Source organism: Balaenoptera musculus, chromosome 14, assembly GCF_009873245.2.
Source record: "Balaenoptera musculus isolate JJ_BM4_2016_0621 chromosome 14, mBalMus1.pri.v3, whole genome shotgun sequence".
NCBI lineage: Eukaryota > Metazoa > Chordata > Mammalia > Artiodactyla > Balaenopteridae > Balaenoptera > Balaenoptera musculus.
The window spans coordinates 83,760,356-83,904,534 of NC_045798.1; positions in this window are offsets into that span (position 1 = coordinate 83,760,356).

The window sequence follows — 144,179 nt, forward strand, 5'->3', positions numbered from 1 at the left end:
GGGATCTATGTGGACATGAAAACCAAATGTCCTTTTTTTTTTTTTTTTTTGCTTTTTATTCCCTAAGTAGGTAAGTCCTTTAAATTAGGCAACACTCACTTAATAACTTAATACACACAGAAGAGTCAACCTTGCTTTTAACAGTGTTTACTGCCAAAGTGAGAATCTATAGAGACCTTCCTGAGGCTGAATTTCATTTGAAGATAAGATATCAAAAGGCCTGTTCTGGAGTGGGAGAGGCCGAGTTTCACATTGCAATTGCTTCAATAATATCCCATTATTTTCTCTTTCAAAATGTTTCCTTGAAAACACAGTCATTAATCTTATCACTTAAAAAAATCTGTAGGATGAATTGAGCGTCACTCACTACCCCATCTCTTTCTCCCATTGTCCTCTCAAACATGTCACTGAGAGGTGCACACACTAACATTCCCAAATTAAATGCCATTGTGTATGTTTCAATCACTGATGAAACTTGACTATTTTTAAGTGAAATATTTTATTGAAGTACACATTAACAAGACAAGTGTACTGTGATGTAGTGAGTTGGCCAAAAAGTTCGCTCAGTTTTAAGTAAAAATAAGACACATTTTTCATTTTCGTGAAGAACTTTATTGAACAACCGATTCACTAACCGGATGAACTTTTTGGCCAACTCAGTACAATGGAGGTTCCTTTTGTTTCATCTCATATGTCCCTTTGAAATATCCCTGTCATTTTATTGTTTGAGTGTTTCCTTACTTTCTGATACTACAAGATGCTTCAGGCTCATTTTGCGTATTCCCTGCCCCAGTCCTAGAATCAGTGGACCATTTCCTCAAAGACCTCCGATTCCATTTACTGGGGAGAATCGGATTAGCAACCAAGATGTGAGCACTGAGTTTGCTTGTTACCAAGGAGATAAAATTGTGTCTTGGGCCTTTTGAAGAAAAGAGCTAGGTAATGTATACATGTCTACTAACCCATATATATACAAACATCTATAGTTGTTCCCCTATTTATCCATCGCTATGTATATTGAGCTAACTTCAGTTTATACAAATGTCTTTGACTCTAAGGCTGTTCCTTGGGGTTCTTTCAAGCTTTTTTTCCTTTCTCTGTAACTTCCCTCTACCTCTACAAAGATATTTTTTGTAGAGTCTTTGGGATTTTCTACATCGACAATCATGTCATTGGCAAATAAAATGTTTTATTTTTTTTCTTTTGTTTTGTATTATTTTCTTGCTTTATTGCATTAGTTAGGACTTGTAAGATTTTGAATGGGAGTGGTGTGAGGCTTTGTCTTGTTCCATATTTCAGGAGGAAAGCATTATCTTTTACTGTTAATTGTTCATTCTAAGTAATAAATACTCTTTATTAGGTTAAGGAATTTCCCTTCAGTTTCTAGTTGGCTGGGAGTTGTATAACGAATGACTATTGAATTTTGTCAATGCCTTTCTTCATCTATTGATACAATCATAAGCTTTCAAATGTTTAATCTATTAATATGTTGAATTACATTGATTTAGTTTTGAATATTGAAACATACAGTCATAGGATGAACCCTATTTTGTTGTGATGTGTTATTTTTTAATTTATTGCTGGATTGTATTTCCATAATATTTTGTTAAGGATTTTTGTATCCGCACTTATCAGAGATTGATCTGGAGTTATGTTTTCTTTTGAAGTCTTTGAATGGTTTTGTGTTAGGGTAATACTGGTCTCATAATATAATTGAATAGCATGGTTTTGAACTGTCCAGGTCCACTTATACATGGATTTTTTTCAATAAATATGTACTACAGTACTATACAATCCACAGTTGGTTGAATCTGCAGATGTGGAATTGTGGATATGGAGCACCAACTGCGAAGTTAAACATGGATTTTTGACTGCGTGGGGGTTGGTGCCCCTAACCCTCACATTGTTCAAGGGTCAACTGTATTCCTTCTTGTATATTTTAGAAGCAATTGTACAGAATTGGTATTACTGCTTCTTTAAGTGTTTGGTAGGATTCACCAGTGAAACCATTTGAGTTTAGAATTTTCTTTGTTGGAAGGTTTGTAAATAAAATATATAAAAAAATTTATAAGTCGTATGTTATAAATTATAAATATAATGTTACATATTAAGCATATAATGTTATATATAAATATTAAAATATATATATAAAAGTATACATTTTGCCTAAAAAAGTCTTTTTTTCTTCACTTTTGAGGCATCTTGTTGCCCCTGGAGATGAATCCTCTGTTTGTTGAGAGAGAAGGGCCCGAAAGGGTTTAATGATGGCTCTTCTTCCTGTTTCCCTTGCAGGGTCACTGGTGAACTTTCTCCAGCTCTCCCTGTGGAAGCCTGGAGGGCTTCTGGAGGAAAAGCCTGTGAAAATATGGGGCCTTTCACATAACTGTCCTTTCCATGAGCTTCTCACTCTCACCCTACCCCACACTGGGCTGCCAGCAATTCATCCAAATTACTATTTATGTTTTCCTGCTGGCTTATGGCATCTGTTAACTTCTGCTCCAAGTAAGCAAATCTCTGGTGCTGTATCTCTCTGGATGTAGAAGGAGTATTAAATTATTAATTTCATTAATAAATATAAGGCTAGTTAAACTATGCTTCATATTTTGGTGAGTTGTGGTACTTTGTGTTTGTTGAGGAATTGGTCCTTTTCATGCAAATCATCAAATTTACATATGTAGAAATGTTCGTATTTGTTCCTAGGTTATCCTCTGGTTGTCTGTGGGTCTGTAGTGATAACCCTTGTTTCATTCTTGATGTTAGTAATTTGTATCTTCTTTCTTTTTTCTTTGTCAGTCTTGCTAGAGATTTGTCTATTTTATTAATCTCTTTAAAGAACTAGCTTTTGTTTTCATTGATTTTTCTTTATTGTTTTCCTATATATAATTTTTAAAAAATTTTTGCTTTGTTATTATTTCTTTTATTCTGCTTGCTTTAGGTTGAATTGTTCTTCTTTCTCTAATTTCCTAAGGTAAAAGCAAAGGTTATTAATTTTAGATTTTCTTGCCTAATTTGTGTCATAAATTTCCCTGAAAGAACTGCTTTAGCTGCATTCCACAAATTTTGAGATGTCACATTTTTATTTTCATTTACTTCAAAGAAATTTTTTGTAATTTCTCTTGAGACTCCTTCTTTGACCCCTGCATTATTTAGAAGTGTGTTGTTTACTTCTGAATATTAGAAGATTATCAGATACATTTCTGTTGTTGATATCTAGTTTAATTCAGATATGGTGTAAGAGAGTACACTGTATGATTTATATTTAAAAATTTCTTTAAGATATGTGTCATGGAACAGAAAATGATCTATTTGGCTAATGTTCTCTGAACTTGAGAAGAATGTTTATTGTGTTTTATTAAATGACATCTTCTATTAGGTCAGTTAGGTCAAGGTAGTTAAGAATGCTGTTCAGGTCATTCATAACCCTCACTAATTAACTCCTTACATGTTCTATCAGTTATCAGAGGAAGGTGGTAAAGTCTCCAAATAAAATTTTAGATGTGTCTCATTTCTCCTCTTTAATCCATCAACTCTCTGCCTTGTATATCTTGAGCCTCTGTTTTAGAGTGCATACTCATGCAAGATGGTTATGTTTCTTGGAGAATTGACTCATTTTTTTATGTAGTATCCCTCATTATCCCTAACAATTTCCCTTGTTCTGAAATCTACCTGGTCTGAAATTAATATAGCTACTCCAGTTTTCTTTTAGTTAGTTTTGCATGGTTTCTTTTTCTACATCCATTTACTTCTAACCACTTAAATGCTTACACATTTAATGTGGGTTTCTTGTACACAGAATATAGATGGGTCTTGCTTTTGTTTCCAACTAGACTATTTTTAACTGGCTTAGAATATTTACATATAAAAATTATTGATAAAGTTGGCTTAAAATCTACCATCTTGCTAGCTAGGTTCTATTCATTGTATCTTTTTTCCTCTCTTTCTGCCCTCTCATTTTAAGTGAGTTTTTATGATGCCATTTAATCTCTTCTATTGATTTATTATCTATGCCTTTTTTTGGAAACTTTAAAAACGATTGTTATAGGGTTGCAATATGCATTTTTAGTTAATCTCAGAACCCCTTTATACAATTTTATACCACTTCACATGCAGTGAAATAACTTTACAGCAGTATATTCCAATCTCTCCCTTCCAATTCTTCTGCCATGTTATCATACTTCAGTTTATGTTTGTTTAAGTTTTGAATGTGCTGAAGGTGCTTGTCTATGTCCATATTATGGGGTAAGTGCTTCTCTTTTTTCTCAGTTCTATCATGGGATTAAGAAAATCCTTTAGTTTTTCCTGCTTTTTTCCTTGCTGTGTGGGTGAAAGGGATATAATTGCAGTGTTCCATATCTTCAAGCTGAAACTGGAATTTTGATTTTATTTTATATGTTGAAACTAAGGCATCATGCCATTCTCCACATGGGTTTTGTAACCACAGATCCTTGTGTCTCTCAGATCTTTATCTTTTTGTCTTTTCTGAAATTCAGACTGGCTATTCTTTGTTTCTTTGTGGATGTCCCAAAGATACTATAGGTTCACTATGCTTCAAAATAGAACACACATTGTCCTACATACTTCTTAAAATCTTTTAGTTAATGGTCTGTTCAGCTACCCAAACTAAAGTATTCCTAGCCTATTTGGTATAGCTGTTACTCCATATGTAATCATTCATCAGGTACCCCTACATACTTACCTTTTGACCCATGACCCATATTCTTATTGCTCTAGTTAAGGGCTTTTTTCTCTCTCACTTGGGTATATTTTAAACACTTCTGTCTTCTAAAAATGTTTAATATTTATTTCTTCTTAAACAAAGTGTTTTCATGCCACCTGCCTAACATCTCTGAGCTTTTGCTTGTGCTACTTTCCATGCCTAAAACACCCTAACACTTTTAAAATTAGGAATTTCCTTCTAATAAGTCCCTAACTGGATCCAAACTATTCTGCAACTTTCTTCTAATAAACTTGCCTCCAGGAACTCTTTGCAAAACTCTTTGTCTAGGGTAAGTGCTGCTCTGGAGCTATCAGAGAACCAGGTCCATAGCTCTCTCACAAGGAGGTTGCACTGCCCCCAAAATATCTCTGTTTAGGTTCTTTTCTCTACAGTAAGTTCCTTCAGGTCAAATAGTTTTTTTTTTTTTGTTTTTTGTTTTTTTTATGTTTGTCTTTGTATCTCCAGCATTTGAGTCAATTTTTTTTTTCTTTTAACATGAAGTTGGAGTGAATAGAAAGAGAGACATTTGTAACTTTGAGTTGATACCTTATTGTTCCAAAGAATACAAAGGGATTTCTTCCTAGAGTTCATATAAGTTTGGTCACTGGACTTAGTGGTTTTGGTTTGGGGCTTTTTCAGTTTAAACTTTTTTAATGCTTGTATATTCCAACATAGAGAGAATGGTCTATCTGAGCAAAGGAAGTTAATTTTTTCTTGCTTCTACTTTTCTAAAATACGTTGGGATGCTGCAGTGCCAACTACCTAAGACAAGTGAAAGTCAGAGGCTGTACACACTTCCACTTGGCTCCCTTCTGACCCATGAAGCTCTGCTTCAGCTCTCCACACTAATTTTGCTGAGTTGGGTGGTGGTTGATACATCTTGACAACTACCTCCTGTGAGCCATGGGGTCAGAGATTATCCACTGGCAGTTACGCAGCACATTTAGCGGGCTTTCCAGGACCAGAGGGATTGTTGTATTGTTTATTCTTCAGAGATTTCACATTTATTTAATTTTACCCTTGGCTTAACACTTTGTCATTAAAGAAATTGGAACGAACTGTGTAGACTCCAATATCAGAAACGATTTGGGATTGTTAAATAACTTCCTGATAAGGCATGATATTTTCCAAATGGGGTCAGTCAGAGTCAGTTTAAGCAGTAGAAGAAATATCACCTGGGAGTCAGGTCCTGGGTAGGCAGCAGCCATGAAAGCTTCACAGTCAGTGTGCCTCAGTTGTGACATAGTATTTTCCATCCTGTGAAGCTTTCTGGGGCATAAAATGCCAATACCATGATTTGTCTTGAGAAATTTGTCTTGTATCGTACAACAGCACAATTGTGTAAATCATTTCTCCCAGTTGGTAGGATAGATATCATTGCTGATCTCTAAAAGTAAGAATATATTACTTTTCCCACTTGCCTCTATGTTGTTTCTTTAATTAATGTTCATAACTCAATCTAAGAAAAATTAAAAATGGTACCATAGTTCTAACGTGGCTGCCCTTCCTGTGCAAAAGAAACTACTGATACCTGTCAGGTGACAGGAGAAGTACAATCAAAAAGGACACGTGTTTAAAGATTACTTTGAAGGTGTTACCAACATCCTCTTTTAAAATCGGTTCTATACATGGTAATTCTCCACTTTTTTTGGAAAAAAAATCACACTTTAAGGGTTCATTTGCTAGATGATACTCTATTATCTAATACTTGAAGAAACAAAGAATATGAAACTCATTTCTGATTCAGGCAACTGAGTCACTATTTTAAAATCTCCAGTGCAGTTCATTTCATACCTGGACTGAGATCTTGTGATAGATTCGTTAGGTTCCAGGTTACCATGGCAACAAGTCATTATTTCCAAAAGTAATTTGACATATCTCAAGATTTTGGCCCTTCTGTATTCCTATATGGTGCTACAAAGATAAAAGTGTTAGTTAACTTTAGAACTATTTCTACTGGAGGCAGCAAGAGAAAACTACAATATTTTCGTTCAAAACTGCTAGCCCTAGAGGAAGCTTAATTGAGATTTTTAGGAAAAGTAGTCTATTGGGGCATAAATCATACTGATGCCACATTTATTTTTCAATCTTGCAGGCTTTGTGGAAAAATTCACATAGGATTAGTTGTATTTTTTTCAATTAAAATAAACATAATAAAATGTAAACCATAAACCCATTTAAGGCTTCATCTTCTCATATTTTATTTATAATGACAAATCATATTCCAGGCTTTTTACTATGTGACAAGTCAGTCATGGAGTTTTACCTACATTGCATCATCTAACAATCTACCTTTTAGTTTAAAGGCTTAGAAATAAAGATAGGAATAAATACTACATAAGGAATTGTTTTGATGATACACTGTTAAGTTCACGTGGAAATTATATTCTAGTTAGCAAGGCACCAAGGATGTCCACCATTTTATTAAGCTTCAGGAAGTGAAGTCATCAGTTAAAATACAATCTGGTACGGAAAGAAATTAACTCGCTAACTGATCATATGTAAGCCATGGTTCTGGATACTTTTTTCTATTATAATGTTAATTGAATTTCATGTACCACTCTGTGCTGATAGGGGTGTCATATCTATTGTATAACTACATATGTTTAGACTCAGGAAAATTAAATAATTTTTGATTGTTAATAAATGAGAGAGCTAGAATTATAATTTAGTTCCTACTGATTCAAGTATTTGTGTTCCTGCCATGATGACGTGTAGCCCTTTGTTTACTTTGATTAATTATGTTGTCACCTCCCATGATTCTATGAGAATGGAACCCTAGACAGGGTTATTTTTCTAATTAGAGGAAGAAACAGGGAAAGGTTAAAGAAACACAGGGACAATTTTGAATACAGTACTCTAGTGGTGCTTGCTACTGGTCACCAGTTGCTAAAGCTGGCTGGACTCTTAAGAATCAGGATTTATACAGGGGCAAAGGAGACAAGGGAAGAGGAGTTCTGCCATGAAGGAGAGTTATTTCTAAAATAAAACAATTCTGGCCTTTTAATAATTTATCAAGAATAAGCATGATTCTTGCATAATATTATTACATGTACTTTTGAAAAGTATGTGTAACCTAAGTAATTTTTAAATTTTCAACATAGGAATTATTTTGATATTAACCCAAGTCAATACATCATCAAACTGAATCTTCTTTGTAATGGAGGGCAATTTCTTGTCATGCTAGATTGTAAGCTTCATGAGGTCAGTGTTAAGTTAGCATCCTTTTTTGTATTTTCACATTAGCCAGGCATATAACAGGCTCAAAGACTATATATTGAAGGAATTGGCAAGTTTATTTGATGCTTTTCTAGGTGATTACATATATTTCAGGAGCAACAGAAAAGGAACCATAATACTTGTGTGTATGTGTATGGCACATAAATTATAGTCCTGGGCCTTTCTCCTCCTCTATACTGCAAGCTTTTTTTTCTCTTTTTAATTTTTGAATTTTATTTATTTTTTTATACAGCAGGTTCTTATTAGTCATCAATTTTATATGCATCAGTGTACACATGTCAATCCCAATCCCCCAATTCAGCACACCACCATCCCCACACCCCCGCGGCTTTCCCCCCTTGGTGTCCATAAGTTTGTTCTCTACATCTGTGTCTCAATTTCTGCCCTGCAACCCAGTTCATCTGTACCATTTTTCTAGGTTCCACATATATGCGTTAATATACAATATTTGTTTTTCTCTTTCTGACTTACTTCACTCTGTATGACAGTCTCTAGATCCATCCATGTCTCAACAAATGACCCAATTCTGTTCCTTTTTATGGCTGAGTAATATTCCATTGTATATATGTACCACAACTTCTTTATCCATTCGTCTGTTGATGGGCATTTAGGTTGCTTCCATGACCTGGCTATTGTAAATAGTGCTGCAATGAACATTGGGGTGCTTGTTTCTTTTTGAATTATGGTTTTCTTTGGGTATATGCCCAGTAGTGGGATTGCTGGATCATATGGTAATTCTATTTTTAGTTTTTTAAGGAACCTCCATACTGTTCTCTATAGTGGCTGTATCAATTTACATTCCCACCAACAGTGCAAGAGGGTTCCCTTTTCTCCACACCCTCTCTAACATTTGTTGTTTGTAGATTTTCTGATGATGGCTATTCTAACTGGTGTGAGGTGACCTCATTGTAGTTTTGATCTGCATTTCTCTGATAATTAGTGATGTTGAGCAGCTTTTCATGTGCTTCTTGGCCATCTGTATATCTTCTTTGGAGAAATGTCTATTTAGGTCTTCTGCCCATTTTTGAATTGGGTTGTTTGTTTCTTTAATATTGAGCTGCATGACCTGTTTATATATTTTGGAGATTAATCCTTTGTCCGTTGATTCGTTTGCAAATATTTTCTCCCATTCTGGGCATTGTCTTTTCGTCTTGTTTACAGTTTCCTTTGCTGTGCAAAAGCTTTGAAGTTTCATTAGGTCCTGTTTGTTTATTTTTATTTTTATTTCCATTACTGTAGGAGGTGGATCAAAAAAGATCTGGCTGTGACTTATGTCAAAGAGTGTTCTTCCTATGTTTTCCTCTAAGTGTTTTATAGTGTCCGGTCTTACATTTAGGTCTTTAATCCATTTTGAGATTATTTTTGTGTATGGTGTTAGGGAGTGTTCTAATTTCATTCTTTTACATGTAGCTGTCCAGTTTTCCCAGCACCACTTCTTGAAGAGACTGTCCTTTCTCCATTGTATATCCTTGCCTCCTTTGTCATAGATTAGTTGACCATAGGTGTGTGGGTTTATCTCTGGGCTTTCTATCCTGTTCCATTGATCTATGTTTCTGTTTTTGTGCCAGTACCATATTGTCTTGATTACTGTAGCTTTGTAGTATGGTCTGCAGTCAGGGAGCCTGATTCCTCCAGCTCCATTTTTTTCCCTCAAGACTGCTTGGGCTATTCGCGGTCTTTTGTGTCTGCATACAAATTTTAAGATTTTTTTGTCCTAGTTCTGTAAAAAATGCCATTGGAAATTTGATAGGGATTGCATTGAATCTGTAGATTGCTTTGGGTAGTATAGTCATTTTCACAATGTTGATTCTTCCAATTCAAGAGCATGGTGTATCTCTCCACCTGTTGGTATCATCTTTGATTTCTTTCATCAGTGTCTTATAGTTTTCTGCATACAGGTCTTTTGTCTCCCTAGGTAGGTTTATTCCTAGGTATTTTATTCTTTTTGTTGCAATGGTAAATGGGAGTGTTTCCTTAATTTCTCTTTCAGATTTTTCATCATTACTGTATAGGAATGCAAGAGATTTCTGTGCATTAATTTTGTATCCTGCAACTTTACCAAATTCATTGATTAGCTCTAGTAGTTTTCTGGTGGCATCTTTAGGATTCTCTATGTATAGTATCATGTCATCTGCAAACAGTGACAGTTTTACTTCTTCTTTTCCAATTTGTATTCCTTTTATTTCTTTTTCTTCTCTGATTGCCGTGGCTAGGACTTCCAAAACTATGTTGAATAATAGTGATGAGAGTGGGCAACCTTGTCTTGTTCCTGATCTTAGAGGAAATGCTTTCAGTTTTTCACCATTGAGAATGATGTTTGCTGTGGGTTTGTCGTATATGGCCTTTATTATGTTGAGGTAGGTTCCCTCTATGCCCACTTTCTGGAGAGTTTTTATCATAAATGGGTGTTGAATTTTGTCAAAAGCTTTTTCTGCATCTATTGAGATGGTCATATGGTTTTTATTCTTCAATTTGTTAATATGGTGTATCACATTGATTGATTTGCGTATATTGAAGAATCCTTGCATCCCTGGGATAAATCCCACTTGATCATGGTGTATGAGCCTTTTAATGTATTATTGGATTCTGTTTGCTAGTATTTTGTTGAGGATTTTTGCATTTATATTCACCAGTGATATTCGTCTGTAATTTTCTTTTTTTGTAGTATCTTTGTTTGGTTTTGGTATCAGGGTGATGGTGGCCTCATAGAATGAGTTTGGAAGTGTTCCTCTGAAATTTTTTTGAAGAGTTTGAGAAGGATGGGTGTTAGCTCGTCTCTAAATGTTTGATAGAATTCACCTGTGAAGCCATCTGGTCTTGCTCTTTTGGATGGAATGTCCTATAAATATCAATTAAATTTATCTAGTCTGTTGTGTCATTTAAAGCTTCTGTTTCCTTATTTATTTTCATTTTGGATGATCTGTCCATTGGTGTAAGTGAGGTGTTAAAGTCCCCCACTATTATTGTGTTACTGTCGATTTCCTTTTGTATAGCTGTTAGCAGTTGCCTTATGTATTGAGGTGCTCCTATGTTGGGTTCATATATATTTATAATTGTTATGTCTTCTTCTTGGATTGATCCCTTGATCATTATGTAGTGTCCTTCCTTGTCTCTTTTAACATTCTTTATTTTCAAGTCTATTTTATCTGATATGAGTATTGCTACTCCAGCTTTCTTTTGACTTCCATTTTCATGGAATATCTTTTTCCATCTCCTCACTTTCAGTCTGTATGTGTCCCTAGGTCTGAAGTGTGTCTCTTGTAGACAGCATATATATGGGTCTTGTTTTTGTATCCATTCAGCAAGCCTGTGTCTTTTGGTTGGAGCATTTAATCCGTTCACATTTAAGGTAATTATTGATATGTATGTTCCTATGACCATTTTCTTAATTGTTTTGTGTTTGTTTTTGTAGGTCCTGTTCTTCTCTTGTGTTTCCCACTTAGAGAAGTTCCTTTAGCATTTGTTGTAGAGCTGGTTTGGTGATGCTGAATTCTCTTAGCTTTTGCTTGTCTGTAAAGCTTTAGATTTCTCCATTGAATCTGAATGAGATCCTTGCCGGGTAGAGTAATCTTGGTTGTAGGTTCTTCCCTTTCATCACTTTAAGTGTATCATGCCACTCCCTTCTGGCTTATAGAATTTCTGCTGAGAAATCAGCTGTTAACCTTATGGGAGTTCCCTTGTATGTTATTTGTCGTTTTTCCCTTGCTGCTTTCAATAATTTTTCTTTGTCTTTAATTTTTGCCAATTTGATTACTATGTGTCTCAGCGTGTTTCTCCTTGGGTTTATACTGTATGGGACTCTCTGAGCTTCCTGGACTTGGGTGGCTATTTCCTTTCCCATGTTAGGGAACTTTTTGACTATAATCTCTTCAAATATTTTCTCGGGTCCTTTCTCTCTCTCTCCTTCTTCTGGGACCCCTGTAATGCAAATGTTGTTGCATTTAATGTTGTCTCAGAAGTCTCTTAGGCTGTCTTCATTTCTTTTCATTCTTTTTTCTTTATTCTGTTCTGCAGCAGTGAATTCCACCATTCTGTCTTCCAGGTCACTTATCCATTCTTCTGCCTCAGTTATTCTGCTATTGATTCCTTCTAGTGTAGTTTTCATTTCAGTTATTGTATTGTTCATCTCTGTTTGTTCTTTAATTCTTCTAGGTCTTTTTTCAACATTTCTTGCATCTTCTCGATCTTTGCCTCCATTGTTTTTCTGAGGTCCTGGATCATCTTCACTATCATTATTCTGAATTCTTTTTCTGGAATATTGCCTATCTTCACTTCATTTAGTTGTTTTTCTGGGGTTTTTTCTTGTTCCTTCATCTGGTACATAGCCCTCTGCCTTTTCATCTTTTCTATCTTTCTGTGAATGTGGCTATACTGCAAGCTTTTTTAAGGAAGGAGTCATGTTCATTCCTTGTTGTATCCTGAAAGGTAGGCAAATCAGAACAAGATTCTAAATACTTAGGGAATTAATTGATTAACTCATTTGCTTTTGTTTTACATGGTTTGGAAAAGAAAGGAAATATTTTAAATATAAGAAACTTTTGTCATCTTCTATCAAAATTTTTTATTTAGTTTGCCCTTTTACTATTTAACAGAGTGGCAAACAACACAAAAGAAGACAAAACAAACAACAACATGAATCAAAGAATGACCAGTTAGGTTGGAAAATATACCAGATTACAGTTAAATATTGAAGATTTCTGTATTTGCTCTTAGATTAAGGGAAAATGCAAAATACGTACTTCATTCAATAAAAAAAAAAAAAATACATGCACAAAGACATAGGAGGTCTGTCCAACAAATAAAGAGTCAAGCCCTGAATGAGTACAAGTTATTTTTCTTTGCGTTTTCTTTTAAATCTGTAGCATGTTTGAAATTAATTATTTTGACTTTGTTATTCTTTATTCTATCATCTGTCACCTATCTATACATATATACAACACAGATATTCTCTATCAGAGCATGGCTCTTCCCAGAACATGCAATTTAATATTTTCTGAAGTATGTGTGAAGTACAGGTGATGTTGCTACAATTAAATATTTTTTCATATCCTTAGGAAAAATGTAGATTTTTACCCGTTCTTACAGTTGAAATTCTTGTGTGATGATCAGAACCGTCTTCAGTGGCCACTGAGATTGGCAGTCTCATCATGTCCCAGTCTACAATTCTCTTAAATATTGTTGGTATTGCAATGCTTACACTTATCCATGCGTAATATAGATATAATTTTCTCTTTCACTGCAGATACTTATTGCTAAGGAAAAATTGCCTGGAGAAACATCTGCTCATGAAACAGTCTCTATCAAGGAGACATAAGTAGCAAAATAGCAATTTAATGGAAAAAAAAAAGTAGAAATTTACCTGTGAACCTAAAATAAAAGTGGGCCATTAACATAGCAAGCATTAGTGTGCTTTCTTGCTAGTTAATACTTATTTAAAATGCATTATTAGGTAGAAAAGATGGAAGGAATGATTGTTGGTGAAGAATAAAAATATTAATCAATAGTAGTTTTCTTTTGTTGGCTGTGATGTCTCATGAATAAACAGCAAGAATCCATTGCATTTAGTCCATCCTCTATATAAAACTCAAATAGAGTCCTTATAAAGAGAGGAGGCAATGGGAACAGTTAGGGGAATATGATATTGTGGGAATGTGGGTAGTTTTTGCTAATTTTAGGAGTAACCTACAATTTACTAAAGTTAATTTTCATATTCTTTAAAAAATATAGAGTAGCTGAATGGAACATTTTAAAAAGTTGACCAAATGTTTTTCTAGTATGAATATTTTAATAATTTTGAAAAGTGCCATGCTATATTAAATACCCTTCATTAAAATGACGCAAATTTTAAAAAGGCTTTGTTTTTCCATCTGTGCATGCTGGAAGCACCCTTTGAATACTGAATAACAGATGCTATATGCAGTCTTAGTCGATAGAATCAGTTCTTTATTTCTATTGCTGTGAAGATATATTTCTGTGTCCAAGAGCTCTACAATTAAGATTTTCCATATGTGAGACCAACTGAGCAAATACTTTCATGCCATAATCAGTTTTCTGCTAAGGTGTCAACAAAATTTATACTGTAACAATTAGCTTAGTATCCAAGTAATAGTACAGGCAAGCTTGAGCTTTGTATAGTACAACATCCTAAACTGAAGCTTTTAGGTGTGCCAGGAACTGATCAGTGTAAAACAGCAATAAGTTGATATACCCAAGTGGATATTTCCATTAACAGAACCATCATTTCAAACAGTCTTTTACTCCATTTATGCTTGATATAAACTTTATTTTAAATCGAATAACAGCTTCCTACAGTCTCTCAAAGGGACTTCTTGAACAGAATTTTAAAATTAGTCTTGACTCAAGCTTATCATTAAAAGTATTAATCCTTGTACCACAGAGAAGGGCGTAGGGGTTGTGCAGCCAAGGAAGCTGTTTGTCTTTCCAGCAAGAGGCCCCAGAATGCTGTGCTTCTGAACAGTGGTTTTTCAGTCTTCTCCCTCTGCTTGTGTTTGTCAATTCTTTCTGCAGATGCACTGTACATGAATGCTTCTCATGTGCAGGGCTGCTGAAGACATGATTATCTCAGAGAAACCCTGATGGTGATTTGTCCTCTCCTCTGGAAGAAAGTTCATATATTCTATGAAAGGATTTCACTGCCCAGAGATACTTGCTTCACAGTTGTGAGCTGGCTGGGCAGTGTTTTGTAGATCTGAAGTGACAAGAAATGTGATCTCCTATTTCCAGATACAAAAGGAGGGATATGTAGAGAAACCACTAGTGTTTTATTTACTCTAAGTGATAATGGTGATAATATGAGCTAATGTTCATTGAAGCTTACTCTTCATCCTTTCAACAAGAAATATGGGAGACAGTAATACTAGACATATGGTTGACCTCAGGCAGGCTAAACAGTACTTTCAGAACTGGAACATATGACTGTGGAACAGATTAATGTTCTCCTCTACCAGGCTATACATAGATCCTCCACTGTGGCAGATGCAAACAGCAACTGTAACCAGTTTTTAACTCCTTCTCATTGGCAAGATTCTATTATAGATAATTGGAAATTTAAAGAGTAATATCTTCATTGTAACTATGAATGAGTGTGTGACACAGTTCTGGAGGTTACTGGGAAAACCTTTGCTTTCCTGATTGAAGCATCCTCTATTTATTTCTTCTTGACTGATGCAGCAGTGGGAGAATTACAAAGACCTGGACCCTGACTTAGACGCTGGTATTCTTCAGTCTGTACCAACGTCAGGAACAACCTAGCTCCAGGCTTCCTTTTATGTGAGAAATAAAAACCTCTGTGTGTTCTACTCATTCCGAGTTAGCCTTTCATTTATTTGTACTTGCTTCTGCTGCTAGTCTATTTTTGACTATATTCCCCTCCCCCTCACACTGGAGCCTGACAAGCACCATTTCACTCTTTCATCCTATGAATTGTCTATCATAGATTCCTTGTGGAAGTGGAATCATGCGGTATTTGTCTTTCTGTGACTGGCTTACTTCACTAAGCATAATGTCCTCAAGGTTCATCCATATTGTCACATATTGCAGAATTTCCTTCTTTCTTAAGGCTGAATAATACCCCATTGGATGTATATACCACATTTCCTTTATCCATCCATTTAGGATGCCAATGGGCATTTAGGTTGTTTTCACATCTTAGGTATTGTGAATAGTACTGCAATAAACATAGGAGTGCTAATATCTCTTTTTGAGATTCTGATTTCAATTCTCTTTGATAAATACTCAGAAGTGGGATTTCTGGATCATTAGGTAATTCTATTTTTAATTTTTCAGGACCCTCTGTACTGTTTTCCACAGTGGCTGTACCATTTGCCATTCTCACAGTGTGCAGGATTCTAATTTCTTCACATCCTCCCCAATATTTGTTGTCTTTTCAATTTTTATAATAGCCATCCTGATAGATGTGAGCTGATATCTCATTGTGGTTTTGATTTACAGTTCCCTGATGATTAGTAACATTAAACATTTTTTCATATACCTGTTGGCCATTCGTATGTCATCTTTGGAGAAATGTCTAGCGAAGACTTTTGCCCATTTCTTAATCAGATTACTAGTTTTTTCACTGTTAAATGTAGATTATATGTTTTGAAAGTGTTTCCTCCTCTTCAGTTGTTTGGAAGAGTTTTGGAAGGCTTGGTATTAATTATTTTTTGAAAGTTTGGTAGAAGTCACTAATGAAGTCATTTGGTCCTGAGCGTTTCTTTACTGGGAGGTTTTCGGTTACTGATTTAATCTATATGCTAGTTTTAAGTCTTTTGAGACTATTTTTTCATGATTTAGTCTTGAATAGGCTGTATATTGCTTGGTTATCCATTTCTTCTAGGTTATCTAGTATATTGACCTATAACTGTTGCCTATGATCCTTTTTATTTCCGTGGCACTGGTTGTAATGTCTCTTCTTTCATTTCTGATTTTATTTGAATCATCTTTTTTACCTTAGTGTACCTAAAGATTTGTCGATTTTGTTTATCTTTTAAAAAAAACCTGTTTCATTGATTTTTTCTATTGTGTTTCTATTCTATGTTTCATTTATTTCTGTTCTAATCTTTATTTCCTTCCTTCTACTTTTGGGCTTAGTTTGTTCTTTTTCTAGTTCCTTGAGATATGAATTTTGGCATTTTGTTTGGAATCTTTTTTTATGTAGGTATTAGTATGAACTTCTTTCTACATCCCATAATTTTTGTATGCTGTGTTTTTGTTTTGAGTTATTTTCTCATTTTCTTTTTGATTTCTTTTTTGACCCAATCGTTGTTCAAGAGTGTGTAGTTTAATTTCCACGTACTGGTGAACTTTCTAGTTTTCCTTCTGATACTGATTTCTAGTTTTATTCCTTTGTGGTTATAAAGGATACATGGTGTGATTTTAATCTTAAGTTTGTTGGGACTTGTTTTGTAATCTAAGATATGCTATATCTTAGAGAATGATCTGCGTGTGCTTGAGAAGAATATGCATTCTGGTGTTGTTGGGTGGAAACTTTTGTATACATCTGTTAAGTCCATTTGGCCTGGAGTGTTGTTAAAGTCTGCTGTTTCTTTCTTTTCTTCTTTCTTTCTTTCTTTCTTTTCTTTTCTTTTCTGTCTTTTCTTTCTTTCATTTATTTTTGGCTGCACTGGGTCTTCGTTGCTGTGTGTGGGCTTTCTCTAGTTGCAGCAAGCAGGGGCTACTCTTCGTTGCGGTGCGCAGGCTTCTCATTGCAGTGTCTTCTCTTGTTGTGGAGCACAGGCTTTAAGCACACAGGCTTCAGTAGTTGCAGCACGCAGGCTCAGTAGTTGTGGCTCACAGGCTCTAGAGTGCAGGCTCAGTAGTTGTGGTGCACGGGCTTAGTTGCTCCATGGCATGTGAGATCTTCCCTGACCAGTGCTCGAACCCGTGTCCCCTGCATTGGCAGGCTGATTCTTAACCACTGTGCCACCAGGGAAGCCCTGTTTCATTATTTTCAATCTGGATTTTCTATCCGTTATTGAAAATGATCTATACTGAAGTTTCCTACTATTATTTATTGCTGTCTATTTCTCCCTTTAGTTCTGTCAGTGTTTGCTCTGTAGATATAGTTATTCTGAAATTGGGTGCATATATATTTATAATTGTTATATTTTCCTGTTATCATTGTATAATATTCTTTGTCTCACGACAATTTTTGACTTAGTCTATTTTGTCTGATAAAAGTAGATCCATCCCTACTCTCTTTTGGTGGCCACTGAAACCAAATATCTTCTTTTCATTCCTTCACTTTCAGGCTACATGTGTCCTGGTGTGAGTTAAATCTGGTGTGGGTTTCTTGTACTCAGCATTTAGTTGAGTCTTGTTTTATTACCCATTCAGCTACTCTGTCTTTTGACTAGAGAGTTTAATCCATTTACATTTAAAGTAATTATTGATGGGGAAGAACTCACTATTGCCATTTTGCATTTTTCTGTTAACCTTTTAGTTCTCTATCTTTTGTCTCTTTGCTGTCATCCTTTGTGTTCTGTTAATTTTTTTGTATCAATATGTGTGATTCTCTTTTGTGGTTACCTTGGGACATAATAAATTATAATTATAAGTCTATTTTTCTGTAATTTAAGCTGATAATAAGTTCAGTTGCATACAAAATCTCTACAGTTTAACTTGTTCTCTCCTACTTTGTTATTGTTGTCATAATCTATTCATATTGCTTACCTTTTTATATATTTTGGTTATAGTTATTTTTGATACTTTTTTCTTTTAACTTTTATACTAGAATTATAAGTGATTTACCCACCACCATTACAGTAACACAGTATTCTGTGTTTATCTATTTGCTTTTACCAACAACTTTCATACTTTCCTATGCTCTCATGTTGCTGTTTAACATCCTGTGTTTTCAACTTGAAGAACTTCTGTTAGCAGTTCTTGTTAGGCAGTTCTAGTGGCGACCAGCTCACTTGCTTTTGTTTGTCTGAAAATCTTTCTCCATTCTTGAAGGCCACTTTTGACAGGTATACTTAGTTGATGTTTTCTTTTATTTATTTATTTTTTTATACAGCACTTTGAATATATTATCCCTCTCCTGTCTGTCCTGCAAGATTTCTGCTGAGAAATCTACTCATGGTCTTACAGGGATTCTCTTGTATATGGCAAGTAGTTCTTCTTTTGCTTCTTTCAAAATTCTCTTTGTCTTTGACTTTTCACAATTTGATTATAATGTGCCTTAGCATAGATTTCTTATATAGTGTATCTTGGGCTTCTTGGATCTGGGTCTCCATTTCCTCCCCCATATTTGAGAAATGTTCTGCCATTATTTCTTTGAATAAGCTTTCTGTTGGTTTCTCTTCTCCTTCTGGGACCTCTGTAATGCACATATCGTTCCTTTTGATGGTATTCATAAGTCCCTTAAATTTTCTTCATTCTTTTTCATCTTTTTTCCTCCTCTGACTGAATTATTTCCAGTTACTTGTCTTTGAGTTCACTAATTCTTTCTTGTGCTTGATCTAGTCTGATATTGAACCCCTATAGTGAATGTATCAGTTCAGTATTATCTACTTTAGGTTGGTGGTTTCTTTCCGCTAATTTTTTTTTTTTAATACTTTCTGTCTCTTTGAAATTATCACATTGTTCGTGCATTGTTGTCTTTAACTTTAGTAAGCATGCATCTATATAATAGTTATTTCTAATTCTCTGTCAGGTAAATCAAATATATGCATTTCATTAGAATCAGTTTTTAAAGATATATCTTGTTCCTTTGTTTGGAGCATCTTTGTTATTCTTCATTTTTCCTGACTCACTGTTTAAGTATCTGCACATTAGACAAAGCAGGCACCCTCTGTCTTTATAGATAGGCTTTTCTCAGGAGAAGACCTTCATCATTCTGTCTGGCCAGAGATTCTGAAGGCCTCTGTCAAATCTTTCCCTCCCAGAGAAGTAGGAAACTATGGTCTTTTCCCACTTACTCTGCACTGAGAAGTAGGAAACTATGGTCTTTTCCCACTTACTCTGCACTGAGAAGTAGGAAACTATGGTCTTTTCCCACTTACTCTGCACTGAACTTGGGGAGAAATATGTTGTCTAATGTCTAAACTGCCATCTTTCTTCTCCCCCAGGTGGTTAGACTGTGTTGGACTCACCAGAGCTCCAAGACTAGCAAATCAGATACCAGTTTGTGGTATTGGATGCATGGATCAATCTTTTCCTCCACAAAGAGAAGCTGGGAGCTGGAACTTTTTATTCACTTCTTCTGTGTTATACATGGGGGAGGGTATATTATATCTACTAGCTACTGCCTCTGTTCTCCACTGGGTGGTCAGACTGTGTCAGACCTATCAGATCTACAGGATTGATGAGAAACATGCTCATCCTTTGGTGAAGTTAGGCCTCTGGATGCACAAGTCAAGCCCTTCCCTCTCCTGGGTGAAGCTGAGAGCTATAGAATCTCTTCTTGATCCTATGGCAATGCAGTGGGGGCAGGGACTCCAGTTAGAGTGTGTCCTGAATCTTCCTACCAACTTCATTGAGTCTGGTTTTGTGTTCTTCTAGGATGCAGGAGATTTTCAATTAATTTCTAGGTTTTCCTCAGAGGAGGTTTGTGAATTTTTGCTGAATTTGTGTGCTTTGGGGGCTAAGAATGGTCCAAGATTTCCTACTCTGCTATTTTGCTTATGTCACTCTTATGCAAAAATATTTTCTAATTCAACTTCGAAGTCTGTCAAATGAAAACCTGATGGCCGTAGGAAATGGGATTTGCTTATTGCAACACATTTTTTTAGTAGGGCAAGTGTTCTAACTCTGATCTCCTGACAACTGATCTTATGCTTTCCCTTCATGCCATAACTTCACTACAGGATTTTTCTAACACAGTGGATTACTATTTCTGTAACTTCAGTGATTTTGATCTCTAGCATATTTTTCTATTTCTTAAGTATTTCTAATATGTGATTTGATATTTCCTTTCTTTACAAGGTCATTATATACCTCATGGGTTCAAATCTGAGACTTCAAATATCATTTATAAATATACTTAGGTATCTAGGAAATGTTTACCCACGAAAATATTTTTCATATATATAAATGTGTTTCACCAGATGATAGTGCAAATTTATTTAAAAAGAAAAAACCTACATTTAAATGACCAGACACTGACAGCTTGAAATCTAGCAAGGCTTAGCATCATTGCTGCTAATTGCTGCCATTGCAAATTAATGGAAGCCTTTTAAATCTCTTTGACAGTGGTTATGTAACTTTCTACAGATAAGGAACTCTAGGCAGAACGTAAAAGATGCAGTCATTAATATGCAGCTGCATATGCTTCAAAGCTCTGGGTTTTGTGAGTCTTTCCCTACCTCATTATATATCTTATTGCCAAAATAGATCAATGAGTCTCCCAACTAAGAAACAATGGAATGGTTCACTTTAAAGAAGTCTTCTCCTTTTCTATTAAGAATTGAAGATGTGAAAGTTGAACTGAAATCTCTTAGAAAATATTATTTTGACAAAACATATGGTTTAATAATTATTATAAATTCCAGGGCTAAAGTTACTTTACTTTTTTATTCTTGATCCAGTTGCAGGAGTACTTAAAATTCTGAGTTTTTATGAAATAATTGGTCTATTTATTATTTTATTGACATGATCAGTGTTTCTCATGTTCTTAGAAAGAAACCAGGTTCATGATATATTGACAGAATTTGTTTTAAACAACAACAAAAAATTAATACAGTGGAATTTCTAAGGAACTTGCATTTAGGTAACCATTTTAAAATGTGTGTATATACACGTGTATATGTTTTTGTGTATGTTATACACATTTATGTGCATGTCTATCCACACATAATACATATACACACACATTAACCAAGACACCTAGAGCTAAGCAAACGGGTAATAGGAAATTGGCATTCTCCCTGTTCCTTATTTAGCTGAGACCCATATTCCAAGTACTTGCACATCTAAATTGAGATATTAGACCATCTGTGGGGGACTTGCAGAGAGAGAGGCTCTCATCTGTTTCAATTAAGGGTAGGGCATTTTTTCATACAAACTCCCCCACAACTACAAGAAAGAGAATAATCCATGAATCATTTGTAGGACTAGTAAGGTAGCAACGACCTAATGTACTATGATGCTGGAAAGAAAGAAATTCCCCCAAAGGAGTAATTCCTGACTTTCTCTATTGTTCCACACACCAAAATCTAATCTGCCTAAGCATCCTACTGGGTTTTCAAAATATCGAGATCCCTACCACTTCTGATTAACATCCTCTGTTGTCACTCTGGTCAGAACCAATATCACCCCTTGCCTTGATGATTGCAATAGCTTCTGTTCCTTCTCACAATCTTGTCACTCACACCCCATTCCAAGCTATTTCAGCATAGCAGCCAGAGTATTCGTTTTAAAAATAAGTCAGTCCTGCCACTTGCCAGCTTGAAATCTTGCACTGGCTTTCTATTCTCGCAGATGACATTTGAAATTTGAAATTAATACAATGACCCTACATTATCTGGCTTCATGTCATCTCCTACTATTACAACTGTGGTATCTTTCTATTCAATTTCTACTCCAGTCCCACTGGCTTCATTCATCTTACTAATCTTTAATTTTCTCAAAAAAAAAAAAAAATCCACCTCCTAGGCATACTCCTTATGGCTTTTCACCATTTTTATCCTTTTCCTGGAATGCTTTTCCCCAAGGTTGACATAAGTCTCACTCCCTCTCCTCCTCCCAGCTTTGGGAAAATGTTCCTCTGTTCATTATGTCTCCTACCTTAACATTCTTAATACCCCTTATTCTGCTCTATTTTTATACTAAACATCACATTTGACTTATTACATAATATTCTTACTTGTTATGCTCATTGTTTATTACACTTACCACCTCACTCGTGTAATGTTAAGTTCCATGAGAGTAGGGAATTTTTATTTTGTTCACCAATATGTCCCCATTCTTGTGAAACTGTGAAAATCAGAGAGGAATTAGAGTAACAACAATACTTATGTGATTGATAGAGTATATGGTAACTGCAAGAGACACTCAAAAGGATGAGCAGAAAATATTAATAAAAAAAATGCTGCAGGTCAATTAAAGTCCAATAGTGTTTATGGCTTTATCAACAAGGAGATTTGGGGAAGTATTAATGAGGACTATGTCAGTGGAGATTAGGACCAGGGGAGAGAGAGACGGACAAACAGACAGGAGGAGGGGGAATGAGAATAAAAGTGTAAAAAAAAAAAGTGAGAGAGCTAAAGATAAGAATAAAAGATGAGATCTTGGAGATCCTGGTAGGTCAGATCAAGAGCAAGAGTGGAAGACAAATTGAGGAACACCTCTTTGACTGTAATGAGTAGGAGGGAAGAACATATGGATTCGAATGCTAGAAAGTTACAAGGGAATCTCCGATGTTGTTTCTGTTTTCTCTAAATAGTGTAAGGCAGGGTAATATTTTTAGTATGAGGTAAATTAATGAGATTGGATTTTTTTAGAAGAACAGGAGGAGTGTAAGTAGACAATGAGAGAAAAATATAGTTGCAATATATGGAATATATACTCTGTGCCCGACCTTCAACTAGGAATGTACATAGATTATGTCAAATAGCTCCTGTAACAACCTGATGAGTAGGTATTATTCCATTTCTGTATGAAACTTACGAGAAGCAATTTACCCTGTGCCATACAGTTGAGCTGTTTTACCAGTATTTATACCCAGTAGCCATGTTACAGAGTCCATGTTTTCAATCACTGAACTAAGAGCCTCCATAATGGAAGAAATAAATGATTAGGGAAACAGAGAAGAAATGATAGGGATATGTTTGAAGACACAGTTGAAGCTGAAGTTCCTACTTCTTATTGGCTCCATTCAATAAAGTTGTATGATATATATATTTTTAACAATACTCAGAATGCTGGTGTGTAGGCTAATATTTGAATTGGTTCATTGTTGCAGTTGAGTTTCTTTGTGTGTGTGTGTGTGTGTGAGAGAGAGTGAGAGAGAGAGAACTCTTTGTTGAAAAATAAGTTACAATGAAAGGAATAGTGGTGGTCTGTTGGGGAATAAAAACTCAAGCAGAATCTCAGTCTCCCTCCACCCCAGCCTCTAGGTCTTGACCCCTGCCTTGCTGAACACTTTGGAAGACAAGGTTTTGGTGGGTGTGCCAGACCTTCTTGTGTCCCTAGGGACTTCTGTCTTTCCGGCCAGTACACAGGCACCATCTTGGTAGGAAAGAATAATTGGCAAGTTTGGGTTTACATCTTCTTGAGTCCTGTAACCATATGTTTATATAAAACAAAAAATACATATATGATTGAAACTCTTACCTGAATTTCTAATAATTATTAGTGGCATAATTTATTTATCCTACTTAGGTAGAGAATTTTAAGAAATCAAAAATCTACTGATGGAGTGTGTGATATTCAGTACATTTAAAAAACTTCTGTTAAATAGAGCTGGTACATACTTTAAACAATTTTATAAAGGGGGACAGAACCCAAATATGAACTTAAGAGGTCTCACAAATACCTTTTTAGGAGCCAACATCAAAGTCTATCTCAAATTTTTGGAAGCCTAAATTGTATTCTGACTGTGATCGTGGGACATCTCACTTGGGCAGAGGAAAGAACTATAATGTCTCTGATGGGCAAAGTAAAAATGAGCTTTGAATTATCTAAGCTCTTAAATGAGCACTTATGTGATGACTCAGAATGATGCATCAAAGAATATAGACAATATTATTTTGGCCCGAATGGATACTGAAGTATAATCTAGCCAAGTGTAAGTCTTCACTATTAGAGGATCTTTTAGCATGGCCTTGTATGTTCACCAGCATGGGTTTGATTCATAATGAGTAGACTCCCAAGTAACTGAGGAATTGAGGAGTTGTATATTTTCATCATCATTGTAAAACCAAATGTTAGGGCAAAAAAAAAGTGATTTTAGAATCATTGCACATACTTTATGAACCAAATACCAGAGCTCATTTTCTGACAAGTCCAAATGTGCTTTTAATAACAATAGGGCAAAATATTTAAAATTGGAACTCTCACAGATTTTCTGGCACCTATAGTGATCTTAGGAATAATTGGAGCTAAACTTTCTTCCTGACCAGAATCGGTTTTGTGTTAGAGATGAGTGATTGCCTTGATTTATAGGACTGAAAAATATGTATCTGATTCATCAGTGAGTGGAACTAATTATACAGAAATATTTTTAAAAATTTCAACTACTTGTAGAAACTTTCTGAGAATACAAAGACTGTAAATGATGGAATGCTGGGGTTGAAACCTGGAGGGAGTTGCTCCTACCTTTTGTCAAAGGCCAAGTTCTCGTGCTTCCCTCCTCTTCTACTGTCTGCCAGGATGACTGGCCGTGTCTAGTCCAAGCTGTACAAGGGAACCTATGCTCTGCCCACATACCTGTGATCCCCATAGAGAAATGACCTCAGAATAGATATCCTTTCAATTTTACATAGCCTTACACATGGGAGTCGATAGTAGAATTTAAATAAAAACTAAAACAACAACGACAAAAAGCAACCATGATGAGCAAAATTATAATCAATTGAAAAATCAAGAGATTGGGAAATATATTTGTAAATACATGACAAAGCTTTAAGATTATTAATAATAACAGTAATCATGCTGCCAAGTGCTCTTACAAATTGAGAAAAATACAAATGAATTAATGAGAAATTGGGGAAGTACTTGAGCAGGAAATTCATTAAGGTTGAAGTCTGATTATAAAAAAATATATAAAAGATAAAAACCTTACCAGTAGCTCTAAGTGTAAATTTATATAAAATAAGATATCAAAAATACTTATAGGTAACATTATTGATTGGAATATATACAAAAATATTTTTTACATTGATAGGTTAAAGATTATTACAGCTTTGCTTAAATGCAATATGGGAGTTATTTATTTAAATTAAAAGCAATAATCAGTAATTCTACTTCTGTGAATCTGTCCCATATGCAGACCACTTGAAGGCCATTATACAGAGATACAGTGTAATGAAAAACCAAAAACTAAAGTTAGGGACCCCTAATAATGAATGGGGACATAAATTGTGGAATACAGAGGTTTCTCCACTATCGGAAAGCAGAGTGTTCTCTTGAAACCTTTCCTTAGTCGAAATGGCACAAAAACAAAGAAGCAATCACCGTAGGATGCACCTTGCTAACAGATACACAAAATAAATGGAGGTAAAGCACAGATGCTCACAGACACAGTACAAGGCTCTTGCGGCTCAATGCTGAGTATGGTTCCCAGGGAAGGAGCTTGGCGGGGCCACGCTCAATGCTCAGGTGCACGCTGCCTCTGTAAGGGCTCGCTGCAAGACCAACAAACGCTGAATGCGATTTCTGCTTTTTGTATTTTTTCCTAACAGTGAAAATCCTCTGTGGATTTCTTTTGGTTAGCAAAACAGGTACTAATGTGGGTCTTGCGTGAAAGCTAAGTGGCATAAAGTGAACTTTTGAAAAGCAAGGGATAGCTGTTTATATACAATGGAATATTATGAAGAAAATAAAGTGAATGAGTTAGAACTGTCATCTTGTTTTGGAGGGAGTTCTCTTGTGTAACTATTAATTGAGAAAAGCATGAGTCCCAGCTGTGAAAACGGTATTTCTAATTTTATAAAACATGGCAAAGTGTGTGTGTGTCTTTGTGAATAAACGTACAATTATATAAGCTAGCAGAAGGTTTTGGAGGGACATCTATCTGGTTGCTGACATTGGTTACCTGCGGGGGTGATAAGGTGCAGTGGAGGGAAGATAAAACAAAGGTTGCAGATGAGTGAAATAAAGGTGTTTGTGATTACAAAAAAAACACATAAAATATCCTATTTAGAGAAAAGTATACGTTAAGGGGCATTTGAATAGCTTTACTTCTTTTAAGTGTTAATCCTGCTTGCTATATTTACATTCATGAGCTGGAATCTCTCCCTGCTTATTTTTCCTGCTATATTCTGAATTTCTGTCCCTGATCATCTCAACCAAACACACCTATTCAAGACTATAAAGCATAAAAAGAGGTAAAATTTGTTTATATGTTTAATCTGTAGATGTGCATCTCTGCCGTCAGCATAAATACCCATGTTTTTCTTTCCCATAGCAGTTATATCCCTGTGTTCACAGCATAGTCAATTGCGTTGCAGGAGATCTTTGCTTTTTACTGGCTTTTGAATGGTGTTAAGAAAGTAAAATTCTGCCGTGAAGCAGAATCCAAGAGTCTACAAGTTGCTTGTTCTTTTAATAAGCATTTTTTTGGTCATTTTCAACTTTTCATGTAAAAATGTTTTTAAACATCTCGTTTTGAAGAAAGGAGGAATGGGAATAATGAGAAAAGGAGTAGATGTATGAAAAGAGAGACCAACCGGTATGGGAGGCTGGTTGAGTCTGGGTTGTCAGGGAGTTCTTCCTGAGGAAGTGATAGAGTCAAGACGTTGGAGTCAAGACGTTGATAAGGCAAGAGTGCTTTGAGCTGAAGAAATGATGAATCCTAAAATCATAAGGCAGGACCAACTTTACAAGCGAATATAATAAGAGAAGGAAAACCAGAGCATCTTGCCTGGTGTGTAGCTCCAGAAGAATGTGAGTAATGAAGTTGGAGGGGTGGGCTTGGGGCGAATCATGGAGGGTATTATATACACCATGTGACAAGTTTAGACTTTATGAAAATTGACTGTGATGGCATTGAAAGGTTCTAAGGAAAACCTGAGGTTTGAGCTGCCTCACATTTTAAAAGATGACTTTGTGATTTGTTTGAGTAGCAACAGGTAGATGAGTTAGGAGGTTATGTCTGTTGTCCAAATGGCTTGAAATGATGGGATGCTTACAGATGAAGAGGCCAGAAGATTGCTGTGATATTTCTCTGGAGGTTTTGTGTCCTTTGGGTTCTGATGATGGAATTGGGTTTGAACAAGATGTCGAGGGAGCAAACACTGAGAGAAATTCCAGATTTTTTCGCTTAAGCAATAGGATGGACGAGAGTGTCCTTTACCAATACGTGGAAGTGTTTCCAGAACGTGTAACCTTAACAGGTGTGTGTTTATGAACCTTCCTTAGAGTATAGACATTTTTGGGAAAGGAAGGCCCTGAGGTGAAATGTGAAATCAATTTGGGAAAGATAAATTGGTATTTTCAGAGCTAACTACGTACAAAAAAAGTAATGATGCTTTTTGTATTTTGGACTACCAGTGAAATACTTCTTCATGTATAATAAAATATAATTTAAAAAATAATATGGTTGTGATACAGTAAAGCTATAAAATAGTAACACCAGTGAAAAAATAATACCTCTCACTAAAGGCTAGATAAGTGCTTGGCTAAACAGGCAAAAACCTGCTGGCAGTGCCCTGAGGCAATTCAGGAGATGAAACAAAAGTTCTTCGCTGAGAAAAATCTTATAAGAGGAAGGTTATAGGCCGGACACCCTGGCCAGATCTGAAAGGTCATTTTCTTGACAAATTCAGCAAATATTTATGGAGGTCAGTGAGATACAGGCAGAAAACCACAAGGCTCCAGCCTCAGAACAAAGACCTGCTCATCTGACACCTGAGTGGAGAAGGGCCGGCTCTCCTCCCTCACCATGTGCCCTCCGCTCATCTCTTCAGTGACTGCACTCTTCTCCTGTTTCTGGAAAATGCCTGCAGCCAGACGTCTGCTGTTATATACCATATAAACAGGCCTGATGTCCACATTTGCAAAGGAATCTCTGGTTGACTGGTACAGAATCACAAATCATTACTCTCTCAATTATGATTTGATGGCAGTAAAGCCATCCCTTTATTAGATCATTTTTTTCTAGGTCCTCTAACTTATCTTATTAGACCTTCAGATGGGAGGGGAATCTTGCTCCTGCAGTGAATGTAATAAACTGACAAAGTATTGACAATGCACAGAGGTCGGCAGGAATAGTATCTTCCTTACCTGGTGTCACTCCCGAAATCTCTAACCAGACTCACAGTCATGGAAACACTGCATAGCATCAGTGAACATTCATTGCATCCCTCCTCACCTGACCTTGGGTAAACCAACATGATGAGACATTCTGATAAGGTTATTGATGAGTTGGAGACAGATGGGTAAGGCAAGTCCTTCAGTGTGTGATTTATGCTGTGAGTACACAGAGAAGGAACCCCCAGACCAGCTTTCACTGATGGTGTTGCCTAAACTTGAGGCTGAATGATGACTAAGAGTTACCTTGATGAACAGAGAAGGAAGTGCCTTCTGGGTAGAAGAATGAAAACGCAGGCAAAGCCATCCAGGCATAAGAGAACATGAAACTGTCAGGAGGAAGCAAAAATAATCTTGACTTTTTCAACGTTTTAGGTATTAATGCGTCTCCATTCCCAAGGGGATATAGTCTTGATTTTTTTTAAAAAAATGCTTCAGTGTGTGTGTGTGTGTGTGTGTGTGAGTGTGTGTGTGTATGTATGTATATTTTTGCTTCATTTATATCTAATTGCTTAGTATCAAACTAAGCTAAATTTCAAAGTTTTGGATTTACACACAAAAATGTGTAGCTCTCATTTTTTTCCTGATACTTTAGTGGGAGGAATACTATTTTTGAGGTGACATGATAAATATGGAAAACAAATTAATGGTAAGGAATATGATTCAATACATTAAAATTAGTTAAATCATTTTGGAAAAAATCATTCTTTAAAAACTAAAAGTAAAATCAATGCTATATGTGTTAACATCTTAATCACTACAAAATAAAGGAAGTACATATTAGGTGAAATTATGATGAAGAAACTCTATAACATTGCAGCAGATTATGACTTTTGTCAAATTTCTACAGCTGTAAATCACCAGGAGCATACCTGTAGTTGAAAAATTTCATTTACTATGTTTTGCAACATGGGAACACATATCTTGGAGTCCCTGGGATGTCTTAATAAGGAGAGTATTGGGAAGGACCTATTAGAAGATTCAGGCTTATTGGCTGATTAGGGGACAGGGAGGGTTTAAAGAAGTGGGGCTTTGCTCTGAATTGGAATTGAAGTAACACTATAATTGTGTGTCTTCATATACCTTATCTACAAGGAGAGAACTAAACCTTGACTAAAATGTAATTGGCAAAGAAGTAGTAATCATGCATATTAGTCAGGAGAGGTGATGTTTGATCATTTTTGTGACTTGGACAAAGTTTTTCCTGTGTTCATATACTTTTGTGGATTGGTCTTGTTTTTATTTGATCCGTCTTGGTCACTAAATGGCGTTCTGATATTAAAGTTTTGTGAAACTGCTTATTTTCAACAAGGAATACCAATGACACCAGGTAAGCAAGATACTAGTCAGTAGTACCAGGCAAGATTCTGAATATCTGATCACTTTCAAGTCGTGATCCTAATAGCAGGTAGTAAAATGGAGAAGATGGGTAAATATTACTGAACATTTCTAAGCTCATCTTGGTTTGGAAGAATGCATAGACAAGTTTAAATGCTCATGTTAAAGTAAGTTAGTTTTTGTAAAGTATGAGGCAGGCAGAAGGTTGATATTCTTAATAAAGTAGCTTTACAAGTCAAAATAGTAGCTACATTGTTCAACAATAAAAAGAGAGGCTCAGTGAAGACATAATAATACTTTAATTATTGGTTATAGGGATTTCTACATGTGACTGATAAACTGTGTTATAAAGTGTAATGATCTCAAGAAGTACTTTCCTTTTGATTCAGCAGTCCAATTTCTAGGAATTTATCCAAAATAAGTAACCCACAAATACTCAAAACCATTCATACAAAATTAGTTGTCATAACATTGTAACCTCTGATTATGAAAAGTTTCAAATGTACAAGATTAGAATACTATAATAAACTCATATACCCACAGCTGCATCAAATGTCAATATTTTGCTAACTTTTATCTGTGCATATGCATCTTTGTTATTCTGTGATATTTTGAAACAAATCCCAGACAACACATCACTGAAGCAGTAGACTTTTCAGCGTGCATCTCTAAGTTGTAAGGTCTTAAAAAAAAAACAACAAACACCATGTCATTACCATACCCCAACATTCTAAAAGTATTCATACTGTCTTTATAAATATTTAATAATCAGTTCATATGGAATTCATCCTATTTTTCAAAGTGCCGCCCATTCTCATAAGAATCTAAAGTCATCACCATTGTGGTTGTTACATCTTATAAGTCTCTTTCTCCCTATTAACAGCACTCCTTTTTTTTTTTTTTTTTTTTTTAATGCCCATGATTTGTTGGAAAAACCAGGTTCTTTATTCCTGTAAGACTGTCCTTCATCCTGGATTTGGCCAATAGTTTCTGTGGGATGTCACTTAAATTGTTCCTTTACTCTTGTATTTCCTGTAAATTTGAAAAGATATAGATGCTTGATTAGATTTGAGACTAAAGTTTTAGAATACTTCATAGGTTGTTCTGTGAAATTTCTATTGCTTCTCCATTGCATGAAGTACAAAATGTCTGATAGTATCACCTTTAATGATGCTAACATTGGGAATTCCCTGGCAGTCCAGTGGTTAGGACTCCACGCTTCCACTACAGGGTGCACGGGTTTGGTCCCTGGTTGGGGAACTAAGATCCTGCAAGCCAAAAAAAAAAAAAAATGATGCTAACATTGATTAGTGTTCCAAGGTAGCAGGACCAGGACCATCAGTTCCTCAACACTATGTCACCTAATGATTTAGCATTCTTTGATAATTGTTGTCTAGATCCATATGTCATTTAAGTATAATGTTTATTTAACAGTTTAAATGGAAAACAACCTGAATTTAATCATAGAATATTGAATAAATTAATTGGTGTCCCATAGATTAGCACTATATAACTATTAAGAAAAAATGTATATGTGTATATAAAATACATGGAAATATTCAACATTTTTGTAGTTTTTTAAAAAGTCATAAAAGCTTTGAATATAATGCATTTTCTTAGAAAATATTAAAAATCAACAGCCTTGCTAATACCTGATCTCCCAACCTTGAGTTCTTTGGTGTTCCCAGTCCTCTAGATAATTTATTTATGCTGAATTACTTGCACTTGAGGAAAAGCTCTTAACATTCAATGTTGGTCAAATGTCAAATGCTACAGTAGCTAGATATCTATTCACTAAGTGATGTTGGAAAGGAAATGTCATTTACACAGTGAAATTAAATGAGTGCCGAGGAAATAGTGTCACATATTGTTATGATACCTGAGTCTCACAGAGTGTTGATTTTGCAGTTCACTGTCACCTACTAGAAGTTAATTATTTTAACTTAGGGTTTACAGAATGCAGAATAATACTACATGAATTCCTCTAGTAGGAGGTAGAAAAAACAAGTGTCTGAGTAATAACTGTAGTGATTGCTCTCTATAAGAAACTGATGAATATTGCATGAAACATAATTGTGATTGTATAAATATTAATATAATGCCATTTGATGAGGGTATATGTCTCACTTAAGTTTCTTAACGATTCAAGAAATAAAGACTAGTTCTCGAGAAATAGGTCTCCTTTAGAATAAGAATGTGTAACAAATAATTTAATTACAATATTTGATATAAAATTCATATCTAGGAATATTGAATAAAGAAAACTCCTGCTGTGTTAAGTGTAGCAGGACAAACATGCAGTTGTTACCATGGGCTAAGGAAAGCTCAAATCATTGTTATCTATCTACTTTATGTCTATACCCAATTAACGTTATATTAAACCTGATATTTTTAGGGACATAGAGCAGAGGAATTGATATCATGAAATAATGAACAGAACAACTGCCTTTTTAGGTTAAAATTGAAGCAAATCTTATCACTTTTTGTGAGACTAAATGGGAACTTTGGGGTTCCTGCAGTCTCTTACTTATTTAAAAGCGTAATACTGTGCCTTCTAGGGCTTGGAGTCGCGCAGGAAGGGTCACCATGCAGGATGTCATCCTTGGATAGGTCCATTCAATCTGAAGAGAATCGCCTTGGCCTTGACCTTGGCCGGAAAGAAAATGTTTCTTACAGAGACAAACTAAGTCAGTGTTCTGACTGTGGCTGTCAGGCTACCAAAGTCATTGTTTTTAACCATCGAATTTTTCAAATAACTCAGCCTGCCGTGATCCCATGCTACCCAGAAAACTGATTTTTATTACTGTTCCAAGTTTTTTCAGGGTCAGAGACTACCCTTCATCAGGGGGCATGTTGTATAAACAGTTTAATAGTCCTGTATCTACAAAGCAATAAGCTGACGGGTGTGCTGATTTTTTCCTAATAGTCTCTGTGAGTCGGGGTACTGTGTCTATGTGCAGGAGATCACCCTTAGCCTGACCCTGACCCTTGGATAGCTTAACCATCAGACGTCTGAGTCTACAGCGCAAACGTGTAGTCTGTGGATGTGGTAATCCAGCTCTGGTAGGAGCTGTTAGGGCAGCCAGTTTCCTAGATCAGAGCTTTCCAGCTGACGGGGATGTGTGGGTTTCAACTTGTGTTGAGACATTGATCCCTCAGCTCTTAGAAGCAACCAGGGCAGCCTGAGCTTTGGATGGCGAGCTGCCTTCTCTGTCCTTCTGGGTGTTGTACATATTCTCTCTTTCTATTAAAGCCAAGGCGTGTAGAAGTTGTTTGACAAAAACTTTTCAAAAATATATACTTATAAGTCATCACACTACGATAGTCAAGTAATGTGGCACTATTCATTCTTCATATTATTTCAGAAGTGCAAATACGTATGGACAATATTAGTAACCAGCACTAAGGTAACTTCACCCAACTTAAGAAATGAAACATCAAAATTACAGTTGAAGACCTACTTCTGCCCCTTTGCCATCTCGATCCCCTCCGAAATATATCCTTACAACTAAACACTATCCTGTATTTTTCATTCCTTTGTGTGCTTTTAAACTGTTGTAACGTATAGATGCCTTTATAACCATTTAATATTGTTCTGTATGTTTTAAAACTGTATACAAATGTCATTAAATCATTCAGAAATCAGCTTTTATTTTGCTCACTGCTATGGTTTTGATATTTATTCATGTTGATGGTTAAAGATTTAGTTATTTCACTTGTATAACATTGCATGGCATGCATATAAAATTTATTCATTGTTCTATGGTTACTTCACTGGTTGCTAATGTTTTATTTTAAACCATGCTCCAGCAAATACTTTTGTATATATTTATATACTTTTGTATATTTTTCCATATATCTATGGTTGGGTCTTAGGGCATGTTCACCTCCAAACTTACTAGATGTAGCGTAATGACTTTTTAGAGTGACTCGTGCACTCAATTCTTCCTCTAATAGTGTTTGAATGTCCCCATTTCCTTCTGTCTTGTCAGTACTATTAGAGTCAGGTGTTTAGATATTTGCTAATCAAGTGAGTGGAAAATGTAATTTTGTTTTAATTTGTTTATCTTCATTGCTAATGAGGTAGAATACATATTCATATTGCTTATGGGCATTAAGATTTCCTCTTCTGGAATTACCTATTTTTCTTTTTTCTCTTTTCCGTTTCAAATTTTTTGGGGGATAAATTGTTCTCTTATGAATTTATGCACATTATAAAAAATAGTGTTTTGGACATGAATTCTTTGTCATTCAAATGTAGTATGAATATCTTCTTGAAAGCTGAAACTTCTTTATGTTAATAGTTCTTTTTGTGCCAAACTGAAGATGTGATTTTATACTTTTTTTTGTGTGTGTGAGTGTTTTGCTTTCCTACACTGATATTTCTCTAAAAGATTAAGCATTTTGCTTTTCCCGTTATGTGCGGGGTCAGAGGTAACCCTTAACAGACGGAGTCTGTAGTTAGGAAGTGGTTCTTGGACACTTAGCCCTTAGCTTCTTTCTCTTAATATATCAGTGATTCTGAGAGCTTTCCAGTGTTCATAAATAAATTTATTCCTCCTTAAACTAATGTAAATTATGTATTGTGTAACTAAGAACGCTCACCAATAAATATAGCTTGCTATTAAGACTCTGTTTGAGGGAATGCCATAGACCTTGTTCTTTGAGAGTCTTGACTTTTCCCGACCCTTTGCTCTCTCATATACATTCTACAATCTGCTTGCGAAGTTCCTACAAAAATCTCTATTGGAATATTTATGAAATTTTCATTGAACAAATGATATTAAGGGGAAAATTGGACTTCTTTTTGGTATTGAGTCTTCACATTCCAACAGTTGGTGAAACTTGATTTATTTAGACCTTGGTTAACATCTTTGAATAATAACTTATACCTTTTTCCAGATTTTGAGTATTTAATTTATTTTTATATGATCTTAATCACATGAAAGATAATGTGATTATTTTAAAGCTTTGCTTTTCGAAGAGATTTTATCTTTATCCTCAGTGAGTATTACATTTTATTCAATACATGTTAGAGATCTATTGGCATAACATACAGTTTTTCGTCTTTGTCCTTTTATTTTGGTGAATAATATTAGAGTTTTTAGTATTAATAAAATTGTATCTCTAGCATGGGTCATGAGTTCATGATATAGTGTCACTTTCAAAAATTGTTGGATTTGGTTGTTATTTCGGGTATGCTGTATCTATGTTCATTAGTGAAATTGATTCTTATTTTTTTTTCCTATTAATCTATTTTTTCATTTTGACACTGGAGTTACATTTGCCTCAACAAGAGCAAGAGGAATTCCATCTTCTATTCCTGGGTACAGTTTTGGAAGGATGGGGGTCACCTTTTCCTGCAAAACCATCTGGGTCCCTCTGTCTCTTTCATTCTATTTCTCTCTCTCTCAAGAAAGCTATATTTTTCAACCATTAATTCAATTGTAATTATAGAAATATTCAGCTTACTTACTTTTTACTTGATTGAGTGTGGACATATATTTGATACATTTTGGCATATTTCTCTAGGAAATTACTCTGATCATCTAACTTTTCAAATGCGCTGGCCAAAAGATGTTTTTTATTAAAAGTCTGTAAAAATTGGTCTAATATCTACTATAACGGTAGTTATTCTTATGTCTCTTATTAACTCCTTTAAAAGTCTTGTCTGAGGTTTGTCTAGTTTATTATTTTTTCCCAAATAAACAAAGATACAGCATTTTTAATACTCTCTATTCTTTTGTGTAATTTCTGCTCATGTTCATATTTACCAGTTTTTTTCTTCCAATTTCTTAATGTTATCAAACCTCTTATGTTAAATATTTAGGCAATAATTTTCAGCACTTCTTTCAAATAAATCATTCTAAAAATAGATAAGGCTCAAAGATTCCCAAAAAGTGCCACTTTAACTACATCTGAAGTTTTGATAGTACTTTAATTACATATAAGTTTGAAATATATTATAATCCCATTAAGACTTCTTTGATGGAAAAAGGTATTTAGAAACATGTTCATTTGTGTGACCAAGTATTTATGTGTCTTAACTCCCAAATCTTTACATTTTTATTGATCTTACTGGTTAGTTCTCTTTCAGTAAACATTTTATTGAAGTATAACCTGGAAAATTGCTCAAATCACAAGGGTATGGCTTATTAACATTTTATTTTATTGTATTCTATTTTATTGGGGTATAGTTGTTTTACAGTGTTGTTAGTTTCTACTGTACAGTGGAGTTCCCTGTGCGCTACAGTAGGTTCTCATTAGTTATCTATTTTATACATGGTAGTGTGTATATGTCAATCCCAATCTCCCAGTTCATCCCACCACCACCTTCCCCCCTTGGTGTCCATACGTTTGTTCTCTACATCTGTGTCTCTATTTCTGCCTTGTAAGCCGGTTCTTAAAGTGAACCTATCTATGTATCTAGCACTCAGATCAAGGGAAAAAAAAAAAAAACATGATTAGACCATGGTCTCAGAAAATGTCCTCCCGTTGCTTCTTGTCATGTCATAGTCACTATCTTGACGACAGCCTGCTTTTGAGTTTGGTATACGTAGATAACATAGTATGTGTTTTATCCTATTTTTCTGTCTTTTAATATTGTTTCTTGAATGTGTAGATCAGTTATTTTAAAGTTTGCTTCCAGTGTCTGCATGAATTATTGACGTGTTCCTAATATCTTTTGTTTTCCTTTTTGATTTTGGTCATATGGTCTTGTTCCTAGCAAAGTCTAATAATTTTTGACTGAGTGCAGGTCAGTTTGAATTAAAACAAAACTATGGAAGGTCCTGATGACATTATGTTTGACCAGAGGCAATCCACCATTTCTCTGCTTGTTGATATGGAGCTGATTATCTAAACTACCTCATGGGACTAAGCAAATTTGAAGTTAATTTCCTCCCCGCCTCCCCGACCTCTGCTTTGACTCCTCTGATGTAACACTATATTTTGGACTTTAAACTGAGTTACTGGTAGGCTTTTCTTTTTTGATCATTTCTCTGCTTTGATCAGCATAGCTCTGTTTCACCAAGAATTTCTGCTTAGCATTTTATGGTCTTGGTCTCTGTAACTTCAGACTTTGACAGATATCTTCAGGGAAAACTGGTTGTATTTCAGAACCAGTTTTCTACCACACCCAACTCAAAGGGAATTTATTCTCACATGACTCCTATCTCATCTCTCCTGCTCCAGGAAACAGCCAGAAAGGACTTAATGATTGTCCTATTCACCTGTCCTGGCCCTTTCCCTAAAATACGTTGAGATACTTGAAATCTTGTACTTTGCCCACATTTGACAAATATATTCCAGGAAAAGTGACTTCACTTCTCTGTGGTTCTCTGATCTCCAGAATCTTGGATCTTCTAGACTGTTCATCTACTCTGTGATGCCTACAATAGATTTTCCCCATATTTTTCAGTTGCCCTTGGTGAAGAAATTATTCAGACATAAGCTACTCCATTTTCTCCAAATCAGAAGTGATCAGAAAATGTGTTCCATATTGTCCTGAAATTTTGATGTTTTTATGAAAATTTCCCTATAGATATTAGATGATTAGTGTTTTTTCTTTTTTTCTCTGTGTTTACAGTGAGAGTGTATTTTCTAGCTCTTAGGTAGAGGCTTCTAGAAATATAATTATAGGACTCTTCTCTCTCTTTAGTATATCATTTTTTCAGAAAGGTGAAATTTTTATCATCTATGATTGAACAGTTTTATCACAGACTATGCCATGTTAGTTGAGAATTGTTATATCTTCCTTGTGGGATGAAAAATTTTATTGGATAGTGATCCTGTCTTCTTCCTATAAATGATTTTTCACTTCATGCCTGCATTACCTGACTTTGGTAAAGTGAAACATTACTTTTTGGGTGTAATGTTTTTTTCATACTTTCACTCTCAGAATTTATGATGCCTTATGATTTAGGTATATCTCTTATTAACAGTATGCACTGAGATTGTGTTTTTGCTGTTTTTCTTTACAAGTGAGCAAACGCATTGGAGGAAAGACTGGTACATGGTAAAGGGGCACCGCTCAGCATAGTCAGGATAGACTTCTTGGTGGAAGCAGCATTTGGACTCCAAGAATGAAAGGGAGGGAAGAATGTTCTAGGCTGAGGGAAGAGCCTATGCAGAAGACCAAAGAAGGAAATACTGGTGCCTTTTAGGAACTGAGATCAGCTCAGCTCTGATCCTGAGATCAGATCCTTCTGATCTCTGATCCTTCCTACATCCTAGCAGGGTGACCTTGACCAAGTCCCTTTCCCTCTATGGGCCTCAGTTTGTTCTCTGTAAAATGGGAGCAACAACGTCCAATTCACGTTAATGGAAAACTGATAAAATATAATATGGTCTCCAGTTAACAATATTAATTTTAATTTCCAGATTTTGACCATTGTAATCATGTTATATAACATATTAACATTAGGAGAATCTAGATGAGGAGTGAATGAGTACTCTTGGTGTTATTTTTACGATTTTTCTATAAGCTAAAAATAAAAGTTCAAAATCCAAAAGTTAAAAAAAATAAAGCATATCTGTCCAAATGTAAATGCCCCAGAGAAAGGGAAGGGTGCCCAATACTTAAGCTGTGTGTTCTTGAACCTTTATAGAGCCCTGGGAAGTGGCCATTGTTCCTCTCATTTTACAGAGGAGACTTAAAGCTAAGAAAGTATCCCTCAATTTCTGATTTCCCGAGTTTTTTGTTTTTGTTTTTAATGAATGAATGTTGGATTTTGTTAAAGGCTTTCTCAGTAATATGAAGATAATTGATAATCACGTGACATACTTTCTTAGATGTATTCATAATATGGAATATTGATAGATTGATTTCCAAACATTGAGCCAACCTTGAGTTCTTAGAATAGATCGCCACTGGTTATGGCATATTATTTTGCTATTGCGATACTAGATTCCTCTTGCTAATATTTTATTCGATTTTTTGCATCAATATTCATAAGTATATTGGTTAAGAATTTCTTTTGTACTACCTTTAGTTGTACTATTTCTGTTTGTATCAGTGTTATACTTCCTAAAAGGAGAAGTTTCCACTCTTTTCAATGCAGAGGAATAATTTATAGAACATTTTTAAGCTATGTGGTTTTTAAAGATTTACTAAAATTCTGTGAGGTCGGCTGGATCTGGTGAATTTCGTGGGAGCAGTTCCTCATAAGTTTATCTATTTCTTCTACGGAAATTGGATTGTTTCAATGTTGTAACTTTTATTTATTTATTTTTAATCTCATGGTCCTTTACACTCTATGTTTATACCTAATATTTAAGAGGTCTCTGAGAGAATCTTTTGGAAACTAAACTGTGGGGTCATCTCAAAATCAAATTTTCCTTTTACTTCTGCCACGAGCAAAGGTTTACTAACAGGTTACTACTTTTGTGTAACTTTTTGTTCATTTTAGTTTGTATTATTATAACTAAATTCAAGGCTGGTTTTAAGAGTTGTACTTTATGAATTCCAGCTCTTAACACCTGGCCAGATGATAACTCAGGGTATCATCTCCCATTCATGTGGCCCTTAAAACCCAAAGTCCATGATTACTGAAACTAACTGCCACCCCGTACCCTCTTCCCAAACCCGTGTTCACCCCCTGCCCCGGGAAGTTCCAGCCTCAGTTCAGACTTATTACCATTGCTTGTACTTTCATCTTTCTTCTCTACTCCTTTGTATCTTCCCTGATTTTCATTTGAGTTCAGCTCATTGCACCTGATCAAGCTATTTTACTTGTAGGAGGATTTTTGGGGTGGGGGGGGTGGGGGCGGGGAACCAATTCCTCCATATTAATTGAAATGGAAGTCTCACTTTCTTTTTTTAAATGAATGCGATATCACATTGTAGTTACCACATTACGTAAGACTTTCAGAAGGTTTCATAAGCTGTTTTTGACTACAGCAATGGAAGTAACATAACTTTTCTTCTTTTATGCTGTCCTGAGCCAGAAAAAAAATGTATGCTTTACTTTCTAAGATACGTTTCTAGGAAAGTAATATTCCAATAGTGAATAAATATACTGTATTAAAAAAATTAACATATAATGAATTTCAGATAAAATATCTAAATTGAAAAAATACATTTATTATAGAATTCTTGCCTGAGTGATAGAGTATTAGGCAGAATATAATAGTATTAATGCAATTTTTTGTTTTTATAAAAATTATACCATTTTATTTAATTGTATGTAATTTTTTAAAAAAATCAACCTTTTTTTTTTTCCTACTGTTTGACCTGGATTTATAAAGCAAAAATAAGAGAATTGTTATATTAAAATATCATGAAAATGTTGATCGTTTTTGGTTAGATCTGTAATGATTTACCAAAATATTTTATAGAAAAATACAAAGCATTTTCAGAGAAAGAGCTTTCTCTATGATGAAAACCAGTATCGATGGGTGTGCTAAACCAAGATTGGAATCACCCGTTGATTGAATATACATGACTTTTTAAAAAAGATTTTATGGAATTCTTGAAATGAGTAGCTTGATAAATAGCGAACTGTTTGAGAAAAATTAAAAATTTTGTGTATCTTAAGACAATCACGTATTTTACATCAGATGACTCTTCTCTCATTTGTCATTTTTTAGCAAATGCATCAGTGATTCTTCTGGAAACAAAGTTCCATTCTTTGACTCCCAACTTAACAGAAAAAAATGAAAAGTTAAATACATCATGCTAAATATATATTCCTTTTATGATGCCTTAGTCTGTTGGTTATTATCTCAATAAGTCAACTTTTTTTTGATATTTGTGTCATTAATTTTTCAGACTTTTTCCCGAAATTGTAGGTGGTATGTGGATATATATCAATATATTTGTCTATAAATTATGTGTAGATACATTAGATACATATTGATAGAAAAATGTAGATAGATATATTTTAGCTAAAGCTGCATAATCTTACTGACTTTTAGCTGAGTAATACATTAGCTGGAAGATATCTAGAAAGACTGCCCAAATAGGAAAAATCAATCTGTACAGCCTGAAATGATAGCTGAAAAGCTCATTTTTAGTTCTTTGAGGTTTCCATTTTAGTTGATAAGCCTATTTAGATCCACTTGGTTAGCTGTAACAGAAAAGTAATCTTCAAATACATCAGGCATGGTCTTTAAATAAGATAAGATACAAAAATCTATAAATAGCTTGGAAAGTAATATTAATGCTGACTCTAGCACTATGAATAAGAAATGTTAAGCATCAGCTCAACCTTTACAAATGCTTTGCTACAGTGCTTCTCATATATACCTGTAATAATGATAACACAGAAGAGTTTCCAATTAAGTTATGTTGGTTTTATTAAGAAATGAATTGATTCTGAATTCATTAATTTATAAACATTAAAATAAGAATGAGGTCTCCGCTAAATTGCACAGCCAATAATAGTAACTGACAGACATTTTGCATTTAAACAACTAAGTGATGCTTTTTAAATGGTGAGACAAGTGGGCTCAGTGGAGCAATTACTTGGATACTAACCTTTTTTATAACAAAGTGGTATGAGAAAATAGGCAATAATTAAGTGTTCGAATACACTTTAAAAGTTTTTAACTACAGACAGTTTTAAAATTGCAGCTATCCTGCAGCATAATATCTAATTTTACACAGTTGCTAAAGATAAATGATTTTTCGTGATCAAATTATATGAGGATGAATAATTTTATACTCTGTAACTGGTGAGCTGGATAATTCAATAAGTCCATTTGCTATGGTTGACTTCTTTTCACAAGTAGAATTTCTATAATGAGGAAGGCAGTTTTGTCAGAACAGCTGCCAAACAGCAGTAGCATTAAAAAATTAATCAGGAAATTAATTAAACATTCTCTGGACGTAAAACATGTTACATATTGGAAAATGTAAGTAGTTTGGCAATCTTTGTAATATTTTCATCAAAGCATTGTAGGAAACAATACAAATATGACACCCCCTTTTTTTTTTTTTGCCAGTATAAGGTGCTTTAAAAGGAGACCATCCTATTGAAAAGTTTTTATTTGCAGTAAATGACAGTTTTTTATTGCTTCTTATTAAAAGTATCCAGATACTAAAATCATATTTTCATTGCTACTGTGAATTAAATTATTAAGAATATGTTGTCCAAGCCACCTAGTCTCCATTTCCTATTTTACTATTTCCCTTTGACATACTCTAATAAGTTTTTCCAAAAGTATACCCAAGAAATACATTCATCATAGAGACTATTTTTATCTACTTGCAAATGTTATTATATATGTATGTATATATTTAGGCTTATGAGATAATTAACAGATATTGATTCCTATTTGCACATCACCCACATAGATGGCATATTTGTCCTCTTTCTTAAGTAAAATCTTTAGCTGGGGTGAGTATCCTGCATTTTATTGCCTTAATTTTTTTTTTCACATCTTTATTGGAGTATAATTGCTTTACAATGTTATGTTAGTTTCTGCTGTACAACAAAGTGAATCAGCTATACATATACATATATCCCCATATTCCCTCCCTCTTGAGCCTCCCTCCCACCCTCCCTATCTCACCACTCTATGTCGTCACAAAGCATCAAGTTTATCTCCCTGTTCTATGCAGCTGCTTCCCACTAGCCATCCATTTTACATTTGGTAGCGTATATATGTCAGTGCTACTCTCTCACTACGTCCCAGCCTCCCCTTCCCCGCCCACCCCCGTGTCCTCAAATCCATCTCTACATCTGAGTCTTTATTCCTGACCTGCCACTAGGTTCATCAGTCCCATTTTTTTAGATTGCATATATATGCATTAGCAGACGATATTTGTTTTTCTCTTTCTGACTTACTTCACTCTGTATGACAGTCTCTAGGTCCATCCACCTCACTACAAATAACTCAGTTTCATTCCTTTCTATGGCTGAGTAATATTCCATTGTATATATGTGCCACATCTTCTTTATCCATTCATCTCTGGATGGACACTTAGGTTGTTTCCATGTCCTGGCTATTGTAAATAGAGCTGCAGTGAACATTGTGGTACATGACTCTTTTTGAATTATGGTTCTCTCAGGGTATATGCCTGGTAGCGGGATTGCTAGGTCATATGGTAGTTCTATTTTTAGTTTTTTAAGGAACCTCCATACTGTTCTCCATAGTGGCTGTATCAATTTACATTCCCACCAACAGTGCAGGAGGGTTCCCTCTTCTCCACACCCTCTCCAGCATTTATTGTTTGTAGATTTTTTGATGATGGCCATTCTGACCGGTATGAGGTGATACCTCATTGTGGTTTTGATTTGCATTTCTCTAATAATTAGTGATGTTGAGCATCTTTTCATGTGTTTGTTGGATTGCCTTAATTTTTACAGGGTACTCCTCAGGGTTAGCCTTCACAGTTAGGTGATCTGCATGCTTTGTAAATATCTTTAAGCTATTCCTATTAATTTCGAGGATTTTTGTTCTCAATGTATTAAAGCATAATACATTCTAAATTTGGAGATGGGACAATGACTGTCTCTCAGCCTTTTGGTTAAATAAATTTTATTCATTGGAGCTCTTTTTTTTTTTCCTTTCTTTTTGGGCCCACTTCATGCTAGGCATGTGTGAAAACTCTAGTCCATAAAGTTAACTGGAAATACTCTAGGCCAAATTACCCTGTTTAGTAGATTAACATATATTCAGCCAAGTTTCCCCCTTGCCTGATCTACACGGGAGGGGTGTTATATCCTCCATCCAAGTTGGGTTTGGGTTTGGGTTTGGGTTTGGGTTTGGTCACGAGACTTGCTTTGGTCAACGGGATGTGAACAGACATGATACAAGAGGCGGTTTGAAATATGCTTGCATGTTTGTGATTCTGCTGTGCAATGAAAAGAGCTCATCTCAAGTGTCCTGGGCCCTAGAATAAATGCATAGGAGTAGGACTGAGTGCACTTGGAGGGAGAGGCCAAGTCTAGCTGGACGTTCAGTTTGAAGCAGGATTGCCCAGCATAGCCTGGCCCGGCTCAGCTAATCTGCAGCTGACCCACGGATGCACGAGCTGGAATAAGCAGTCGTTTGGTTCTATACCTCTGAGTACTGCGGGGGGTTGTTATGATGTGGTTTCATGGAAACAGTTGGCTGGTACATCCTGGCTCTGCCCCATCTGGTTACAAAGTAAGTTCAGCAGCTTTGTCTCTTCCCACGTGTGCTGTTAGTATTTCAGAGAATCTCATGAGGTGATTGCAGAAGTGTCTATGCCTTTCTGACAGGTGTCAATCTCTGTCACCCTTTGTAACATCTAGGCTGCTCTTCTCCCCAGGGAATCAGATCCCAGTGATCCTCTGGGCTCTGAGTTTTACCCTCTGAGTCATCTTGGTTAAAAATACAAAAAAAACCCCAAAAAACTAATAAATGTTGAAGGTGCCTCATTCACATTTGAATTCCTAGAACTCAGCATCACACATTTTATGCATATAAGCTCAGGATGGATGAATGGCTTCAGCACAGAGTGCAGTAAATCAGGTGGAGGAATGGGCCCACCACCCAGTGCTGCATCCGGAGTGAGAGAAAACTTCCTCTGTAAAACCTTGTCTTGGGCCTTGAGACCAGGGCCTGGGTTCAAGTACAGTTTCAAGAGGGTGTGGCTTAGGGTGAGACTATTAACTTTGATGTACCTCCATTTTCTTCCCCTTTTTAAAATGGGGTTGATAATAGTTCCCGTTTCATGTGTTTTTTTGTTTTGTTTTTTTGCGTGGGGTGGGGCAGGAACCAGGGGAATTAATATATGAAAACTGCTTAGACTCATTCTTAGTACAGAGTAAGTACTGCATCGGCATTGGCGATCATCGCGGGCACTGCCATTTCCAAATAGAGAGGGACACATTGCCAACACAGCGTTTAGCTGCTGCAAACAGATATTCTCCTAAAGGTTACTTCCCTATTGCTGATGCCTCTTATTGTAACTGTATCTCTACTACTCAGAGGCAAAGACCTAATTCATTAAAGAAAAATTACAATAAATCTAAGTTGTGTTATTATTATTATTTTTTTTACCCTTAATCCAAGGCTGAAGAGTTTCTAGGGACTGTAGAATCTCTCAGAGCAAAAATGTTTAAACTGGCGATAAAAAAAAAGTCTTCTGGGGAATTTATTTCTAGGTCTATGTGTACTGCTCCCTAACATCTGCCAAGAATGTATCTGAGGTCTTTCAATTTTCCCTTTCACCTCTGTTCTCCGTCACCCCTATTTGTCCTACTTCATAAAAGCACAGCTTTTTTGTTCCCCTTCTGAATCCTATAATAGTGCATTTTTCTGGAGGGTAAAATCCTTCAGGAAGCAGTGAAAGACAATATAAGAATGCTTTGCTCTTAAGGCAAGTCTTGAAAGCAGAACAGAGTTTCTTGAAAGCAAAACGAAAAATTCTTATAGAGGATAGCACTCACCTCATTAGGCAAAAAATACTGGAAACTCTCAAGTCCCCCTCTGTCAAAATTATCTATCTCTGTCATCTATATAGTATGTATGTATCTGTCATCTATTTATTTACCATCTATTGTCTGTACATACCTAAGAGTTAGATATAAACTGAAAGGTAGGCTGAATAATGTCCCCAAAGATGGCAGAGTAAAAGGTGTCTCCCAGGAACTCTGTTGCAGAGGCATTGGTGTCATAAGAAAAGATTTTGAGACAAGATTGCACTGGGAATTAGAAAACTAGGACTTTCAGGGAACTCAAATTGGAGAGCAATCCCAAAAGATTTAGAGGAGACCAACCAGCATTGTAGTACCTGAAAGTACATTTCAGTGAGGGGGGAGTAGTAGCAAGGATATAAAAAAATGGTCTACACAGGGCATAGGTTCCTGGGAAAACCACTTAGTGTAAGAAATAGTAAATGAACAGTATTTCTCAAGGCTTCCTCCCACCAACCTCTTTTTCCCTCTGTCTTCTCCCAGTCACTTCCACCTCAGCAGAAGTAACCCCTCCTGGACTTTTAATCCCTTCAATGATTTCACTTCCATTTTAACTTCATATAAATGCACTAATACATTAATTTTACCTTTTGGTCTTATTTTCTCAATAATAAGTTTTTGACATCTATCCATGATTTTGCATACGTTTCTTCTCAAGTATAATGCCCTAACTGTAAAATGTATATAAAAGAGAGTGATCTTTTTATATCATAGGAATATATTAATATTGCTGATACTTTTATAGAAAGATTAATTGCAAATATCAGGGAGGCAGAGGGAAAAACAAAGAATACTGAAGCCAGAACAGGACACCTAGTTACCTTTCTGACTCTGCACCATCATAGGTACATGATTATGGACCATTATATTACCAAGCCTCAGTAATTAATATTCTTTTCAGTTTACTTTTTTGTATCCTAATTCAGCTCTCAAGATGAAGTCTAAATCTCATTGAGCTATAAATATTTTATCGTTCTTTATTTCTGTGGTTCTAGGGACTTCAAACCTAAATGAATCTTGCTCAGTTTGCATTCTCATCATATATCCTAAGTGACTTGTAAATTAGCAAGCAAAAGCGAACTTAGAGGCTTACCTTATGATAAATTATACCCATAATAACAACTGGTTAAATCAAAAGTTTTTGACTATCACTTTAAAGCAAAGAAAAAAAATTCTAGTAAATGCTGAAGCATCACTTGTGAACTCCACAAGTGAAGATAGCCGCTTGCTTTGTTTTGTCTTAGATTTGCTTTGAGCTTTCTGTCTTCTTTTCCTTTCTAACTTGTGTTCCTTTATTCTTTATTCAATGAGCATTTAGTGCGCGCTTCCCAGATGTCAAGCCCACTACCAACAGGTGGGGATACCAATGAGGCAAGACGTCACGGAGATCATGGTGGAATGAAGGAGACAGATAAATAAGCAAAGAACCCGCAGGGGCTGTGATAAAACTCTAAATTAATGATGGAGCCATTTTTGACTCTGCTTTTAACCTGTTTACTTTTCAGGATCTTAAAAGTGATAAACCATTGAAATCTTTTAAGAACAATTAAGCACGCCAAAGTGTATTAAGCACCTACCGTGTGCCAGAGACCCTCCAAGACATTGATTATGGTAGCTGATAGGTTGTGAGGAAATATTAACTCGCATCTCCATTGAAAGGTTATATTGCTTTCATCCATTGATTTTTAGCTTGGCCGTGTGACTGCCATTATTCAATGAAATGTGGGCAGAAATGACACTGTGCCACTTTCAAGACTTAACGGGCACCTACATTTCCATTCATGCCTTTGGAAGCTTCTGACGTCTGCCATGAGGAATGTGCTATCCAGGTAGCCATTTCCCCTCTAGCCACAGGGTGGCTAGATGCTATTTCCCTTCTAGCCAGGGCCACAGAATGAGATGGATGGGACAGAGCTGCCCCAGCCTCCTGCAGATTCACAACCTATAAGGGAGATGCCCAGTCTAACTCAGATCAGCATGAGAACAGATACTACCCAGACTCTGCATGTGACTGTTCATCGGGAAAGCTCACGCAAAGATGTACATGGCCCCTGTACTCAGAGTGAACATTCTGATTTTTCATATAATGTGGGAGAAATCTGCCCTGGAGTCATACAGGAGTTGACACCTGAGCTGAATCTAAAGGAATAAAAGTATCCAGTCAGGGAAGAACAGCTTGGGGTGAATTGAATTGAGTGGGATTACAAAAATTTTCCTAACAGAGGGACCAGCATCTGCAAAGAATTATGAAAAACAGTCTATTTCCAGGGAGCTTCAAGCTGTTCAGTGATGCTGGCCTAAGATGAGGACTAGCAAGAGATAGGGCTGAGAGACAGTGAACAAAGAGTTGAAAGATCTTCTAGCTGTCCCATCACTGAGATTCAGCAATCACCAACATCTGTTTCTCCCCTCACATTTCTTTTCATAGAATGTTTTAAAGAAGATCACATACAAAGTCTCAGTTCACCTAGATAATTTGTGGCTTTAATCATGGAAATTATGAGGATGTCTAATGATACTTCCGGAACTGAACTTTTGAGACCATGAACACAATTGTGGGAAGGTTTATACCCCGCCCCCTGCCAAAACTAACATGTGTTTTTGAAAAAGTATACTGGTGCATAATTCATTTGACTTGATCAAGATTTTGATATACTCAAATAATTGTTCAGTTTATTTAAATATACAATTTTGACTCCTGATTTCATTTTCTGTGATTGCTTTGTAGTTTAATATATACGCTCACATAAAATGCTCCCATAAGTGTAAATGAAGTCATAGAACTCTGATGTTGCCTCATTGTACTCTGCATAGGAGGGCAGATGCAGTTCTGTAATTTTAGTTCTCAGCACTAAAATTACAAAACTTACTCTAAGCCCAATAATGTGAACCCCCCAAATGTTTATGTAAATGTATGTAAGGGCAATTTTCTAGATGGGTTATCCAAAATCTTCATCCAGTGAGATTTTTTAAAATGCTTCTTTTCCTGTTACTTTTGGTTCTAATTAATCTCTGCCTGGCATCTACTCTAGTATGCTTGTGTCAACATGTTTTGAGTAACAAAATACAATATAAATGTTAAAAATTCCGGTTATTTGTAGCCAATATGTGTCTTTCCTGCTAAGTTTTTCTAGATAAGAATTCCATACGTTTATACACTTTGAGCTGTTCAGAAATGTGTCAATGACAATGAAAAAACATGCATAGGAGGAAGCTTCCTTCAGCAATGACTTTGCTGACGACTGTGCATATGAAAAAAATGGAAAAGCTATTTTGCTATTTATGGCAGTAAGATCTTCATCCCACTGTACTAGGTGATATATATTTTTAATTATGAGACTGCTGAAATGAGACTGCAATTTTAGGTAATTAGGCATAATTCGAGGTTGTCGTGGGTGGTAGTTATAATTCAAGAAATAGGGGCCAGAAGGCTTTCCCTCGATGGGAACATTCAAACCATGTTTACAGGCTATAGGATAGTAGAAAGCAAATAAGTGACATGAATGCACTTGCTTGTATATACATATAATTAAAAAAAAAAAAAAAACTTTTTCTTTCAAACTAATGTTAGACTTTAAGAAAAGTTGCAGAAACCATATGGGAAGTTGCCTCACATACTTCATCTTATTCCCTAATGACACTATTTTATATAACCATAGTACAGGTATCAAGAAAAGAACCTCGACATTGGTACATTTTCATTAACTATAGTATAGACCTCGTTCTGATTTCACCATTGTTTTCCAGTTATGTTCTTTACATCTAAGGACTACAGGAGTATCACTGAAGATGCCCTATTGTGTATAATTTCTTCCCCTTAGTATTCTCCAACCTGTGACCATTCCCCTGTCTTGTCTATCATGACCTTGACACTTGAAGATCATCCGTTTTGTAGACTGTCTTTCAGTTTGGGTTTGTCTGGTGTCTTCTCAGGATTAGAGTAAATTTATGCAATTGTTGCAAGAATGCCATAGAAACGATGTTGTTCCTCAATGCATCATATCATGGGATTAATGATGGATGTACTTCTTACTGTTGGTGATTTACAGTTGAAACCCAGTATCAACTGGGTTTCCTCACCATAAAGTTAGTATATTTCCCCTTCATAGGTGATACGTATCTTGGAGAAGATTCTTTGATACTATTAAAATACTTTTTCTCTATAAACGTGACAAAGAATTTTAGCATCCATTGATGCCCATTGTCTGGAACAGGTATTATTACTGTGGTATTTTGACCAATTGGTGAATCTCCATTTCCTACTTTGTATTAATTGGAATTCTATTGTAAGGAAGAGCTATCTCCTCTTGTTTATTTCTCAGGACTCATGGATACTTATTTATCAAATTGTTTCAACTCTGGCCATTAGGACCTCCTTCAGGCTGGCTCCTGGGTTCTTTTAACAAACCCATTCCATGTCCCGCCTCCTTTTTCTTTAGTGTTTTAGTGGCACAAAATGATGTTCCAGGCTCATCTTGGGTTTTCCCTGCTCTAGCCCTGGAATCAGCCACTTCTCCAAAGAGCCCTTGTTCCTTTTAATGTGAACAATGTTTAGAGACCAACATGTGTGTGGGAGATGTACTATTGTTACCTAGAGCATCCTTGCTTCTGGCCCTCTCAGCAGACAGGGCTAGGAAATGTGTATACGTGTATGTCTATTAACTCACAAATAGACATATCTATAGTTCTGAATGTATATATATTTAAAAATGAGGTGTTTATGTATAATTTTTATATACCTATTATACATATTAATTTCATTTACATTTAGTACTTTCATGGCAATTTTATAGTATCTAAAAATTGTAAGGTTTTTGAGGGAACATGTTATTTCCCCTTTTTTTGATCATCTGACACATCTAGGATGGTACTTAGGATACTTCAGAGGAATTTGAGTGTTTTATTCTTCTCAGCATCCTTTCAAAAGATACTATATCCTACCCCCAATAAATTATACCTCTGGGGGCCTGCCAATTATAATGCATTTATGAGTCAGGATTCTCCAGAGAAACAGGAGGTATAATATAATATAAATTTATATATAAGGAGAGAGAGGAGGAGAGAGGGAGATGGAGGGAGAGAGAGAGAGAAGAGATTTTAAGGCATTGGGTCACATGGTTGTGGAGTCTGGCAAGTCCAAAATCTGCAGGGTGAGCAGGTTGGAGACCCAGGGAAGAGTTGACGCTGCAGCTGGAGTCTGAAGGTGATCTGCTGCCAGAATCCCCTCTTTCTCAGGGACCTCAGTCTTTTTTCTCTCAGGACCTTCAACTGATTGGATGAGGCCCACCATACTATGGAGGGTCATCTCCTTTATTCAGAGTCTACTGAACTAAATGTTAATCTCGTCTGAAAATACCTTTACAGCAACATTCAGACGTGTTTGACCGAACCTGAGTACTGTGGTCTAGTCAAGTCAGTACATAAAATCAAGCGTCATAACATCCATCTCCCACTTTTCCCCACTCTTTCACAAGGGGGTCATGTGACCTGTCGTATCCGAATGTAACGTTTCATTTCTTTGGTGAAGCGAATGGCTCAGGTAATAGGCATGTTGGTCAAATATAGTCAATCAGAACTCTTCCCTGGGATGAATATTTGGGCGATGAGGGGAAGAGTCCAGCTTACACACTTGCTGTGGAAATGTCAGGCTGGAAGTGGTGGTTCTCACCCCACCTCACAGAGAGATGTGCAGAAGTATGTGGGAAAGTTCTGATTACATGACTGAATAATCTCTGAAGACAGGAGTATCTCTGGACTCCTCAGACATGTATGCCAGTAAATTTAAACACTTTCCTCATGCTTATTTGACCTAGGTGTCTGTGACTTGAAATACTGATATAGAAATTAATATCAGGGTATACAGTATATTGCAAGTGATAGGCGACAAAATATGGACTTTGCTGCTGTAAGCTAAAACACCTTCACTCCCAGCAAGGATGCCTTCGGTCCTTGTCATGGGCAGTAAAGCAGCTCATCAAGCCATCCCCTGCTGTGTTTCAGAACGCAGATCCTGAGTGGATTGGAGGCTGGAGCTCTAGGAGCAGATATAGAAAAATAGCACAGTGTTGTTCATGGGAACTAAATACTGAGTCATTCCTTACACTATGCAAGGAAGCAAAAGAGCTTCCGTTTAAGCTTGACCCTTGGAGAGAACAAAGTCCTAGGATACCATTTTCTTGAGAGAGGATAAATCTCCCTAGACCAGTAGTCTGTGAGCTTCAGATTACTCTGCATCTTGTGAAATTACAGGAGTCAAATTCAGCAAGTGAAAGGAAGTATAAAACAAGAGATGAAATCATGTCAACAGAGAGGAGGCCCCAGATGGGGGGAGCAGGAAGCCTCAGCCTGTCCTGTATTCCCCACCTGATTGGATCATGAACAGTCGCATTTTAAAGCATCCTCCCCTGGGACGGGCCAGGGTGCAGAGAGCAGTTCAGTATTACCTTCCTACCTCAGCAGGTGTTCTTCACGTGACTCTCGAGAAGTGGGGAACAAGGTTGAGTATGGCTGTTGAGGCACCGAGCACTCTGCCTATTGCTAAGAGACAACGTGTTAATATCAGGAACCAGAAGCATGGGCTGAACATTACTGGACGAGAAACAGTATCACTTCATAACCATAGCTTCCCTAAGATGTCCTATGAGATATTGTCCAACACTTATATATTTTCATTTCTTTCTTCATTTCTTTACCTTCTCCACTCTATTTTTACATATTTCTATTTGGCTTTATACCTTTTTAACTTGTGAATTCAACTTCATCTCCCTCTTCATTTGATTTTTTTCTTTTTCTTCATTTGATTTTTAAATGAAATTGACCTTTAATTTCAGTATTCCAATTGTAATACTCTCCAAAAGTTCCATATTATTTTAATTGAAGTGTAGTTGATTTACAGTGTTGTTAGTTTGAGCTGTACAGCAAAGTGATTCAGTTTTATGAGTATATATATAATATATATATTTCAGATTATTTTCCATTATGGTTTATTATAAGATATTGAATATAATTCCCTATGCTATATAATAGATCCTTGTTGCTTATCTATTTTATGTATAGTAGTAAATCCAATGGGATTAACAGATCCACAAGATCTAGTGATAATTTATTTTGATCCTTTTTCATCGTTTCTCCTGAAAATTTTTGGGAACTTACTTTCCTATGAATCATTGCTCCATATTCAATCCTGTATTTTCTTCCATAGTATGTGCATATAATATTATATACATTATATGTATAATTTCCTTTTCCACACTGCAGGAAATTAGGCAACTTGAATTACTAGTTTGGTGTTTGTGCCTGTCGTGTAGATTATCATATTGTATAATATAATTTATTAAAAATAGAAGTTTTCAGAGCTGAGTGAGTCAAGGGAATATATAATAGGTCCATGTTCTGATAATCACTGTGAATATTGAAATGGTTATCAAAATGCATAATCAAGAATAGAGCTAATTTTCAAAACGTTCTATTTTTTGAAGATGATCCACAAACTGTTCTGATAATCCAAAGATAACCCTCATGTTTATGTTCTCTCCATTTCTAAACGTGGAAGAGCACAGAAAGTGAATTTGAGAAGTTAAAAGCACAGAACAGATGAAATTATTACCATTAAATATTAAGATTTTAAAATTGTCATGCCTTCATAATTATTGCTAAATAATACATCTGTGAATAATATATATAGCTACTTATTCCTATACTCTCATTACTTAATCCTTTCTTCCATAACTTAATTTCAACAACACAATTATCCAAAGGCATGATCATCAAAAACCCAGATGTGTTACTTCCACAGATTAAAAATGAATAAATAGGTATAAATGAAAATTCTGATCCGATTAGTACTGAAATAGATCTAATATTTAATGTATAGATACAGTATGAGTCAAACTTCTCTCTACGTGAATTCCCAAATCTTTTTGCATGCTTTTCAATAGATTCAGACAGATATTTCCGTGGAATTTGATATATCATGCAAGTTAAAGCATAAATTCGAATCCAGTGTTTCTAAACATGATTTTTTAAATCCTAGCCATTGTTTTATAACTATGAAACCTGGTATTTTAAGAGAGTATATATATTGAAAATACTTACGTATGCATAATACATAGCAAACTTGGGCGCAGTTTAATATATTTAAGTTTGTTGATGTTAGATGGACAAGATGTATAACAATGTATGATAAGATACTCCCAATTTTCTACGTCTGAGTCATATACTTCACTATTTCCTTTTTCTTCTAGTTCAGTTAAAATATAGATTCATCAGAGCTTTTCTAATTTGGAACTACCCTGGAACACTAATTTTATAGGATAATAACAGGTGCAACTCACAAAAGAGATTCTATTATCTATGAAATTTAGGGAATTTTGAATTAGACAAGAATTAGAGAATAGAACATTCAGATTTCTCTCATTTATTTGACCACAGTACCTTACCTGATAGAATCATAGAACAACCTGGAGACCCTAGTGTCATGAAACACTGCTGCATTACATCAAGATTTACATTTTACAGACAGATGGCATTGATCTTTAATTCTACAGCTTGTGCTCAAATTACTTTGTTACAGTTAATAAAATTATTTTATTTTAAAATTTGAAATATATTTTAAATTTTAAAATGAAATGTATTCTAATTTTTAGCATTAAAATATTTATTATGCAAAAAGAGAAGCACTGAGTTATGTTTGATAGGCAATTTAAAAAGCATTAGCCATTCTTTCCAATAGATATTCTAAAAGTATACTGCTTTTTAGGTAAGTATATTATATACTTTGAAATAATTTAAATGTCTTTATAACTATATCTTTTGGCAAAAAGAATTTGAGGAAAAATTATTTCTGTGCAAAGTACATTTGAAAAGATTAGTTCATAGTGTAGAATTTTCCTAGATTGAAAGGACTTTTTAAAAAAACAATGTTTTTCCCTAGATTAAAAAAGTAATGTTTTTTCCTAGATTATAAGAGTAATTTACTTACAGTTTTTAAATAAAATTTATATTGTCCATATTTTCACCTTCTAGACAAACTGACTTCTAATATTTCAACAAATTTTATTCTTCATATAGCTTATTTCAAAATAAAAGTACATGATAATGATTTCTGGCATTTTTTCTTATTTAACTCTATAATTTAATTATAAGATGCCATATAGTAAGTATTTACCAATGTCTTTAATTCTATAATTATATTCAGAGTCAACAATGACAGATTTATCAAGCTTTATATTATTTACAGATTTCTTCATTTAACAAATATATATAAAGCTACAACTGAGCCAATGTCTGTAGGTTTCTATTCTAATGTTTTCCTTTCTTAGTCGATATTCTGCTCCCATATTTTTCACTATAAGAAATGAATTGATAGAAATTTCCAAGTGTATTCTAGTGATGACTGGCAGAGAATCAATAGGTAGGAAATGTGACACATTTTTGGAACAGCGAGCTGAATCAGATTGTTTGAGAAACTCATTATTAGGAAATAAAGTAAAAAAAGTAATTTGGAAAAATTGTTACCAATCTGAAAATTCAAAGATATGATTTTAAAATTTTACCCAAAAAATCAGGGAAATCACCAAAAATTGTTGAGTAAGAGAAGGTAGACAGAGTTTTATTTTAGGAAGATTAATTGGGTAGAAAATAAAGAACAGATGAGTGTGACAAGGAAAGTAGGAGCAGCTAATAGATTTAAAAACTAATTTAAAAGTTTCATACAAGACAGAAATGTAAATCCTTTTAGGGATTAAAAAAGAGGTTGGGGTACCATGTGTAGAAAAATTATGAAGGAAGATTAAGTGGGGATTACTAATGAACTGAATGTACAGATGAAACAAAAATCATTCTGAGATTTTGTGCATAGGTTATTAGGTGAATGAGGGTGCCATCCTAGAACTACTATGGGAGAACAAGATTGTATTTTAGAGAAACAAATAATACATAATATTTGCAAAGGTCTGAATAATTATAAAACATTTTTATTTATAACATCTCATTTTAGAAATCTGAGCTGTCACCACTGAAGACTAAGATTCAGCTCCCTACATATATTAAAATCAGAATAGGATAATGCTATGAAAAGTGTTTTAGCTTCGTAGAAAAAATGGTCACTGGCTTAATCAATGATATATTAAGGCAAAGGCATTGGACATTTTTCCAGTACTATATTAATTTATTTGTCAGTTTAACTGTTTTCCCTCAAATGTCCAGGGTCTTAAATCCAAGTCAATATCTAATTTTGTAAGCTAACTATCTTTTATATATTGCAATTGAAAAGTATATATTTAAATAATTTTAGATCTTCCTCAATTGCCTTTCAGAATACATTTCTTTTAACAACTTTATTGGAGTATACTTGCTTTAAATGGTGTGTTAGTTTCTGCTTTATAACAAAGTGAATCAGCTATACATACACATATATCCCCATACCTCCTCCCTCTTGCATCTCCCTCCCACCCTCCCTATCCCACCCCTCTTGTGGTCACAAAGCACTGATCTGATCTCCCTGTGCTATGAGGCTGCTTCCCACTAGCTATCTATTTTACATTTGGTACTGTATATAAGTCCATGCCACTGTCTCACTTCGTCCCAGCTTACCCTTCCCCCTCCCCATGTCCTCAAGTCCATTCTCTACATCTGCGTCTTTATTCCTGTCCTACCCCTAGGTTCTTCAGAACCATTTTTTTAGACTCCATATATGTGTTAGCATACGGTATTTGTTTTTCTCTTTCTGACTTACTTCACTCTGTATGACAGACTCTAGGTCCATCCACCTCACTACAAATAAATCAATTTCATTTCTTTTTATGGCTGAGTAATATTCCATTGTATATATGTGCCACATCTTCTTTATCCATTCCTCTGTCTATGGACACTTCGGTTGCTTCCATGTCCTGGCTATTGTAAATAGAGCTGCAGTGAACGTTGTGGTACATGACTCTTTTTGAATTATGGTTTTCTCAGGGTATATGCCCAATAGTGGGATGGCTGGGTCACATGGTAGTTCTATTTTTAGTTTTTTAAGGAACCTCCATACTGTTCTCCATAGTGGCTGTATCAGTTTACATTCCCACCCACAGTGCAAGAGGGTTCCCTTTTCTCCACACCCTCTCCAGCATTTATTGTTTCTAGATTTTTTGATGATGGCCATTCTGACTGGTGTGAGATGATATCTCATTGTAGTTTTGATTTGCATTTCTCTAATGATTAATGATGTTGAGCATTCTTTCATGTGTTTGTTGGCAATCTGTATCTATTCTTTGGAGAAATGTCTATTTAGGTCTTCTGCCCATTTCTGGATTGGGTTGTTTGTTTTTTTGATATTGAGCTGCTTGAGCTGCTTATAAATTTTGGAGATTACTCCTCTGTCAGTTGCTTCATTTGCAAATATTTTCTCCCATTCTGAGGGTTGTCTTTTTGTCTTGTTTATGGTTTCCTTTGCTGTACAAAAGCTTTTAAGTTTCATTAGGTCCCATTTTTTTATTTTGATTTTTGTTTCCATTTCTCTAGGAGGTGGGTCAAAAAGGATCTTGCTGTGATTTATGTCATAGAGTGTTCTGCCTATGTTTTCCTCTAAGAGTTTTATAGTGTCTGGTCTTACACTTAGGTCTTTAATCCATTTTGAGTTTATTTTTGTGTATGGTGTTAAGGAGTGTTGTTATTTCATTCTTCTACACGTAGCTGTCCAGTTTTCCCAGGACCACTTATTGAAGAGGCTATCTTTTCTCCATTGTATATTCTTGCCTCCTTTATCAAAAATAAGGTGACCACATGTGTGTGGGTTTTCTATCCTGGGCTGTCTATCCTGTTCCATTGATCTATATTTCTGTTTTGGTGCCAGTACCATACTGTCTTGATTATTGTATTTTTGTAGTATAGTCTTAAGTCCTGGAGCCTGATTCCTCCAGCTCCATTTTTCTTTCTCAAGATTGCTTTGGCTATTCGGAGTCTTTTGTGTTTCCATACAAATTGTGAAAGTTTTTGTTCTAGTTCTGTGAAAAATGTCATTGGTAGTTTCATAGGGAGTGCATTGAATCTGTAGATTGCTTTGGGTACTATAGTCATTTTCACAATGTTGATTCTTCCAATCCAGGAACATAGTATATCTCTCCATCTGTTTGTATCATGTTTGATTTCTTTCATCAGTGTCATAGTTTTCTGCATACAGATCTTTAATCTCCTTAGGTAGATGTATTGCTAGGTATTTTATTCTTTTTGTTGCAATGGTAAATGGGAGTGTTTCCTTAATTTCTCCTTCAGATTTTTCATCATGAGTGTATAGGAATGCATGAGATTTCTGTGCATTAATTTAGTGTCTTGCTACTTTACCAAATTCATTGATTAGCTCTAGTTGTTTTCTGGTAACATCTTTAGGATTCTCTGTGTATAGTATCATGTCATCTGCAAACAGTGACAGCTTTACTTCTTTTCCAATTTGGATTCCTTTTATTTTTCTTCTCTGATTGCTGGGGCTAATATTTCCAAAACTGTGTTGAATAATAGTGGTGAGAGTGGGCAACCTTGTCTTGTTCCTGATCTTAGAGGAAATGGTTTCAGTTTTTCACCATTGAGAACGATGTTGGTTGTTGGTTTGTCATATATTGCCTTTATTATGTTGAGGTAAGTTCCCTCTGTGCCTACTTTCCGGAGGGTTTTTATCATAAATGCGAACTGAATTTTCTTGAAAGCTTTTTCTGCATCTTTTGAGATGATCGTATGGTTTTTCTCCTTCAGTTTGTTAATATGATTTATCACATTGAATGATTTGCTTATATTGAAGACTCCTTGTATTCCTGGGATAAACCCCACTTGATCATGGTGTATGATCCTTTTAATGTGCTGTTGGATTCTGTTTGCTAGCATTTTGTTGAGGGTTTTTGCATCTATGTTCATCAGTGATATTAGCCTGTAGTTTTCTTTCTTCGTGACATCTTTGTCTGGTTTTGTATCAGAGTGATGGTGACCTTGTAGAAAGAGTTTGGGAGCGTTCCTCCCTCTGCTATATTTTGGAAGAGTTTGAGAAGGATAGGTGTTAGCTCCATTCTAAATATTTGACAGAATTCGGCTGTGAAGCCATCTGTTCCTGGGCTTTGTTTGTTGGAAGATTTTTAATTACAGTCTCAATTTCAGTGCTTGTGATTGGACTGTTTATATTTTCTGTTTCTTCCTGGTTCAGTCTCGGAAGCTTGTGCATTTCTAAGAATCTGTCCATTTCTTCCAGGTTGTCCGTTTTATTGGCCTAGAGTTGCTTGTAGTAATCTCTCATGATCCTTTGTATTTCTGCAGTGTCACTTGTTACTTCTCCTTTTTCATTTCTAATGCTATTGATTTGAGTCTTTTCCCTTTTTTTCTTGATGAGTCTGGCTAATGGTTTATCAATTTTGTTTATCTTCTCAAAGAACCAGCTTTTGGTTTGATTGATCTTTGGATCTGATTGGATCTTTATGATTTCTTTCCTTCTGCTAACTTTGCGGGTTTCTTGTTCTTCTTTCTCTAATTGCTTTAGGTGTCTGGTTAGGTTTTTTATTTGAGATGTTTCTTGTTTTGTGAGGTAGGATTGTATTGCTATAAACTTCCCTCTTAGAACTGCTTTTGCTGAATCCCACAGGTTTTGGGTTGTCGTGTTTTCATTGTCATTTGTTTCTAGGTATTTTTTGATTTCCTCTTGGATTTCTTCAGTGATCTCTTGGTTATTTAGTAGTGTATTGTTTAGCCTCCATGGGTTTGTATTTTTTACAGAATTTTTCCTGTAATTGATACCTAGTCTCATAGCATTGTCAGAAAAGATACTTGATACGATTTCAATTTTCTTAAATTTACCAAGGCTTGATTTGTGACCCAAGATATGATCTGTCCTGGAGAATGTTCCATGAGCACTTGAGAAGAAAGTGTATTCTGTTGTTTTTGGATGGAATGTCCTATAAATATCAATTAAATCAATCTTGTTTAATGTATCATTTAAAGCTTGTGTTTCTTTATTTATTTCCATTTTGGATGATCTGTCCATTGGTGAAAGTGGGGCGTTAAAGTCCCCTACTAGGATTGTGTTACTGTCAATTTCCCCTTTAATGGCAGTTAGCATTTGCCTTATGTATTGAGGTGCTTCTCTGTTGGGGGCATAAATATTACCATTGTTATATCTTCTTCTTGGATTGATCCCTTGATCATTAGGTAGTGTCCTTCTTTGTCTCTCATAATAGTCTTTATTTTAAAGTCTATTTTGTCTGATATGAGAATTGCTGCTCCAGCTTTCTTTTGATTTCCATTTGCATGGAATATCTTTTTCCATCCCCTCGCTTTCAGTCTGTATGTGTCCCTAGGTCTGAAGTGGGTCTCTTGTAGACAGCATACATACAGTTTTTGTTTTTGTATCCATGCAGCCAGTCAATGTCTTTTGGTGGGAGCATTTAATCCATTTACATTTAAAGTAATTATTGATATGTATGTTCCTATTACCATTTCCTTAATTGTTTTGGGTTTGTTATTGTTAGGTCTTTTCCTTCTCTTGTGTTTCCTGCCTAGAGAAGTTCCCTTAGCATTTGTTGTAAAGCTGGTTTGGTGGTGCTGGATACTGTTAGCTTTTGCTTGTCTGTAAAGTTTTTAATTTCTGTGTCGAATCTGAGTGAGATCCTTGGTGGGTAGAGTAATCTTGGCTGTAGGTTTATCCCTTTCATCACTTTAAATAAGTCCTGCCACTCCCTTCTGGCTTGCAGAGTTTCTGCTGAAAGATCAACTGTTAACCTTATGGAGATTCCCTTGTATGTTATTTGTTGTTTTTCCCTTGCTGCTTTTAATATTTTTTCTTTGTATTTGATTTTTGATAGTTTGATTAATATGTGTCTTGGTGTGATTCTCCTTGGATTTATCCTATATGGGACTGTCTGTGCTTCCTGGACTCGATTGACTGTTTCCTTTCACATATTAGGGAACTTTCAACTATAATCTCCAGATATTTTCTCAGTCCCTTTCTTTTTCTCTTCTTCTTCTTGGACCCCTGTAATTCGAACGTTGCTGTGTTTAATATTGTCCCAGAGGTCTCTGAGGCTGTCCTCAATTCTTTTCATTCTTTTTTCTTTATTCTGCTCTGCAGTAGTTATTTCCACTATTTTATCTTCCAGATCACTTATCCATTCTTCTGCCTCGGTTATTCTGCCATTGATTCCTCCTAGAGAATTTTCAGTTTCACTTATTGTGTTGTTCATCATTGTTTGTTTGCTCTTCAGTTCTTCTAGGTCCTTTTTAAACGTTTCTTGTATTTTCTCCATTCTATTTCCAAAATTTTGGATCATCTTTACTATCTGAATTACTCTGAATTCTTTTCCAGGTAGACTGCCTAGTTCCTCTTCATTTGTTTGGTCTGGTGGGTTTTTACCTTGCTCCTTCATCTGCTTTGTGTTTCTCTGTCTTCTCATTTTGCTTAACTTAGTGTGTTTGGGGGTATCCTTTTCACAGGCTGCAGGTTCATAATTCCTTTTGCTTTTGGTGTCTGCCCCCAGTGGCTAAGGTTGGTTCAGTGGGTTGTGTAGGCTTCCTGGTGGAGGGGACTAGTGCCTGTGTTCTGATGGACGAGGCTGGATCTTGTCTTTCTGGTGGGCAGGACAGTGTCCAGTGGTGTTTTAGGGGGTGTCTGTGGCCTTATTATGATTTTAGGCAGCCTCTCTGCTAATGGTTGGGGTTGTGTTCCTGTCTTGCTAGTTGTTTGGCATAGGGTGTCCAGCACTGTAGCTTGCTGGTCGTTGAGTGGACCTGGGTCTTAGTGTTGAGATGGAGATCTCTGGGAGAGCTTTTTCCATTTGATATTATGTGGGCCTGGGAGGTCTCTGGTGGACCAATGTCCTGAATTCGGCTCTCCCACCTCAGAGGCTCAGGCCTGACTCCCAGCCCAAGCACCAAGACCCTGTCAGCCACATGGCTCAGAAGAAAAGGGAAGAAGAGAAAAAAAATAAAATTAAGTTATTACAGAAAATTATTAAAAATTGAAATTAAAAAGTAATAAAAAGGGAAAAACAGACAGACACAACCCTAGGACAAATGGTAAAATCAAAGCTATACAGACAAAATCACACAAAGAAGCCTACACATACCCACTCACAAAAAGAGAAAAAGAAAAAATATATATATATATCTATATATATATAAAAAGGAAGAGAGTAAACAAATCTACCAATGATAATAAACTCTAAAAGAGAAAAAGGAAAAATATATATATACCTATATATAAAAAAAGTAATCAGTAAACAAATCTACCAATGATAATAAACTCAGATAAACATAAAACCAGAAACAAATTAGCTGCAGAAAGCAAACCCCAAGTCTACAGTTGCTCCCAAGGTCCACCCCCTCAATTTTGGGATGATTCGTTGTCTATTCAGGTGTTCCACAGATGCAGGTACATCAAGTTGACTGTGGAGATTTAATCCGCTGCTTCTGAGGCTGCTGGGAGAGATTTCCCTTTCTCTTCTTTGTTCGCACAGCTCCTGGGGTTCAGCTTTGGATTTGGACCTGGCTCTGCGTGTAGGTCGCCTGAGGGCGTCTGTTCTTCGCCCAGACAGGACGGGGTTAAAGGAGCAGCTGCTTCGGGGGCTCTGGCTCACTCAGGCCGGGGGGGAGGGAGGGGTACGGATGCGCGGCGAGCCTGCGGCGGCAGAGGCGTCGTGACGTTGCAGCAGCCTGAGGCGCGCCGTGCGTTCTCCCGGGGAAGTTGTCCCCGGATCACGGGAGCCTGGCCGTGGCGAGCTGCACCGGCTCCTGGGAGGGGCGGTGTGGAGAGTGACCTGTGCTCGCACACAGGCTTCTTGGAGGCGGCAGCAGCAGCCCCAGCGTCTCACGCCCGTCTCTGGGGTCCGCGCTGGTAGCCGCGGCTCGCGCCCATCTCTGGAGCTAGTTTAGGCGGCGCTCTGAATCCCCTCTCCTTGCGCGCCGTGAAACAGAGGGAAGAAAAAGTCTCCTACCTCTTCGGCCGCTCCAGACTTTTTCCCGGACTCCCTCCCGGCTAGCTGTGGCGCACTAGCCCCTTCAGGCTGTGTTCACGCCGCCAACCCCAGTCCTCTCCCTGTGATCCGACCGAAGCCCGAGCCTCAGCTCCCAGCCCCGCCCGCCCCAGCGGGTGAGCAGACAAGCCTCTCGGGCTGCTGAGTGCTTCTCGGCGCCGAGCCTCTGTGCGGGAATCTCTCCGCTTTGCCCTCCGCACCCCTGTGGCTGCGCTCTCCTCCGTGGCTCCGAAGCTTCCCCCCTCCGCCACCCGCAGTCTCCGCCCGCGAAGGGGCTCCTAGTGTGTGGAAACCTTTCCTCCTTCACGGCTCCCTCCCACTGGTGCAGGTCCCGTCCCTATTCTCTTGTCTCTGTTATTTCTCTTTTCTTTTGCCCTACCCAAGTTACGTGGAGAGTTTCTTCCTTTTTGGGAGGTCTGAGGTCTTCTGCCAACATTCACGTTCTGCATGTAGATATATTTCTGATATATTTCAGGGGAGGAAGGTGATCTTCACGTCTTACTCCTCCGCCATCTTGAAGGTCTCTCAGAATACATCTTTAAATGGAACTTTAAATAGGAGAATTATACAGGGACTCAACTGTTGATTTCTTTTAATGAGGCAAATAATGTCCCACAGTGTTACTAATTCATATTTATTCACGTTATCTGTCACATTATCTCCAGTAATTTTTTTTTAGTTGCATGTCACTTTGATTCCTATATTTGTAACCATGGAGTTTTCTTTAAAGAAACAGTCCAAGTACCGCATCACAGCTCCCAAGATGCTCTGATAGCACAAAAAATGCCATCTTTTTCCACATATTTGTCTCAATACAAATATTCATTTACATTACCATCCTTGTCTTGATGGTTTGATACTGGTGTTTAAAGAACAACTGTGTATTGACAAAGACAATCTCCAGAATTATACAATTACATACAATTATTCAGCTATACATTATGTCTTAGATGACATTCCTGCTCTAAGACTTCTGAACTGCTTGACCAAAACCACATTTTTTAAAAATCACTGAAGATCGGCTTTATTCTCTCTCAGCAATGGAGACAGTAACGTGAATCCAGTCGAGTTGTTGAATCCAGTCGAGTTGTTGAATCCAGTCGAGTTGTTGAATCCAGTCGAGTTGTTGTGAAGACTATTTTGTCTCAACTTGTACAAATATTTAACGAGTGTATTAATTTCTTTGGGGCTGCTGTAATAAAGTTCCTCACACTAAGTGGCTTCAGTTTCAACCACAGAAATTTATGGTCTCACAGTTCTGGAGGCTGGAAGTCCAAGATCAAGATGCTCAGCAGAGCTGGTTCCTTCCCAGGGCTGTGGGGAGATTCTGTTCCACGCTTTTCCAGCCCTGGTGGTTTGCTGGTGACTTAGGGTGTTCCGTGGCTTGTGTCAGCACCACTCCCATCCCTGCCTTTATGCTCACATGACGTTCTGTGTGTGTGTGTGTGTGTGTGTGTGTGTGTGTCTGAATGACCCTTTTATAAGGACACCAGTCATACTGGGTTAGGCTCCCTGTCTCAACCTCGACTTTCTTACCTCTGACACATACACACTTCCCAATGTAAAACAGATAGCTAGTGGGAAGCAGCCACATAGCATGGGGAGATTAGCTCAGTGCTTTGTGTTCACCTAGAGGGGTGGGATAGGGAGGATGGAATAGGGAGGGTGGGAGGGAGATGCAAGAGGGAGGGGATATGGGGATATATGTATATGTATAGCTGATTCACTTTGTTATACAGCAGAAACTAACACACCATTGTAAAGCAATTATACTCCAATAAAGGTGTTAAAAAGAAAAAAAAACAAACTCAGATTTCCAAATAAGGTCATATTCTGGGGTACTGAGGGACTCCAACATATGCTTTATGGGGACACAGTTCAACCCATAACAGTGAGTGCTTACAAAGTGCTAAAGAGCAAATAATTTGAAAAGTGTGTCTTCAAGGGTAAGAAGCAATGTACCAAGAGGAGGCAGATGAAGGGGTGAGAGTCCAGTTTGGGCCCAGGGAGTAGCCTTCTCAGAGGCAGAGAGGTTTGAATTAGTATGAAGCCGGGTACAGAAAGCGTCCAGCACATCATTTGCCTCATAAATAGACTTGCTCAATAAAAATACATTATTTTTTTCTTAATTTCCCAACCCTTTCCTTCCCTTTTATTTTTTTCTGTTCATTACACATATTTCATTCTTAGAATATGAACTCAATTCAGAAAATAAGTTAATTTCCCTTTAGTTTTCCTAAGCCACTCTCTCTTACTGTTCCTCTAGGATGTCCTTTGAGCCTAAATTGATACACTTTTGAAGCAGAGTCTAGAATGCCAGTCTGCATTCACCCTTTGTTTCAAAGAATTTAGTTTCAAAAAACCAGAACAAAGTGCCTTTATATTGTAGAGAGGGACAGAGTTCAGAGTCATGAAATGATGTCTGATCTTCAGATGCTGTCTCATTATCTGCTCCGCGGTTCTGAGTCAATGCTAAAACTGAAACGTAAACTGTCCTTTGGTTTTGTTTTTTTTTTTAATTCTTGCTCACTGGTGTGCCCTTAGCAGTTCCTTTGTTCGTTTTAACCACATAATAGTAACAAAAACAACTTAAGATTTCACCGTACTACTGTTACTTTGAATTATTTCAGTATGCTCTGAATTATGTTTTAAAAATTTTGATTTTTGAATTTGACAAAAAATTATAGAATTCTAAGTCTTGACATCATTAAATTCATTCTTTTATTAAGAGGAATATAAAAATTGGTTGCTTTCTAACTTGGAAATATTTCATGATTTGTACCACAACATGTATAGCATTTCAGTCTAGTAAGCCACCCAAACCTGTTACACACAAGCAATGCTGTTGTCTAAAGCTATAATTCAACTTCATTTAACTATCATTATAAATTCCATTTGTTCTTAATCATCTGCAGAAAAATAAGTTTTAGGAAAGCATTGGAGGAAGAAAAGATCTCATGGAAAATTAGAAAAATCTTCTAAACACTGTTCATTATTTCAGAAGATATTTGGGTAAATCTAATTTATCTCTTCAAGCTTTAGAGAAGAATTTTGAAATAAAATGTATTAAAATAATTTGCACCTAGGAAAATTTAAAAACTTTACAACCTGGGGAATTTCAAGTCACTTAGAGTGAAAGTGAAAAGCTATAAAAATATAACCATATTAATTTTCTCTAATGATATTAAAGTAAGAATTTCTATCCTCATACCTTCTCACTAGTGTGCTGTGTAAAAATTATGCTGAAAGATCATTGGGAATTCCATCTTTGCTACCTTCCAGATATGGGCGTAAGGTAAATTGTCGAAAATTAGGTCTTTCTGGTTGAGAAGAGAGATTCAGTCAAACAGTAACCTTATGCCTGTTAGTGTTTGTCTTTTAACAAATAAAAGTAAGTTGTATAACATTCAAAAAATGCAGCATTCACTTGTGATGCTCCTAAAGGGATCAAACAGTAGTAGTAGACATGTGACTGGGAACTGGAGAATATAAAGTTAAACCTATGGGCCGTTTTGCTGATCAGAATATCACCACTGCCCAATGACTTTGTTTCTTTGATTCTTCTGTTGAATGACTAAAAGGACATTTAGCTAAAACCTGATGGTAGCCACACTGAATGGAAGGACTGTTCGGTGGGTTACCTGTCTGTCCTCAGGTGGTTCCAGTTTTCAGCTGCTCTTTTGAAAATGGGTGAAGGCCTGGAGCGTGAGTCCACTGAGAATGGCCCACGTGTGACTCTTACCTTCAGAAAACAGAACAGCTGCACTAGAATGAAGTGACTTAGACCATATGATGACCCAAAATGAGCTGCCCCAAACTATGATAGGCCTCTGACCCCAAACATGTGGATGTTTTAATACAAGGAGTCCTTCACGCTTGGAAACTTCCTTCAGCTCTCCCTTTGGAAGACAAAAGGCCGTAGAATCAACTGTAACCTACTTATTTTTACAGCTGCCATATATAAACTTTAATGATGAGAAAAATCTCTGAGTCATTCAAAAGAAGAACGTCAACTAGCATAAGGAAGGACAGGTGAGTAGAACTGCTCCAGTTGTAGATTAACACCAGGTAAAAAGATGAGGGGGTTGCTAGAAAAGACCTAGTGGCTCAGTACTGAGTCCTGGAAAAAAGGGGGATGTACCCTGGCTCACATGATGGCTTCACAAAGGTTTTTGTCAGATCCTTTGTATTTATTCCAACTTAGATGGGTTAAATGCGGTGATGCTGAAGGAGATTAAGAAAAGGGGTCTAGCAGGAGGATGCTGAATTTACACCATCTGCTAAGGTAGTTTAGTGGGAAGCATGACACGTGGGGAGACTTAATTCCCTGTTAATAGACCAATACAATTGTATGGGTATACCTGCTACATTTATAGGGTAAGCTTGTTGCATAAGTGAATTCACCATTAAAGCTAGAAACAGGTCGCTTGATTTTTCTAGAAATTCCTTACAAAAGTGCAAATAAACAAAGCCATTCTCTCCTCTTTAAGCCCTAATTTGCTCTGAGATAGCCAACACACTTCTGTGCCGATCATTAAATCGCATCGTGTAAAGTACTCTCTACTCTTTTACCTGACTTGTATGAATATAGTAATAAATACAGGATGTGTTTAATGTGTAAAAATTATGCTGTATCTGAATCTATCCAGCTATCCATCTAGCTACAGTTAGCTGCTCAGATTTAGAGTTTTGCCAGTTTCAGGTAATATACCTAAAAATAAATTCTAAGTAACATATTCCTCATACTTACTAGGCTATCAAATATTCATTTTAATTTTTGTCTCATGTTATAATATCTACTTTTAATAATAGTTTAAAACAGGGAGAAAAAAGGTAACAAAATGCAGAGCGTCATTATTGCTACATCTTTCTACATTTAAAATGATAATCATTTGTTTAACCGACTTTAATCTTTTGAATTTGCCTGATAGTTTTCCATTAAAAAAAATTTTAATGATGCATGCTTCATTTCTAAACTCCAGATACAGGGAGATAGGAACAAAATCTAATCATTATATCTTTATTTTAGTAGGCCTGTATTTTATTAAAGTAATATCACGTTTTAATTATTATTTTAATTACATGAATCCATGGTCCTCTGCAAAGTTTACATAGTCAAGGTTTTTCTACCCATTAAGTGGAAAATGCCCAAATTATTAATGCTTACTTTTAGTAGTAGCTTTTATGTAGCTATCACTAAAAAGGTTTGTCATCGATATGAGAATTCTGAAAACACCTATGAGAGTTACAGAAAAATAGCTATTCATTATTAAGTATATGATTTACTGTTTTGTTTATAAATGATCACACACTCAGTAAAGAACTGTCAGAAAGTCAACTTGATTATGGATGAAGTGTTTGATGATGGGCATTGTGACCAGTGTGAGGTGATGCCTCATTGTAGTTTTGATTTTCATTTCTCTCGTAATTAGCTGTGTTGAGCATCTTTTCATGCCCAAAAAGACCATTTCTTATGTCCTATGAGAGAGTAATTGAGAGGCCGGAAGTGTTCCTCTAGTAGAAGATTCTTTTATATGAGAGACCACATCTGGAACAGGAAATACATTCTTCTCCTCTAGTTTAAGGTTTAAAATAATTAATGGATACACATTTAACGTTCCCACCATTGTTTCTTCAAGAAACATGAATTTTATTAATGAAAATAATACATTTGGAATAATTTAATAGAATTAAAGTCTCCTTTTTCCCTTTTAGTCCGTCTCATAGGATCTTTCTTTTAGAATTTTGGGCTTGTGAAAATTGTGATATCTTACAGTAATGTACGGAATTTCTTTTTTGGCAGGACAGTTTTGCAGTGCAACTGTATTTTAGGCACATGTTTTCTTGTTTTTTTTCTTTTCTGTAAAAGCTTAAGGTTCTAAAAATATGTCATTTAGTGTATTTGAGGGGAGTTCTTAATGCATCATTTTAAAAAATTTTAAAGTGCATTGTGAAGAACTCATGATTATGGTAGTAAAAGCTAATGACGTCTGATTTAACCTTTTCTGTATTCCTGATAAACTGTTCAAAGTAAATAACAAACTGAAATAATGTAAAATTTCAGCAGGCCTAGAAACTTAAATGTTTCTGGGTTAGTGCTACATAATAATAGTTCATAAGATGCGTTTGAAGCAATTTATAAGGTGCTAAATGTATAGTTACTAAGCTAATTATTTACTCAGCGTGAAAGTAAGTGTGGACCTAAAGTAGCTATATAAAAAAGTTAAGGTGCAATCTTTAACTGTATGAACTTCTTTCCTGAAATGCTATTGCAGACTAAAGATATTCACACACCCTGAAATTATAATAGTTAAAAATAAGGTATTTTTTTCTAAAATATATTATGTTTATGGTTGTGACATTAACATGTATTTATGATTCTTCATAGTATGCTAAAATGCTGGGTGTATTATTTTTATATACATCTTTGAAAGAATTCATATACACAATTTTACCAGTTAAAGAAAAATAAATGTGGCCTGATTAAGTTAAGCCCACAGTGATCTAAAACATCTGCCATTAGTGATGCCTTGCTTACTGTTTTTAATCAAAGATTCTTTACCACTATCATCAAGAGACATAAACAAAGATACTGAATATCATCTTGCCACTCTTTTCTTTATAGTGTGCATTAAAAACCAGTGAGACAGCAACTAATATAAAATAATTTGAAACATTCCTCTGAATTGTCCTAGAAATATCACAACACTCATTCTCCTTGGTTTGTTTTTTAATTTGCGAACTATTCATAAATTCTCCGCGGGGGTACTGTGCAGCCTTATTGTTGCAAGTTAGCCATTAATGACTAGTTCTCATCCTGCTTATTTTGGCTTCTCTGTGATGCTTAATGATTGCAGTCTGTTTCAGCACATCGTAGCTTGGTATTTTACTGCCTTATGCTGCCAGTTTTGAAAAGTGTTAAGTTCTCCCATTTATTTTACTTCTTTTTTTGAAAAAATAATTCAAGCAATATGGTTAGAAATATATTAAATATTTATACACAATATTAACTATTAATTCATATTAAGCAAAAGCAATTTAATATTTTCTCTCTCCTCTTGCCTGAAATGTTGGTTTTCCTCTGGAAAACTACTCCCCCCCCCTCCCCCCCCCCGCTGTATATCGTCTCAGTTGGGCATGCCATTCATGGTGATGGCTCTAGCTAAATGGATTACTGTCCATCCTGAGCTCTATGCCAGGCCTGTCAGGAGAGCTTCAGAACCGTATGTGTTTACTTACTTTATTTTTACAGCTTATATTTCACTGGTTATTTTGAGAATCAGAACACAGACATTTTAGTATTTAAAACTACCCTACACGCATTCTCCGTTTTATCTAGCAGGGGTCTCACACTTAGCATACCCACAAAATCTCATAATTTCCCAATCTCCTCAAGCTCGTACCTTCTGTGTTCTTCTTGGTCTGTGTCTCTAGTATCTACACCCCCCAAATTCAGAAATCTCAGAATTGTCTTCTCTCTCTCAGATCACCTCCAGTTGGTCATTAACCCATATTAATTCTACCTTGTAAACATCTCTGTGTTGCCATAACCGCGATTGTATTTCCAAACCTCTTCTCACTTGGATGGCAAAAGTAACCTCCTGTGGGGACAGCTTCTCTATATCTGCATGGTGGCCTCTTGGTGGATGAAAGACCATTTGCTTCTTAATAGAAGATAGAAACTTAGATGCTAGAGGAGGTTGTCTTTATCTAAGGACATTTCTGGAGATTGTGCTTCTGTGGCAATAGTTGAGGTGTCCGCCGAGCTACGGTGGTTGGTACCACAGTAAAGGGCTCATTCCTTGTGTCCCCTGGGTCTCATTCTCTACCAGCGGCAGATCTGAAAGAAGGGAAAAGGCTCCCATAAAGAAGCAGTATTTCCTGCTTGTTTCAGAACGAGATGATTTTTAAGGAAAATAAAGCTTTGAAGAAATCTCAACATTTTGCATAATTTTGTTGTTTCGTATTCTTCTGATGTTTTGTATTCTTGTAGAGTATCCTGTTCGGGGGAGAGAGATTGCCATAGACCACTGGTTTCAGTGACGCCTGATGGTTAGGTAGACTTTGCCACATGGAAGGAATAAAAAGGGGCCTAAGAAGAGGAGTCCATTGGGGAGTAGAGCTTGAAGAAAGTGTTTATGAAACAGTACTACTTATCTATTCTCTCTCCCCGGCTCCATATCCTTTGAAGCTTTGTGTTGTCTGCAAAAAGCAAAGTCTAGCATCATTATTTACTGACTACCAATACGTGTTGACCCACACAGAAGCCATCAGTGCAAGAGGAAAGAACGTTGGGACATCGAGAGATGATATAGTAGAAAAGGCAAATAATCTTTTCAATTACTCCTAGCCAGGCAAGGCAGCCATGTATAGACTGGATTAAATCAATGCTGGTAGGGGTTGGATGGTCACTCCAAGACATCTCTAATCTGATTTAGGTACCAGCCCTTGTGACTTGGATTAGGATTACGGGTGATAAAGTTGTACTTCCCTCCAGAAGACCTTTGAAGAGGCACCAGCTAAGTACCCGAAGTACTGTATCTAATGTGCTATATGAAAGAACCGCCATTGCTTATTTGCAGTACATTGGACTCAGCAATGTGTGGTGTTAGGGAGAGTAGTAGTGGCAGAAAGGGAGAGCACAGCTGATGACTGATGCGTGGCCCTTAGACAGATGGTGGGCATTTGTGAAAGGAAGGAAAAAGGGAAGGAGGGAAAAGAACAAAGGACACACACTCCTTTCACAACTCTACCAAGACCTCTGAGGAGAGGGTTATTCAACATTTCACTCCTTAGCCCTTACCTGATGTATGACTGAGAGTGGTTCTCAGAATAGCACCTGGTCTCCAAAACATAAAGCCCACGGGTTTTGGTAAATCATACATACTCTGAACTTGAGAGAAAAGCTCATAGAGCTTACTTACAGGAGTGATCTCTTCAGATCAGATGCCACCCTGGGGGTGAAACTTTTTTTTTTATTTTTTTTTATTTTTGGGTGTGTTGGGTCTTCGTTTCTGTGCAAGGGCTTTCTCTAGTTGCGGCTAGCCAGGGCCACTCTTCATCGCGGTGCGCGGGCCTCTCACTGTCGCGGCCTCTTGTTGCGGAGCACAGGCTCCAGACGCGCAGGCTCAGTAGTTGTGGCTCACGGGCCCATTTGCTCCGTGGCATGTGGGATCTTCCCAGACCAGGGCTCGAACCCGTGTCCCCTGCATTGGCAGGCAGATTCTCAACCACTGCGCCACCAGGGAAGCCCCAAACTTTATCATGTAAAGTTGAATTTTCTGAGACATGTGGCATGTGAGGGAACAAAAGGGATAATAAAGAACATTTAAACCAATGGTTTTAAATTGTCTTCTTTGTACTTAATAACAGGATTGTTCACCTCTTCTTTTGGGCAAGTTCAACTTATATTTTGGTTCTGCTCTCAGTTTGGCTGCAACCAGCTTCCTTTTCTAGTCACATTAACTTAGAAGTTGACTGACAGTGGTCATCAGTATTTCTCTTGCTGGAGTCTTCCTTCCTTCCTCCCTCCCCCCTTCCCTCCCTCCCTCCTTGCCTCTCCCCCTTCCCTCCCTCCCTCCCCCCTTCCCTCCCTCCCTCCCTCCCTCCCCCCTTCCTTCCTTCCTTCCTTCCTTCCTTCCTTCCTCCCTCCCTCCCTCCCTCCCTCCCTCCCTCCCTCCCTCCCTCCCTTTCATGATGGGGTATTGACTAAGCAATTCAGGAATGCATTGTAGGGAGGCATGTAAGGATCGAGAGTGTGTACATATTTTCTGATTATGATATTTGTGTCATCTCTTTCCAGAGAGCAGCAAGATAGAATACTGGGGAACAAATGGTCCCCAAATCTAAACGGATCCAGCTCTACCCTCTTAGCTGATACTGAAGGGACCAGTGACTTTATTTGGGAGGTTAATTGTTTAGAGGAATCTCTACTTATGGAGGTATCTTTCGCCTTGTAGGGATGAGTTCCACTGTTGAAAATTAATTTTCATACAACTCACTCGTCATTTGGGTATAATATTTCCTGTTGTCCTCTGTGGAGTGGAAGAGCATACCTAACGGCCATCTTGTCTCCTTTAACTGCCTCTCTCATCACATGATTGAAACCCTCGACTGCCAAACTTGAGAACACACTGTATTTTCCCATGCCCCTCCCCCTCTCCTTCCCCCAACTCTCCTGGAGAATGTTCAGTGGAATCTGGTTGCAAGTTCTTTGTTTCTATCTTATGGACTTTTCCATCGGCTGCCAAGTAACTTAGACATAGCATGGTTGCAGGCTTGTGTTAGGTGTATAGATTATGGTAAGGATTTATAGCTATAGTCCTCTGTGTTCTGACCTTGTTTATTTTTTACAATAATCACACGTTTAACTTCCACCATCCATCATAGCTTACATACTTTCATATTCTATCTGAAATCTTCTCTGGAATAATAAGCAGAATAAATCAAAATAAATGAAAGAACCTTTTTTTCCCACAAAAGAGGTTCACTATTTTTCTGCCTTTGAATTACATTGACTAAATTGACCAGTTTTGTGAATGATAAAAAGGGCTGTTACATTATTCCCAAACCAAAGTCCACCTAGTAGTAACTAAAGGCATAGTCATGAAATATCATCAAATCCTGTGTTTAGAGCTTGTGCTTAAATGTAACCAATATTAACATTACAGTCTTTAAATTAGAATTTCAATTTTAGATACTTTAGAGCATGGAATGACTACTAGTTTAAACATAGCAATATGATTTCTACTTTTGAATAACCTTGAAACCTGGAATTATTTCTGAAATTTAGTGGTAAATATTCTGAGTTCCATTGTTCTCTAAAGAGCTTTCTTTAAAACAAAAACAAAAACAAAAACAAAACCCAAAACTGAAATCAACTGTACACCAATAAAAATTATGAAAAAAAACCTGTACTTTAAAAACCTGCAAAATATGATTTCTATGCAAAGAAAGCTAATGATCAACTGGAATTTAATTTGTTTCTTCTTTTGGTAAAAATAAGTTGGTCCTTTTATGTCAATTATGTGCATTGATTCTGAGAGGTAAAAAACGCTTCTTACTTTGAGTATTTTGCTGTAGTTATGGCTGTTGTTTTTATACGTTGTATCTGAATAGTCTGAAAATAATTAGTTCTGTGAGAAGAGATCCCTTCTTACATTCTTTTATCCCACATTTGATGTATGAGAAAATAGGGGTTAAAGGAGAGAACCAGCTCTGGCTCTCTCACATGTTTTTGCTTCATTTCTTCTCAAAGGCTGTAATCTGTGTTCGCCTCTAGGTAATCAATCCCCAAAGAATGTGTGTTATGCCTGTGATAACAGTAGGACAAAATAACTCACTTTACTTCTTTTTTTGCTTTAACTTATTTTGGGATTTTCCTACACCCTCCACACATATAGATAATATATTTCATTGGGCATATGTAATTTACTGAGCTTTGTTATTACTATGAAACCCAATTATTGGAGAGAAAGAAAGATTGCTCCCATAAATACTCTCATGTTAATCTTGTTTCAGCCTAGCATTACAGGTACAGTGCCAGGCATAAAGCATGCTTGCTAGGGGCAAGGTAGGGGGGAATTTTGTCAGGTGTAAGAGAGATGCTTATACAGCCCAGCAAATTCAAGAAGCAGATTGTGCCATTTTTAATCTTTTGCTCTGTATTTTTATTTGTCTCGTTAATGATAGAGTGATGAATAATAGATAATGGAAAGTTCAAAGTAATACGAATAGCTGCATATTTATTAAATAAGAATAGGTGGGGTGATTTTAAAACTACATTTTAAATATCGGGCTTCTGAATGCACTCGTTTGAAGAGCTGTGCAACTGAGAAGAGTTGAAATGTTTAGTTAGATTTATAGGCAGAGATTGAAATAAATTTTATCCTTAGAAGTATCTTGATCAGCAATTATAACTATGCTCTATAAGTTCTTTATTCATCTATTTTGTCACCAGCCTGTGTGGCTGTATAGCATATTGTACCTTCCTTGAACTATTCGAATGACTTGCTTTTTATACTCTTAATTACAGCAAATTAACGATGTATTTTTATGTACAGCTGCTATCTAATGATGTATGTTAACTGCAACATTCCAAAAGTAAAAAATTCTGTAGGATTTAGAATATGTGGATGTTTGAAGGTACCGAAGGGTCTCTGAATCTTATACCTATTTCTTCCTCCTCCTTATAAAGGAAAACTTCAGTCTCAGCAGAGCCCATTGCACTGAGGTTGCCCCTCTGAAATTTCCTACAATAGCTCATTGTTGTTGTTGAGATAAAATGTTCTGAGTATACGAAGGTATACATTGCATTATACATTTTTTTACTCTATTCTCCTCCATTATACTGAAGCAGATAGTTTGTGCTTCTGACTATCTTCTATTTATGGATGTTTCATGTGTTTGTACAACTTCTGTGATTTTTCCCGGCCCTGAGCATCACTAAGCCCAAGTAATCCCATCTCCTTTTCCAAACTTCAGCATAACGTAACTATCCTCTTTGATATTTTAAATTTTTATTTTATATTGGAGTATAGTTGGTTAACAATATTGTGTTACTTTCAGGTGTACAGCAAAGTGATTCAATTATACATATACATATATCTATTTTTTTTCAAATTCTTTTCCCATTTAGGTTATTACAGAGTATTGAGTAGAGTTCCCTGTGCTATACAGTAGGTCCTCATTGGTTATCTATTTTAAATATAGCAGTGTGTATGGGTCAGTCCCAAACTCCTAATCTGTTCTCTTTGAAATCTTAAATTTTGAGATAAGTCTGCTGCTAGTCTCACAGATAAATTATCTCACAAAATAATGAATACTTAAACTATTAGGAATTATGTACTTGGTTGAGAATCATTAGAGTCCATCACTGTGCAATTATTATTTTCACTTATTAAGGGAAACTACTCAATAAATATAAGATATGTAGTATAAATCTGAAAACCTTTTTCTTATGTTGTAATGCTAAGTTAAGCAGAGTATTTTATTTTTGAAGATACATTTTAGTCTGAGTTGTGAATTCTGAATCAGACTGAGGTGAAACATTTGGCTCTTAAAATGTCTCAAACCACTTTATATATCTGGAAACCATCTTAGTCACACATTTCTACAAAACATATAGAAATATAAGCAGTGCCTCTGTTCTGAAGATCACAGGTGCAATTGGTATAAAAATCTTGGATTTCTTCTGTGCGCACATACAACTGTAGTTGGTAGTATATGTTTCATCAAATTCTTGGTTATTTTATAAATTTGAAATTTGACAGGCCTATAACAATTTCCCATAAATGATGGCAAGTCTAAAGGTGGTCTGTACACAGTTCTTTTGAATTTCTGCCCAGACATGTTTAGTGTGTCTCCACATGGTCTCTCTGTGGTTCCAGTTCCAGGATCTCAATTGTGTGCTGGGCAGAAAGAACGACAAGAGCAGAAGTGAAGCCAGCAGAGAATGCTACTTTTCACGGGCTCCTCCGGAAGCCTACAAGGGCTTTCTTGTGCATCTGATTTATGGCAGATCGCGTTCACAGGGCTCCTCCAGCAGCAACACAAGTACTTTCCATCTCTCTCTCTCCATGTATATCTAACAATATATAATCTATATCTATTTCTATATCATCTATGTATCTATATCTGTGTCTATATCCATATTGTATTGGTGACCTGAAAGATGTCTGTTGATAAGAAAACAGGAGAGTGTCAAGTGTGAAATTTTACGTGTAACTTGGCCAGTCTTACTAATTGAGCCTGGAATGCATGAAGACTATCAGTACCATTTATACTCCAAGAGATCAGGCCCCATGTCTTTGTTACTGTATCTCAAACACCTAGGGGAATGCTCAGGCTTATCATAGGTACTAAGTACGTATTTTTGAAGAAAGAATGAAGGAATGGGTGCTTGTTTTAAAGTACAATGCCTTCAGCTTCTAACAAGGCAGACTTCTTTTCTCCTTCATTCTTCCTCTATTTATTTTCTCCCTGACATTCTGTTGCACAATGTGGTGATGGTAGATATACAGATGGGTTTCCGCTTTCACTGCAAGTGTGTGTGTGGGACACGTGTTAGTTGCACTCAGTGTGCCTAGACAAGTGGATTTTGAGATGAACGTTTTGGATCAAAATCTGATCTGACTCCCTCGGCTCTCAGTAATTTGAATTGTGGCCTCCATGGAAAGGTGTTGAATATTAATGAGTTACCAGTATTCACCTGCTAGAGTCATTAGCTATCAGTACAGAAAATGACCATGGAGTTCACTCTGCTGCCTTACAGATGAGAAAATACTCGAATTTAACAATCATATGTTTTGTTTTACTTGGAATAGTTTCTGCTTATTGCTTTTGAAGTAGCTTAATTATTCAGATATAAAGAGTGCTAGTTGTCATGGCACCACGTGCTCACCCGGCTCAGAAAGGACCTGCCAACATTTATAGACTCATGATGTGCGGAGCTGCAAAAGTAACTGTGGGTCTCTCAACTGCTGGGCTAACCTTCTTCCCTCTGTAGTGTACTAACCCTATAAAGTGAGCATTTCTTAAAATGCTTATGAATGAAATTCACATTGGGAGTTTCTTTAAAATTCCAAGTCCCTGGGAGACACTTCCCTGAGAATCTGATTCAGTGTCTGGATGGGGCCCATGCAATGGCATTTTTAACAAAAACCCTGAATGATTCTGATGCAGGGGGTAGACAGATCGCAAACTGAAAACACTAAAATAAATGAAATGAGGCTTACATTTTACAGCTCCTCGAAGAACTCATGAAAATTCTTAGCAAGTAGAAACCTAGAAAAAACCATGACCATATGAAGCTAAAGACAAGTGTTTTTCTGATTAAAAAATCAAGAGCACAACGTTTAAATATGAAAAATCGTGCTAATGTTCACCACAGCAGTGCATATGCCTAATGTGCTTCGTTAACGCATGCATTTTATAAGCTCCATGCCACTTGCAGAGTTAAGCTATGTAATCTAATTGCACTAGGAGTGGAATTTTCACTGCAGACTACCAGCTGCGGCTGCTGTCCAAAGGAAAGCTCTGTTCCAAGAGCTCAACTCTTGCTGCTTTATTTCATGGAGCATTTAATTGGCTGCTCAAGATTATACTGCAGTGAGCATTAATCAGCTTTTAAATATTTGCCTTAAATCATAATCTATTCTGAATTTTTATTTTGATGCAAAGAAAAAACAGAAGAGATAGCTGACAAATAGAGAAGAGTTGATTTATTTAAAAGTAATAAAAATATGTTGCCAAGAATCATGCCATTTGCTTTAGAGATATTTTCTTTAATTTTCAGGCTAACCCTATGGGAGATATTATCTCCATTTTATAACTTGAGGCTCAGGGAGATAAAATAATAAATCTGTGTCTCACTGAAATTGAGAATTGAAAACCAAGATTACCTTTTCCAAATTGCGTGTTCTTAACACATCGTGGTCTCTGTGGATCTCCTCTCAATCTAACTTATTTCTCTATCTATCCGTCCTGTCGCCCTGCCCCAACTGCCTTCCTAATTCTCTACTTTCCTACAACTCACCTATCCAATCATCAGCCTTTAATTGAAAATAGAATTGTTAGCAGGTGTTTTAAAATTTTTACCAATAAGTTCTATCTGAACTAGAAGTTCTATCCTATGAAGAGTCATAAACTTTTAAAGTGGGATTGTTACTTTCACAAACCATCAAAATCTCTGCCATTCTATGTGAGGAAACTCAGGCCCAGGAAAATTAAGCAACTTTCTTACACTGGCCTATTAAGTTATTGGCAGAGCTTGAATATAATTAAGTCTCTTGACTCATAGTACATTTTTCCTCTGGAACTTTAGGTTAAAGACTACTGGTAAAATATTAAATGAGCTAAAGTATAGTACTAGGTAACTAAAAGAAGAAGAATCTATTCAGAGTCAGTTTGTTTCATAAGATATTCATTGGAAAGAATAACTCCTACAAATCACATGCACTTGCAAATTCCAGAATTAATATGGTGCTTTCTAGAGATAGATGCTGTTATTGTAGTAGAACACCCTGCATTTCTGAATGACACTGGCCTGATTATAAGGTATGTATGTCTCCAACATGTTCTGCTAAGATGGAGTTTCCTCTAGTGTTAGATTTGGATAAACCAAATTATGTCTGGCAGTTTTGAAGAGGCGTAACAATAGATTAACCATTTCTGAGGTGTATTATGCACCAGTCTAAAATTTTCACGTATCAGTACTAAATGGTATGGAATAGAAATAATATTTATCAGGGACCTACTATTGTCAGTTAACATGAAAGATGCTTTACGTGTGATATTAATGTCAGCCCTGGCAACCATTCTGTAAATAAGTATATATTTTAGTAATGATCACAATATTTTGTTACTTATTTGATATTAGCATCTTCATTTTACCAATTTCTAAACTAAGTTTGAGAAGAGGTAACTTCCTCAAGAGCACATAGAGAGGATCACATGAAATATGTTACCTGAATAAGAAAACTCTATATCATTCTAGCATGCGTCACAATTTAGTGGAATACTGCAGGAAACACATACTTATCACAGAACAACATGCCAAAGAAAGTAAATTCAGTGGTTTAAATTGCAGTTAATAATTAACTTAAACTAGTTTTACAGTTATTAAAATAGTTACATTAACCATTTTAAAAATGATGGTTCTGTGGTTGTTTCTTCTCCAAAAGACTTCTTAGCCTCTATCATAATATTCAACTGTATACAAAATTCAAATATTTGTGAAACCTATAAAAATACTTCATTGTTCTATATTTAGTGTTTTAAGGAACCTCCATGCTGTTCTCCGTAGTGGCTGTATCAATTTACATTCCTACCAACAGTGCAAGAGGGTTCCCTTTTCTCCACACCCTCTCCAGCATTTATTGTTTGTAGATTTTTTGATGATGGCCATTCTGACTGGTGTGAGGTGATACCTCACTGTGGTTTTGATTTGCATTTCTCTAATGATTAATGACGTTGAGCATCCTTTCATGCGTTTGTTGACAATCTGTATATCTTCTTTGGAGAAATGTCTGTTTAGGTCTTCTGCCCATTTTTGGATTGGGTTGTTTGTTTTTTTGATATTGAGCTGCATGAGCTGCTTGTATATTTTGGAGATTAATCCTTTGTCAGTTGCTATGTTTGACCCAGCAATCCCACTACTGGGCATATACCCTGAGAAAACCATAATTCAAAAGAGTCATGTACCACAGGGTTCATTGCAGCACTATTTATAATAGCCAGGACATGGAAGCCACCTAAGTGTCCATCGACAGATGAATGGATAAAGAAGATGTGGCACATATATACAACGGAATATTACTTAGCCATAAAAAGAAACAAAATTGATTTATTTGTAGTGAGGTGGATGGACCTAGAGTCTGTCATACAGAGTGAAGTAAGTCAGAAAGAGAAAAACAAATACCATATGCTAACACATATATATGGAATCTAAAAATATGGTTCTGATGAACCTAGGGGCAGGACAGGAATAAAGACACAGACCGCAGATGTAGAGAATGGACTTGAGGACACAGGAAGGGGGAAGGGGAAGCTGGGACTATGTGAGAGAGTACCATTGACATATTTACACTACCAAATGTAAAATAGATAGCTAGTGGGAAGCAGCTGCATAGCACAGGGAGGTCAGCTCTGTGCTTTGTGACCACCTTGTGGGATGGGGTAGGGAGGGTGGGAGGGAGACACAAGAGGGAGGGGATATGGCAATATATGTATACATATAGCTGGTTCACTTTGTTATACAGCAGAAACTGACACAACATTGTAAAGCAGTTATACTCCAATAAAGATGTGGAAAAAAAAAAACTTCATTGTGTTTAGTGATGTAATAACTGCTGTGGATTTTTAAGAGGATCTTGAAGCCAGAATTTAAATCAAGAAGTTTGGGAAATTGGTGGAATTGTCCTTCCTAAACTTTTGAAATCTTTCATGAAAATGATTTTATATTGCTATATTTAAAATACTAGCTGTGTTAGGGTTCTCCAGAGAAACAACCTGTAATAAATATGTGTATGTATGTATGTGTGTATATGTATATATAGGTATGTTTTGCAGGAGGTCTTTTCTGTGTGGAAGGGGGAGATTTGAGTAAGGATAGTAAGGAAACTTTCTCTTTTATTCTTCTGGCAATGTGTAATCTTTTCCTAATTAAAATGAGTGTTGTCACTCACCCACTTTGGAGAAATAAGGCAAGAACTGAGGGATGTAGGCAAGTTAACTTACCTCTGGCAAAGGTCTGTACCGGGAAACAAACACAGTAGAGGAGACAGGTGAGCCCTAGACGCCATAGTCCCACGTGGACAAGGAAGGAAACCTGAAAGTTCCTGAGACAAAGATAACTCTTCTCATCTTGGAGATTCCATCACTGCCCTGGTAACTTTCTCCAGCATTTAATCCTTCTGACTGTGTGGGAGTTGAAAATTCAATTTAGAAACAGAAATTTAATTTAGCTTTATAAAGAGAAATTCACACCTCTACCTGAAACTCTTAGCAATAATAAGAAAAATGTTGTATAAATGCAGGGTCCTAATTTATGATTTCAACAACTAGGATTAAAGTAGGAGGATAATAATAGTTAATGTATTTTTTTTCATTTACTGCACTCACGCCTTTATTCAGAAAACATGATACATTATCTGCTGTGTGTCAAGAACTATGGTGCCCTCACCACACCTTGTCTATTTACCAGATGCTACAGCTTCTGTTACCTCATTTTTGAACCCCTCCCAGGGATAAATTCCACCAGTACTAATAATAGGTTTATAGCACTATTAAATACTAAAGGTAATATATTGATTTGTGATCATGAGGTATAATAGTTTAATGCGGTTAATGGAACAGATGATTCTTGTCTGATGATTGAACTCATTGGACATTATTTGATATTTGACTTCACGTTTTTATTTGGATATAAAATATCTAGTTTTTTTAAACGATGAAAATGATTTAGTCTGTGGACTCCTGTTCTACGAAAATAAGTGATATGCTGTGGAATGAAAAGCCATATTCAAATACCTGAACAAATCTGGCCCTACTCACTTCACTGCTCTCTTCACTGCATTTTAGTCTACTTTTTCTTCATAAAGCTCTTCTGATTGATATCAACATTTCCTGCTATTTTGGGGGGCAAAGTGGAGATGGATTGCGAATTAGTAGTTTGATTGACCCAATATAAAAGCACAGTAACCATCTCACAGTAAAGTTTTATTATTGGCCTTTCCTGCCTTCGTTTTTTGTTTTAAAATTATAACTGGATATTATATTTTTCTCTTCCATTTTTGAGAAAGTCTCCTTAACAATTCAACCAATATTTGTTAAACCCCGCCATTCATGATGTGCTTTAAGTCCGTGTTTGCCAAATACTGGTCTCTAGATTGGTGCTATCCTGGGTTTGCAGTATCATGGGGTGTTGGAGTAAAAATACAGATTTCAATCACCACGCACCTGCTACATGTTTGGGATGGGGGCATGATATGGTATTGCTGAGTTCGATTTCATAAGATAATAACTGCAGTTGATAAACGTAAGAGTCACAAGGGTTTCTAGTGGGAAGCAACCATCTCCCTGCATCCAGCCTATGTGCTTTTTGCATTATTCAGCAGAGACCATAACTTATTGTCATTCGTTTTTTTACCTCTCCTAGTGATTAACTCCAAAGTTATTAATAGTATATTTATATCACTATTGTTAAATTGATAACTTAATATATTACCCATTGATTTTCCATCACAAAATATCTGTGACATGTTATTTGATACAAGAATGACTTGACTTCTTGGTAACTGAACCCCTCATTTCTTTTGAACATTCTTCTCCAAATTTTTACATATGGTTAGAATGGTCTTTCTTCCAATATAATATCCAGGAAACTACTACAACCAGAGACTTTAGCCTGAGAATGAAGCCAGTTCTGTGGAAAGCAGAGTAGAAGTACAGAAAGAAAGTAGTTTGTTGTGATGTACTTTGCCCAAATGCCATGTCTCACCAAACTTGAAGCTGCACCTGCAGACTTTATTTTATGAGCCATTAAGTTATATTTATTCTTCAATTTGAATTGGCTTTTTGTAATTGTCAAGTAGTTATGAACTGATTCACTTGGATGACTCAGTATTAAAGATAATTATTTCGAAATCTGTTGATGAATTATATTAGATACAAATAAAATATTTTTGAGGAAGCTTTGTTAAATAGTTACATTTGAAAAATAAACATATTACAGTATCTAGGAAACATCGTTAAAAGAAGGGGATCAAAACCTGCAAATATTAAAGTATTTTTAAAAGCAAAAATAATGCAATATGACTGATGTCCTTAACAGAAGAAAAGAGAGAAATAGAGACACAGGAACAGAGAGATTTCTTAGAGAATTCACCAGAACCATAATCCAAAGTAGAAAACTTTGTTAAATTGGACGTCTTCAAAATTGTCTGCTTTCCAAAAGACACTGTTAAGTAATGAATAAGCAAGAAGATGAGCAAAAGAAGAAATATATTCATAAATTATATACCTTATTAAAGACTTGTATCTATAATATATAAAGATCTGTACAAATTTATAAGAAAACAAAGACCCCAATGCAAATGTGAACAAAAGATCTGTACAAAAACTTCAACAAAGAAGATATACAAGCGACAAATAAGCACATAAAAAGATGCCCTATATCATTAGTCATTGGGGAAATGGAACTTAAAAACATAATGTGATACAACCAGGCACCTATTAAAATGGCTAAAATTAAAAAGACTGATCATACCAAGCATTGGTAAGGATTTGGAGGGACTAGAGTTCTCATACACTGCTGGTGGGAATGTAAAATGATAAAATACTTTGTGGAAGAGTGTCATAAGAAATCAAATGTATGCTTTCTATATGATCCAGCCAATTCATGCCTACATATTTACTCAAGAGTAATCATGGGATATTTCTATATGAAGTATTGTGTACAGATGTTCATAGGAGCTTTATAGGAATTAGACAAGCTGGAAACAACCCAATGTCTCTTGGGTAAATTAACCAGCAAACTGTTATAGCTGCATAATAGAATATGACTCGGACACGAAGTGGAATGAATCATTGATAAATGTTACAAGATGGATCAGTCTCAAAATAATTGTGATGAGCGAAGAAGTTAGCTAAAAATATTTACTTTATTCCATTTATATAAAATTCGACAAAATGGAGACTAATCCATAGTGACAGAAAACAGATCAGTGACAATATAGGGACAGTGTGTGAATGTGACAAGGGATGGGAAATAGGGATTATAAAGAGTTTCAAAGGAAACTTTAGGGAGTGATTTATATCTTCATTATCTTCATTGTGCTGATGGATTTATGTTTGTGTACATATATCAACATTTATATTACACATTTTAAATATATGTAGTTTATTGTGCATTAATTATACACCAATAAATCAGTTAAGTAAATCATTAAATAATTTTGCAATTTTCCTGCTTCTGTCTTGAAAAAATAATCTGGAACTATACCTTCAAAATAATAGAGAAATATTTAGCAAGTTATATTAAAGTTACTAGAGTTTTACATTTTACAGGAAAACATTGATTAATAACTTATTTTTTGAGTCAATTCTTAGCAACTCATATGATGTTTTTGTGTTCGAATGTTCTTTTTCTTTCTTCCATTTTTTGTTTGTTTGTTTTTTTTCAAGAAGTCTTAAACCTCAATATCTAAGGATAATTTTGTTTTTATTTAAGTACAGTTAAATTACAATATTGTGTTAGTTTCAGGTGTACAGCACAGTGATTCAGTTTTATATATATAATCTATTCTTCAGATTCTCTTCCATTATAGGTTACTAACAAATATTAAGTATAGTTCCCTGTGCTATACAGTAGTTCATTATTGGTTATTTATTTTATTTATAGTAGGGTGTATATTAATCCCAACCTCCTGATTTATCCCTCCTCCCACCCCCACTTCCTGTTTGGTAACCATAAGTTTGTTTTCTATGTCTGTGAGTCTCTTTCTGCTTTGGAAATAAGTTCATTTGTATCTTTTTTTTTCTTTTCAGATTCCCCATATAAGTGATATCATATGATATTTATCTTTGTCTAACTTACTTAGTATGATAATCTCTATGTCCATCCATGTTGCTGCAAATGGCATTATTTCATTTTTTATGGCTAACATTCCATTTTGTGCGTGTGTATGTGTATGTATACATCAGGTCTTCTTTATCCATTTGTCGATGGGCATTTAGGTTGCTTCCATGTCTTGGCTATTGAGATATAATTGACATACAGTGCTGTATAAGTTTAAGGTGTACAGCATAATGATTTGACTTACATATATCATGAAATGATTATCATATTAAATTTAGTGAACATCCATCATCAGTTTAAATTTTTAAATTTGGCATTTGACACATCAAAACATTTGGCAGTCCACACTCATATTAAGTGTGACTTAATGAAGCATGATTGTATATACTTTCACACTGTAAACAGTATTTGGATAAGTGGTGAATAATCTATTTGAATTTTAATTCTGCCCTTGATATTACTCAAATGCATTGGGTCTTGCTGAAATTTTGAAAAGAAAGGGTAAACTTTTATTAGGGGGAATTGGCCATCCACATGGCCTCAATACAGGAAGCCAACATGGATGTAATATTTTTCCCTGCATGTCATTCTTAGGATAGTTATTAATCCTACAGAACTAATGTTGAGAAACAAGGCCACACATGGACATTAATGTGACTGACACCCTCACAGCCCAATTCTTATTTTTTACTTTTATTGCCTAAGACCAACAGAAAGTATAAATTCTGCCCTCAGCCACTCTTATTGCCTTAGTTCTTATGTCCCCTTAAAAGGTAACATTTATTCCTTTGTTCTCTGTAACTTATGTTAATTTTTTGGTTCCACATCAAGATGCCTTATGTGCATGAACTTGAATTTTTCTCCTCACTTATTCAAACACTAAGAGCAAGTTGTCATCATAAAGACATCACTTTGCCTTTTTTCCTGAGTTATTTTTGTTTGCCTGTTGAAATTTATGCATCTTTTTCTGAGTCTCTGGTTTTGTTGTTGGCCCATCCCATTCAATACCACCACCTTACAATGCCTCTTTATTTTCACAGTATGATATACAAAACATAAACACATGACAAACGTTGTAAATTTGCCTAATTTGATTTGGGAAAAGAAATTGGGTCGTTTATCTTAGTGAATTCAAAATATGGTTTCAGTTAAATGTGTTTATTATTTTTTTGGTGAACATTAAAAATTGAGACAAGCCCTGATAGCCTAGCTTTTAAAAATTTTTTTCCCCATGACTCTGCTACTGCATAATTACGGTGCTTCTCTACAGTCAGCAATGCTCCTGTATTATCAGTACAGATTTATACTGATTATTAAGGCTTCATGATATCTAAGAATCACAGAGACGGGTGAATTATAAGACTAATTAGATAGATGCACCGTTTTTCTTTTAAAAGATTTGCATTGTTTCAAAACCTTTCCAAAGTGCTAATTGCTTAAAATCCATCATGGTTGAGTTTATTATTTTTCATAGTTTAATGTATATTGATTTGAGTGGGGAGGATTTCAGAGATGTAGTATGAAGCAAGAAATCAATCTTCCAAAAGATCATCAGTACCTAGGGAAGCTGTTCAGAATTGAATCTCTCACCAAAATTGTATTATAGTCTTCAGACATTTCTACGAATTTTATAGATAATAAACATAGTGAGCAATGAAGGGCAAGAATAAAAGGCACAAAGGGTCAGAAGATACAGGTCTCAGGGTGGGCCTTTGTAATCAGACATCATGTTGTTGGGTGCAGGAATAAGGCCAGGGAGACATTATAGCCTTGATGAGGCTTCTCCCTTTAACCAAGATCAATGCCCCAGAAGATGTCTAAGGTGTAAGAAGTCAGACCCAATGCTGCTGGCAAATGCGGAAATGAGATTCTGGGTTCCGAGGGCGAGATCTAGGCGGTGTGCCACCATGCACTACAGTTATCACACCGGAATGGACTCTCTTGCCCCAAAGGCTAACCTGGAATCTTTTGTCTGGGTCTTCTTTGAACATGTAGTTGGGGGACTTTGAACTGTGTCCAGTGTAACTCTTGAACTGTTGACTAGCTTAGGAGCAGTGGAAAAAAAATAGAACCTTATATATTTCTTCTACAAGGAAATATGTAATAGCTAATTATCTCAAATTAAATGTGGAAAGAAAAAGACCAATCACAAACCATTACCTCAAGCCTTTTATTTAAACATTGCAACATAAGAACAGTTTAGATGACTGTTTTATGGGGAGAAAGTGTATTAAAGTTTTTATAAGGCAGGATTGAGGAAGGTGGTCATGGTTTAGGTTTATTCCAAGAATCACTCACTGTTCAAATTCTTAAACAATGGGGAAATAGAAGTTGTGTTATTCGTAGGGTAAGATGCAGAGACAGCAAGATGTGGGCCCTAGTTAAACAGCTGTTGGTTGGTCAGTTGGGATTTAGTGAAAGTGGTGGAAAGGGACAGTAGAAACTGAGGTATTGCAGAGGTGTGTCACGTTTTAAGGTCTTGAGTTCTTCCTTTTGGACAGCATTAGCTTAAGGGATAATATTCTTAGGCCAGTTGTCAAAGTCCAGGTTGTCACCTCTATCTGAGATTTCCATTAGGGACAACCATGACCTTTGGAAATTATTGAATTTTGAGTGCATTCAGCAGCTCTTCATATGACTTTTCTATTTCTTTGGCCATTGTAATCATTTGTCCAGTGGTGTCTAATGAAGTAGCATTTAAGACTGTAAGTAGGATGTAATGTAGGACTCTGAAGCCTTGGAACACTAGAAATAGAATCATTAATTGGTCCTGAAAGGTTGCCCATTGGTCCACTGTTTTACTTGGTTCTAATCATAAAAAGACATTCCATCCTCCATCTGGATTCCCTGATTCAGGTGATCGAGAGAGTGGTAGGAGAGCCAGGTTGTCAAGATTTTTTTGTGTGTCCTATCAGTGAGGTATTTTCAAAACAGTGAAGAGTACTCCTTAGAAATGAAAGCATCAGAATTAAAAATTTTAAAAAAAAGGTTTTAATCCTTATTAGTTAATAATCTGGAATTTTAACCCAAAAGAAGGAACTACAAGAAGGAGAACAAAGAGAATGAGACAAAGAAGCCATGGTAGTCAGAGGTGTTCTGGAGCCATAGATCAGGAATTTTGGATGGCACATGTTGCTTCGTCAAGGTTCTTTGGAAAACTCTCTTTTATGATTTGTCTTTTTCTAAAGAATCCTGAAAGATTCTGTTACATGTCTCCCATTAGTATGGAGGTACAAAAAAAGAATTTATGTATAATGACTTTTAACTGAGACATGACTGCAAGTTTCAGTTCCTTGGAGTTTTCATTATGGCAGTGATCATGATTAAGAGTGCCTGATAAAGTCTCTTTAAATGAAATCCAAGAACACCCTTGTGTTGTTGTCATTTTCAGCAAACCCCTTATCTGGGCAGAAGCTGATTATAACTGTTGATTACAGACCTGGGTATATTGCACCAAATCTCTACAGTAATTGCTCAGCTAGTTATGCAAGATCTAATTTGGGGGTAATATTTGTCCTTTCAATTTCCATTGATGATTGAGGATGATAAGGACAATTGAATTTCTGGGTGATGAACAGTATCTTGTAAAATTCTGTACTTATAGTGTCTATAACATCGATACCTCTCTAACTGGGTAAGTAAGTTGGTTTGTCCCAAGTTGGAAATACATAGTGTGGAAAAAAAAAAAAAGATAGTGGTAAGGCAGTTGTTTAACAAGGAAAACTTACTAACCATCCAGAAAACAGACAACAATGAGAAGGTCTTTATATCCATTTGAGTGTGACCACTCTATAAAACTCATCTACAGATGTTCAAAAGTACATTAAAGCCTGTATCCCTGTTTATGTTCTACCTTTACAATTTGGATAGGGTTATTAGTTTGGCAGGTAGAATGTGTGCTAGAAATATCCTTAGTAATTTTCAGTAAAACTGTTGATGTGGATTTAAGCTTGCAGACAGTTTTTCTCTGAACATTCTTGCCATTGAGCTACACCAGCCAGCATGAGCAAAATGGAAGAGACTGGAATCCTCTCTTAAGGAATATTGCACACAATTGATTTATAGGATTGTTGTTCATGATAACTCATTGTAAACCAGTGAGACTGCCGATAAATCTCCATGGCCTTTTGATTTATATTATGAAGCACTCTGTAATGGCCACTGATTTTTCTCTGCTTGAGATGTGCATTAAAATCTAGAAACAAATATTAATACATTCAGTTATTTACCAGCCTTTGTGCTTCAACATGAGTGTTCTTTAACTTGAGAGAGAGGCAATCACTAAAGTTATTTGTACAAATACATTTTATTTGTATGTGGTGAAACCATGAAAACTGAACTTCTCTTGATTTGTCAGGTCAGTTTTTCCCATTTCAAGTTCTCACGATAGTTATCAGTTAATCAAAAGTGAGAAAATGCCAAAAAACTAATTATTTTTATTATTCTTCCTTTTTTAAGGTAAAGGGGCTCATCATTATATTATCTGATGGAAATTCAGAGGAAGATTTAGGTACAAATAACAAATTTATAGTTTTGGTCTTTTGGATTTGGATTCTGAATTTGGAAAAAGTAAAATCAAGAACTGACAGAGGAGTATAGATATGAGCATAAATATATATGGGTATAACATTTTTTATTGAAATGTAGTTGATTCACAATATTGTGTTAGTTTCAGGTGTACAGCAAAGGGAATCAGTTATACATACTTACATATTTTTTCAGATTCTTTTCCATTATAGGTTACTAAAAGATATTGAATATAGTTCCCTGTGCTATACAGTAGGTCCTTGTTGTTTATCTATTTTATATATAGTAGTTTGTATCTGTTTATCCAAAACTCCTAATTTATCCCTGCCCCCCCTTCCCCTTTGGTAACCATAAGTTTGTTTTCTGTCTGTGAGTCTGTTTCTGTTTTGTAAATAAGTTCATCTGTATCATTATTTTAGATTTCATATATAAGTGACATCATATGATATTTGTCTTTCTCTCACTTCACTTAGTATGATCATCTCTAGGTCCATCCATGTTCCTGCAAACGGCATTATTTCATTCTTTTTTATGGCTGAGTAATATTCCATTGTATACATATGTATCACATCATCTTTATCCATTCATCTGTTGATGGATATTAAGGTTGCTTCTACATCTTGGTTATTGTAAATAGTGCTGCTATGAACATTGGGGGTGCCTGTATCTTTTCGAATTAGAGTTTTCATCTTTTCTGGATATATGCCCAGGAGTGGGATTGCTGGATCATATGGCAACTCTATTTTTACTTTTTTAAGGAACCTCTGTATTGTTCTCCATAGCGGCTGCACCAATTTACATTCCCACCAAGAGTGTAGGAGGGTTCTCTTTTTCTCCACACCCTCTCTAGCATTCCTTATTTGTAGACTTTCTGATGATGACCATTCTGACCTGGGTGAGGTAATACCTCATTATAGTTTTGATTTGCATTTGTCTAATAATTAGTGATGTTGAACATCTTTACATGTGCCTATTGGCCGTCTGTATGTCTCCTTTGGAGAAATGTCTATTTAGGTCTTCTGCCCATTTTGATCGTGGTGTTAGTTTTTTTCATATTGAGCTGTATGAGCTGTTTGTATATTTTGGAAATTAAGCTCTTGTTGGTAACATCATTTGCAAATATTTTCTCCCACTCCATAGGTTGACTTTTTGTTTTGTTTATGGTTTCTTTTGCTGAGCAGAAGCTTATAAGTTTGATTAGGTCCCATTTGTTTATTTTTGCTTTTATTTCTTTTGCCTTGGGAGACTGACCTAAGAAAACATTGCTACTATTTATGTCAGAGAATGTTTTGCCTGTGTTCTCTTCTAGGGGTTTTATGGTGTCTTGTCTTATGTTTAAATCTTCAAGCTATTTTGAGTTTATTTTTGTGTATGGTAAGAGGGTGTGTTCTAACTTCATTGATTCACATGTAGTTGTCCAGCTTTCCCAACACCACTTGCTGAAGAGACTGTCTTTTCTCTACTGTATATTCTTGCCTCCTTTGTTGAAGATGAATTAACCATAGGTGTGTGTGGGTTTATTTCTGGGCTCTCTATTCTGTTCCATTGATCCATATGTCTGTTTTTGTGCCAATATCATGTTGTTTTTTTTTAAAATAATTTTTTAACTATATTTATTTTTGGCTGCGTTTGGGTCTTTGTTGCTGCTCACAGGCTTTCTCTAGTTGCGGCGAGTGGGGGCTACTCTTCATTGTGGTGTGCAGGCTTCTTATTGCAGTGCTTCTCTTGTTGCAGAGCACAGGCTCTAGGCGCGTGGGCTTCAGTAGTTGTGGCACATGGGCTCAGTAGTTGTGGCTTGCAGGCTCTAGAGCACAGGCTCAGTAGTTGTGACGCATGGGCTTAGTTGCTCTGCAACATGTGGGATCTTCCCGGACCAGGGCTCGAACCCATGTCCCTTGCATTGACAGGCAGATTCTTAACCACTGTGCCACCAGGGAAGTCCCCATGCTGTTTTGATTACTGTAGCTTTGTAGTACTGTCTGAAATCCAGGAGGGTTATGAGCATAATGTATGTTTTTTAATGTAAGAAATAATTATTGGAAAACCCCAGCAATATGGAACAATGATTATTCAGAACATAGACTTTTCAAAAAATAATAACTTTTTTTGCTATCTGGGGAGACAATAGTTTGGTCTTTCATAGGAAGATTTTAATTTACTTTATGTATTATTGAGTAATATTTTGAAATAAAATATGCATAAGTTTTTCTCCTTATGAATATAATAAATCACTAACATTGAACCAACATTTTGGCCCAACATTTTAATAATTTATTTCATTTTTATTTTTATATTTTTTATTCATATGTTTATAAATTTAATATACAATTATATGTATATGTTGGAATATACACAAATATGTGAATAGATTATAAAATCAAACTTTTAATTTTAGCCTTAAAATGCAGTGCTTAACTTCATGAGCATATTAAATATATCAAGGTATATTTTATGTAAAGTTTTCCATTATATTAAACTCTAACATATGTTATATGTTTCATAGTATGTATATCATATACACATACATACATAATATAGATGCATGTATATATATACACACATTTTATTATTTATTTGTTTCTATATATGTATTCTATATGTATAGATATGATTATATAGAATCATCCAAAAGCATTTCACATTTTACATTTATTTTGTAAGAATAAAGGTCACTTAAGGCTAACGTTAGTGATCAACATTTGTATGTTTTTCCTGTTTTGCTAATGTCCACATGAAGGATCAGGAAATATACTTTTACTGAATGTTAAGTCCTCCATCAGAATTCATGATATTAAACCCTTTATGAAAACAACCTCCATTTAAATTACATTTAAAGGGAATTTTATACATGTGTTCAGTAAAGGATTGAGGTTTGTTTGTCGCCCCTGACTCCTAAGAAGTAACCTCTAAGCTCCTGTAATATCCTTCCTGATAAAAGTAACTTTATTTGCTTGGGGCCCTGGTCCAAGACAGATAATCAAGGCTAACAGTGTGATCTATGGTGGAGGCTTTGGGACGCATGATACTGGCTCAGCCTCTGGAGGGGCTGGCGGCTATGGGCCATGTGTTCAGACATTCAGGGCAGCCCATGCGACCGAACTGCAATAAAAACGCTGGACACTGGGCTTGGATAGGTTTCCTTAGTGGGCAGTACTCAATGTGTTTATCACACATTATTTCTGGGAGAAATAGGCACTGTCTACATGATTTTTCCTGGAAGAGAACAACTGGAAACTTGGGCCTCATTGCTTGTAGACCATGCCTTATGGGCCTCTTCCCATGGTTAATTCTAATCTGTATCCCTTTGTTGTAATAATCCATAACCCAGAAAATAATGACTTATGGGAGTTCTGTTCTTCTAGTGAATTACTGAACCTGACAGTGGTCTTGGGGTCCCCCAATCTTATCAGTGTTATCAGAAGTGAGAGTGGTTTTGAGGACCTATGAATTTTGAAATATTTAAAATCTAAAACACTTGTGAAAAAAGTGGTAACTTATTTGAGTCTTTAGACCAATGCAGGTCATTTAGAAAGATTAAAGCATGAGAGGTGTAACCCTGTTACTGTATAAATTAGAATTTTGCATTGATATTAATGTTATATTATAAACTATAGAAGAAGATATATAGCACATGATCTCTAAGCTTTTATTATTTTCTCATTCTAGTTAGTCCAAGGAATCATGCACTTTGTCAGGAATATTACATGAACCCTCATGATTTTCTAATATGATTTATAAACCTATAAATTCATAAACTAAATTTTAAAGACTTTAAAATTCATCTTTATAAGTTCTTCCCTTGTTATTTGAACTAGAGATCTTATAAGTAGTAAACAGGGTTATGACTAGATTGCATTTCTCAGTTGGTTTTTTTCTGTTGTTTTTTTTTTTTCTTAGCTCATACTTTTTTAAGCAAAAGAAGTTCAGTTTATTGGTTTTCGCTTCTTTTTTGAAACGCTGTTTATCTGAAATAGATATTCCTAGAATGCAAACGTAATGACAGAACTTTGATCAATAAGTCTCCAAAATTTCCCGAGTGGGGGAAAGAGTGGGAGATGGAGATAAATGAAAAGTAACAGGAGAAGTAAGTGGGAGCTGACTTCAGACAAGTATTAAATTATCATTGGAAAAACCTAATTCTGTTCCCTCAGCAAGGAGGAGAGAAAGATTAGATGCAGGAAACTGATCTTGACACAAACACATATACACGCACACAAACAAATATGCACTCCCATACCCACAAACGCAAGATTTATTATAGATGGTTGAAATCAGGTGATTTCTCTGTTACAGGAACTTCTGTTTTCAGACAGGAAAGACAATCTCCTCAGGAGGACTGTTCCCTTGTATGCCTCTGAATAAACAGTCTTTTTTACATCAGAAGTTCTTTAAAATCATTATTGTAATCTTAAATTGTCCTTGGGGAATATCATGGACCAAATGTTTGTGTCTTCCCAAAATTCGTAGCTTGAAGTTGTAGCCTACCCGCCACCCCGTGTGACTGTATTTGGACATGGAACCTCCAAAGAAGTAATAAGATTGAATGAGGACCTACGGGTGGGGTCCTGATTTTGTAGAATTAATGTCCTTGTAAGAAGGTTAACGGCCTAATAAGTAATCAGGATTCCACAATATCTTCTTTACCTAAACCATGTTGTAAGATGATTAAATATCCTTCTCTACTACAACTGAGTAAACTACAAAGGCTGTATACTCACAACCATCAAGAATTTAGACCCTTTTCAGGAAAGTGCGTAATCATTTCTGTGACTTACTCCTGAGTTCTGAGCATCTCCTTTGTCCGATTTTTCTAAGCGTTAAGTCAGTGTCTTCATGAAGCTTCATTGACACTAGAAAGTTATCTTTAATCATACAGCATTAAGTTAAGCAAATGAGTATATTATTACATTTTCCATCTTGGATTCAGTAGCACTTCGTGGATACAGAGACACTGCACCGTTTCAGCTGAATTTCCATTCATCCATTTTCTTGTTACAATTTGTCTTTTCTTTAATTGTTTGCACATTTTCCCAAGACTTTTCTAGGATCAGCAGCTGTGGGTGCTTTGGCAGTGGAGAAGAGGAAGAAATGCACTTTGATATCATATGCTCCTCCTCCTGCCCCAAGTACTCAGTGATGCCTTGACCTTGCTTTCCTTGGATCTTTCCAGTTTGAAGAAGCAGGATCTCACAGGCTTACAAATTCTCTCTGGTGTCTCTTACATTCCCCGCTTCCTATGCTGACTTTGTGGTGAAGGCATATTTTGCAACTCCCAGAAGATACACTTCCTCCCTGTGAAACATTCCAGAAGATACAAAAAAAAAAATAACAAAAAACCCTGAGAAACAAAATCATTTCATTCGGAGGTAACTAGACTGATTTACTTATTCACTGGAAATAGTTTGCAGGTGTTCCTACCCTAGCACCTAGTACAAAACTCTTGAGGGGATCTTCCTGAATTGGGGTATCCCAGGTACCTCTAACTCCTGTACTGTAGGTACTCAGCCCTGATCCTTGATACCAAAAGAGGAACAAAAGGAAATTCAAGGTATCCTGGAGAAGAAACTCATCACCCAGTAGTTACCCACATGCCTCAAGAAAAATAAATGCAAGATATTATTCTGGTATAAACTTTTGTATTTGATAGAAAAGGGGCAGTTGTTTGCTGGTTTGTTTAATCCAAGGAAGTTTTTGCTTTAAAACTTTGCATAGAGTTTTTCTTCTATTTCCATTGCTTTCAAAATAGTTGGAAATTTCCTTCCACAAAGCTGTCCTTAGTTTTTGAGGTTATCATTAGAAGTTTTCCATAAAGTGTGTGTGTGTGTGTGTGTGTGTGTGTGTGTGTGTGTGTTTAAATGAAACAACAGCTGTTCTTCTGTAAAAATTTAATCCAAAATAGTGAAGATTAAAAAGCTTACATTATGAAATATTTTCTAGCAGGCTATTTACTATATCGTAACAAAATTTTCTGTCAGTGGCTTATAAAATAATACTGGGCTTAGAAAAAAAGTTTTCATACTGATGGATAAGAGATTCTTAGCAAAGTTTTGGTGATCGAAAATACTACTAGAAGTGTAGCAGATATTAACTGGAACTTCATGTAGTTCAGGGGAGCTGACTAGAAAAGGCCAGTTTAAAGGAAAATAAATATTCTCTTACTTGGAAAAGCTTCTTATACCAAGAACTAACTGCTAAAATGAGTTACCTTGCTAGCTAAAGCATTGATACATTTCTTAAGTCTTTATGATTGTTGTTGGTTTAGTGAAAAGGAGCACACCCTCAAAATTTTTCCCATTATTGTCCATGCAAAAACAGTTTTTTTTTTTCTTGAAAGTACTGCCAGCTATCACTCTGAGGGACCATTAACATTCCACCGGTAATATTTTCAACTATACTTAATCTCATCAGAGCTTTCTAGTCTTTACCAAATTGCTTAGTGAAAAACACTATCACTTTGTTATTTTAACTTGCATATTTCTGATTATTAGTACAGTTGATAAATTTCCATATGTTACTGATCTTTAGAATTTCTCATCTGTGATTTACTTGTTCATATCTTTTATACATTTTTCCTAATAAGCTGTCTTTGTCTTGTTTATTTTTATATAGTTAAATATTAATTCATCTATGTTTATATATCTATATCTATAGATCTATCTTTTCACTAGGTGGTTCTTGTCTTATTATTTCTTATCATGCATTTTTTCTTATTTTTCAATGTTGATATCTCAGTGTCCTAAGTCTTCTTTTTTATGCTTTGTATTTGGCTTTAAAAGTTGACACTCGATAAGGAGGGTGTATCTTATTACCTACTGGGGCATATTATTTATTGTACATCTGCACACTAACAGTTATCTTTCTTTTGGTGCACAGTTGGTTTTTTTCTTGGAATTATTAGTTTCATTTTCCCCCTTCTTTTTGTATTCCTGTTTCCAAGATATTGTCGCAATTTCATTTATCTAACTCCTAAATTTAATTATTTATTTAGGAATCATGTTTTCAGTTTCCAAGAACTTTCTTTTTAATTTATTATGGCAACTATTTTTTTAATATCTAAGATCTCCTTCTTTCCACAGCCTCTTGTCTCTTGATATAATACATTAAGTCCCTCTGAGATACTTATTAGAGAATTTTTTGTTTGTCTTAGTTTGTTATTAAACTTTTTTTCTTTGAATCAAGTGTTTGCTTTGAGTTTTTAATCTTCTTCTGGGGAGAAAGGGGTAAGTTTCTTCCAAGTAAGTTACAGGCTTTCCTCAAATGGCCCCAGAGCCTTTTTGTCCAGACATATTTAAGAACAAGGTAATGTAAGGTTCACTGTGAGTTAAGTATACAGGTCAGGCTTACTGATTTATGTGATTTCCTTTTGGGTGAAAATTTGGAGAAATTTCTATTTTCTGGAGTTCACTTATATAGAAAAGATCTGCATATTTCTCCCTAAGTACTATTTCTTGAGAGAAGAATTTTTCAATTCTTGCCCAGGGAGGCAGATACCCAGTTGCTAAGGCTTTTGTGAAGTAGTGGGGTGTACTATTTCTTACACACATTTCTTTTTATTTCTCCCCCGAGTATAAAAACTTGGTACCCAGCATATATTGATTCCACAGCCTCTCAGAGCTACAGTTCTATCTGTGAATTTTGGGGGATATACCTCCTCCAACTGGTTTCACCAGTTATTCTCCTCCATTTGTTATTCAAATTCTGGATATGTTTATCTCCTTCTCTAGATTTAGAGCTTGTTGGGGGGGAAAACAAAAAAGAAACAAAAACTTAAAAGTGCTTAAAAGAGCACTTAGGAGTGCTCCATAAATGTAGGATGAATGACCTAGTCATTTCTGTACTTTACTGAGGTCTCCCTGCATGGAGAATAGAGTTCAACCTCCTTTCATGCCTCAAGTGATACATGACCCAACTCCAGGACAGTGTAGTTATAGAGCATGAGACACTGAGGTCACAATTCTAGATCAATTCCCTATTCCTCCATGATAGCTGTCTCACCTATGACCAAGTTTTCACACCCATCTTATAGGGTGTCATAATAATTTAATACGGTAGTTGTTGCCGGATGTTTTTAAATTGCTTTTTCAAAGTAATGTCAAAAATGACATCATTTTGGCATTCAGGCAGTTTAGTTATTGATAAAACCTAACTTCTGTGCAGTGAAACAAGACACCAGATTGTGCAAAACATAATTTGAAAATACCAACTCAAGAACTGTGTGAAAATAAAAATTTCCCGTGAATTATCATTTATATTTAAAATTAGTCTGATTCCATGGCTATTATGGAAGACAAAAATAAATAGAATCAAAGACTTCTTAAGTAAATAGAAGGATAGAAATACTCAGTTTTCCTCCATCAAAGTTAAAATTGGAGGAGGAAATCTTTTAATTGAAGCTCCAGAAAAATCACTGTTATATGCTTACAGTGAGGATATAAGACAGAGATAGAGACAGATATATAGAGAGGGGACACACACGCACACACACACACACGCACGCACACCAGAGCAGATCTCTGTATTATGCTACTCCTTTCAAAAATCTGTGCTGCAGCATTATTCACTTTTTAGAAAGAATTACCATATACATTTTCTAGTTTCTGTTTATAATGTTTCTCAAATTCTTAGATAAGTTCAAGGTAACTGTTTTAGTAAATTAAGATAAGTCACTCTTAACAGTTGGATCTTGTAGTATTTATTTTGCAGCCAAATTGACAGGATTTCTGTATTTCCAAGTATAAAGGTAGGGGCTTTTTCCCCTGATCAAGGTAGGGGGCCATTTGAAAATAATAACACCTAGGATAGCAAAAGTTAACTTTTTTGTACTGATAGTAAATGTTTGGGTTTTTTAAAATTTGGTAGTAAATTAAGAATTGGCCAGGGCTTCCCTGGTGGTGCAGTGGTTGAGAATCTGCCTGCCAATGCAGGGGACACAGGTTCGAGCCCTGGTCTGGGAAGATCCCACATGCTGCGGAGCAACTAGGCCCGTGAGCCACAATTACTGAGCCTGCGCGTCTGGAGCCTGTGCTCCGCAACAAGAGAGGCCGCGATAGTGAGAGGCCCGCGCACCACGATGAAGAGTGGCCCCCACTTGCCGCAACTAGAGAAAGCCCTCGCACAGAAACGAAGACCAACACAGCCATAAATAAATAAATAAATAATTTTTAAAAAAGAATTGGCCAAAGATGGGGTGACAACAACAATATCAGTAACATGTAAACCTAGTCACCAGATTCTGATTATTTGTGAACGTGATTATTCTGAAAGCACTAGGCAGGAGTAACTAGAAAAACAATCAAAAGTTCAATGCAAATTACAATGTGAATATAAAATTTAAATGCTCTATAGCTCTACTGAATTTTGAATACGAATGATGTCCATTTTCTTTTTTGTCATAAACATTTTAGTCCTTGTTGCAAATCTTCAAAGCCGCCCATATCTTATGTATTAAGTTTTTCTCAAATGTCGGCAAGGTAAAGAACTAAACAGGCTAAGCAGTATCTGTGTCCGTTTCCTAGTGCCAAGTCACAATGTTGTAAATAATGTTCTTTGCATTGTCTCTTTACTATCATTCTTTATAGAAACAGTGATATAATGGAGCCATTAAACATTTGAGAACCTTTTTATATATATGAAATAAGTGTTTAAAAATATCTCCCCCATTGAAAAGATCCAAATGAGAGCAGTAGACTATTGAAAAAGATCTCTTTTTCTGTTGCATTACTTACGACGATCCTGTAAACAAAGTGAAGGAAAACATATAGGGATAAATTAGAGAAACAGTCGAGTCTGGTATTTGCTTTGTGTACGTCATTTGGTCCAGGTGCTTTTGTTTGAGATTAACTTTGGATCGGCTCAGGAAAGGTAAACACAGAGGAGAAATGCTGTCTACTCTTCCGTACACTCTCTTGAGGGCAAACTAGCCTTTCACAGGAAGTGTGTGTATTGTTGTTCGCTGTTGTTTTTCCTGCCTCTGGCTTTATACCTAGTGCATGGTTATTATGATATAGAGTAACAACACAAAGTAACATACTAAGGGAATTTATTTCTAACATTGTCTACTCATTTTAGGGTAATATATTTTAAAGCTGTGTTGAGAATTACAGTATTATTCAAAGGAATCGATATTAAATCTTAAAAGTATATATATATAATTTAAAAGAACAGAAAATATACGTGTGAATATATGTGACAGGAATATATATTAAATACTAAAATTATATATAAATGCATTTAAAAGAATATAAAATATATGTGTGAATACATACATATATAAAGTATATATATTATAAGATATATAAAATAATAGGATATATGTGTGTATGAAAAAAATATAGAATGTTCTTGGTAAAATTTTTATTCATGGATCATACTAAAAATAAGATTTTTGCTTCCCTTTGCCATTCTTTTAAATCTTTTCTTCCAAAGTGAATCTTAACTGTGTACTATTAGACAATAAAACCACGTCCTTCTCCGCCTTCTCATCATTTAAGAACTTTAGTGGGAAACATTTGTTGCAAAAGCAGCCATACTATTGAAAAGTCTTGGACATTTAAAAGTTGCTGGCATAGATGACATGGTATCTTTTCCCTCTATGGACTTATTATTCTTTGGTTTAAAGTATGTTTGGTATGAACTAATAATAGACAATTTGTTGAAACCACTTTCATTCCTTGCCATATTTATTCCAAACTGCCATTTCAGTGATCTTTTTACTGATATTTGTAATTCCATGTGTTGAAGTACCAACCAAGAGAAGTCATAAAATACAGCTGTTTTTGTTTTACATAGGTACTTACTTATAAATATTCTAGTTAGTAAACTATTGTATGAGGCACACACAGAGGTGTGACTAATAATCTGAATCTCAAGTTTACATAGCCATTAATATAAGTGTTCTCATGCAATATTTTTTCTAATATAAATAATTCTCATGTAGATGTCTAGATATCCCTCTAGACATTTATATTTTATCATTTTGATATAATATCAGTTATTTGGATTTATTATAAAATACTTTCTCCTTTTGATGCAAGATTCACTGTATTTTAAAGACATATATATATGTATATATATTTTTTTACTTTCTAGGTAAATGTGGTCTTTCTTAGTACAAATCTGTCATATCTTCCTACATTGTTTTTTTTCCCAATACCTTCAAGAATCTGATGCTATACCAATAAAACAGATCATCGTTCTGAAATGAACTTTTTTTTTTATCACTAATAGGAACACATTCACTTCCATCTACAGATGTTTATGAGCATTTCTATTTGATGTTATTTTAAACAAAGAATGTTGCTTTCCTCATTGGTCGTGACAAAGGCTATACTACAGTCAAGTAACCTTTATGGACTTGATTTGGTTATACTGAAAGTAGCAAAAATAGTATGAAGAAACACTTTGACCATTTCCTTCACTTTTTACTTCAGCCTGAGGCAGTTTCTCCTGTGTAGGCACTGGATACCCTCTGTTAATTCCTTGAAGTAGAAATAATTTGGTGTGTTAGCAGATGGGATTGCTGTAGTCATATTTCTTTATATCAGAGAGTAATTCCATTAAAGAAAATCTAGGGTAGACTGAGCCAACAGATTTCTAGAGAGTTCAAGAGAGATAAAGCGATACCAGTCTGGTTTCTCCAAATTTCTTTGAAATCCAAATATATATGCATGTGGGTGTTCTTTCCAATTATAAATGGAATATATTTTTATTATATGTATATAATATATAATATATATATAATATATATATATAAACAAGCCACAAAAGAAAAATGAAAGAAAGGCAAGGAAAAGGAGGAAACAAAAAATAGAGAAAGAAATAAAAATTCAAAAAAAGAAAAGAAGAAGAATACAGATAACTGGAGAGAGAGTGAGTGAAGGGAGGTGGGAGTCTGGCAGGAAGGAAAAAGGGAGTGAAGTAGAAAAATGCAGGAAAGAAAAGAGGAGAAAAAGTAGGAGGGAAGGAAGAAATAAGGAAAGAAGGTGCTCTCTATATATGTTGTGCGTTATGTAAACCTGTGCGTCTGCTCCCAGACTTCCATCTGTTGTCACTCCAGTGTTGACTGGGTTACTCATGGATACGACTGAATGTGTTGTTCCCACTAATCCCCAGATTCCTGCTTTTCAGCCCCTATCATTTTCCCCCATTTTTTAAAAATAGTTACTTGTCTTTGTATAGAAAGATGGCAATTGTTAGTGGGGAGCGTGCAGAAGTAGAGGCATATATAGGAGGTTGGAAAGTACTATTGTCTGTGTCTAAATGCAGCATCCATGGATTTAAAAGGACAGATGCCTCAATTATATGATGGATCCAGACCCTGGCATTAGAGCCAGGAAGATAAACAGAAAGAATATAATCTGTCACTGTGTTTCTGCCTTTTTTTTTTTTCTTAATTCTTTAGTCACCTTCTAGAGGTGAAGCCAGGGTAAGCCATTCCCTGAAGAATCAACTTACAGTGGGTTCCACTGTAGCTGTCAGGCAGATATGTCATTTTGAACAGTCTTAGAACTTTACTTGTGAGCATGCTTTATCATAATTCTGACTTGCTCTTCTGGCTATAGAAATTTCTAGGTTTACCATAAATATGCAGTACCTATTTTTGCCTCCTTTAGCTGTCAACTTCAACCTATCTCATACTTTTAAAAGTTTAATAACTTAGATTTGTATAGCCCTGATTTGTTTTCAAGTCGATTTAAGAAATAAAATTTCATTTCATTCTCAAGCAACCTCTCAGATGTCAAAATTAATATCCCAATTTCAGAGACAAAGGAACTGAAGCCAAAGAGATTAACTGCCTTTTCCTGGGTTACCTGGACTAATACCAGCAGAAGTAAGATTGCAACTCAACCTTCCTGATGCCTATGTTTGTGAAATGAAGGCCATTTCTGTTTTGTTTTGATTTTCACTTTATATGACAAGCATCTACAGATGGAAAAGCAGGGTCTTTCTTACCTTTCCTTCCGCCTTGAAAAGGCATGGGGTCCTTCTAGGTTTATCAGCCCAACTAAATTAATGCCTTAAGTGCCCTGATGGAAATGTTTTCTCTCTCTTACCACACCCAAAAGTTCGACGTCTAATAGCAGCTTAGGTTGGAAGAGGACTCTGGCCACGAAAGGAACCAACGATTCCATTCATAAACCGTATTGCCTGAGATCACCTCTGAGTGCTCAGAGAAACCTAGGATCCCAATCACTGAAATAAATGGCCAGTTGATTTATTACTTCCCCATTTTTTTTACTCACTTATGCATTCATTTATTCATTTAATTGTCTTTGTTGAGCTGCTGCTTCCTGCTAGGTGACAGATCAGCATTCCCAACCCAGCTAATACACAGTGAGGTAGCACCCCAGATTTCAGGAAGATTTGCCACCAAATGACAAGATTTTTTTTTTTTCTGAAATAAAATTAAGATGGAAAAAATGTTTAAAACTATATAACTAGGGAAAAATATTCATTATGTAGCCCTTAACAATACTTGGACTGTGGGAGACTCCATTTGCAAGAAATGGTTGAATTCTCCTTCCAATTTGTAAGACATTGCTGCTCATCCCTGTGGTCAAGGCTGTCTGCTGATGAGTGAATCTGACTTTTGCATGCCTGGCTAGTTAAGCTTTTTTTGGTTAAATGATTCATTAAACTCAGTCAATCCAGAAAGAGGAGCTAGTTAGAGGAGCTACAGTATTTCATGCTTGCTTGTTAAACTCCTTCTTCACATAATGAGCAGAGTTTCAAAACTTTTGACTCTACTGCCACTAGCAGTAAAATACTTTGCTGAGATATGGATGGTACAGTTTTCTGTTTTGGGAACATAGTTGCTGTAGATGGAAGACACTGGTGGCTGATGGCCAAAATGTCACATATGCTCTATTATCTCAAGTAAATACCTTCTGAGCCTCAAACATTATTCCTTATTCTGTTTTGACAACTTTACTATATTTTTTTCTCATGTAGTTGTCTGTAATCCATTCTGACAAAAAAAGCTCAGCTCTTTAAAAAAAATGTATGTTTATGTAAGAATGCTTTCTACTTTCTGAAAGAAGAAACTGCATCCACAGTTCTTATATGCTCATGTGTTTTCATGTGTTTCTGCTTTACATTAATCCATATCCCTGCGAAATATAAGTTCAACTTGAGCATAGGAGTTATTTGGAATTACATATTTGTATGAGGTGTAATACATACATTTTGGAAATTTTGCATATTTTAAAACATATTTAAAAAATACTGAGGGTAAAATGCAGCCACAAACAAATCATGACATTACAAAATGTCATTGAATTTGACTCTTGGTAGGTTGGAATTTCATGTAAGGCTCTCCCACTGATTTAATCTAGGATTTTAGCAAAGTTAAGTACAGTTATAACTCTGAGTTTTCTTATTGACAAATGAGGCAAATTGTCCACTAATATACCATAGGGTTATTCCCACAGCAGATTATTTATTTTGAGTAATGTACTGTAATCTTTGTTACCTATTCAATAAAGTGATATCTCCATATATGTTTTTCATATTACAATGGGCTCACTATATTCTCTTAAAAAAAAAAAAGCATATTATTTATATGCATTTCTATCAGACCATTTCTACCATAGTCTATGCAGTTAAAAATTTCAGAGAATAGGAAATACCTTCTTGGGAGCTCCACCTTTTTATGACAGGAGATTTTGAGCTTTGTTTATTTGGTCTTAGATATAAACTGAAAGATGTCTTTATATGGAATTACTGAATTTCCATGATTCACCTTCTGAATTGAGGTGTTCTGTGCTGTTGCAGGAACTTGTGGCCAGTATTACTGTGTGATTTTTTTTTTGTTTAACAATGTAGGATTTTTTATTTTAAACATTTGCCCATAATATTTATGCTTTATGCATTCTATTTTTTGCTTTCCATTTATATAAATACATTTTTGAAAGATCTGAAGAAATAAGAGATGCAACCTTTGGTCAATTTTAGGTATATTCTCTAATGTAAGCAACCCAACAGTATTTCTATTTTATTTTAATAATTTTGAAATTTACTCATTTGCCAAGTATTTTCCAGTTGATCTCTTTGACCTCCACCCCTTCCTCTCAGTCTCTCTTTCTCTTTTTCCTTGCCCAACTTTTTCTGTGTAGTATTTTACATCTTAGACTTCTAACATTCAGGGAAGGAGTTTGAATTTCCTCCCCCCTTTTGTTAATGGTTAGATAAAGATGTCAACATGATTTTTACTTGCCATGTTTAAGGCCTTTTGCAATGCCTGTTGGCACTACAGGTGATTGTCTGATTGTCAGCAGGAAGCTGGTCTGATGCCCAAAGCATTAGATGACGGGTCAGGACACCTCACTCATTATGTGTGATACCAAGCACCCAAGTTTAAGACCATAATTGTTCCTATTCTCTGCATATTATTTTTCTCATCTGTGAGGTAAAGCGTTTGGAAATAATTGATTATATCCCTTCAACTCTAAGATTGCACAGTCTCTTCTAAGAAACACTATCAGTTTACTATGGCTATTGCTTCTGTCAAGAGAAAATTCAGAGAGCTTTACTTGATATGAATATTTTATTGAACAAGGAGCAAAATGTTCACGAACAGGGAGACCTCAAAGGAAAGTGGTTAGAAGTTCAGCTGTCAGCAGCACAGCTCAGTTTATGAAGCATGGCCCCCTGAGAGACGAGTTCCTTCTCCCAGCCAAGCCCTGTCTTGTGCTGATGGCAGATGGTGCTCTTGCTGGAAGTGATGTTTTGCTTTCTGACAGTATCAGGGTGGAAAGTGTGTGGACGGTGTTGGAAGCATGAAGACAATGTTCTTAAGAGTTTTCTCTTGTCTCAGCTCTAGTTCCCCATTCCCAGCAGAGTAACCACAGAGAAATTGCACCCTTTCAGGGGTGCAGCCATTCAGGGGGGTTCAGCCTGCTGCAGGGAGGTGACAACAAAAAACAACAACAAAACATAGGCACACGCATGAGAGCAAGGTGATTGAGCGTCTTACCAATTACCTTACTGAAATCTGTGTCTTGGGGGATGACTGCCCAATGTATTTGGGAACTTTGTATGTTGCACTCTTAGATTAATTGTAACTCCGTGCCAGTGAAGCACTTAGTTTGCCATTGTTACAATAGGGAGTACACATCGCAAGTTTCTAATATTTTGAACAAGTTAAATTGCCTAAGCTCGCAAAAAAGAAGTGTCGCACATGTTGTTGGTCTGTCTATACTTCAGAGCAAGCGCCCTGTTTCCCATCGTGGTTGGTTACCAGAAACCAACATTCCTTTTCATTGCATCACTGACTTGTTTGTAGCTGATTAGTTAGGAAGCTTATGCTAACATGGAGAAAGCCTAAGTTTTATTTAAGGTCAGAGTTAGCATTTTGGGGAAATCAGGACAGTTTAAAGTTTGGGTATTATGACTCTGAGTGTTTGGTTTAGGAGTATATCCAAACTGTGGTCTCTGTTTTGGTCTTTCTTTCACATTTGCTATATAGGAGCTCTATGAGGGGAAAAAAAAAAAACTGCAGAAGAAAAGAATTTGTAACTTGCCAGGTGCAGGTGACTAGATAATTCCACAGATGGCATGTGTTGAGGCAATTCTCAGAGCTACACGTTCTGAGACTACACTGAACTTCACTGGCCATTTCCATCAGAGCTCTTGGGTGACCAGGTGCATTGTCAATGAGCAGTAATGTTTTGAAAGGAAACCTTTCTCCTGAGTAGTAGGTCTGGACAGTGGGCTTAAAATATTTAGAAAACCATGTTGTAAAAAGATGTGCCGTCATCCTGGCTTTGTTGTTCCATTGATAGAGCGCAGGCAGAGTAGATTTAGCATAATTCTTAAGAGCCCCAGAATTTTTGGAATGGGAAATGAGCATTTGCTCCAGTGTAAAGTCACCAGCTGCAGTAGCCCCTAACAAGAGAGTCAGCTTGTCTTTTGAAGCTTTGAATGCAGGCATTGTCTTCTCCTCTCTGGCTATGTAAACCCTAGATGGCATCTTCTTCTAGTATAAGGCCATTTCCTCTACATTGCAAACCTATTGTTCAGTTTAACCGCCTTAATTAATGATCTTAAATCAGATTTTCTGGATAACTTGCTGCAGTTTCTGCATCAGCACTTGCTGCTTCATCTTACACTTTTATGTTAGGGAGACAGCTTCTCTTAAACATTATGAACCAACTTCTGCCAGCTTCGAACTTTTCTTATGCAGCTTCCTCACCTCTCTCAGCCTCCACAGAACTGAAGAGAGTTGGGCCTTGTCCTGGATTGGGTTTTGGCTTAAGGAAATATTGTGGCTCACTTGATCTTCTATCCAAACCACTCAGATTTTCTCCATATTGGCAATAAGGCGGTTTTGCTTTCTTATCATTTATGTGTTCACTGCATTAGCACTTTTAATTTCCTTCAAGAACTTTTCCTTTGTATTCACACCTTTGCTAAATGTTTGGTGCAAGAGGCCCAGCTTTTGTTGGCCTATCTGGGCTTTTGAGCTGCCTTCCTCACTAAACTGAATGATTTGTTGCTCTTGGTTTAAAGTGAAAGAAGTACAACTCTTCCTTTCATTTGAATATATATAGGCCATTGTAGGGTTTCTAATTGTCCTAGTTTAAATATGACTGTGTCTCAGGGAATAGGGAGGCCCGAGGGGAGGGAGAGAGCTGGGGGGACACTGCTGGTCATGGAGCTGTCAGAACATACACGGTATTTATCAGTTAAGTTCTCTGTCTTATATGAGCACAGTAAATGGCACCCCGAACAATTTCAATAGTAACATCAAAGATCACTCATCACAGATCACCATAACAAATGTGATAATGAAAAAGTTTGAAATATTTCAGGAATTACCAGAATTTGACAGGGAGACACTAAGTAAGCAAATGCTATTGGAAAAATGGCTCCAGTAGATTTGCTCAACACAGCGTTGCCACAAACCTTCAATTAAAAAAAAAAAAAAAAAAAGGCAATATCTGAAGTGCAGTAAGGAGAAGCACAAAGAAATGAGGTATGCGTACATTTTATTAAAAAAAAATCATTGGTCCAGAAAATTAAAGAGAAATGGGGACCAAAAGTAGCACAAAAGATTATCATATAAAAAAAGCAGTGCTATAAAATAACTTTCTCAAAATTGTACTTAACTTTAGCTTCAAATAAGTATAAAATCTAGTCGGAGTTACTTCAATTATCTTTAATAGTTCTCATAAAGTACTGTCATTTTATAGAAGAATATTATTCTTTATAGATGAATAAGAATTGTATGGAAGTATATAAATACTGAATTATCTTTACTTCCGTGACTGATGGTGAAATTTATCAGTGGAATCCTCAGGAATATTTGCCAACCAACTTCTTTTTCACTCAGAGAATAGGCTCTGTCTTTTAGAAAATGAATCACAGAAGACTTTCACATACAGGCTTCTTAACACATTAATAAACATAATTTGAAATGGTTATAAGTAGATTAAGACATTGACAAAAATGACATGAACGTACCATTGATTAAGAATAAACAGTAGATAAGAGATAAAACTTAATATTTACAATTAACACTTTTATGTTGATGTCTGTCATGCCATTTCTATCAAAAGTGCCTGGCAGTTATACCAGAGAGAGAAAATGAATTTTATGTCTGAAAGACTGCTTATTAAGATTTTGAGCAAATCGTTCTGTGCAGACAGAAGGAGCAACTGTCAAAATAGATAACTGAGGTTATTGTTGCTACAATGTGCCACTCACAGTTGCCAGTCACTTATTACTGTTTATAGAGGAATGTAGCTTTTTACAGCAAAAATAAAGATTGAACGTTCTATGCATTGAACGTCTAGCATTTTTTGGATTAATAAAATTCACTGTTTGTAGTTTAAACAGATCATGATTAGAACACACTCAAACATTTTTCTCATTCTCAAAACCAGTCTTTCCCTCTTATAAAATTTAAGCGTCCGAAGGGGATTGGACACAGTGAGATAAGATCTGAGAGCTCCCTGAGACAGAGCTTTGTTTGCGTTGTATCTTTGCTCTTGTTACAGTGTGATAACATTAAAAAAAAAGTGTTCTAGGCAGTCATCTGTCTGCCTGCCTTTCTATTGATAATTTTGCCTCTCCAAAACAGAGACGGTACCTATAGGCAGGGATATATTGTTGTGTGTGTAAGTCCTTAGGCTTTGTTCATTGTGATAGCATTGCGTCATGGGTTCCATGAAGACTGCAGAATTTATATCCAAAAACATCCTTGCAAGTGTACGTGACTTTCCACCGCAGAGGCTGACCTGTTTCCTTTATGTCCTTTTATTCAGTAGCAGTTTGGCTGAGTGCTCATCTGTGTTGCCCTTAAGAGCCTCATAGTCTATTAGCCGTAACTATATATCCCTGTAAGGCCCTGACCATTCCAAACCGACTGCCATCCCAAATTTGCCATCCCTCTATGGTAGTTACATCTGCCTCCCCTCTGCTCCTCCGGGACCTATTAATTCTACTGATGGTAGGCCATCTTTGTAACATCATTTACTACCATAAGCCCTAACCTAAAGAAAATGACAATCTATTGACTTAATCAACATCGGGAGATTAGGATGGACATATATACACTACCATGTGTAAAATAGGTAGCTAGTGTATAGCACAGGGAGCTAGCTCAGCGCTCTGTGATGACCTAGATGGGTGGGATGGGGGGTGTGGGAGGGAGGTCCAAGAGGGAGGGGATATAGGTATACATAGGGCTTATTCACTTCATGGTACAGCAGAAGCTAACACAACATTGTAAAGCAATTATACTCCGATAAAAATTGCAACTAAACAAAACAAAAACAATGCCTCTTACGAGCCTATTTCTTAGGCGAGCTCAGGAAGTGCAGAGGAACCAAGACAGTTTGGATTCTATGTAGGTAACCCCACTTCAAGTGTCAGGACGACGACTCCTCCGTCAGCCCTGACTGTGGCACGGGAGACTTGCTGAGCCTGAGAATGTGGCCTTCTCTGAAATCTGACCATTCATTCCCCTGAGTCCTGTGCCTGCTTCTGTTCTATCTCCAGCGCCAGGTAATGGGAGTCTCTTGAGATGTGTCCATAGAGCCCTCTTCCCACACAGCTTGCTTGAAGGCGGTAGTAGCCTGGCCTGAAACTCTCAGCTACTCCTGCTATTGCGTCAGTGACACTCAACGAGGACCACTTAGTTGCACAGTCCTTATCAGTGCTAAGTAGTTTATTCCTCTCAAATGCCAAAGATACGGCCCCGGCCCATGCATCCCCTCTGCCCTGTCATGCCCCAGTCCCCGACAGCGTCGAAGACACAGGCAGTGGGGGCCCCTGAGCTGCTGAGGCTGCCAGAAGGGCCTTCACCCGGCAGCTGTGGGGTTGGGTGCCTCACCTGGCCCAAACGCCATGCCTTCCCACCCTTCTTACTTAGTTCTGCAGATTTTGTTCAAAGAAATGCCTCTCAGTTTGCTGTAAGCAAGCCTTGTTTCCTAGTTTTGACCAGTGAGATAGATTCCTTCTGGGGGAGAGCTTTCTTTCTTCACACCAAACCCTGCCTCACCAGGTGGGCCTTCATCCTTTCTCCCCGCTGTGTCAGCCTCCCCACCAAGCTCCTCTGTGTTTCACTAACTACACTTGAGCCTGTAACCTTCTTTGGGGGACGACTTTGAGCCACCAGAGACCCTCGACTGTATGGAGGGTCAGCAGTGCCTGGGATTGTATGTCACCTCCCTGCTCCGGAGGCAGCCTCTTACTGATAGTTCATGATTTGGAGGATAAACCCCTGCTCATTGGTCTCAGAGCAGAGCAAACTCCGAGGCCTGATTTACAGTCTAGATCTCTGCACAGCCTCGGGCAGGCTGGGCGCCTCCTACTTCCCTATCCTGTTGGCTCTCCACTTGCTAGTGCCTCCTGGGAGCACTTCTTAATAAATCACTTGCATCTGAACTCTCAGCTCAGTATCTGACTCTGAGAGAACCTGAAATAAGAAAAGTATTTTTTATCACATGCCTATGACTCTGCGAGAGCAGCCACTGACAGAAAGCAACGAGTCCATAAAAGAAAATAAAAGACAATAAAAGCGACAGAACCCAGTATTAAAGTCCTAGTACAGAATTCCACTTCAAGAGGAAATAAACAGAAGCCATTCAGTGATTCAACTGTGGATCAAGTTCTGGTCTACAGGAAGTCCACTTTGTTGTACAATAATCAAATAGCAGTTCGCCCTTGTACATGATTTAAAGAGAAAATGGAGATGGGGGAGCCCAACATATAACTGAATTCAGATCATTCGGTTTATGTGTTCCTGGTTCAACAGGTGACACCAAAGGTCTGTATCATGAAACTTCCTCAGAAGTTGAGGAGAGTCATTTCTTAGGTATAGAGGTACTATCTCAATTCCATGAACAGGGTAGCAGATATTAGCTACAATATTGTTAACTGTAATCAAAACGGAAAAATTTCCTTTAACTTCCATAAATGCTTATTTATTTCCATTGTTAATATACCAATTTAGGAGATTTTTATCCATTAAAATTTGATCCACTTGTGTTTGTGTGTGTGTGTGGGTGATGTGTGTGTGCATGTGCGTTCATGTGCGTAGTTCTAATGAAGGTTTCTGTAAAAAAATATATATATACACCATGGATTTTAAAACAAACTTTTATTATAAAAAAGGCTTGAAGGGATGCTAAAATATTTTCAGGGTGTAAGTGGGGGATTAGGTTGGGAAGGACAATAGCCTGTGGATCTGATACAAGTAAACTGTATAACACAGATCCTTTTAGCCACTGTGTAGACGGGAGAGGCCAGTGAAAATAGGGCAACAGAGAAATAGTCACAGATTTTAGGGCTTTTGTTTTCTGTTGATTTTTTTTTTTTTTTTGTAATAAACCTCTCAGAAATTATCCTTTGTCAGCCAAAGCCTGGGGAGTATATATAGCACTTTACACCACAACACAGAGTAGAAAGAATAAGCCAGTCCCAAGTATTCATGAGCCGTTGCAACAACAATATTTTTCAGATTGGGTAAGAGAGAAGGAATGTGGGGTTGCTGTATTTTCAACAGTGTTCACAAGTAAGCTGATAACTGAGTCTCTTGTTGACGAACAAACTGAGTTAAATTTTGAGTAATTGTGTGTGGAGCAGTAGGTAAGTCTCTCCTGTTTAGAACATCATTTCAGATTCAAGTAATATGGTGCATTCTTGCATAACTTTCCCCAGGTATTGATTTTTCAAGAAGACACCCCAGGATTATGTAGATGAGTTTAATTAACGTAATTCGTCATTAACTCCCTAGTTAGCATGAGAATTCGGCATATTTCTCCCGTTATTACAAAGTTCCCGATCTTGTGTCGGTTTGACCTAGTTTACAATTGCTTAGTATTGGAGAATCATGCCACTTTTGCTTCCACAGTGCCCTTCTAACTTTTGAGATGCTCATGCTACAGTCTCCCAGGGAATTCTCCCTTATCCTGGGCCACAGCACCGGGCATTGGCTGTCTCAGCAATTAGTTGGCCTGACTTGCTCAGAACCCTGTAGTTCACCCGCAGATGAATCACTAGGGGAAGAAAATACTCTTCTTATCACTTCTAGTCACACCCTTTTTCATCCTGTTTCTTAAACTCCTTTCTTTTTTCCCTGATGTCTCATACCCTCTCCCTTCAATGCAGGCAAAGGATTGTTCTGGCTTCCTGTAGAAATGTTTTCTCTTCAGCCAATCCCCAGGGTTGTCTCCTTGTGCCTCTTCCAGAATATATCATCAGCTACTCGTTCTTTACTGTAAGATTATATAAGAAAGTGACAACTCGATATTAATTACCACACTGCCTGAGTGAGCTGGAGCATTCCTGGAGAAGCAATAAATGATACCAAGTTTGAAAATGGAAAAAGAGAAGGCTCTGTATGCAACTGAAGTAAAGGCCTTTCCCAAGCTGCCTCTAATTAGGGTTACATTAATTTTCTAATAAGGATAGTTTGTCATTAACCTACCACATCACTAGAACTTTGAATATTAGTTGTAGTATTTTATATCTAGTATGTATATATACATACGTAAATGTAGATTTATGTTTCAAGTAACTATTCCGTGAACCGTGTATGTTTCAATCAGAAAATTAATATCAGTAATTCTCCATTCTTTTTACATCCTTGCAGTTGTACTGTGTAAGTACAATCTCATCACGTCTTGATAAAACAAGGTACATAACTGGATGGGTCCAAAAGGCAATTGTAGTAAAGTTGCCATCTGGCTTCTGCACCTGCAATTAATTTGGCAGATTTGGACATTGGTTTCTCTATGGCCATCTAAAAAACTTTTCATCGAGTCTCATTATCCTTGAGCAGATGACAACACTGACCATTTCTTTAAATTTTTTTTCTTTGTTGAATTCTGTAAAATCACTTCGTCCTGGTTCTTCTATGTTACTGGCCATTTCTGGGTCTTCCTCCCTCTCTCACTTATTATTCTGATTTGACTTTAAATTTTTCAATTCCCCAGGAGTCTCTACTCATGACTCTTTTTCAGATAGATTTTCTTTCAGTTGAAAATGGCTTTTCCACTGGCTTGTACAAAAAGATAATTTATTGGCTCAAATCACAGAATAGTCTAGCGGTAGGCTGGGTTCCCATTTAACACTCATAAATATGTCACCAAGATACAGTTATGCCTTCTCTCCAGGATCAACTCAATTCTCCTCCATGTGTAGGATTCATTTTTACAAAAATATGCTAGCAAAGAGGCAGACAGGAGCAGAGCCAAACTGCCTGCTTGCAAATGCAAATCTAAGGGAAAACTCACTGGTCACTTTCTGTGAAGCCCCAGTGTCAGTGTTTAGCAACATGATGGCTCTTATGGTTCAAGGTCCTATCCAGAGGGCAATGACAATGTGTGAGGTACGCTGACCGCCATGGGTCAGTGGACATTTTAAGCAGGACAGTTTTTTGTACAGAAATGTCTGGGCATTGGATGGTGTTTATACCTTACCCTTGGGAAATAATATTAATAACATCCCCTCCTCCAAACACCTCATGCACAACCAGTTGTCTCCAGAGGATCAGTAAGAATACCACCCAAAATGGAGAACTACTGGTTTAGACCATTCGGGACCCGTCTCTGAATGGGGTGGCATCTACCTGACCTAATGTCATGGGCTCAGAGTGCGGGAGAATAAATTTCTAATAGGAAATTTATGTTTACTATTTAATGAGAAAACCATAAATAAATGTTGTGAATGAGGTTACTGTAGGCTTTTTCAAGTTCTATACCCTCTTTCTAGTTAATGTCATCCTTGAGATTTGAATGATCAATGTCAGCCTGATGGCCTCTAAATCAGTCACTACAGCAACGTTTGTCTGCTGAGATTCCAGTCATTATGTATAAAATAAACTCAACTGTTACTGTCATCTCTGTAGGATCGAGTCCTGAGTTTATCCTTTACTCTTCATTCCAAATGTGTTCTTCCATTTTAATTCACCTTCTATTAACAATTCCATGGCTTAAGCACATTCTATACCTCCCATATCATTAAACACCAAGTCATATTGATTATGATTCCTTAAATATTGTCATAACCCATCCTTGCCACTCACTCATTATCGAAATATCTTGAGTTATCAAAAATGTAAGTGTATTACTAGAAGAAGGATTTCTCTAACTCATTCTGGTAACTTTCTGTCCATCCACTGTAAAACTACCAAGGTATTCTTTCAAAAATCAAATATGATTATTTTTCTACATTCAGTGATTCCTGATCCTTTCTAGGAGAAGTTGACAAACTACAGCCTGTGGATTAAATCCATCTCACTGCCTGTTTTGGTAAATAAAGTTTTATTGGGACACAGTCTTCACATTCATTTACACATTGTCTATGGCTGCTTTATAAGGGCAGAGTTGAGTAGTTGCCCTTTACAGAGAAAGTGTGTTGACAGTTGTCCTAATAGAATAGAATTCCAGCCCATTAGCATGCCATATAATTCCTGTAACATTTTGCTTCAATTATCATATCCTTAGCTATACATTAAAAACCATTCCACTCTACTCTGTCCTACCAGATTCTATAAGTTCACTGAATCCAGAATGCTATGCAACAAGCTTTTTATGTAGCACGTGCTGTTTGCTCCGTTCAACCCAAAGCACACTCTTCTAATCTTGTGCAACTCTAATTTCACTTCATCCCTAAAAATTCATTCAAACATAACATCTTCCAGGAAGTTTTCCTCGATCCCAAGTGAATAGATCTAGTAATTTCATTCCTGCTTCACTTCTTCACCTAGACTTTATTCTATTATTGTAATTATATTTTCTGTTTATAAAAATACAGTTTTTGCATGCTGTAAAACTTAAAGATTGAGACTGTGTCTTACCAATATAATTATTTAACCCTCCAAAACATATTCTTTCATGTGGCAGGTTCATAATAAATATTGGGTGAGTAAATAACTGAATCATTTAAAATTCCTAATTGGGGATATCAAATAAACATCATCTCTTATGCAGTGATGACTTAACAAAGCCTAATTCTGCTTGCACACACCACATTTTACACTGAATGTTACCTATGGAGTTCCCTATGGTACCTGGTATTAAAAGGAATTCAGCTCTAATGATCGTGTTAGCCTCCGCTTACTATGAAGAATTAAGTTGCGGTGGGAGAACGGGATCGTTGTTGATGCTGAGGAATTACTGTCCTAGGTTGTTAATCATTCTCTTAGGAAGCTGACACGATTCTAGGTATGTTCAGTTGAGATGCAATTAGAGTACTATAGTCTTTTTCTTAGCAGTACAAATCCTAGCGTAATTTAATAAAATAGCAGCTAATGCTCATGGTTTATAATTATAATGCTGATAATAACACTCTCCAACAAAGTAAAATGGTTTTTGAAAGGAATGTAATTTCTACAATTGCTTAATTATAAAATGCGAATCCCATAGTCACGGAGTAACTCTTTGGCAGCCCCTGCTCTGCCTTCCAGGATGGCCCAGCTGCGTCCAGAGATGTATGCCCCTCACTTCACTGAGCCTTTCCTGACAAGGGCTTTGCAACTTCTCCGTCACCTTGGGTAAATTACAGTCAGTTTACTCACTCAGATAACAGGAAATCTGGTACTTGTGGAAAGTCTCTCTTACGTGGTTTTGACCTGGGAGGAATGAAGTCCTGGATTTCACGTTGCCCTTAAGTGAGGGCGCTTGCTCTGCCTCTGTTCACTGTTGGCCCAGTTAGGAGAAAGACTTTGACTTGAGCCCTAGTGCACGTCTATTGTTTTTCTCTGTAGTCCCCTCTCTGAAGCCTGGGGAGCTGCCCCAATTCCAGTTCTCTCTACGTGTGGTCGGATTTTATGTTTCGTCAGCCTTTGCACAGGAGCCTTCCTCTGTTTCCAGTGCTTGTTTGGCATAATGACTGTTACATGCAGATATCTTTGAAACATGGCCCATATATTTGGGAGCTCAATATTAAATTCTCCGTATCTATGCCTCGTCCTGTCATTAGACTTGCGTCCACTAAATATTCCTTAAATCATTATTGAGGTTGTTAGGCCAGTTGACACAACGTCAGACATACTTAATGTAGTTTCTCTAATTCCAATGTTGTAACCTGATCAGTTCTCCAAACTCAGTTTGATCAAGCTGGATCACTGCGTCTTCTGATTTAGAACCAAGTCTTTTGGAGTGTCTCACAGTACCAATAAACCTAAGCCTAAGATTTGTCAAAAAATATGTGCTGGTACTCCAGGGGGAAATAAAAAAAGAGGAGTAATACTCGGTTTTCATTCACAAAATATTTTTACCCTAGTAGAAAAGGGTGTCAAGGAAATGATTATATGTATTGCAAAGTACAAGTAATTGAGTGCTAAATACAACTATATATGAAATACAGCACAAGTTTATACAAAAGACTATTTCTTACAAATGGGATCTGGGGAATATTTATCATAGACATTTGACTTACAGAATAAATAATTTTGTGTGTGTGTATATATATAATATATATTGAGGATTAATGGAAGAACATTGTGTTATGAGGAAAGATCTTGTAAAAACATGTACATATATAAAATAGTGTAACAAATTTGGCATCAAGATATATATATGATAGAAAAGGACAGATTCGGGATGGATTAAATGGGGAAAATTAGGCTTAGTAAAATGGTGATTAATGCTGAGCTAGTATATGTAATAGATGCTTTGGGTTGAAGGAGGATGTATTTTTTTCAAGAGGGAATTTTTATTTCACAGCAGCAAAGTAGGCCAGTGATGCCTGTAAGTTTTCTGGTTTGTGAAGTTGGAGTGACGGTCAGATTTTAAGTATTACAAACATTCCTCTTTGGTGATCCAAGAAAAACTAATCCTAAAAAAAGTCTAGGAAAAAGAAAGTAGTCTAAGAAAATACTTCAGCAATTTTTTTTTTACTTTTAATTAAAAAGTACTGTATAGCACATATATCAAGTATTAAGGATTTATACAGCATGTTGAAATTGAGAATAACTGAAAGTATACAGTTTTCTTTTTCAAGATTAGGCTTCCCGGTTACACTTTCTAGACTTTTCAAGTCTCCATTGCCTCTAAGCACCATCCTGTCATCTGATTACATGAAAAACATTCCACCTGATGTGAAGAGCAAGGCCTGTCCTGACATTGTTACTTCACTTGCACTTCCTCGCAAAGTAAGGAGACGTTTGCCCCCAGTTTAATGCGTAGGACTACTCAGGCTGAATTATATTAACATGCAAAACCAGTTAGTCAAATAGCTGAAATGAGCAGACTTAATCTCCCCTAGCAATTTTTGTTTTTAGAAGGCAGGTGTTTAATTTGAAATGAAATCTGTAATTGGTTGTAACATCGTGCTGGGGGTGTGATTACACCCATGAACCCAGTAGCTTTGGCTGTGTGGCCCTTTGGGGTACAGCTTAACTTCTGGAAGATAACTTCACTGCTGCACAGCTGCTCAGCACCACTAATATTCTAGATTTGAAATAATTGTGTCTTATAATATTAGTGTATTTGTACGTGCTGGAATACATCGAGGCTTTATTTTCCACTAGTTGTGCCACCCCTTAGAGAAGCCAAAGAAAATGCTTGGGGGTTGGCATTGTTCTGATGAAATGCTGATGGACAAGACTCTACTGAACAGAACATGGATCTGAACAAGGAAAGTCCTTGGGGCATTTTTAAAAATTCCCTTCTGACAGTGGTTCACTCATGATTTGTAAAAATCTACAAAGATTTACAGTATCTATTTATGGTATGAGAATGTTGCTACTTCAAAGTGAACAGGAGATTCTTGGATGGACCAAATCCTTTGAGGCCAGAATTAAAAGTAGCCCCTTTGGAAACATTCCCATCACTAATTGTTTGGTACGTATCTTTCATTTCCATCACTCAGCATATTTGTTGAGCACCTACCCTGTACTGGTCATTGTTCTGTTCTGGAATCTAGGTTAACAGTGGAAAAAACCTGCAAAAATTCCTTTCCCCGTGCAGTCTAAGGAACTCAAGCACTAAGAGCCTGGTTGCAATTTAGAGAGAGATGCAGATTTTCCTTGTAGTTATCACTCACAGTTTTCCAAACACTTAACATGCAGTATCAAAATAAAATCATATACATCTGACAAGATAATGCTGCTGGTATTCCTAAAACAGAGACCAAAATGGTACCTAATCGTAAAGAGAAGACACATTATTAGTGTTGGTGGCAACTAGCAATATAAAATTGAATAAATCTATTTTAATAGGTAGTGAATACAAAATTAAAACACAGTTTAGGAAATTATTTCAGTTATAAATGTATTTTAGAAGTATTCAAGTACAAACTAGCAATTTGTTTTTTAAAACTTTCTTAGTCAATATAAATACGGGCATAGGATACAAATAATCAAGTGATTCAAATGGGTTTTATTAGAATCCAAAAGTATATTTAGTATAGTGAAAATTAAGGGGCACATTTAAACAGATGCTATCTGAAGAGAACTGAGGCTAAAAGTTTTGCTTCCAATTAGGTAATAATATTGATGCTAGGTAGACAGCTTAATTCACGTAATAACTAATGAGCATACTGCATTGCAACATATATTTTTGCACTCTGTGGAACCTGGATTAAGCAGTACTGTGAATATTGGTCCCTACTGGAATAAGCAGTTTCTATTCTAGATCTTTCATGAGACGGCTATCCTTTGGGAAAATGTAAAATATTTATGAAAATTATTTAACACATAAAGTAGAGATTGTACATAAGGCATTAAAGCTGGAAAGAAAAATAGGGCAAATGATTAAGCAAGTTAGTTCTATTTTTTGCTTTACTTTTGCAAGTGTTGCTAAACAAATCACTTAATCTTTTTGCATCCCAGTGGGTTAGAAGGTTTGGATAAAAGGAAAAGAAGAATAGGGGATTTTCAGGGGTGGGTTTGAGGTATGTTCCAACTTAGAGTTCTACACTAAGTTGGAATTAGAAGAAAGACCTAATAAAGGTGAGGATGAATATCAACAGTACTTTAAACAACCCTAAACCAGAAATAAGTGGTCGGGGTCCACATTTAGTCAAGGTAGGAGAGAATGTGGAAAAGAAACAAATGGGGAAGTGGGAGATAAAATATACAGAGACGAATGATTAGGTTATAGGCAACAAGCTCTACAAACCAAATATCGTGGTGAAGCTGATCACACCTGTGTGTTATGATCAGCGAAGCACCCATCACCGTCTTCCATCAAGAATATTTTTGTCCCTAACAGCATCAGGACATTTGGAATTCCACCATTTAACATTTGTTATTCTGGCTTCTAAAAGATTTAGTTTCTTTTTTTTTTTTTTTTTTTTTTAATTATGGCTGTGTTGGGTCTTCGTTTCTGTGCGAGGGCTTTCTCTAGTTGTGGCAAGTGGGGGCCACTCTTCATCGCGGTGCGCGGGCCTCTCACTATCGCGGCCTCTCTTGTTGCGGAGCACAGGCTCCAGACGCGCAGGCTCAGTAATTGTGGCTCACGGGCCCAGTTGCTCCGCGGCATGTGGGATCTTCCCAGACCAGGGTTCGAACCCGTGTCCCCCGCATTGGCAGGCAGATTCCCAAACACTGCGCCACCAGGGAAGCCCGAAGATGTAGTTCTTTAAAAAGAATTCTTTAATCCGATTCGCAGCCTCACTAGTTAACCCTTTCCTCGTCTGCCCTGCCTGATATAGCATTTAACAATATTTGTCCATTTGTGGCACCCAGAGTAGAACTCTTCAGCAACAATGCCCTTCTGGTTGACTCTAGTGAAGTTGCTTATTCTCTATGTTTCTTCATTCAGTTTGCACTCTTCGCCCTCATAAAGAGGATCACGTTTCCTCCTTATATGTTCACTGAAAACAACGACCCTTATCACACATCAACAAAAAATAAAGGGCCAAAATTTAAGAGGATAGTGTTCTGCTGGTGGCATCCCCTGCAGCACAGCGCACTCTGATTATGCCCGCTCAACATGGGTTATTTTCATTTTACCATTTCTATTGAACAGTTTTGCCATTTCTGGAGAGCTAAACATCTGCCAATCAAAATGTAAGATAATGAATTGGCAATCCCTAGTGTGTGTTCAGAGACAGATCCAGGTTTTGTGAGGCCTGAAGCTGATCCAGTCTAGGCAGTGATCTTTTAAGGATGCATGCAACGTTTCTACAACTAATAAATTAGGTCCAAGGCCCTGGAAGGAACCCATGCAATTGGAAGGCCCTGAAGCTTCATCTTCATTAGCGTCACAGTAAATCTGCCTCTGTGCATCATATAAGTGCACCTCACTTATTAGCAAGCATGGAAGGAATGATGAAATCAGCAACTGGCTGGCCTTGGAGCCTCAGGGAAAGTCGACGATTGGCTGTGGCCGTCAGCTCACGGATTGCTTTTGCAGACTGAGGACGTTATCACTAAAACATCATCTAAAGAGCAGAAGAGGTCTAGAAGGCAACAAATCTCAACTCTTTACTTTTTAATTTGACACTCCCCACTGTCTCTGCATTGTGTCTCTCTTATTTTAAAGGTCCACTCTTGTCATACAGCACGGACTAGTCCTGCCTTTCAGTAGTTCAAAAATGGAGATGGCAAACTTTTCGTGTCTACGTATATTGTGATAGTAAATATTTTAAACAGACCCTTATATTCTAATACATCATTTATCCAACTATTAATTATTAAATATCTGTTCTGGGTTTAATTGCATCCTCCCAAAAGATATGTCAAATTCCAAATCCCCAGGACCTCAGAAGGGGAACTGATTGGGAAGTAGATTCAATGCAGATATAATTAGTTAAGATGAGGTCATACTAGACTAGGATGAGCCCTTAATCTAACATGATTGGTATCCATATGAGAAGAGGAGAGACACAGACCCACAAGGGGAGAATGCCACGTGAGGACGGAGGCAGAGATTGGCCTGCTGTAGCTAGAAGTTGAATTCCAAGGATTGCCCACAAAACACCAGGAGCTAGGGAGAGGCAAGGACAGGTTTTTCCTTACAGGTTTCAGAGGAACATAACCTATGGACAAGTTGATTTCAGACTTCGAGCCTGTAGAACTGTGAAAGAATAAATTGCCATTGTTCTCAGCCCCCCGGTTTGTAGTACTTTGTTATGGCAGTTCTAGGAAACTAATACGACATCTACTGCTCATCATGAGAACTAGGGTGCTGGGCATTTAGCAAAGGGTAAGCTACGTACTCCGTGTTCTCCTGCAGTTAATATATTGATGGAGGGCGTCCCTGGTGGCACAGTGGTTAAGAATCCGCCTGCCTATGCAGGGACACAGGTTCGACCCCTGGTCCGGGAAGATCCCACATGCCATGGAGCAACTAAGCCCATGCGCCACAACTACTGACCCCACATGCCACAACTACTGGAGCCCTCGCACCTAGAGCCCATGCTCCGCAACGAGAAGCCACCACAACTACAAAAAGCCTGCGCACAGCAACGAAGACCCAACACAACCAAAAATCAATAAAATTTTAAAAATGTATATATTGAGGGAGACTGACTCTCACAAGTATCTCTCTGTCTATCTTCCATCTAGTATCTCTATGTAACAAACGCAGTAAGGGGGAATCCTTCAGGTTTATTCCTCTCTAACATATGGAGAAAATGTCTAACATGTAGGTATTTCTCTGATTATTAAAAAAAATAATGTTGTATGAAACCCTGTTGTCAACTAGGAAAACATACCAAGTAATGGTTGGAAGGTAGTACGGTAAAGTACTGGATTAAGCCAGATGCTTTTGGCTGCAAATGACAGACAGCTGCTATTCATTTCTATTTAAAAAAAAAAAAAAAAATTGAAATTTGTTGGAAGTCTTGAGTGGCTCCATGAAGGAGAACTGGTTCAGGAAGGTCATTTGTGGCCATTGGTAAAGAATCGTATAAGAATGTGTGACACAGAGTAGTATTATCTGACTAGAGCAATAGAAGAGTATTTCACAGGATGGGCAAGAAATGCTTTTAACAGCGTTCGTTAAAAGGCGTACACCGTTGGACTCTCCGCTTGCATTTGAATCATGGCCCTGCCACTCACCACTAGATTTTAGGCAGTTTAGCCTTGTGAACCTCGGTGCATTATTTTCAAATCTGAGATAGAGATAACTGTCTTGAATAGTTATTTGTGAGGATTAATTTCAGATAATACATGTAAAACACATTACTTCATCAGAGTAGGAAACCAAATTGGTATTTTGTCATGGCGTTGGGACTAATGCTCCTCCCCACCCTGTGTACACACCGCACCCACATACCCACACAATCCTAATCCCAGAAACCTGTGACTATGTTAAATTACCTGGAAAAAAATGGGCATTAATGTAGCAGGTGGGATTAAGGTTGCTAATGAGCTGACTTTAAAATAGAATATCCTGGGTTATCCAGGTGGGCCCAGTATAATCCCAAGGATCCTTAAGTGTGAAAGAGGAAAGTAAAAGAATCAGTGTCAGGTAATTTGATGTGAGAAACCCTCGACCCTCTGTTGCTGCTTTGAGGGGGGAGGAAGACGGCCACAGACTAAGAAACGAGGGAAGCGGGAAAGGCAAGAACACAGATTCTCCCCTGGACCCTCCGGAAAGAAACACAGCCTGCGTGATACGTTAGTTTAACTTAGTGAGGCAGAGTTTGGTCTCTCTGCCACAAAGTTTATAGTGATTTGTTACAGCAGCAGTTGGAAGCTAATACAGTTATTATAATCTCATCGAGAAATACAAGACACTTACTAGGCTAAGGAAAGTAACGAGGATACAATAATTAAGAAATATGTGATCCTTACTTCATGACACTTAAACAATGCTAAGGGAAAAGTGGGCACATCATAGATGATTTCAATACACTGTGATTAAGTACTTGATAGAAATGAAAAGTTCCTCGACTGGCACTTACGCTTAGATTTAGGGAAGAGGTCCTGGAATTTTATAGGTATTGGGAAATATGTTTCATGCATCTGGAATTGCCTGATTCATGACCTTGGGAAAGAAGTATGAAGGAAATGAAAGGACTTCAGGTTGAATAGAGTTTAAATGAAGAAGTAAGGAAATAATTAGAAATTAAGCTAGGTAGGCAAGCACCAGCCAACAAGTATCCTGTACTGTGCGTACTCTTTTACCCTATCCTATCCCGTCCTGTCTTATCCAGTCTTGTCCTGTACTGTATTATCTACTAGAGTATATTATTTTATACCGTACCGTATCATACCATACTAGCAGCCATAGAATACTATAGAATACCAACATAAATTTCATCATTCTTGACTCTGATTAAATTGGTTAGTTAGGTCCAATAACTAGCCATTTGTATTATCCTGGGTTAGTGAAACAACTTCTGAAAGCCTGTTTCTTTTAACTAAGGAAAGAGATTGAAGATAAGTCTTTCTCTAATAGAGTTGTTTTGAAGATTCAAGGAGATAATACAAAGTCTGGCACATAATGGTGCATAAATGTTAGTATAATAATACCAAGAGTAATTATTATGTTACTGCAATTACTGTTACCATGACTATTACACATATCAGCTCAGGAAGGACACTGAAAGCCATGTTAAGCAGTTTGAGCTTTATATACAGAGCAATAGGGAACCGAGGAGCATGTTTCATCAAAAGGAAATGATCCAATTTGCATTCTACAGTAATCACTGCAGATGACATGCTGGCCATTATTTCCCTTCCCAAGTCTACTGTAGCAAAAGGTGAGAGGTTGAGTCTTGAGAAAGGCTGAGCCTAGTAGATCTGGAAAAATGGAAACCAGACACCACAGGGCTAGGAATGGGGGACTAGACTGTGAGAGGGAGGTGTGAATAAATGCTTGCATGTGGAACAGTGAGAGCCCCTTCTGCTCCAGGCCTCTGGAATGCTATCAGCCAAGCTGATTCTCTTCTGCCATGTGGTTGAAGTATTCCTCTCTGTGGGATATGCCCAATTTAAAAAAAAAAAACAAAAGCTATAACTGATGGTATATATGCATCCTGCAAAGAACCTGCTGAGTCCCTGCGCGACCTTATTGTGGGGCTAGCACGTGCACAAATTCCTTATAACTAATGACGTCCTATTCTTCTTCTTTCTTTTCTCCTCAGAATTTTCCACCCTTTACAATATTGTTTATGTAGACATGAGTCCTGGATTATTTTTTTCACTACTGTGTCCCCAATGCCTAGAAGATTGCCTGACACACATACTTGCTAAGTAAAATTGAATAATCAACTGTTTACCTTCCCATGCTTTAATTCCTTCACAGTCAAGGAAAGAGAGCAAACCAAATAAATTACAAAGAAAGGGAGCTCAGAATAAGCAGAGGCAATGTTAAAAACGAAAACTACTAAATGAGAGAAAAAAGGATACTGCATGCATATCACAACAGCAGATACTATTTTATTTTTTTAAATTCCGATAAGAAAAAACTCTTGAAAATGATAAACTTCAAAAGTAAAATAAAAAACAATGAAAATTATTGAAAGACAGTGTTGAAAATATAGCTTAGACATTAGAAGTACTCATCAAGTAATGAGAAGTAATAAATAAAATAAATGAAACAGCTCTGCAAGCCCAAGTATCTAATAGGAATTCCAAAAGAAAAAAAAATTTAGAGGGAGAAATAATAAAAGATGAAAAAAATCCAGAAGAGTATAATATATGCAGATTGAATGGAGCACTTGGATTGCTCAGAAAAATAAATGAAAATACTCAGAAAACTCTAAGACCTGTATTCAGAAAACTCTAAGTCTCAAGGAAATCAAAGATCACACAAACAGCTGGAGAGATATACTATGTTCTGGATTGGAAGAATCAATATTGTGAAAATGACTATACTACCCAAAGCAATCTACAGATTCATTGCAATCCCTATCAAATTACCAATGGCATTTTTTACAGAACTAGACCAAAAAGTCTTAAAATTGGTATGGAGACACAAAAAACCCTGAATAGCCAAAGCAGTTGAGGGAAAAAAACAGAGCTGGAGGAATCAGACTCCCTGACTTCAGGCTATACTACAAAGCTACAGTAATCAAGACAATATGGTATTGGCACAAAAACAGGAATATAGATCAATGGAACAGGATAGAAAGTCCAGAGATAAACCCACGCACCTATGGTCAATTAATCTATGACAAAGGAGGCAAGGATATACAATGGAGAAAAGACAGCTACATGTAAAAGAATGAAATTAGAACATTCCCTAACACCATACATAAAAATAAACTCAAAATGGTTTAAAGACCTAAATGTAAGACCAGACACTATAAAACTCTTAGAGAAAAACATAGGAAGCACACTCTTTGTCATAAATCACAGCAAGATCTTTTTGACCCACCTTCTAGAGTAATGGAAATAAAAACAGAACAAATGGGACCTAATGAAACTTAAACGCTTTTGTACAGCAAAGGAAACTATAAACAAGATGAAAAGACCACCCTCAGAATGGTCAAAAATATTTGCAAATGAATCAACAGGCAAAGGGTTAATCTCCAAAATATATAAACAGTTCATGCAGCTCAATATTAAACAAAACAATGTGCACTTTGGAAGTTTGAAAACCTATATATAACTGGAACATTTTTAGTAATTGAGAAAGCAGTATAGGACCATATAAACTAAGTCTTTTAAACATACGTACAGCCTATGGTGAAAAAAAACAAACAAACAACCCAATCAAAAAATGGGCAGAAGATCTAAATAGACATTTCTCCAAAGAAGACATACAGATGGCCAAGAGGCACATGAATATAAAGTGATACAGCCACTATGGAGAACAGTATGGGGGTAGATAACTAATAAGAACTTGCTGTGTAAAAAAAAAAAAATTCAAAAAACAAAACAAAAAGACAAAAAAAACACAAGCAGCAAACATTTTGTAATGTTGATATAATTATTTAGTTGTGAATACTCTGTCTCTCTTGGGTACATTCAAGTTCTGCCTCTGTGTTGGTGCTCTGATTTGACATTAGAATACATGGCTCAATTCTTTTATATCTTCGAGTTTTCTGAGTACAGGTATTTTATCTCCTTAGGTAGGTTTATTCCTAGGTATTTTATTCTTTTTGTTGCAATGGTGAATGGGATTGTTTCCTTAATTTCTCTTTCTGATTTTTCCTTGTTAGTATATAGGAATGCAAGGGATTTCTGTGCATTAGTTTGGTATCCTGCAACTTTACCAAATTCATTGATTAGCTGTAGTAGTTTTCTGGTGGCATCTTTAGGATTCTCTATGTATAGTATCATGTCATCTGCAAACAGTGACAGCTTTACTTCTTCTTTTCCAATTTGTATTCCTTTCCTTTTTCTTCTCTGATTGCCGTGGCTAGGACTTCCAAAACTATGTTGAATAATAGTGGTGAGAGTGGACATCCTTGTCTTATTCCTGATCTTAGAGGAAATGCTTTCAGTTTTTCACCATTGAGAATGATGTTTGCTCTGGGTTTGTCATATACAGCCTTTATTATGTTGAGGTAGGTTCCCTCTCTGCCCACTTTCTGGAGAGGTTTTCTCATAAATGGGTGTTGAATTTTGTCGAAAGCTTTTTCTGCATCTATTGGGTTGATCATGAGGTTTTTATTCTTCAATTTGTTAATATGATGTATCACATTGATTTGTGCATATTGAAGAATCCTTGCATCCCTGGGATAAATCCCACTTGATCATGGTGTATGATCCTTTTAATGTGTTGTTGAATTCTGTTTGCTAGTATTTTGTTGAGGATATTTGCATCTATATTCATCAGTGATATTGGTCTCTAATTTTCTTTTTTTGTAGTATCTTTGTCTGGTTTTGGTATCAGGGTGATGGTGACTTCGTAGAATGAATTTGTGAGTGTTCCTTCCTCTGCAATTTTTTATAAGAGTTTGAGAAGGATGGGTGTTAGCTCTTCTCCAAATGTTTGATAGACTTCACTTGTGAAGCCATCTGGTCCTGGACTTTTGTTTGTTGGAAGAATTTTAATCACAGTTTCAATTTCATTACTTGGTCTGTTCATATTTTCTATTTCTTCCTGGTTCAGTCTTGGAAGGCTGTACCTTTCTAAGAATTTGTTCATTTCTTCCACGTCCATTTTATTGGCATAGAGTTGCTTGTAGCAGTCTCTTATGGTGCTTTGTATTTCTGCAGTGTCTGTTGTAACTTCTCATTTTTCATTTCTAATTTTATTGATTTGAGTCCTCTCCCTCTTTTTCTTGATGAGTCTTGCTAAAGGTTTATCAATTTTGTTTATCTTCTCAAACAACCAGCTTTTAGTTTTATTGATCATTGCTATTGTATGTTTCAATTTATTTATTTCTGCTTTGATCTTTATGATTTCTTTCCTTCTACTAACTTTGGGTTTTTTTGGTTCTTCTTTCTCTAGTTCTTTTAGGTGTAAGGTTAGATTGTTTATTTGAGATTTTTCTTGTTTCTTGAGGTAGGCTTGCATTGCTATAAACTTCCCTCTTAGAACTGCTTTTGCTGCATCCCATAGGTTTTGGATTGTCGTGTTTTTGTTGTCATTTGTCTCTAGGTATTTTTTGATTTCCTTTTTGATTTCTTCAGTGATCTCTTGGTTACTTAGTAACGTATTGTTTAGCCTCCATGTGTTTGTGTGTTTTACTTTTTTTCCTGTAATTGATTTCTAATCTCATAGCGTTCTGGTTGGAAAAGATGCTTGATATTATTTCATTTTTCTTAAATTTACTGAGGCTTGATTTGTGACCCAAGATGTGATCTGTCCTGGAGAATGTTCCGTGTGCATTTGAGAAGAAAGTGCAATCTGCTTCTTTTGGATGGAATGTCCTAGAAATATCAATTAAATCTATCTGGTCTATTGTGTCATTTAAAGCTTGTGTTTCCTTATCAATTTTCTGTCTGGATGATCTGTCCATTGGTGTAAGTGAGGTGTTAAAGTCCCCCACTGTCTTACTGTCGATTTCCTCTGTTATAGTTGTTAGCATTTGCCTTATGTATTGAGGTGCTCCTATGTTGGGTGCATATGTATTTAAAATTGTTATAACTTCTTCTTGGATTGATCCCTTGATCACTGTGTAGTGTCCTTCCTTGTGTCTTGTAACATTCTTTATTTTCAAGTCTATTTTATCTGATATGAGTATTGCTACTCCAGCTTTCTTTTGATTTCCATTTGCATGGAATATCTTTTTCCATCCCCTCACTTTCAGTCTGTATGTGTCCCTAGGTCTGAAGTGGGTCTCTTGTAGCTGGCATATATATGGGTCTTGTTTTTGTATCCATTCAGCGAGCCTGTGTCTTTTGGTTGGAGCATTTAATCCATTCACGTTTAAGGTGCTTATCGATATGTATGTTCCTATGACCATTTTCTTAATTGTTTTGGGTTTGTTTTTGTAGGTCCTTTTCTTCTCTTGTGTTTCCCACTTAGAGAAGTTCCTTTAGCATTTGTTGTAGAGCTGGTTTGGTGGTGCTGAATTCTCTTAGCTTTTGCTTGTCTGTAAAGCTTTTGCTTTCTCCATCGAATCTGAATGAGATCCTTGCTGGTTAGAGTAACCTTGGTTGTAGGTTCTTCCCTTCCATCACTTTCAATATATCGTGCCACTTCTTTCTGGCTTGTAGAGTTTCTGCTGAGAAATCAGCTGTTAACCTTATGGGAGTTCCCTTGTAGGTTATTTGTGTGTTTTTTCCTTGTTGCTTTTAATAATTTTTCTTTGTCTTTAATTTTTGTCAGTTTGATTACTATGTGTCTCAGCATGTTTCTCCTTAGGTTTATCCTGTATGGGACTCTCTGTGTCTCCTGGACTTGAGTGGCTATTTCCTTTCCCATGTTAGGGAAGTTTTTGACTATAATCCCTTCAGATATTTTCTCAGGTCCTTTCTCTCTCTCTTCCCCTTCTGGGACCCCTATAATGCTAATGTTGGTGCATTTAATTTTGTCCCAGATGTGTCTTAGGCTGTCTTCATTTCTTTTCTTTCTTTTTTCTTTATTCTGTTCTTTGGCAGTGAATTCTACCATTCTGTCTTTCAGGTCACTTATCTATGCTGCCTCAGTTATTCTGCTATTGTTTCCTTCTACTGTATTTTTCATTTCAGTTATTGTATTGTTCATCTCTGTTTGTTTGTTCTTTAATTCTTCTAGGTCTTTGTTAAACATTTCTTGCATCTTCTCGATCTTTGCCTCCATTCTTTTTCCGAGGTCCTGGATCACCTTCATTATTATTATTCTGAATTCTTTTTCTGGAAGGTTGCATATCTGCACTTCATTTACTTGTTTCTCTGGGGTTTTATCTTGTTCCTTCATCTGGTACATAGTCCTCTGCCTTTTCATTTTGTCTATCTTTCTTTGAATGTGGCTCTCATTCCACAGGCTGCAGAATTGTAGTTCTTCTTGCTTCTGTTGTCTTCCCTCTGGTGGATGAGGCTATCTAAGAAGCTTGTGCAAGCTTCCTGATGGAAGGGACTGGTGGTGGGTAGAACTGGGTGGGCAGAGCTCAGTAGAAGTTTAATTTGCTTGTCTGCTGATGGGTGGGGTTGGGTTCCCTCCCTTTTGGTTGTTTGGCCTGAGGCGACCCAGCACTGGAGCCTACCCGGCTCTTTGGTGGGGCTAATGGTGGACTCCGGGACAGCTGATGCCAAGGAGTACTTCCCAGAACTTCTGCTGCCAGTGTCCTTGTCCTCATGGTGAGCCACAGCCACCCCCTGCCTCTGCAGGAGACCCTCCAACACTGGCAGGTAGGTCTGATTCAGTCTCCTATGGGATCACTTCTCCTTCCCCTGGGTCCTGATGCGCACACTACTTTGTGTGTGCCCTCCAAGAGTGGAGTCTCTGTTTCCCCCAGTCCTGTCAAAGTCCTGCAGTCAGATTCCACTAGCCTTCAAAGTCTGATTCTCTGGGAATTCCTCCTCCCGTTGCCGGACACTCAGGTTGGGAAGCCTGACGTGGGGCTCCGAACCTTCACTCCAGTGGGTGGACTTCTGTGGTATAAGTGTTCTCCAGTGTGTGAGTCACCCACCCAGCAGTTATGGGATTTGATTTTATAGTGATTGGGCCCCTCCTACCATCTCATTTTGGCTCCTCCTCTGTCTTTGGATGTGGGGTATCTTTTCTGGCAATTTCCAGTGGCTTCCTGTCAATGCTTGTTCAGCAGTTAGCTGTAATTCTGGTGCTCTCACAAAAGGGAGTGAGCGCATGTCCTTCTACTCTACCATCTTGAACCAGTCACCACTGCTTGTGTTCTTTTCCATCCATATCATTACAGTTTTGTAGGGAGTCTCATTACTCTGAAATATGAAAATAAAATAACATTTTAAGACTCCAGATTCATTTATTTGTTTACATTTTTTTCTTTCCTTGTTTACTTACATGAGATAACAAATTTTAAGTCATTTTTCAATTTAAAAATCCAAATCAAATACGAGTAAAGATGAATGCTCAGAAATTCCTATACCCTTTAATGTTATTTTATTTGTAGAATTCATGCATGCAACATAAATAATACTCTGTTGTTAGGTATTGTCTAGTGACTGATTCTCAGTAAAAACTTCTGTAAAATCAGCACTAAACATTGTAATAAACTAAATTATTAAGGCATCTATCTAGCAGAATATTTTAAAAAATTAATCTGTTGAACCTGACCATGGGAATTCCAATCTATTTTCTTATTCCTGGTAATAACTCAGACTTGATATTTTATTTTATTTGATTGAGTGAGGCTAAAAATGGGAAGTGTTTCCCTTCTTGACCTTAAATCAATGAGTATGCTTCTTCAGTCCTGGGAGTTGATTAACACTCTTGAAAAGAGATCCCACTTGTTTATTTAATTACAAAATAATTCATTTTGAAAGATACATAACTAATTTTATTGTATTGACTTTCAGTTTAAACAAACTACAATGCTTAATTAGAAGCATAGCCCTTACATCACTCAGTATGTAGTTTTACTTTATCTCTCCATTAGTCAGCCAATAAAATGGCACTTAATTTAAGAAGGGAATAATAGTCTACATTACATAAGATTGATGTGAAAATTAGCCCATCACAGTTATCTTATTTAAATTTTTGGTTTAATTCACAATCCTGGGTCTTACTGTCAGGGCAAATTGTTTGCCTGTGAGCTCATCAATGGGAATTCTATTAAGTTAAATGTCTTTGCAAAGGAAAATCTATAAGGAAACACCAAATCTACTGGACATGATAATGAAAGCAACTCTGGAAATAGTGTTTTTACATGAAAGCTACTGTGAAATAGTCCAATGCTGGATCAGTTAATGTGGAGAAAAGAATTCGGTTGGGATAACAGTTTTTTTTTTTTTTTTTTTTTTTAAAAATATTTTTTTTTTAATTTTTATTTATTTATTTAATTATTTATGGCTGTGTTGGGTCTTCGTTTCTGTGCGAGGGCTTTCTCTAGTTGTGGCAAGCGGGGGCCACTCTTCATCGCGGTGCGCGGGCCTCTCACTATCGCGGCCTCTCTTGTTGCGGAGCACAGGCTCCAGACGCGCAGGCTCAGTAATTGTGGCTCACGGGCCTAGTTGCTCCGCGGCATGTGGGATCTTCCCAGACCAGGGCTCGAACCCGTGTCCCCTGCATTGGCAGGCAGATTCTCAACCACTGCGCCACCAGGGAAGCCCCGGGATAACAGTTTTACTGAATGTTTCAGTGGTTATTAAATATGATCATTATGCTTTGTCATACATCAAGTAAGATAATGTTGTTAGTCCACTTTGTGAATCAATGAGAATATTTGTTCTAGAAGACTTTGGTAACCAGGTTAATATACTCAGTATAAACAATTCATGATTCAATGTTTCTATCCCTGTTGCTTCATGCATACTTTCTTTTACTCTTACCCAAATTTGGCCCAGATGTGCTCCAGTCATCTCTCTTCTGTGCCACATCTCACCATAGCCTTTTCTTCATTCCAATGAAAACTGAGTTCTGAGGATTTCTTTACCAGGCATAATGGTTTCATAAAAACTGGATTTAACTTCTTATCTTAAACTATGAAAAGAAATGGACAAATCATGTGAAATGACACAATTTCAGTATTGGAAACTAGGCAGTGCATGACTGAAGTCCCTCAGAAAGGGGGAAATAAATGAGGTGGGGCTTCTTGTCATTCAGGATTTCTTCAAGGATGCTCATTCTGGATCATGGATCAGGGAGCAGACTCTAATGCGAAAGCAGTTACCTTGCTTTGTTGAGATGACAGAATACAGAACCTAGAAGCTCTGAAGGGGCTAGAAGTTTCAGAACAGAGTTTTGGAGAGGAAGAGACTACTCAGAAAAAAAAAATAGCTTGAGAATTTGCCTAGGGAGCTTCTTGATTCTTTGCTAAATCTTGAGAACCATGTGCATAGAGTAGAAATCCAGGTGGTTGGGCAAAGAGTTAAGCAGAGAGCTCTGAGCTGAAGAGCTCTTGAGTTCACACAGAGATGGGCATTGTTCAAGTTTCCACTAATCGGAGTGGAGAGTCTGCATAGATCCTGCAGAACATTCAGTAAAGACTGCAGAGGAGACGGTCTTCAGTAGTGAAGGCATATTTTATCTCATTTAGAGCACATAGAGGGAATGCAGGAATCAAGTTTAAGAACATTTTGAAAGGTTCAAACTGAACCTCAAGTAACAACAACAAAATCCACACACTCAACACTGTAAAATATACAATTCTCAGGATGTAATCAAAATTCCTAGATGCAAAACTCAAGAAAACGCGACACATAAACAGGGCAAAAATAAGTCAGTGGAACAGACACAAAAATGATAGAGATGATGGGTTAGTAGAGGACTTTCCAAAGTTACTAAACTGTATAAAACTTTGCTTAAAAAATTGTGAAGAGAGAAATGGGTTATAATAAAAATAATCAAAATGAAGTTGTAGAGATGAGAAATGTATCTAAAATTAAAAAATCTACTAAATGGGATTAACAGGAGTTTAGACATTACTGAGGAAATATTAAGTGAATATGAAGACATACCTATTGAGAATTTCCAAAATGAAGGCCACAGTCTCAAGGACCCATAGGGCTGTATCAAGAAGTGAAACATATGTGTTTAGTTAAAATCATATGAGGAAAGGGAAAAAGGGTGGGCAGACACATATTTGGAGAAATAATAGCTAAGTATTTTCTAAATATGCTGAGAACTATAAACCAGCAGATTAAAGAATCCAACAGACCCAATTAAGATAAACACAACCATAACAATACCATTAAAAAAAGAAAATATATATATATATCTATATAAAGTAGGCAGGGAAAATAAAGACACATTATGCACAAATTGAAGATTAGACAAATTACCAATAAATTCCAACCTTGAAATGACCAAGGTATTGAAATTATCACATACTTTGAAGCAGCTACTGTAATTATGCTCAGTGAGGTGAAGGAACATAGTTCTATAAATAATGAGGAGATAATATATATTAGTAGAGAAAAAGGAAATAGATGAAGAATAACTGAATAGAAAATTTAGGAAAAAAATTCTTGAAAAATACTGAATAGGCTTAATAACAATAGAGATTTAAAAAGGAAAGAGTGAATCAATAAAAAGCATTCAGTCAGAAGTGAAAGAAAATAAATTTTAAAATATAGAAAAGCACCATTAAGACCTATGAAAAAAAATTTGAAGATATAACATAGAAGTAATTTGTGAAGAAATAATTAGAAAGGTAGAATATGGCAGAAAAATATTTGATGTAATAATGACCAAAAACTTCTAAAATTTGGTGAAACACTAAAATTTACAAAATTAAGAAGCTCATTTAAGCACAGACACAATGTGTTTGGATAATTTCACATCTGGACGCATCACAAACTGCTGTAAACCAAAATTGTCACCATACTTCTTCCTTACTTTCAGAACTATGCAGTCTGTATTCACTAGATATTTAATTGGCAAAAAGCAGTACATCAGGTCCTGGGAATACAAATATAAGGATATATTTCAAATGAAGGATGAGGAGCTCAAAAGGTCTAAAAGCAACTATGAAGAGTCTAAATATGGTAGGTTTTATTGAAGCCACCTGGAGCCTTTGCCATTGGACCTGCTATTCTTTCATGTCATAACATATTGAAGAATCAGGTGTAGACACCATTGCCTTTCATTCCTTGGTTCACACCAGAGTGAACCCGTCTTCATATTTTATATCTTAACAAAATGACAAATTAAAATCAATACTCAGAGTAAAATACCTAGCTTTAAACTCCTAGTCATGTAAATCTTCAAAGAAAAAACAAATACTGTTATTTTCCTAGCTATTACCTTATGCCTGTAATACCTGTACTCATGGATTAATTAAGCATTGGTTGAGAATATCTCACTATATTTCCAGATTTCTAAAACCGTGAAGTAGGCTAATCAGTTGTATTCAACTACAACAATTAACTTGTAATTTGTCATTTATCTTGATAATTGAATTAGGAGTCTGGAATCAAGGCAGAATGTTAATTTCAAAATTCAATCTGAGACCAAGAACAACACTCTGTTTCAAAAATTCATTGGATTTTTATGTTGCAACCAAGATGGCGGAGTAGAAGGACGTGCTCTCACTCCCTCTTGCGAGAGCACCAGAATCACCACTGGCTGCTGGACAATCATTGACAGGAAGACCCTGGACTTCACCAAGGAGGATACCCCGCGTCCAAGGACAGAGGAGAAGCCACAGTGAGACGGTAGGAGGGGCGCAATCAGAGTAAAATCAAATCCCATAACTGCTGGGTGGGTGACTCACGGACTGGCGAACACTTATACCACAGAATTCCACCCACTGGAGTGAAGGTTCTGAGCCCCACGTCAGGCTTCCCAACCTGGGGGTCCGGCAACGGGAGGAGGAATTCCTAGAGAATCAGACTTTGAAGCCTAGAGGGAATTGATTGCAGGACTTTGACAGGACTGGGGGAAACAGAGACCCCACTCTTGGAGGGCACACACAAAGTAATGTGTGCATCGGGACCCAGGGGAAGGAGCAGTGACCCTGGGGGAGACTGAACCGGACCTACCTGCTGGTGTTGGGGGGTCTCCTGCAGAGGCGAGTGGTGGCTCTGTTTCACCGTGGGGATAAGGACACTGGCAGCAGAGGCTCTGGGAAGTTCTCCTTGGCGTGAGCCCTCCCAGAGTCTGCCATTGACCCCACCAAAGAGCACCGGTAGGCTCCAGTGTTGGGTTGCCTCAGGCAAAACAACCAACAGGGAGGGAACCCAGCCCCACCCATCAACAGTCAAGTGGATTAAGGTTTTACTGAGCTCTGACCGCCACAGCAACAGGGAGGGAACCCAGCCCCACCCATCAACAGTCAAGTGGATTAAGGTTTTACTGAGCTCTGACCGCCACAGCAACAGTCAGCTCTACCCACCACCAGAGCCTCCCATCAAGCCTCTTAGATAGCCTCAACCACCAGAGGGCAGACAACAGAAGCAAGAAAAACTACGATCCTGCAGCCTGTGGACCAAAAACCACAGTTACAGAAAGATAGAGAAGATGAAAAGGCAGAGGGCTATGCACCAGATGAAGGAACAAGAAAAAACCCCAGAAAAACAACTAAATGAAGTGGAGATAGGCAACCTTCCAGAAAAAGAATTCAGAATAATGATAGTGAAGATGATCCAGGACCTCGGAATAAGAATGGAGGCAAAGATTGAGAAGATGCAAGAAATGATTAACAAAGACCTAGAAGAATTAAAGAACAAACAAACAGAGATCACCAATACAATAACTGAAATGAAAACTACACTAGAAGGAATCAATAGCAGAATAACTGAGGCAGAAGAACGGATAAGTGACCTGGAAGACAGAATGGTGGAATTCACTGCTGCAGAACAGACTAAAGAAAAAAGAATGAAAAGAAATGAAGACAGCCTAAGAGACCTCTGGGACAACATTAAACGCAACAACATTCGCATTATAGGGGTCCAGAAGGAGAAGAGAGAGAGAAAGGACCAGAGAAAATATTTGAAGAGATTATAGTCGAAAACTTCCCTAACATGGGAAAGGAAATAGCCACCCAAGTCCAGGAAGCGCAGAGAGTCCCATACAGAATAAACCCAAGGAGAAACACGCCGAGACACATAGTAATCAAAGTGGCAAAAATTAAAGACAAAGAAAAATTATTGAAAGCAGCAAGGGAAAAACGGCAAATAACATACAAGGGAACTCCATAAGGTTAACAGCTGATTTCTCAGCAGAAACTCTGCAAGCCAGAAGGGGAGTGGCATGATATACTTAAAGTGATGAAAGGGAAGAACCTACAACCAAGATTACTCTACCCGGCAAGGATCTCATTTAGATTTGATGGAGAAATCAAAAGCTTTGCAGACAAGCAAAAGCTAAGAGAATTCAGCACCACCAAACCAGCTCTACAACAAATGCTAAAGGAACTTCTCTAAGTGGGAAACACAAGAGAAGAAAAGGACCTACAAAGACAAACCCAAAACAATTAAGAAAATGGTCATAGGAACATACATATCGGTAATTACCTTAAACGTGAATGGATTAAATGCCCCAACCAAAAGACATAGACTGGCTGAATGGATACAAAAACAAGACCCATATATATGCTGTCTACAAGAGACCCACTTTAGACCTAGGGACACATACAGACTGAAAGTGAGGGGATGGAAAAAGATATTCCATGCAAATGGAAATCAAAAGAAAGCTGGAGTAGCTATACTCATATCAGATAAAATAGACTTTAAAATAAAGAATGTTACAAGAGACAAGGAAGGACACTACATAATGATCCAGGGATCAATCCAAGAAGAAGATATAACAATTATAAATATATATGCACCCAACATAGGAGCACCTCAATACATAAGGCAACTGCTAACAGCTCTAAAAGAGGAAATCGACAGTAACACAATAATAGTGGGGGACTTTAACACCTCACTTACACCAATGGACAGATCATCCAAAATGAAAATAAATAAGGAAACAGAAGCTTTAAATGACACAATAGACCAGATAGATTTAATTGATATATATAGGACATTCCATCCAAAAACAGCAGATTACACGTTCTTCTCAAGTGCGCACGGAACATTCTCCAGGATAGATCACATCTTGGGTCACAAATCAAGCCTCAGTAAATTTAAGAAAATTGAAATCATATCAAGCATCTTTTCTGACCACAACGCTATGAGATTAGAAATGAATTACAGGGAAAAAACGTAAAAAGGACAAACACATGGAGGCTAAACAATACGTTACTAAATAACCAAGAGATCACTGAAGAAATCAAAGAGGAAATCAAAAAATACCTAGAGGACAAATGACAATGAAAACACGACGACCCAAAACCTATGGGATGCAGCAAAAGCGGTTCTAAGAGGGAAGTTTATAGCTATACAAGCCTACCTAAAGAAGCAAGAAAATCTCAAGTAAACAATCTAACCTTACACCTAAAGAAACTAGAGAAAGAAGAACAAACAAAACCCAAAGTTAGCAGAAGGAAAGAAATCATAAAGATCAGAGCAGAAATAATGAAATAGAAACAAAGAAAACAATAGCAAAGATCAATAAAACTAAAAGTTGGTTCTTTGAGAAGATAAACAAAATTGATAAGCCATTAGCCAGACTCATCAAGAAAAGAGGGAGAAGACTCAAATCAATAAAATCAGAAATGAAAAAGGAGAAGTTACAACAGACACCGCAGAAATACAAAGCATCCTAAGAGACTACTACAAGCAACTTTATGCCAATAAAATGGACAACCTGGAAGATATGGACAAATTCTTAGAAAGGTATAACCTTCCAAGACTGAACCAGGAAGAAACAGAAAATATGAACAGACCAATCACAAGTAATGAAATTGAAACTGTGATTAAAAATCTTCCAACAAACAAAAGTCCAGGACCAGATGGCTTCACAGGTGAATTCTATCAAACATTTAGAGAAGAGCTAACACCCATCCTTCTCAAACTCTTCCAAAAAATTGCAGAGGAAGGAACACTCCCAAACTCATTCTATGAGGCCACCATCACCCTGATACCAAAACCAGACAAGACACTACAAAAAAAGAAAATTACAGACCAATATCACTGATGAATATAGATGCAAAAATCCTCAACAAAATACTAGCAAACAGAATCCAGCAACACATTAAAAGGATCATACACCACGATCAAGTGGGATTTATCCCAGGGATGCAAGGATTCTTCAATATACGCAAATCAATCAATGTGATACACCATATTAACAAATTGAAGAATAAAAACCATATGATCATCTCAATAGATGCAGAAAAAGCTTTTGACAAAATTCAACACCCATTTCTGATAAAAACTCTCCAGAAAGTGGGCATAGAGGGAACCTACCTCAACATAATAAAGGCCATATATGACAAACCCACAGCAAACATCATTCTCAATGGTGAAAAACTGAAAGCATTTCCTCTAAGATCAGGAACGAGACAAGGATGTCCACTCTCACCACTATTATTCAACATAGTTCTGGAAGTCCTAGCCACGGCAATCAGAGAAGAAAAAGAAATAAAAGGAATACAAATTGGAAAAGAAGAAGTAAAACTGTCACTGTTTGCGGATGACATGATACTATACATAGAGAATCCTAAAACTGCCACCAGAAAACTGCTAGAGCTGATTAATGAATATGGTAAAGTTGCAGGATACAAAATTAATGCACAGAAATCTCTTGCATTCCTATACACTAATGATGAAAAATCTGAAAGAGAAATTATGGAAACACTCCCATTTACCATTGCAACAAAAAGAATAAAATACCTAGGAATAAACCTACCTAGGGAGACGAAAGACCTGTATGCAGAAAACTATAAGACACTGATGAAAGAAATTAAAGATGATACCACAGATGGAGAGATATACCATGTTCTTGGATTGGAAGAATCAACATTGTGAAAATGAGTATACTACCCAAAGCAATCTACAGATTCAATGCAATCCCTATCAAATTACCAATGGCATTTTTTACGGAGCTAGAACAAATCATCTTAAAATTTGTATGGAGACACAAAAGACCCCGAATAGCCAAAGCAGTCTTGAGGGAAAAAAATGGAGCTGGAGGAATCAGACTCCCAGACTTCAGACTATACTACAAAGCTACAGTAATCAAGACAGTATGGTACTGGCACAAAAACAGAAACATAGATCAATGGAACAAGATAGAAGCCCAGAGATTAACCCACGCACCTATGGTCAACTAATCTATGACAAAGGAGGCAAAGATATACAATGGAGAAAAGACAGTCTCTTCAATAAGTGGTGCTGGGAAAACTGGACAGCTACATGTAAAAGAATGAAATTAGAATACTCCCTAACACCATACACAAAAATAAACTCAAAATGGATTAGAGACCTAAATATAAGACTGGACACTATAAAACTCTTAGAGGAAAACATAAGAAGAACACTCTTTGACATAAATCACAGCAAGATCTTTTTTGATCCACCTCCTAGAGTAATGGAAATAAAAACAAAAATAAACAAATGGGACCTAATGAAACTTCAAAGCTTTTGCACAGCAAAGGAAACCATAAACAAGACGAAAAGACAACCCTCAGAATGGGAGAAAATATTTGCAAATGAATCAACGGACAAAGGATTAATCTCCAAAATATATAAACAGCTCATTCAGCTCAATATCAAAGAAACAAACACCCCGATCCAAAAATGGGCAGAAGACCTAAATAGACATTTCTCCAAAGAAGACATACAGATGGCCACGAAGCACATGAAAAGATGCTCAACATCACTAATTATTAGAGAAATGCAAATCAAAACTACAATGAGGTATCACCTCACTCCTGTTAGAATGGGCATCATCAGAAAATCTACAAACAACAAATGCTGGAGAGGGTGTGGAGAAAAGGGAACCCTCTTGCACTGTTGGTGGGAATGTAAATTGATACAGCCACTATGGAGAACAGTATGGAGGTTCCTTAAAAAACTAAAAATAGAATTACCATATGACCCAGCAATCCCACTACTGGGCATATACCCAGAGAAAACCGTAATTCAAAAAGACACATGCACCCGAATGTTCATTGCAGCACTATTTACAATAGCCAGGTCATGGAAGCAACCTAAATGCCCATCAACAGACGAATGGATAAAGAAGTTGTGGTACATATATACAATGGAATATTACTCAGCCATAAAAAGGAATGAAATTGAGTCATTTGTTGAGACATGGATGGATCTAGAGACTGTCATACAGAGTGAAGTAAGTCAGAAAGAGAAAAACAAATATCGTATATTAATGCATGTATGCGGAACCTAGAAAAATGGTACAGATGAGCCAGTTTGCAGGGCAGAAGTTGAGACACAAATGTAGAGAATGGTCATATGGACACCAAGGGGGGAAAACTGCGGTGAGGTGGGGATGGTGGTGTGCTGGATTGGGCGATTGGGATAGACATGTATACACTGATGTGTATGAAACTGATGCCTAATAAGAACCTGCAGTATAAAAAAACAAACAAAACAACTAATACTAAACTTTCATTGGGTTATTTGTATGGAAATATGTTAATATAAATGTTTCAGGCATTACATGAAATTTCTAAAAATCTTATATTTGTATTTGTATGGAAATATGTATGGAAATATGTTAATATAAATGTTTCAGACATTACATGAAATTTCTAAAAATCTTATATGTTCTGGTATAATGTTATAAGTAATAATCCTAGTTATTACTTTAAAATGTATATCTCAGAAATAACTAATTTTCTTGTCAACTGCATTAGTATGAACTTTCATCAAATCTTTAACCGTGGTCATTTTTAAGTCTTTTGTCATTTACAGACAGTTCTGGGTGTACTCTGATGATTTTGCAAATATGTTCCTATAAAAGGGTTTCATCTTCAAGAAATTCATGGAAAAGACTCTGACAAGTACAGGTTTCTGGTAACTGACTGTACTGCTGAACTGAATGAATAAGCATTTTCAGAACTCTAATGAAAAACTGATGAACTCATAAAAGTGCTAACAAAAGATCAAGATGAAAAAAAAATTAATTACATGGGACTGAGTGAACTGATGAGGATGAGTATAATTTTTGTGACTTTCTGTCTGAATTTAAAAAAAAAAAAATCCCACAAGGACTCAGAGGCAAAGAATATACAAATCAATTTTCACTGCAAAGTAAAGGAGCTGTTACAGTGGAGGATTACTGGACTGAATGTCAATATTATGACATAGTATGAGTGTGTTTCATGTTTGGTAATTGCAATCATTGTTGCTTTTGTTGTGGTCATTCATGTACAATGCTTGGTGTCAGTCTATTTATGTCTTGTAAAAATAAAATACAGTGTGTGTGTGTGTGAATAAAAAAAAAAAAAAAAAAAAAAAAAAAAAAAATTCATTGGAAAAAGTTGTACATATGGAACATGCTTCTGTTAGATTATCCTTTTAAGTAAAAGGACATTTGATTGGGGTATATGTGTGTGTGTTTGTGCATATGTGTGTGTGTTTGTAAGTAAATACTCTGAGTACTTTTGTTTTGTTGGTTCTTTATTTTTAATTAAGGGAGTAATTTAACCAAATTACATTTCTTGAAGAAGTGCAGCAGTAGGCAAGGCAACCAAATTCTACGGAAGTTTGACTTTGTAATTTGCAGAACACTTTGTCTCAGAACCCTAAACTGTTTTGCTTTCTTGACATATTGCAAATGAACTTTGCTTTAAAGAAAAGTATTGGTCACTCTGGTCCCCTATTAGAATATTCAATTCTTTATGTATACTAGGCCTGCAAAATATTATAAATACACGAATAGTATGTAAGCATAAAACCGTACATGAAATATGTCAACCCATACGTTAATGATAGTTATCTCTTGTTTATTTCTTTTTTTGTTGTTTTTATTTCTTCATTTATAGTTGATTTTTATGACAGTTGTTATGTATTTTGATTTTTCCTCCTCGAATTGAATTTAGAACACTTTATATGGGTATAATTGAAAAATGACCACATTTGTGTAAAAATACCTCCTTCTTTTAAAGAGGGAAGCTGACTGGCTTTGCCAACCTGGGGAACTGAATAAGATGCATTTTTATCTTACAACGTCTGATCAGCAAAATGTCAAAAAACTAGTATTTGTTAAACCTATGGTTAAACCCATGTTTTCTCTTACTTCCACTATATTTCCTTACACAAATATTTGCATCTTAGGGAGGCTAATGTATAAAGGTTTAAATTCCAGTATTTTTTTCCATTTAATGTAAGTTATGAAAATAGATATGCCTTTAGCTTTTTCAAGTCTTGTCACAGCTTCATCTCTATTATTCACCTGCGTTTGGTGGTATTTAAACTCTCTTTAAATTATATTTAATTTTATAGATGACGATTTACTCTTGAGTTTATCTATTCCGTCTCTGCTTATAATAGAGGATAGTGACTTAGCAAGAGCTGAATCCTCTATTATAAGCAGAGATGGAATAGATAAATTCAAGAGTAAATCATCATCTATAAAATTATTGTAAGTATTCATTCATAAAAAGGGGTATTTTGTATTTACTGCAACTTTCATATTTTGATAAGGAAACAAGTTAAAGCCTACTTATCAAAATGTGGCTTTTACAGAAATTCTTTCTCTATGCCATGGTCACACCGTGAATTTTTCTCATTACAAAATGACATTGAATTGAGGGATCAGCCATAAAGATTGAAATGACAAATTGATGATGATGATCAAGGCAGAACAGAATCACACTTGCTCTTTTATGGCTACGTGGCCACTTCTTTAGAAATATGAGCCCAATATTGTTGTGTCAGAAAAATCAGCAAAGAAGATTTGAAGCAAAAGCAATGAGAGGAGAGAGGAATAAAGAATGTGCCACATTTTCTCTGGCACCTTTGGGAGACTAATTACCTTGGCAAGTTTATCCACACTCAACCACCGTGACATAGAGTGAGGAGTGGATTCTCTGTACCAGGTGCTATTCCAATTCAGGTTCTGGAAGACAGGACACCCAGGATCAGAACAGCTTATGAAATCTACCGTTTAGGAAGTGATATTCACATAGTCATGTAGAACATGTAATAGGTGAGAATAGCTTGTCAATCCCTGGAACCTTGGGGGAAGTTACAGGAAAAAAAAAAAAAAGTAAAGAATGTTCACTATCAGTTTAATTTTGCTAAAGTTCCACATGAGCTCCCCTTGCCAAATACATTTTAATAAAAATTATTCCTCCTGAGACTAAACAATTATTTGTTGAGTCTATCAGTAAGTTATTTTCAGTTTTTCAAATAAACTATATCAAGTGGTCTTCACAAAGAAGGTAAAAATCACATTTATTATGATGCTAAGAATGTACAAAGCTTTCTGAAATAGGAGTTTTACTATGTTATCTTCTTTAATTACCTTAATAATTTTCTGAGAAATAAAATATTTTTTAGGTTAAACTGGAATTTTGTTAAAAATTTAAATGCATAGCTCTAAACCCTTTATTTAGTAATTCAGCTACTGATCCTAAAGCTCCCCTCAAAAATAGCTTTAATAATTGGTAGTTGCCTATTTATGACTACAGTCTTTTTTATTGAATCACCAAATATAAAGACTATTATGAATTACAAATTTAGTTTACATGTGAAATAGTGTTTTCTAAACAAAAATTAATCTTGTCAATATAATTTCTGTCTCAAATTAACAAAGTAGTTAAACCAGAACTACATACCAATTAAAAAACTTAAAATACAACCTATATCTTAATACTAAATACATACACACACAAACACATACAAAAAAAAAATTTGTAATTCCTCCACATAAAGATTAGCACTATTAACATGCTGTTTTAAATCCTGTAGTCAGAAAGATAAGTAGGTCATGATATACATTTATATTTTATTTTTAAATTACTAATTTATGGTATATGCTCTTTGAAGCCAGATATTTTTCTAATATTTTGAATATTTCATAGGTTATTAAATGTTATGTTGTATTAAAATATCTGTGCATACTTTTACATTTTTGTGTCAGATTGGAAACATGTATTTTAAACATATTTATTGTTTTAAACACTGATCTCATCAATATGTTTGCAACATAGCCAAGATAAATGATATCCTTATTATTAAAAATTTGTATTCATTAAAAATTAGTTTTACAGAAAATAGAGAAAGGAGTAGAGAGTAGAATAACAGAAACAGGAGTAGTCTGGTAACTGATAAAATATGTCAGTAACTTTACTACAGTCTCTGAAAATAATAAACATTACTTTGTTTTTATCATACATTATGTAAACAATCTCTAGAAAACTATAACAATAAAGACAGGGTAGTTTATAATAGTTACTTAGAATATTCTCAGGTATTTTTTCACTTGGGGAAAGTATAGAGATGTTAAATAACTTGAGACTTAATTAGAAAAATTTTGCAACAGTTATACCTTGGAAGAAAGGTGGAGATGAAAACTGAGATTTCATAGTATTTAATCCGTACATACATACGAAGATGATGATACCATCATCCAGCTCTAGATAGTGAGCACGTGTTTTCGTTTACTTTTTCTGTAAATTTGATAAAATGCAGTTATGAATCATTTTAAAAATAAGATAAAGTAACAAAACCAATAAATAACATGTTCTCAGATACATCTTTCTTTATTTCAAGTTTGTATTGTTTGCCCAGAAAAGATTATCAGCAAGTTAAAATGAAAGGATGAACTAACAACCCTGCAGTCAGGTGACAAGGCAGTTTTGCAGACCAAGCAGGATGTCCTTTAAGTCTATTGAAACTTGGTCACAGCAGGCTCTTCATTAGCAAAGGGATTTTCCAGAAGGCTGCTTTAGTAAGCTAGCAGCCTCTTTTTCATTGTTGTTTAATTATTCCAAGTTTCACCACTGGAAGTATAAACCTATAGAGAAATTTTATGAAGAAGCCTTACAAAATCATCTTCAAAGAGTTAGAAATCCGCATTTACCCTAGACTTTAATTGAAATGTAACCTGTGGGCTAAAAAATAGTTTTTCATTTTTATGTATAATTATGGCCCATGATATACAGTTACTTGACATTTTACTATTCATATTTTAACTGTTGCAACCTCCTGTATATGAAATTTATAACGGTCTTCTGAAATGCGTAGCATTGAATTCTAAGACATCTGTTTATATCAGGAGGTGGAAAATAGTAAAACCATATCT